This window comes from Chiroxiphia lanceolata, chromosome 1 (assembly GCF_009829145.1).
Source record: "Chiroxiphia lanceolata isolate bChiLan1 chromosome 1, bChiLan1.pri, whole genome shotgun sequence".
NCBI classification, from domain to species: Eukaryota; Metazoa; Chordata; class Aves; order Passeriformes; family Pipridae; genus Chiroxiphia; species Chiroxiphia lanceolata.
This window is the reverse complement of record NC_045637.1, coordinates 25,247,194-25,391,372: the sequence shown is the minus strand read 5'-3', so window position 1 is coordinate 25,391,372 and position 144,179 is coordinate 25,247,194. Positions and strand designations below refer to the sequence as shown.

Sequence of the window (144,179 nt, the reverse complement as noted above, 5' to 3'; positions counted from 1 at the left end):
CCTAGTAAGAAAAAGGTTTTTTTATTATTATTGTTGCAGTTACTTTGTTGTTAGGATGGCTTTTTTCTGTTTTTCTCTTTTCTTTTTTATTTCTTTAAGCAGGCTACTGGTTCACTATGCATTAATTTGAGATAAAAATTCATTGCAAGGAAACCTAAATGGGGGTCAAAAGCATTCTTATGAGAAACCCAGTGGTAAAGTACGGCCTATAAATAGGAAAAGGTACAAAGAACATCACCTTTCTGTGTCTAGAAATTCAAATGCTGATCACGGAATGTAGCTGTCTGACATACATACAAATGGTAAGGGACATTCATAGAAGATGACAGCTAAGGAGAACTGCAAAGCAAGTGAATGAAACATTGCATTTCCAAGGAGAGGGGATGCAGGGAAAGCACACACAATTTTGAAAAGTAAGTGCTTTTGTAGTCAAATTCAAACCTCAAAGCTATCAACTAGATAAGTCTAGATGCTGTTGTTCAAAATAGCAATCCCACAAACCCTGCTCAAGCACCTAAAGGCACCACCCCAGAACATCTGTCCACCTTTGCTGCAAAGAATTAACCTGACCGCTTCCAGCCAGTTTTAACTGACAAGCAATGATCTTGAACATATCAATTTCCACCTATAAGTCAGTAACCTGACAGGTGAAGGAGACCTGAACCAACATCTCCTACCTAAAGAAAAGCTGGGGTTCAAGATCATAGGTTCCCCTTTCTGCTTGACTTCCTGGCTAGCTAACCAAAATACTGCCAGTGTCCTGGGCATTGATGGCCAGGAGCTGTCAGGATCTTCTACCTCCACTTTCTAGATCCTTTAGGTACCGAACTTGTGGTCCTGCAAGCACATAAATACTCCCCTGTGCATGTGCTATAGGTTTTCAGACCTCTCCCTTCCTGGGTGTAAGTAGGGAAATGCCTTATGGCTTGAACACTCAAAAGGAAAGCCCTGTTGAGCTTTTTACCCCGTACTTTCCTCATGGTAAGCTTTCCTGGGAGAAAGACATTTCTCACAAGTCTTCAACACACATTATTCCATCGTGCAACATTGCATCAGACACCTGCATCCACCTTGCATCTATTTGTAATGGCTAATAAGTCAAGGCAATGAGTAATAATGAATAGATCCAGGAGATCATCTGCATTTCCTCTTCAGTGAAGTAATGGTTACAGTGATACCCCTGCCCCACCACCCCACCCTCCTGTGTGATAAGAAGCAGAAAGATGGCCATAAACAAAATGATTTTATTGTTAAATAAATAATGGGCTCTTCCTGCGTCCAGAGGCTTTAAAGGCTAAATATATTGAAAATTAAAATGAGCCAATAGTCAGTAAGATAAGACAAACACTGAATTAACAGCTTTTCAGCACACAAATTTCCACTGCTATGAGTCTACCGATGTCAAAGTGTTTAACTTACGTTACTTGTTTTTAATTTTCTAGATGTCTGTTCTCAGCTGGCAAAATTTGTGCAGTGGGGAAGTCCGTCAAAGCCCTCTTTCCTTTAATTTGCAAGGAATGTGGAACAAGAGCCCAGTCAGCCTCCAGAGACAGTGGGTTCTGAACAATATTGCAACTTGGCAATAATGAAATCCTTTCATCCTTTTTTAATGTTTGCACCTGACAGCTAAATTCAGAAACTCTCAATTACTGGAACCTGGAAATATGAAAGTGTGCTTCAATATCGATTGCCACCACCTCTCCAAGAATATCTGTTGGAAGAAACACAGGCAAAGTCTGCCCATCTCCTCCTCTGCTCCTAAGAGATAGGAGGCAGTGAAACCTCACAGGGTGAGGGAAATTGCAGCATTGCAAAGCCAGGTTAGACTGTTTCAGAAGTGCATTTTTACAACTTTTTTTTTTCTTCAATTCCCTTGGTTTTCCTTAGAAAAATATTACTTTCCCTCGCATATATCTCCATCGTCTTCTCCTTTTAAACAATTGCACAAGGAGAAGATTAAGCAATCAACCCTGAGGGAACACCTAAATCAAAGGTTACTTTCAGGGGTATTTTCCTTAAATTTATTTCCAAAAAAAATATACAATGGAAACAAGTTATCTCTTCCACAACAGAAAGGAAGGGAGAGCTGTGGCTGTATGAGTTCAGACACCTGGCATGACGCAGGCTCCAGAGGGAATGCCCCCCACAAACCTTACTGCAGAGATCGAGGAAGAAATGAGATCCTCCCTGCTCCCGGGAGTCCTGCCTCTGCTTGGATTCGTAGGAGCTGGCAGGAGCATCGATGTGAGCTTCCACAGAGCCATAACTTCTCCCCAGGATATGAGATCCAGCACAGCACTGTTAAGCACATCCTGAAAATCTGCCACTTCTCATGAAAAAGAAAGAACTGGAGGTGGTTTCCCCCTTCTCCTCTGCAGAGAGGGAAGCTCCTCACACTGTTTGTAATACATCCAAACATATTCTTCAAACAAAATATTTCCCTCGTGAAGCAGCTCAGCCAAAAACCTGGAGGAAACCTTGGTATAACTTTCCCTCTGAGATGACAGTCCTTACTGGTAAAAATAAGAAAGCATAATTCTGTGACTGGGTAAGACATTGACATCAGTGATGTGGCGTGTCAGAGTAAGAAAGGGAAAAAACCAGTTGAAAGGCTATTGTTTCTAAAATAAAATCTGACCTCTTCACTTGTTGGCCTTTCTAAAGGACTGAAGATGCACTCAGAATTGTTCTGTATACACAAGTATAGATAGATAGATAGTTGATTTATGCAGATATATTATGTATGTTAGACATTAAAAACCTGACTAATTGTGGAAGTTTGTTTATTTTAGCCAGAAAAAGTAGATTAAGATTCTTGAGGGCAGGGATTTTTTCTTCTCAGTCATCCAAAGGTCAGCACAAGGAATCCTGGATAATACCAGAGATTCCTTAGCAGCACAGTTGCATAAAAGGTAGCTTACCCTTCTTGTCCCACTGCACTATTTGGTATCACTTGTGTTGGTAAAGATACGCTCATCTTTTTCTTCCCAGTTACTTCTCAAAGCCTTGCTGCTCTTGCATTAAAAAAATAAAAATTCACTAACCCAACAAAGATAATTTGCAGAGCTTTAGAAACCCAACTTCACTGGGCTCTCTGCTTACAACTGTCACACAGACAGCTACTTGTGGTCTTTTTTTATCTGAAGTGGTCACACTGAAACGAAGATAAACCTTGAAGCTTTCCATCCCTCTTCTCAGTCAGCTGGCCTATGAGCAGCAGAACTGGCAAAGCTGCTTGTCCTAAACATGACTTCCCAGCAACTCACACTTACACTCACATCCACCACAGATCTTCCCACAATACCTCCAGTTCCTCCTTCAAGTTATTCCCTCACTTATTACTGGGTTTCATACCCATCAGATGGACAAATCAGTAGGAGCTTTTGTGGTGGCTTTTTGTGAAATGGGAATACAGCAGTTTGTTGAGGAATGTACATCTGTTCCTTTGTTGGTCCAAACACATGCACAGCTGCTGGGCTCATGCTCCAGACACACTCTCAGTTGAGGTATTAATTTTGGCTATCCTCTTCTATTTGCTTAGTAAATTTTCATTGATTTTGTACACTCCTATCTTTGAAGTCAGTTTTGAAAGAAAGTAGTAAATACGCTCAAAAAAGGGAGATACGTGGACTAAGATTTTATGATTGCTTAAATCTTTTCAATTAAAGCTAAAAATTTCTACTCTCAAAGAATATCTTTTAAAAGATATTTTGTCCACCAAATTTTCCATGCAAGTGGAGCAAAAAATCTGGAAAAAGATGTTTTCAGACTACTTTTCTTGGGCCCAGGGTCTATTTTTTTCACTTCCCCATTAAACAAAAGAGCCAGTCATATGTAGGTTAATAAAGTGAACACAAGGGAGATGTACCTCCAAATTGGAGCCAGACGGTGAATAACATAGCAGGAATGTACTTAAACCTCAGTACCAGCTCGTGACAAGGTCTGCTCTCTGTCTCAGTCCTTGGATTTTGGAAAAAACCTTCAGGAGCTATGAGAAAAACTTTCAACCTGACAAATACGCCTTGGCTGCAAAAGGCTTGTGTTTTAATTCAGCACAGATGTGACTTTTAATGAAAGCATTATGGCTTTGCAGCTGCATGGATGATACAAACCTTTTTAAAGGAATAAATGACTCAAAATGCTTTATTTTCATTGCACCATTATGCTTGACCTTTGCTGGCATACAATCCTAAAACCAGCTACAATGCTGTTTATGGTTACCTGTCTCTTATCCAGTCTAATCTTAGGAGAAATGGGGCAGCCTGACTCCTGCTACATGAGAAAAGAGAACAGCCCATACCTCCCGAGTGAGACTTAGCACTTTGCAGGATTAGATGCCTGGTGAGTATAGACACCAATAGTAAACAAAAAGGAAAAAAACTAAATGCACCAGACAGTGAACAGCAAAGAAACACTGGGTCACATTAACACAGAGTCACTAGATAACACTGAAAACCAGGTCAATGTGAGGAACACTGGGAACGTTTTCTACAGCAGTCATTCTCCAGAAATTAAGCTGGATCTAAGGGCTGGCTATTTGGCTCACGTTCAGACACCTGCTTCACACAGGCACAGAGGTAAATTGTAAACATAATTTCTTCCCTTTGTTTCATGTCTTAATTCTGCTGGGAAAGAGTCAAGACAGACACCTGTGTAATAAGCTTTCTTTTTTTCTATTTAGTCAGGTAGCATCTTCTTCATCTCACCTAGCTCCTATCTGATTAGAGTCCACTAGTTTCCCTCCACACAGCATCATCTCTGGGGGTAATTAACCACAAGTACCTTAGGATGGGATAAATCAGCTCCTAGAGAGAGCCTGTCTCTTTCCACATAGACAAGCTCAGACTAGACAGTTTTCAGATAGCCATTAAGGTGCAGCAAATCCCACACTTATTATATACAACTCCAGTGAGTAATTAAAAAAATAATATCGAAGATCAAGCATATCTTTTCCATCTCACAGAACACCACTGCTGTTCTAAACACATAACTTTAGGTTACTTTTAGTTAAGGCTTTTCAGTCCATCTTCTTTCTTGCTATTGTTTCTATATACACACAATTCTCCTGATTTATTTCAGATTTGTTCCCCTATAGGAAAGAAGAAATCAACCCCCTATGGTCAACATTTTCTTTCACCCAAAATGCCCTACACTGACACTGCACTTGTCTGGCCCCAATTCAGCAGAGCACTTATCCATTTATTTAAAGACTGCTGAATCAAGGCCAGAGGTACCATCCTGTGCTCAGCAGTGAACTAATAAGCCAAATATTGTGGAGTCAAGTTCAACATGCTGATAAATTCATATTTATCAACTTGGATTCCTGGAAGTCTCCACATTTCTGCAAAAATTTAGACTTTTACTGATTATACCCTTTGTACCAGAGGTGTAATATGTTGCATCTTCTTATTTACTCAGGAAAGTTTTAAAAAATATTTACCAATGTTCATGTAAATCATTGGTACAACAGCCTCCAATAATTGACCCATAAAATGTATATAATATGCAGAGCATGTATAAATAAAGGAAGTATTGTAAGAGACAAGAAAAGGAAATAAGAGAACCCTGGACAACTGATGAGAAAGCCCTAAACAATTCTGTTTAAAGGGAGAAAGTTTAAAGTTATTATTCTTTAGCAAATCATCCTGAATGAATTTCATCACTCTTGATTCAAATGTAGGTTTTTGACACTTTAATTATGAAGAAACCATTCCTGAACTATAAAATACGAACAGAGATGCCATAAGTTTAAGTAAAATGCTATTACTACCTCATTTTGCAAAATTCACAGTCTCAGTCAAATTAAACAGCATTTCTTGACAAGAGATGAAATGAATATTACAAAAATGAAATTGTATGCATGTATTCAGGAACGTTTTAATCATTTTATGCTTTATATATATATATATGCATGTGTGTGTGTGTGTATGTATATATCAAGAATGTTGGCAACTTGCACTTTAATGAGTATATCTTTTTCCCCACAGTAACATACCCTCTTATGTTCTTGGAAATGAGAAACATTCACTACAGCAGCATAACGAAGCAATGTTCATTAAAACAGGGTATGTAGGTAACAGACTTCTATTACCATAGTACAGCACCACTTAACTAAAATACAGAGAACTCTATGCATTCATGTAATTTTATTGCTTGTACCCTCCTGCTCCCCATTTATTATTGAGTTACAACATCTATAATGCATTTGAACAACTTTGCTCCAGAATAAAGCACAATCAATCCTCACAGTACGTTTACCTCACCTCTTGTCTTTTTTTTAGCTTCCCTTCCCTTTTCTAGTCACAAATCATGTTTATAAGCTCTGACTGATTAGTTGTCAGTTTGCTTCCCTTTTTAAATTTAACACAAAAAAACCTTGAGCTCAATTTGTTTTTCTTTAATAAATACATGCCTCTGAATAATGCAGGGTGAGCAGTTACTTCAGGTATTACATAATACTCTAGCTCAACTGATAACACTTTCAGCTTGTAAATCAGGTTCTAAATTTGCATAGAGCATATGACATTTAAGCTCATGACTTGCTTTACAAATTTATGGACCCTCCTCATTCCTATAATGCTGGAAAAATAGGAAACTTTCGTGCCAAAGTATTCTGATTCAAAAACATTGCAAACTCTGTGTTTTGCATTTACTAGGATCTGTGTTCCTCTGATATGCGGTAAATTTTCCAGTGGTAAAAGGGCATTGCCAAAGGTATGAAACATAAAAAGAGACAGACTGTAAGAAGCCCTTTTCAACACTAGACAGAAGTGAACTGGAGCACTTTGGTCTTTTATATAAATATATACATATATTTAAAAAAAAACAAACTTAAAACCAAATCTTTCCTTAGGGAAGAGGGCAGGCTTTTGTAGAACTTCTTTTCTTATAAGCTGTCCTAAACTCAATTTTGCTGAGGGAGAGAAGCAAGATGATAGTTGCTAAACAGAAGCAAAAGCACATCAACAAACCAAGTGTCCCACACTACCTCACTCCTCCATTTTCACATTCAGGGTAGACAAACATGCAAATTCAAAAAGAAAAAAAAAGTCTGGCTACACTGTAGGTAAATATGCCAATATTTTTGTCCCACTGGCATTAAGGTAACTTAGGTTTTCACTAAGTTGCTCAGTTCCTTACTGTACCTCCTTTGTCCAGCTCTATTAAAATACAGAATATGCATAAGTGTATTAATTCAAATTGCACAGTTGTATATACACAGACTGACCTGATTTATAAGAACAGTCTTCAGTAAGTACTTAACACCTTGAATCTCCAGCTCAGCTGCACACAAATGACTTATATTGGACTCAATTCTCACCTCAGCTTGCTCAGATACAAAATTCCCTGTTGTTCAGGAGGCTGGTGGCTAATCAAATGCCAACCAATTAATGAAAAATAAGAGGCAAGATACCAGCTACACTGAAAACCACCAGCCAGCACAACAGGAAACAAAGCTGAGTGAAATTATGATTTCAGAATGCTATTATTAATTTGCAATTGAAAAAGGAAAATCAGTCTTGTGGTTAAGAACGTGCAATAGGACTTGGGAACAAATACATGACCTGCTTTTTGGTTTCCCTAAATAACTTTGTGCTGGCCAATTTATCTTCCCGGTCATTTTCCCATATATGACATAATGATACTTACACCTGTTTCTCTGTCTCTCTGTCTAGTTTCTTCACCTTCATCCACAGAAACACTGGAACAGGAGCTTCTTTCTCCTAAATAACTGTTACATTTTTTTTTCCTTTTCATAAAAGATACTGCAAAAGGTTTAGAGTAAAGAAATCTGAAATGCAAAATTTTAAAATAATATTTTATTTTTTTTTTAATCTGTTAGTATTGCTACAGAAAAACACTATCTAAGGACTTGGTGAAACTATATCTATCTGATATTCATAAAACACAAATGTTATGCATATTAAGATATTACCTATATATTTCAACACTATTCAACCTCACCATATCACAACTCTAAGCTTGAGTCTCTAGAAATGCTATTTTTTCAACAATATTGAACTGCACAAAACCTGCAAAATAAATAGAATCAGCTATGAATTAGACATGATTCAATCTTACATAGGTTCTGCATATATCATTTTACTACAAAATTAATAATACTTTTTATTTTCCTGTTAAACAATATAGTTAGCATTTTTCTTTAAGCAGGACTGTCTTTTGGTGATTTTCTAGGGCTTATATTATGCAAAACATCAAAGTACAGGGCCCACTTCATGAATATATATACTTTTTTTTCCAGCAATTTCAGCAATTATAAAACTTGCCCAGTTTTTTTTACTCTACACTGAAATACATTAATTGAATGGACAATATGCATGTGTGTTAGGCCACAAGGGATTCACTAGATAAAAGCCTTTTATACCCATATCAGTAGGCCATACCAACTGGCCTACTAAAAGACTTAGTTATTTCACATAAACATAATCAATCAAGGCTACATTTAATATTATTATTTAAGGAAAAAAGTGCAGAAATGCCTGAGTGCACACAGAAAAAAGTACAAATAAAAATTTTTTTAAATATAGTCTTCCTTTATTTTACTGATATGTACAGCATGGTATATCTCAACACATTGAACACATTAATATATATGTGTGTTAATAGATAAATAACAAGAACACACTTGCTCATAATGCATTACAGATGGTTCTCTGCTAATTATTTACATATTGCTATATGGAGGCTATGATGCTTACTGCTTTGATGATACTTTGAGTTACTGTTTTGATGACTCTGAATAACTTTGAAGCACTTCAAGGTGATGCTGTGTTTCACTTACAAGTCCTCTCTTGTTCTTATATATGTGCTTAGCATACAAATTGGAAGATTTCTATTTACAGGCCAGACACCAAATGAACAATAATCTGTATCAGATAATCTAAAGAATATAGTAACCTATGCTTCTTATTCATTGTTTATATACTCGACCAGTCAACGATTCAAAATTTAAGAATAATTTCTCTGCTTGAAATGTTTGTGTTGCTTTCTTAAGTCTAATAACTATGTGAATAACTATGTTCAACAAGTATTCAAAGTGTTTCAGGAATAAATCTCACACCAGCCCTTTAATCTACACTATTGTACTGGAATGACTTAAAAAAAAATTAGTTGAAGTATCATCCTCTCTAAATCAGTTTTCTTCAGCCAAAGTTTTATTTTTCATAACAAAAGATACTTCAGAAGAGAAAACTATGTTATTTAATGTAATTAAAAAGAACAATGTTATATTAATCAGTAATAATATAAATAACTGATCTCATCATTCAGACTAATTTTCCAAGCGTGTATATTTTTAATACACTGTTTCTATTGTTTAGATATAACTGTGCACTCAATTTAGATTTACATACTCTTTTCTGATCTTCCTGAAAGAAGAATGATATAAATCAGAAGGGCAAAGCACTTCAGAAATGGTCTTGGAGGAGTGGAAGAGAAGACTTTTTGTAGTTTAAAGGTGGAAGAAGCCTTCTGCAAAACTTCAAATTACTTTGTTCCTCCGAGTCAGTTTAATCCCTTGGAAAGAATATCTTCTGGAGTGACCTCCTTGAACTTTTCTGACCAATGCAATAAAACACTGAAAGACCTAGAGACTAGAAAAGAGAGTTTTGAAACTAAAAGAGTGTTCCTCAGGGCTATAAGTTACACCAACAGAGTGAGAATGTATCTCAGTGGGAAGGGAAGATCCTGTATCCCTACCATTAATTATCTACTTCGTAATCTACTCCCATTAGAATTGCAATACTTTTTCAAATGCAACTCTCCTTTCTCATGCCTGCAGCAATGCACATTGTTCCCTGTCTGACAAAACCCTTCTTGTTTGGGAATCACAAGCTATGTAAACTGCATAAAGAAAAGAATTGGATCTTTGTTGTGTTTATGCTACACATTTCCCTTCTGTGTTTTATACAAATGATTTGCCCATTGAACTCCAAGATGTTCCAAGAGCTTAACTTAAGAAATACTGATCTACATGTCTAAATGCTGCTTTATTCTATGCACAGCTTTATCCACTCTTGTTCTTCCCTGTTATTTAAAAATAAAGAAAGCCAATTTTATTCTTGGGTACAACTGAGGACACTAAAACCTTGCTCAGAATAATACAAGAATAATTTAGACTACAGACAGATACAGTGCATAAGTTTAAAAGGAGAAAACTGTGTTTAAACCTACAGATCATACAATCTGCCTCCACCTCATATTAGGAGCATTGTCCACTGGTACAACATGAGCTGCAGACCATACTCCTGCACAAGACTATCAAAGGCACCAGTCATATTTCCTTCTTTACTGCCTGACCATCCCATACCACAGTCTGCCTGAAGCCAGACACAGGCTCTTGGCACAGGAACTAAATGCTGTGGCCCCTAGTTGTAGAAAACCTCCCTGGTCTTGCCAGAGTTCCTCTGGCCCTGTTTCTACACTTGTAACAGAGCATTTCTTCCAGCCATGGTCCTGGACCTCGAAAAATACAGGAAAGAAAGTTTTCAGAGTCAGCAATAAGATGTGAAATGCACACCTGCAATTTCACAACAATGTCAAATTTAGTTTTACGCCTCTATTCTACATGGCCATATATAATGTACACAAATTTTAGAGGCTTTCATAATTTTTTGCTCATGTTTTTTGCCTTTTCCCCAGGGTGCAAAATTACTAGAGCACTCAGAATCCCTCAGTTGGCTTTGTTGAATACCACTTTTGCTAAAGCTTCACTCCTGAGTATATCAAGTATAATTCAGCAATGGCTCAGCTGCTAATGAAATGTAAGCAAGAACACTAAAAAAGAACAAGGCCTATGGTCCTAGACCTTATGAAAGGATTTGTGGGAATTGGGAAACAATTACCATTCACTAAGACACTTGCTTTGCCAGCTGCATACATATATTCTATCTCCATGAAGACCCTAATCCACAAAGGTGAAATAGTCTTTTGGGGAAGGCCAATGTTTTGAGGGATTCATTGTCATAAAGGCAACCAAGATAATCAAGAATTATTAAATCTTTTAGTAACAGACACATTGGTTTGAATCAGGAATGTTTCTAAATGATTTTGTAGCTATTCAATATCCTTTTTCTTCTTTGACTTGAATTTTTTTTCCAAAAAATACTTGGGTCAGACTTCATCTTTAGCGTTCACTGCTTAATTTTCTAATACTTTTAAAACACAGAAGAAAAGTGGCAATAATTATTTTATGTTAAGCAACAGCAGAAGACTAATGAAGTGGAATCACGGTGTTAAAATTCTTCATTTACAAAACACTCTTTTATCCCAAACACCTGCATCTTTCCCCAGGCTGAGGGAGCATTTTGACTTAGAATGTTAGAGGCTCTAGTGCATTATCGCTTCAGATTACCTACAGCCAACTGATTCTGGGTGCCAATTAATGTTATTACCACCTAATCAAATGCTACTTAATGCAAACTGTGGGCTATACCCTTCGCTTTGTATTCACCCTGAGATTCACAGTTGAAGAAAAGAAACCATTTGCAAAGGGCAGTTTACAGAAACTGTAAATATTACACTAGTTTCCAAGCCAGGCAGAGGATTCAAAATAATTGTATGCATTTCAAGAGAGATTTTATTATAATTACTTTCAGTGTATTATATGCAAAGGTCATATTGTGAAGACTGTCACAGGTTTAGTGGTTTCAAAAGCATAAAGTTAGGTGGGACTCACTCCCTGTTCTGCAGGAATATTCCCAAAATTGGAGTTGGGGGAAAGGTGGACTAGATGATCTCCAAAGACACCTTCCAACCTCAGCTGTACTGTGATTCTCTAATAAATAGCATTGCAGGTGGTGGGCATGCAACAATGATATACAACCAGCTATGGTACGTGGCCCTTTGCCTTCTCACAGCCACATGAATGGTAGCTCATATACCAAATCCAAGGTATCTTCCTTTTCCTCTTCCTGAGAAAACACTTTAATCAGTAGCTTGTAATCTAAGGTGATGTTTTCTGAATTTCTTCTATCTTCTCTGTAAGTGTTAATCAGCAGCTTGTAATCTAAGGTGATGTTTTCTGAATTTCTTCTATCTTCTCTGTAAGTGTTACTACAATATTAATGGTAAGTGAACCGACACAGTGAGCTTGGGCTTCCCATTTTCAGGACTGTGTTCTCAGACCAAATTAATGCAAAAGTTACGACAAAACTTACTGACAGCCGTAATGCCATTTTCTTTGTCCTGCCAGAGGAAGGACATAACCAGCATAAAAACATGAAGTCTAAACCATGTTGTGCATTTTCTTGCTAATTTAACAGAAATGTTCACATACTCATTCTTGATCCAGATCTGGACTTAACAGACCAGACACTATATTGTGCAGTCACCACCTTCCTGCAAAGGTAAGTGCTTTTCACATTCCCAGCAGAGATTATCCTATCAACATCCTTTGATCGGGATTTTATAGTTCAGAGCAAACAGTATGCTTCTCTACCTCTGATGCAGTATCAGAAAATCTTGCACACAAAAGTACCTGAATGCAGATTGAATTTTTCCAGAACCTTCCTGGGATACCATTAAATTTGGATGGCAGCTGAACTGTGGTAGCTGGGCCTGTATAATACGTTGGGTTAGTTGTAATCCTGTCACAGATATGTGATCACTATCTGATACATTATTTGAAATTCTGCCAAAATATAATTGAGAAGTAAGTTATCTCACAAATTATTTCTGAAGAATTTCTTTTCTATTATAATTAAAAGCCCACTTTATATACACTAGGCATCTTATTTCCTTAATTATTTCCAAACAGATCCTGAATGGTTTATGCATTCATCCCTAAGCACACCATCCTGTTATTCCCCGCTGGAATATAACATATGCTGAATATTAATTATCTGACTATCTAAATGACAAATATTCTTTTCCAATATCTGTTTGCTGACCAAACTTTTAATTATCAATTAAGTATGGCTAGGGAAGTTGCCTATTACAGGAAGAAAAGAGCAATGTCATACTGGCAGGTATGCTCTACATATTGTATGCTATGTGACGGTAGAAACACTTTGGACAGTACATCTGTATCAGTAGCTGATTTATACTTAACATCATTGCCAAGTATTCTCCAGCTGGAAGGGTAATGTCCACCAGTAGACAACGTTGGGTCTCCAGGCCTTGAAGAATCCTATCTCCAAGCTGTGATGGATTAAATTTCGTCACGTCCAGGCCTTAACTGCTGACACCGTCTTGATTTTTGTAGTCCTCTTTGCTTGCCTTTGAGAGCCACCTTGAGAAATTTATCTTAGAGTTGGTCACAACTGAGTTTTAATGCTTACTGCTTCTATTCGGCTCTTTAGCATTATTTTCTAGTGAACTAAAGACACAACCATATGCATTTAAACAAAATCATCATTATTCTCTTCCAAGTGCCAAAAAGCTTTAAAATTAATGGCATCCAATCCCTTAACAACACCTTTGTGCAAACTTGAATATGGCAGAGACACTTTGAGTTTTCTGTTTCAACTATTTGGATTTTATTACCTTATCACACATGATAACAATCCTAATAAAACATGAAAAAAATTTTACTGTATAGTACCTTTGATTTTTAACAAATCAAATTATTTTTGGTAAAGCTTCATGCATCTATCAGGAATCCTAAGATATACTTCAAATTGCACACAGGAATTAGAGTTTTAACCAAGAGAAAGGCACTAAAATCAGAGGTTTCTGTGTGCTCATATCTAATTCTCAATCTAACTGCATGAGCTTGGTGCCTTGATTCTAATCTTCAAAGAAGAAAACAGGTAAAGTCATTGCCATATAAATAATTGCTTTCAACTCAGAAACCACCAAGGTAGCTGCAATTCCATGTGCTCAAGCTTACTGTAAATGTTCAGAACCATAATGAAGGCTTTCAAAATTTGGAGGTAAAATATTTGAAGAGGAGGAATCTGTGAAACTAACTCCTAGAAAAACGCAAAGTACAATTATTTTGGAATTTTGACTTCAAGGCCCTTTTGATTGGAACATGCTTTTGCTGCAATGTTTCCTAATAATTTAAGAGGCAGAAAAACACAGCCAGACAGCCAGACAGAAAAATGTGAAAACGAGAGGTTTTATCTGGCAAGTTTTTTAACAATGAATAACTTAGTAATGCAAACTGCAGAGCAAAGTTTCAAGCTTTCTGAAGTTTTGGTTATGGGGTCTTTGTTTTGTTTTGTTTTGTTTGTTTGTCATTGAGTTTCTTTTAAGGATCTAGTTGTAGCCTATTAGGGAAATATGGTCTTGTAATTACAGATGAAATTCTAACTCTCACTTCTTAAAAAGAGCACAACTAGTTCTTTTTGAAGTGAAGACAAGTGCATTTAAAAGAAAAAAAGTCATATTTTCATGTAAGAAAATGTTGGCTACTGAGTTTCTTAAGAGAATGCTCAAAAGCAATCAAAAGTTGCTTGGGAGTTAGATTATTTGAATGAGCTTTCAGGAATATTTATGACATAAATGACCAGTGGCCACAGGTGGATATCCCTGCTGGGTAACACTTGGCTGCTCCTGAATAAAACAGAGGAGAGCAAACAAACAGAAGAGACGAAAGAAAGGAAGATATTTATGTCAGGGTACACTTAATGAACACCTGCACTTCACAGGCCTGGGTAACTATTTACCACCTTCTTCCCTCCAGATAAATATCTACTAAGAAATTAGTCCTCTTTCTGTATCACTGACAAATTAAATTAAATCCTTGAAGAGTGCTTGGAGGCAAACTATGCATAGGTTAATTTTCCTTTTTTGTATGCCAGGAAAATAATCATCATGGGAGCACCTAATTAAAAAGGACTCAACCCTTTTTGCATGGTCATGCTTGTTGCTTCATAACAAAACGACTATTGATCTGGACACGAAGAATGCAGTTAAACAGAGCTTCCAGCTTTAGCGCTCCAATCACTTGGGATCAGAGTACCCTAAAAGGTATCCATCAGAAAATCTCCTGTGTAACCTTCAAACAAGCCACAGTGAGAGAAATCACAAGGTATTATTATATATGGCGGAAAGATCCCAACATCCTTTTCATCACTACCAGTTTAGGAACTCGACCCATTTGTCCAGGTCTGCCTTCCTTCTTCATTTGAGATGATGATTTATGCATGGGGGTACTGGACCTGTGCAAGATATTTATAAGCCCCAAACAAGTTACCCAAGATGGCTAGTAGCCTGAATGCAAGCTATATTTGTAGTCCACGTGTCACAGCTAATAGGAAAACCAGCTAATGAACACCTCACACCAAAGAGTGGTCACAAGCTCATTTCACAAACAGGGCAGCAAAATAAGCAGTACATTCTAGATACTGCTTAAAACAATCCTGATCAGAACATGGGAAACAAAAATTCTTCACTTCATACTGCAAGCAAACTAGTGACAGATCAGCAACATGAGGCCGTAAGTTCCTCCAGAGCTGTCCAGAGCAGAAGCTGAAATTCTTGCATGTCCAGCATGCTATTGTTCAGGCCGAAATCTGTCCCCAGGAGAGTGCAGCATCCTGCTCATCAAATGCATCTGTAAATCACCAATGTCCTCGTGGCACCCATGAATGCTAATACAGGACAACCTGTTTTTCAAAGATCTCAAGGACTGTCAGGAATGTGGAATAGCTGAAAAATTAATTTTAAAGGCAGGTAGAAATCATCTTAATGAAATTTACTTAGTGTCTAATCCAAATTAGCCATCTGAGCATATCGAGGAGTTTTGTTCCACTCACTTTGAAGTCCTGACCACAGGCTGGGAATCCATTTCCTCTGGAGAGGACTATTCATGTTCAAGGAGCATAAATGGAAATTGTCTGTAATAGCCATGGAGGGTCAGATGGTTTAGCCTTGTTTTAGGTTAAGACATCTAGGTACCCAAGTATGCACGTCTTAATCTCAGACTGAATACAGCCCTGAACTTCTAGCCTAGCTTAGAAAAATTTGTCTTCATGGGTTCAGGAAAAGCTACACCTGGAATAATCTTCCCCAAGATCTGCAATCAAGCAGAAGTCTGAGCAGGAATTTTTAGCTCCTGACTAATCTAAATGGGTCATTTTCAGACTTTCAGCCTTTATAAGCAAAGAGCAACTCACAGCACTACCACAGAACAGCTCTTCCTCAGGTGTTAATCCCCTATTACTTTTTGATTTTCCTTTAAAATATCCCAGAGGAAATAATTTTATTCTGGAAATATTAGTGCTCTTTCCTTTATTCCTTCTATTCCTCTCAGTCTCTTCTTTACTTTCTGCTACACCATAAATGATCGTGGTTTTCCTTCATCTTCTCTCTCTCCTTTTTTCATACCCTCAAATGACTCTTTTTCTAAGTGGTTATACAATCTTCTGTTGCACTGACCTGGATCTGAAGAAAACAAACCTTGTATTCTTTATTTTAAATGCTAAACAAGGAAAAATAGGATGAAAATTCAATTGGCAAAAGATTCTTCACCCAGATTCTATATTCTATCTACTGAACATGCAGTTTTTGCATTCATGAATTTGGGATACACAGTCAGAGAAAAATACTTAGAGAAAATAGCAGTACTGGTATTATTGCATTAATGTCAAAACAAACGTTCCATGCTCTGATGGCAAAAAAGTCAGTCCATCACCAAGGGTCAATTGCTTTTGCTAAAGGTGGCTTAGTTGTCATTAAAACAAATACACTGTTGTGACAAAAGCATCATAGGAATTATGGTCTGTGCCCATTACAAAAGGAGCCTTGACATCCTACAACAAAACTGGACCTTTGGTACAAAAGGCCAAAAGCTTCAAATACTCTGTGTATGACAGAAGAGAACAGGAGAGGTCAAAGTGCACCTCCTGGTGTCTTATGTCCTCATAATAGCTGCTAGTGAAAAAATGGATTATCCTAGGAAATTGACCATATACTACAAAGGCAGAAAAAGGGCTCTCAATGTTCTTTGCCAGCCTGTCAAGGGAAATCCTGACCTCAAGTCCTCAGTGTTTGAGCGGCCACGTACCCAAACTGCTTCACAATCAACTTAGGACACCCCCGGTGCCCTGCCCAATATCCTGACTCTGAGCACGGCCAAACTCTAGTGCTACTAGGAAGTACATTACTGAACATGGGATTCTGTCTCATTCGGAAAGTGTGGATTTTCAGATTCTTTCAAGCATATTGCAAGATGTTTATCTAACAGTGTGCTGATACCAAAAAGATACCTGCTACACTGTAGTCTTCATAAACAAAATTATATATTGCCTCAAACTGAAAATAAGACACTAATTCAATACAGAAATTTATAGACAACACACAACACTTGAATTAATTTTAAAGGCTGCACTTATAGTCCCCCTTGGGTGAAACCTTTTCTAACACATCAGGGAGAATCAAGCAAACAAAGTCTGTGTTTTTGCATAGAGTGTTTTATGTTCAATACTTCAATATTTATGTGTGGCATTATTTACCCTACACAAAAATATAGGCTTTGTGTGTTTCATTTATTCAAAACTTCAGAATTGCTAATACCCATGGGTATATTTACACCCACAGGTTTATTCCTCTGACAATGCTTACCTCAAGAAAATGAAATTTTTACATTTTAAATTAAAGCTAGCTCTAATTTGCAATTGTAATGTACTGTAAGAGATTATTATACAGTATGTGTGCCAAAGGAGCTGCCTTATGCCGGTGAGGTACACTATAGTACAGGCTGCTGTGAATGAATGTGATACATGAGAATGGCAGAAAAGATACATCAAGTAACTCAGGTTTCTAACTATAACAACTCTACACTGCTAAAGCAATTTCAGAAGTAGTTTGATAATTTGTTAGAACCCACCAATCTCTCTAGCCTGGCAAGGAAACATCACTCACACACTACTCACCTGCAAAACAAACAGTGTCTTTTTAACTATGCAGAAAAAGTGATGTCCCCAGGGTATCTCCCTTTTTGAATTACCTTGGCATTAACTCTTCTACTGTAGAACATTTTATCAAGGAATCTTGCTGGATATATTGCATAAACAGAAAATCCACAGTGCTCCAGTTACAAATATTCCTCTTCCTACTGAGCCTAGACCTATGCTAGGTACTGATGTCAATGATCCCTATTCCAAGAAGCCACTCTGAAATGTGGCTTCCTCCCTCATCTCTCTGTGGTGCTAGCTTGCTAAACTACCATTGTTTAATTCCACTCTCGCTCCATCCTGGTCCATCACTATCCTCTTTCTTCAGAGCTAGAAGCAGGATACCAGGTATAGCTTGTACCCACTTTTATAGTTCAAGTGGTGAAAAGCTTCACTCAGGATGATGCTGTACTATCTTACTTGATATATCTTCAGAGTGTTACTATTTCTCAAGGTGTCCTTTGTTGTCCTTAATGCAGCAGGAACAACAGAGTTCAAGCTCCTTGACAGCTTTAGTTGTCCTGCAGAAAGAGACTGCCCGTCCCACATAAATAAGCACAAGGATTCATAGGATTTGTGGTCTGAAGCAGGCCAGATGCTCCCATAGAGCACTTCCAGAGGTCAGAGGCAGAGGTGCCAAGGGTTCTCTTACACTGATTATGTGCATCAGTTGGTCATATATTAGAAGAGTGTCTTAAAAAGGCATGTATGAAAACAGACTCCTTTGCCATCGGGTATTGTTTGCTGCCAGTCACTGCAGCATGCTAGTTACTCTCCCTGATGTGGTCTACTGAGTATTTCCTGCTTAAAACCAATAAGCTGTGAGGGTGTTATTTGTTTCCTCACCTTCCACTTTTTCTAATTTTCACTGCAAACACAGCTTATTTACACTCTGTCTCTTTTAAAAATCAAGTGTCAACCAAGTGCTAAACTGCTGCTATTTGCCAATGTTTCATTAACACCTTATTAACTTCCAACAGCTGAAGGTGACTGGACCCTCACCTCTGTTTATTTCCTCAAAGTAACAGTTAACTGAAGCATCAGGATAGAGGCACCCCTGTAAATATGACTGAAAACAAATATGCATGCAGAATATAATCAGGCACAACTTCAGATCTGCTAACAGACACGTCTAGTTAATTTTATGCACAGTCACATACTATCAAGTTTGGAGCTCAGATTCTAATTAGAGATGATAATAAAGATCTCTGTGTGCTTTTCTGCCTTGTCCATATCAGAAACTGGCTACAACAGAAATACAAACCTTGCAAAAATTATGCCACCTGTGGTTTGCTATTTCAGTTTAAATACCAGGTATAAAGGTGTGATCCTCTTGTCATTCAAATCAGCACAGCTTCATTGATTCCTATGAAAACTGTAGTGGTTTACACAGCTGAGCCTTCAGCTTGTGTATATGCATTCTATATTGAATCCCAGTACATGTAGATAAATCTGTAAAAGAAGAAAGAACAAAACAAACCAACAACAACAAGAAGACAAAACCTAAGAAATGGGACTCCCAAAGCAGGGAGACAGGAAATATCCTCCTTCAGAGGCATCCCTGAGGAATTAAAACCTTCCTTTAACTTTCTCCTATTCCCCTGCTCTAATCTCACTCTCCCCCCAACCCCCTTCTGTGTTCTCATCTAATTTGAAAGGAAAGGGACAGGACAGCTCAGAAATGTGTTTGCTAAATCTCTCTCTTTCACTGTTTTTCATTTTATGAAAAAATATTTCCTGCTGGTTTTTGTCCCACCCTTTCAGACTATCACCAGGAAAAAGGAACCAATGTGGTGGAAAGCAATATCCAGATATTTTTGTTTCTCTGCTCAGACGGGTTAGGTCTTTTGAGCTTTACTGATGCTGGAGGAGTTGGAGCTGTTCTGGTTGTTCTCAGGTTTATACTTTTATTTTTGAATGGTATATTGGTTTCTACGACTCCATCACACATGTATTAACACTGGGAGCTTGGCTATCAGAGTGCTAGTTATCACTTTTCAGTGTCAAAACAGGAAGAATACAGACATTTCCAACAAGTTAAAAAAGAGGAAGTATCTTCTATCATAATAAGCATTCAAGAACTTGAACTAATCTTTTCTGATTTTGGTAATCATTCTGATATCAACAATAAAATTTTCATGCATATAATGAAAAAAACCCAAACGATCACAAAACCAAAACACTTTCTAAAATACCTGCTTAAAAAGCCAGCAAATCACAAAGATGCTAAAGTGGAAAGAGCAAATGGAAAGGAATTGACAGGTATTTGGCCAGAAGTCTAAAGTGTAGAAGTACAAAGAATCATATGTGTGATTAATAACACATGAATAAAGTAAATGGGATGCTGGTACCAGTAACAAAAGTAGTACTCTGCCTTTGCAAGGCTGGAACCTTGAATTATACTTCTCATCTCAAAATATTGTGTTAAATGAGACATTTAAAAAATATTTCCAAACTCATAATTTGAGAATTCATGTAGTTTATCTGATATTTTTTTACATCTACACAAGAACACTCCCAGGTTTTACTAGTTTTGGTATAGGTTAGTGGATAAATTTTAATCTTTTATACTCTACTGTTTTATTCTTTTATTCTACAGTGTTCACTCTGTTTATGCTCATTGTTACACACAGACTTGTGTTCAAGGATTTAAAAAAGTCTGCAGGGCAGTGTATTTTACTTGAGGACTGAAATGAATGCTTTGCTCTCAGATCTCTGCAAGTACATTGGACCAAATTTTGGTCTCATTATTACCAATATAAATCTGGAATAGTTCCACTACTCTTTGTAATGTTACTCCCAATACATGCTGATTTAACTGAGTTCACAAGCTGGTCCATTGACCTAAGTGGTGTCAGTGGGAATGTACTGTGAAGAAAATTTGATCTACTAAATTCAAATCCTCGAGGTGTTGTTCTAGCAGCCAAGTTGTTTAGAAAGAAAACACTGAACTTGAATGTTGACCCTCCATCCCAGCTGGATCTCCATGTAAACTGTGCTCCTGCTGTAGCCTTTTAAATAGATCAGCAATTTACATTTTAAATAGATCAGCAATTCAAATTAGTGAAATGCCAGAATGTAGGTACTCCGGCACGGGGAGAATTTAGCACTACCTGAAAATTTCATCAGTGTTCAATAGTGTAATTCTCTATATATTTTCTGAGAGCTGGGACTGGATGGGCTGTAAGGATTCAGCCACTGCATGTCTGCACCCAGGGACGGCAGAGGTGGCTGTTACATAAAGGATGAGCAAAGATGGACCTAGTGTCCCAGATTGTCACCAGACCTTGATTGGCCATAGCAGGTGGGCTCAGGCACAAATTTTGCTGGGGAGAAACCTGATGAAGAAACACCTCAGACAACTGTGGGAGACACAACCAAGTTCTGGTCCAGTGTGATTTGCTCATGCAGCTATGTCCCACAAGTATTCAGAGTGTGGGGAACAGAGTACATGGAACAGGCACGCAACAAGACAATGACTCTGTGCTCCAATTTGTACTCCTTTAAATGTCAGAATGTTTCCAAGAACAGAAGGTGTTTGCTTCTGGGAGTTCTGGGGTCTAAAATGGATGTGGGTGCCTCAGGGTTAAGCTAGTCACCTGTAGGTTTTTAAATAATATTCTTGAATTTTAGCACAAATGTAGGCGGTCCAAATCTCACCAAAGATAAATTACTGGCAGTGAGAGCAAGACATGAACACAGGAAAATGTGAATGGAAAGGCCAGTGTAAAACCGCATGACTATGTGGTGTTTTCTTCTGAAGGCCCCAGCCCACATCAGTCTGTCTCATACAGTGGCTCATCAGGTCCTGCCAGACAGGGCTCTGCCCTTCTGCTTTCCCATTGAGCCACACACATGGCAACAGTCACTTGTCCATGAGGGCCCAACTCATGCTATGTACAAGACGACTCTGGGATTACCTGTGAGGTAGAAGCAGACAGTTCTGAATCAGTGGTGGGAAAACACACAACTGACCCAGAGTGAAATTTTAATGAGATGTTTTGTTTGCTGCTTTTTGCAGTGCTTCCTCATTTATTTGTCTCTCCCTTCACGTATTTAACCATTGCTGCTGGGCACTGAAAGGACTTCGAGCTACATTATTTCCACCTTTGACCTTCAGCACTGATCTTAATCTGAATACACCAGATGATTTTTGGGTGATAAGATGCTGCTGCAGTTCTTAAGCCCAGATCAGTTTCCCCTTAAAGAAATGGTGAAGCCTCTGTACTTATGCTCATCTACATCCCTTGCTTCACATGCACAAAGAGGCTTTAATTGCTGCCACCAATTAAAGGCATGTAATGCAGGTATGCACTCCTCATCCCTGCCATGCTAGGTCTGTCTGTCCTTGACTGAAGGAATACCACTGCATTTTATCTGCCTGCCTCATGCCCCGACACACAGTGTAGAGCAGTGTCACACACCTCAGCATCTGCCCTAAAAAGCATCTGCACCAATCACAATACAATCATTCTTAATCCGTCCAGCTCCGTTATTTGTTCACCTCACAACAGGAGGAAGAACAGGGGGCAGTTGCTCTGGAAAAACAGGAACTGTGGGAGATCCTCTCAGGAGCAGCTCTCTCAATGAGGACATTTGCCTCATTGACAGCCCCACGCAGCCTGTCGGCTTGGCTGCTGCTCTCCACAAGAGAAATGGCAGCATTTCAGGCTGTTAAGGGTGTGATTGATGGGTGTTGTCAGTCCCTACCTGTCAGCTCGTTGCACTGACAGGAGTGAGATCACCCCAGGGGAGACAGCCTTTCACAATACAGCCCACACATCCTGTTCAGCAAGACCCTGGTGTCCTGCCACAGCACTCCTGGCAGGTGGTAATCTACTTGATGGGACTGGGGAAGGACAAGCAAAGAGCTGGGAGCTCAGTTTTTGCTAATAATGGCAGCAACATCTCTCAGAAGTACCTGGAGATGCTGGAGCAGGACTGTGAGAGCAGCTGAGGCAGACTGGCTGCTGCAGAGTGCTGGTTCAGCCTGGGGTTAGGATAGATCCTGCTGCTGCAGCTGCAGCTGCAGGGACGTCAGTGAGAGAAACTTGTGGGATGCTGGCAAGACTCCATGGCTTTGCATGTGCAACATTAAACACGTGCAGAGGGTTTGCAGTATGTGCTCCCAAGCCCAAGGGATGACAGAAGTGATATAGCCATTTACCCCTGCCTGGATGAATCCCCCACAGATGTGCATGGCAGTGCTGGCACACGTAGGTGTGAATTCCTCACCCTGCAGGAGCAAGGCTCAATGTCATCTGACTGTTCTCTGGTTTTGCATCAACCTACATAGGTCTGGTCAGAATAACAATTCACCCTAGGAACTAGGGATGTTTTTATGTTTTGTGTTTGCTAGCAGGAGGTTTAAGGCTGTTCTTCCACACTGCAGTTTAAAGAGGATCTTTTCAGAGGATCCACAAGAACATACAAAACCTCAGATCACTCACGTTGTGTGAAGAGCAACAATGCAATAGCAAGAAAATCCAGCTGCCTTTCAGTAGTCCATTCCCTTTCTGGCTGTCCCCTTCTCTTCCCCACCCTCTGTTCCCCAAGACCAGCAGTGGTTAGTTAACCTTCGTGCAGCTTGACCTGCCTCTCCCTGCATCTGGCTCAAGTCAAGACTGGGGCTCTTGGGCCAGGAACCCCAGCAGTGCCATGCAAAGCCCAATGAAGTCAGTAAGAAAACTCCCACTGGCTTCAGGGGAGGCTGCATCAAGCCCAGGATGAAGTAGAGCCATCTTTTCTTCAAAACTTTTACTTAACAGTTCAGAGGCCAGCACAGTCCACAGATTAATACTTTTGGGGACTTGCTACGGTGCCTGCAAGGCGAGTGCTGATGTCATGGGTGGATCATTCCTTTCAGCTGATGCCTCAGATTAGAGTGCATCTCACAGCTTCCCTTTCCCCTCCAAATCAAAGGCAGGGGCTGTAGCTGCACAGATCAGCAAGTCTATTTAGTTTCTGTGGGCCAACAGCCACCAGCTGTAGAGGCTGCTGCGCTTTTTGCTGGATGGAAGCTTTTAATTCCAATAGACGACGTGTACAAATATTTCCCATATCAAAAATGTTCCATATTTTCCTAAGTTAATTAAATGCTGATTTTCTAATGAGGTGGCAACAATGGCAACAACCTGTTATCAGCATGCTAGCTAATGCCTGTAACCAACCGGTGAACACAGAACCCTTGTGCTGTTATTAAACTGCATTTCTATATTAATTAATTACTTTTGCAGCTGTATTATTCTGAAGCTGGACACAAATGTGGATAGTAATTAAATGAAAAAAACATTTACATCATTTGGAGATTGCAGAGTTGCTTTGTGGTATTTATTATTTCACAGGGTTGTTATAGAAACCCATCATGCTTTTTCATGTCCACTGCATGCTAGTTTAGCAAGAAATGGTGGAAGGAAAATTCAAGATAAAAATGCTGTTTGTTGTGGTTTAACCCCAGCCAGCAACCAAGCTCCACACAGCCACTTGCTGACTCCCCTCCACCAGTGTGGTGGGGGAGAGAATTGGAAGGGTAAAAGCCAGAAAACTCATGGGCTGAGATAAATACAGTTTAAGAGGGAAAGCAAAAGCCACATATGCAAGCAAAGCAAAGCAAAGCAAAGAATTTATTCACTTCTTCCCATGATGTTTCATGGGAAGAAAAAAGCAATCCTCAGGATGGGGGGGCCCCATCACATGTAACAGTTACTTGGGAAGACAAACAGCATCACTCCAAATGTCCCCTGCTTCCTCCTTCTTCTTCCCACTTTATATACTGAGCATGATGTTATATGGTGTGGAATATCCCTTTGGTCAGTTGGGATCACCTGTCTTGGTTGTGTCTCCTCCCAACCTCCCATGCACCCCCAACTTCTTTGTCAGCGTGGCAGTGTGAAAAGCAGAAAGGGCCCTAGCTCTGTATCAGCTCTGCTCAGCAATAACAAAAACATCTCTATTATCAACACTGTGTTCAGCACAAATCCAAAACACGGCCCCATACTAGCCACTGTGAAGAAAATTACCCCAGCCAAAACCAGCATGCTGTTCAACATACATCAAGGACAAGGTAAGGTTTTAAAGTTTCCTGAGTTGTGCAATAAGAATGAAAAAGCCACTTGGAGTTCAGATGGAAGGGTGGCTGTACATCTGTCATGGCTTTGTACTCAGAAAAGAACTTACATGCTTAGCCCCTGGCAGAGGTGGAATTTATGTGCTTACATCCAAAACAGACATTCAGCTGTCTGCTTCAGGAGGCTTCCAAACTCTGAGTTCAGCTGCCAGTACAAAAGGTTCCCAGACAACTTGAATTCTGGTTATCCCCAAGAGCTCTTCAGTCTTAATAAAGGTCAAGTTGCCCAACATCCAGTTCAGGCACCAGATTAGCTGGGACACAAGAATATGTTCCTCTGTTTATCTTCCCCTAGGGCAGCTTTGAATGCTTTGAAAATTCCTACCAAACAGCTCTGAAATTGGATTTTTCATAAAACACAATAGCAGCTATTGATTTCCTTTGAAATATGGCTACTGGAGTCCTCTCCTTGTCTAAGCTACTGCAGTATTTGAATGGGATATGAGCGATACAGCTCAATGCCTTACTCTGCCTAGTCAGAGCTCGTTCCTTCTTTGATACACTCTAGTCAGGAGAGTTCATCTTCTTGGAAGTAAGTGTGAGAGTTCCTCATCCCTTCTCACAGAAAAGGAATAGTAATTTCCATGAGGACTGTAATTTAGAGATGTGACAGCTACTGTCTCTGTGACAGAGATGGCACCTACTACCACCAAGAGGGCATTCAGATGGTGGGGAAAGGAACAAGTACTCTTGATGGCACTGAAATTGAAAAGCCATTCCAAAGTGGGGAAGGGCATGGGATTTCAGACAGGCTCCTGACTTCTACATCTCCACATCCTGTGATCAAGTAGGCTCCACCCTCTGGCACTTCCATGTGCTGTTCATGGATCCTGGACACCCAATTAAGGATCAGGGACTGAGAAACTGCATACACAGCAGTACAGTGTTGTGATAGGTAAAATCTTCACTGGTCTTGAATCCTCTTAAATCCTGGGATTTGTATTTGGGAACCTCCAAATATTTTTCTGCCAATGGCCAGTACGTTTCAAAGGTACAAAAGACAGATTTTTCTCCCCTGTTGGAGAACAGACTATGTTTATAATGACAGATTTTATTAGGAATTAATTGTATGCACTATGTTTAGATAATCAGGTGATAAGTTTCCATGTAGAACATTTTACACAAGTTATGATGTGAATCTCATCCCAGTGAGCAACAGGTGAGATGCACCTGTAAACCATTTCTCTGAGTGCTTCACACAGTCAGTGTAATGATGTCCTACAAAGGAATAATAAAGTCTGACAGGAAAATGAAGACATAATGTGAAATTCATATTCAAATCTGTTTAAAACAACTTGTTTACTGTATTCAGACAAATGCTTCTGAACTGTTTTCATTCCATTTACTACTACCACAGTTAGGTAAAAAATACAAAGCTAATAGTAAACTATGAATTCATTCAAGCAATAGGTAGACAAACACTTCTGCCGTATTTCTGTGTGCTTCTTTCAACTCCTAATGTGGATAGATAAATTCTTAGTATTCACTCCTAGTAGTTGATGACAATGTTTATAATAATAATGATGATAATAGTAAAATAATGTACATTTAAATAGAATGTTTCCCTGAAATAATTCTACAAACTTTGCAAAATGATGCAGTGGAACCACTGTATCCAGTTACTGAAATGCAGCCACCTCTATAATGAATCACAATATCTGCTTAAACATGGGTAATGTCAATCCTGTATGATAGATTAGATCAGGAGAAGAAATAAGTACTATAACTAAGTAACAATGAAAGGAAAATTATTTGAGTTCAAGCTCAAATCCCTTTACTTTGAAGAAAAGTCCTATAGGCTGCTTTTAATTATTAGGTTTTAGAGTTTTTCTTAATTCTAATGGCAAAATCTTAAGCTGTTCAGCAATCCCAACACCACACTGGAGGATGGAAAAACCTGAGTGTGACAAACCAGCACTGCAGCTGTGAAACATTGCCTGAACAGCTTTCAGGACAAAGACTGTTGGCACCATGCAGTGAGTGAAGTGATCCACTTTTTAAGATGCCTATTTTCATCCCAATGTATTGCTTTCATCTTAATGAATTTGGTATTATTCAGCATAGTAGATTCAATTAAAAATACTTAAAAGTATTTAAATTATTAATGATTCAATAATTAGAAATAAGCATTTTAATCCATGACTGAATAATGTATACTATTCAATTTATTTTTTGGAAATAATGGCCTAGGTTTATTTTTTCCCTATATTTGCAATTCAGCACTATTCAGAAGTTGCAATTTTGTCATACTGGCTTGCTGCAGAATATGGTGATTGCAAAACATCCTATTTAATGCAGCCCAAGAAAACACACACACGTTGGAGACAAGAAGTGATACAGTCCCCTAAAGCTCTGCTAAAATCTCAGTAGTGTTTAGAGATACAGTGGTGTGAAAAACACTGGCAAAAAAAACAAATCACAAGTCATAAACAAAAAGGATATAATTATGCCAGAGAAAACTTACAACATTTACACCACTAGTGATAGGACAAGAGGCAATGGCTTTAAATTGAAAAAGGGTAGATTTTGATATTAGGAAGAAATTCTTTAGTGAGAGGGTACTGAGGCAACTGGAACAGGTTGCCCAGAGAGGTTGTGGATGCCCCATCCCTGGAAGTGTCCAAGACCGGGTTGGATGGGGCTTGGAGCAACCTGGTCTAGTGGAAGGTGTCCCTGCCCATGGCAGAGGGTGTTGGAACTAGATGATTGTGCTGGTTTAAAGGTAAACCAGCAGGGGAAATGAACTCAGCTCAAAAGAGAGATTATAAGTCAGAATAGCAATTTAATAAAATAACACAATAAGTACAATTATGCAGACAAACAATTGGTTTTAACCCACAAAACCCAAATGTATAACCCAGCACCCTGGGGCTTGAACAGAGTGGTGTTCTTTGGGCCCCCCTGAGTCCAAAGTAAAAGGAGAGGGAAAAACCTGTTGGTGAGAGCGCTGTTGCAGTCTGGTCAAGAGTGGTGGTTGCAGTCTGGTTGAAAAGTGGTGATTGCAGTCCAGTCGAGAGTGGTGGTCTGCAGTCTGGCTGAGAGCGGTGATCTGCAGTCTGGTTGAGAGCGGTGGCCTGCAGTCCTCCTCTGGATCCCACGAGTGGATCAAAAGATTCCGAAACTCCAAGTTTATATATTCTCCAGTTCAGGCAGGAATGCTCAGTCCTTCCCTCAGAGCGGGGAATTCCATAAAAGGGTATGAGGATGCTCAGTCTTTCCCTCAGAGCGGGGAATTCCATAAAAGGGTATGAGGACAGGAACATCTTCCTATTTCGCAGGCCTCTACTGATAACAGTTTCTCGGAAATGGCATGGAAGGCTATAGAATACACAGTTTTGGGCTACACCCATCCAGTGATGAATGGGTCCCAGCTGTCCTAACTAGGACAATGATCTTTAAGGTTCCTTCCAACCCAAGCCATTCTGTGATTAGGTGAATGTGACCACAAAGTCCTGCTCAATGCATTCATGCATAATCATGTATATTCACCCTCCATACACCCTCCATGGGCTAGCCTGGGAGCAGCTGGAGACAGCCCTTCAGAGATCATAGGCCCACACACCTGAGCACACCCACAAGTAAATTTAATATTGCCATGGTGTGAAGTGGGTCAGTGCATTACCAGACAGGTTGTTGCAAGTCACCTGTGGTCCCACTGTGGACAGGGAGTAGACATCCCAGAGGGCAGCAGTCCTGCGGTGGCATATTCACACATCTGCAACTCCAGACTGCCTTCTGCTCTCCAGAGACTTCTGGAGTGGACAGCTGTTCACTGTACATTCAGGATCAGCTGAACCTAAAAGCAACCCTAAACCAAACTAACCTCTAAATTCCTTTCATTTCTAACTGGAGTTGGATTTAGACACCAGTCTCCTGACAACTTAGTGTATATAGGCTCCATGTCCCCTGTGACTTCTGCTCATGTGCATTCCTGGCTTGATTTTGCCTCTAGGGTATTGCTGGCTCAGGTCTACAGCAGAGAGAAGCCCTGTCAGTACTAGAACTGCTCAGAAGGCTGATGAAGCAGCTGGGAGCACATCAGCTGCACTGGCCCTATGGGGACTCCACACTCCCAGAGCAGGCAATACCACTGGGAGAAGTGCGTCATGAGGGCATAACCATGAACAGACTCCAAAACAAGCTGCCCTGCCAGAGACACTGAACCCACCTCTATCAGCAAGGGTGATCTGTGCCAGCCGCACTGAATCAAGCCACTATTTGCGTGGGCTTTTTTTTCCTTTAATGCAGCTGCCATATATCCAAAAAACAACTCATTAGGAACATAACAGTATTAGTCAAATCAACTTTGTTCTTCAGAGGGATGAAATCCAGTGATACAATTCACAAATAGTGGGTGTTGGTGGGTTGGAGTATTACACAGTTTTTCAAACTCTTTTCTCCTGTGTGAGCAAATTTTCATTCTTGCAGAGGCCTCCTGCATAATTGCTGTGAAGGGTCACATAAGGTTTGTTTTTCCCAAGCTCCCAAGCTGAGTGAGCTGGCCAAAGGCTTGGGATTTGGATAGAGAGGCAGCGCTGCTCCTCTGGGCAATGGCGCTGCCGTTAATTCGAGGTCTGGAAGAAGGGGTTGCTCTGCTTGCTGGTTGCTGTCCTCATTTCAATGCCATCTATTCAGCCTTCCACATCACAGATTATTTGTCCACTGGGCATAGATGGCCCAAAGCTTTTTTCACTGTGCCTTCTAAAGAAGAACAGTGTCTTTCCCAGAGTACTTTATCCCAGTTCCACTTCCAAGGACGGCTATGATGTCTGCCTCTAAATAATTAAGACTACCATAAAAGAGGGGTTTTACAGAATATCCTCTTTTTCCTCCTCATTAGCCTGCCAACTTCATCTCTCAGCCCATGCTAAGGTCAAGGAACACCTTGTGAGAGGAGCAACATAATACAAAATCTCTCACATATGTGACAGTCTCTGTATTCCTTGAGACTTCTGAGACAAAGGAGAACTTGACAGAGCGTGAATATGTTGCTGGTGGATCTGGTTTTGATATTTGGCTGTGAGGCATGTAATAGTGGGGTATCTATATAAGCCATAAATTAATGAACTGAGAGCTTTATTTCTGCAGCTCTCTAAACTAGGGCAGTTAGGTAGCCTGGAGTTTTGTAATCCTGTTTTACTTAATTAAAGTATTCCTGTTGGCTGGGTGGAAAGATGTGTTACCCTATTACTAGCACAGGATGAAAGGAGACATCATTAGTGTACATGACTCCTTCCTCAGACCCCACCAGAGCTAGGGCCTCTGTAGGTCCTCTGGAACAGAATTAACATATTTCTTATTGAAATGGGGTTTTTTGTTTTGTATTTTTTTTCCTCTCATATCCAGCTGCATCAATTTCCTCATTGCAAGAATTAAACTGCTTATTTATCTGTAATGTGCCTGGGCTTTTGTGAAGCTTTACAAATGAACCTTTGCTGTTAGGCTAAGGAAGGTTTATTTTAGCGCTTGTAGTTCCTATAATCCTGAGTTATTAATAAATTGAACAATTTTTTAGGGGTAAGAATCAAGATCATGAGAAGCCTGTCTCATGCTAAGGATTATGAAAAGACTGCATTGGAGTCCTCTCATAAGTTTTCTTGGGTTTGTGCCACTGGAGGAGGGAGCCCATAAGAAGCAGCACCTGGCAGAACATCTGCATCAAGTCCCTGCTGACATCCTGAGATCTGTCTGCTCAGACTCACTCCTCCCTTCACACAGAGCTTGACATATCTGGTACCCCACTGCCAGACAACCTCAGCAAATACTTCTCTCTCCAAGGGAGGCTGTGTCAGTTTTTCAGTGTCTTCAACTTGTGTTATCTCATTGCTAACCTGATGGAAGAGTACACAGACTCTTTTCAAACTGCTTACGGCTCTCTGGAAGAAATTTGCCAAAGAGCCTTGATCTGAGCCAGCTGGAAGGCCTGATCTAGGTGCAAAGATCAAATCCAGCCTTCTCCAGACCAATGACCCTGAAGTTTTAATTCTTTGCAAAGGACAGGAAAACTAAGACAGTAACTGAGATAAATGTTGATGAGTGGATGGGACAGATCTGTTCCTTAAGGCTTTGCAAGGAAGCAGCAAGGCAATGCTGAAGGCCCCCAGGCCAGCTCCATAGTTAGCTGCTAGGTTAAAAGTCAGTTATAATTTCTTTCTGTTATTCTACATCACTTTGAGTTACACATTATGGTACATACCCTCTGGTAGACCCTTTCAAAGGAACTGAATAACAAAGATACTTTAATTTTCTTGTTTAAGTTCTGGGAAATAAAAGATCATTTTTCATTTTGAGTTGGCAATGTTGATTCCCCAAACTAGTGATGGAATAGCGGAAATAATAGATTTGTGGAAACTGTTCTAGAGATCTGTACTGTAAGGAATGGTGGATCAATGAAAACTTCCTTTCTATATCTGTATTATCTTTTATACTGAGAATGTTTTATGTCTGTGCCCAACTCCTGTACTGCAGGAATGATTTTTGTTTCCAAATGCCCTGGCTCATGGGGAGCATTTTTTCTTTCTTCTATCTGTGAAGACATATAAAATAGAACTTATCTTCTTCTGTAGATAAGAATTAATTTAGTAAGAGACATCTCTTCTGTGTATAGGAGCATATTACAGTGTACAAGAAACACTTGCTAATGTGGGTTTGAGGGTGCTACAGTCACAAACAAAGTAGATTGTCTCAGATGTGTTGCCCCTCCATCACTCCATAACACTGACACAGCCCAGTCACAAAGGTGTGTACATAAGAGGTTGAATAATGCATGTTGAATAATGCAGTCTCCTGAGCATTTATTTCACTCCTTGCATTTGTCCTTCAGGCATTTCCCACTCTATCATGATATTGACTTGAAAATTTCCTAATACAGAGGGCAGAACTCGTAGACAAGGAAAAAATTCAAAATTATTACTCTTTTTGAAGTCATACATCTCATATTTCTATGGAGAATTTACCAAATTTTAGCATCACAGTCTTCGGAAAAAGTCATATGTATTATGAGAATTCCTATTTTGAGGCACCACTTAACCAAGAGGATGTAATTATCATTCTGTAACATTTCAGATGAGAAGCTGCATTTGACCAAACTGTACCACTGTCTACAAAGGCCACTGTCTATTAATTAAAAGCAGCTGATGACCAGTTTATGAGAAAATAAAAAATTCAGACATATTCTCATGTCACACAATCATGTTTATACCTTGTCTTATTTTAATGTGAACTCACAAACGTTCATGTGAACAGGCTTGCTCTTCAACATAAAAATCTATATACTGCACTGGGAAAATGTCCCCCACATACACTGCCTAATTTAAATTAATTTGTGTCTTTGGTAATGATCTGAAGAAGCTGCTCTACTCTCTTTTCTGTTTAGTGGTAGAGTGGAACAAAGATAAAGTACTGCCTGAGAAAAGTAACTCAAGAAAGGCTATGATTAATGAACAGAAAAACACAAATATGGTCACCTGCTTTTTAAGAATGAACAGTCACAAGCTCTTTAGGGCAGCAAAACCCCATGATACTATTGTTACAACAGTTCTGCTTTAAGTAGAACTTAGCACCTTAGCTCATCTTTTAAATGAGAAGTAAGTAAGTCATCAAAAGAGAAGTAGGCAAAAACCTGACTTTCACCATGCTTGATGCTCTGAAGGTTCCTCCAGCAGGAAAGGCTAAATAAAGCTGCCCTGAATTCAGAATTTGCTGCCCTTGCCAAACCAGAGCAAGTCTTACTATATTACACAGTAATAGCTACTTGAGGCCTCTTCAGTTTCAGCCATGCAAAAGCAGGGGAGACAGCAGGTCACTCCCCAGTGCCTCCTTGCAAAAGGATAATGCAGTAGGCATGATACTACCAAAAGAAGTAGGCATGAGTGTGGCATTCCTTGACTGAAAAGGAGTCCCACAGACAATAAGGGAAACAACTATGCAGAAATGAGTTTCAAAAGGATAACAAAAGACAATTTTTCTGGCACCTCCCTGAGAACCTAATAAATAAAAGTAAAAAGGCTGAACGCCTCAGCTTCTATTTATTTGTTGTAACAAATCAGGCACCAGTGATGGTAGGAGACTCACCCTGTAGGTTAAGCTCTGCTCTGTTCTTTTTGTAGCCTCTCCAAAGCAATCCAGGGTTGCAGTCCTACTCTAAACACGAGCAGCTCCCCACAGAGCAGGAGCGATGCTTTAGGAGTGCAGAATCAGCAAAAGGGCACCCCTGCCATTTCCCTCCATGTTCCTCCTCTTTGCTGATACTATGACAGGAGAAGGAGGTGCCTTACAGAAATGCATACCTTCTCACTATTAGTACATTTATGTTTAACTCTGTAACAGCCACACAAAGCTACTCTAACTTGGCATAATGTGACTTTTTTATAATGAAGGCAGCAGCAATTAACCTGACAGCGTAAATCCCCCAAATCCTGTTTATTTCTTACTTAAGTAAATGAACCATCCATCCAAGGAGAAGCTGCTTTGCTCTAGACACCTTTATCTCCTCCTTGCCCTTTTAATGTCCTATGAAAAATAAGTAGTTGTGGTAGGTCTGATTTGATATAAGAATTAGCTCTTGAGCAACATGGTGAGTTGTGAGGTGGCTGTCTCCTGCAAGAATTGGCTGTTTTACTTTTATTTTCTCCCACTCTTGTTTCTGGAGGAACTGCGATAGGAGAATGACACCAGTTTGTCACCAAACTCCAAACTCCATACTCACCTCCTTCGGCTGCACTCTTTTAAATTCCTACAATCTCTTTGTGAAATGGCAAAGTCCTGAAGATCTGTATGTTGCTCAGTTTTTCCATGATTCAGCAAAATGTTGTAGTTCACATTTATAATCGACCTGAACACACACTTGCTAGGGAGAATTTGGGCAAAGCATGAACTGTGGTCCAGGGTGGTCAGCATTTATCTGCTGTTTTTAGTTATCAAGCATAAGACAACATAATCAAGCCTATTGATTGACTAGTCAGGTATTTATTTGTTGTTTTAACATGCAAAACAAATATAAGAGTTATGGAAGTTAGAAAAAATATAGCACTGAAAAAATTGTTCATTCAGAATGAGAATTGTACTTGAACTATCCTCCACAATCATCAGTTAGTTAATTTGTCCCAATATTTATAGTTCATCATTACAACTGCCAAAACTGGCAACCGCCAGGATTGTTGTCTCAATTAAGGACAGTAAACAGATTGTCCCATTTTTTTTAATGAAAAAATCTAAAATGTAATACTTCACAGTTTAACATGTTTATTCATTTAAACGAGCTAAAAAATAGTGGTGTGACATCTGCTTGAGAGACACTGGTACCTAACATTTTGGCTGTCTCCCCACCAATTTGATTGTGATTAAGGGGGAATAAAAGGATGAGTAGAGGATTCTGTCAATTAAATGAATTGATGAACTACAAGCAAAATATTTTTTTCACTCTTGGGAAAGTGTAGAAATACACCTACAAAAATGCGTTACATAAAACTAAGAGGATGATGGGGAAAAGTACTGCAAAATATCTCCATCGGCTCTTTCAGGGAAAAATACTGTAAGACAATCTTTGCCAGTTTATTCATCTCATGGCTTCATTTCCCAAAGTACAGGCATAATCCACTGTAAAATCTTTTAAGAAGCAGTTCCAACATCACATTTCTGGTGTCTTACTGATGTGCCATATTGTTACTTAGTCATAAGCACCACTAATTATTACGCTACTGTAAGTAAAACTTGAAATGCAATCAAGATCTGTAGTATCCTGTTTGTTGGCACCCTAACTTGCCTATTATGCATTTCAAGTACAGTCCTTTACAGAGAACGGTCCTAAATGCATTTGGCCTTCACCAACTGGCTCAATTGTGCCTTACAGACACAATCCCACATCACTTATCACTCTACTGGGAGCTGCTAGCAACATTTTCCTCCTTGAAAGGGCAGCATTCAAAACCTGGCCCTAACTCAGCAGATAAGCCTCTTCCTTGGTAGCAATTTTCATGGAAATGGTATGAGCAGTTTTGTAGGGCTTTCACTTTGTTTTTCTTTAGGACAGTTTAGTAGCATTGTCTAATTTTAGGTCAACTACTCCAGAGGACACCTAAGCAAACAGATGAGTCTGCTCATGCTGTGGCTATGTGCAGTTATGTGTTCTGCCATAATCTCACAGTCTACAGTGTTGTCCCTGCTACAGCTGGCTGACACATGGACGGAGCTATGACTGATCCTGAATCACATGATGTGTAAATGATATGCAACAGTGAACTTTAACTTAAGCATTCTTCAAGAAAAGTTCAAATGTATCTCTAGAGTCTACTAGGAAAATGCTTAACATGCCTCCTAAGCTTCCAGTAAAATATATTTAGAGACATTGGTAGTAGAGCTAGAGCCTTTCCTTGGCAAGGTTCAGTAGAAGCACTAGTAAAACTGCTATACTGAGGGTTCTTCACTGAGATGGTCTACATGCTGCTTCTGCTTTTGTAGGATCAAAGAGAAAAGGAAAACCACCAAAGAAAGATTAACTGAGTAAAATCACTGCTGGAAGACTATTGTGCCTTCATAGCCAGAGATTCTTCCAGACAGGACATCTGCTCCCACCCACAGCACAAGGACTCAGTATAGGCATCTCTTCCACAACCTCTGCTGGAAAGAAATTCAGTTTACTCCACAAGCAGAGGACAACAACACTACTGATGTCTACTCTTCCCCTAGAGGTGAATATCCTTGAGAAAACCTGCCCCATTAAGCCAAGTTTGCCATGTAAAGAATTTGATCAGCAATCTTCCTCTGAAACAAGTGTATAAAAGTATTACTTTTATAATAAAGTCAATTTGTCTGAAGGGATAGAACTACATGGATAAACCATGCCTGGAGAAAGAGCCTTGCTCTATTGGTATTGGATAGCGTGCCAAAGGAAGCTCTCTTCATTGTCTTTTAAGTATTCATAGGCCACATTTAGTTTTAATATGAGCTTAGGGGCTAGAACTGCCTAAAATAATCCAGATATTCTAAAACTGATATCACTGCTCACTTTTGAACACTGTGCTGTTTCGATTGCTTTATTTTCCTTTCAAATGTATATATATAATTCAGTGTGTTCAACATTAATAAGAGAACCAAAATAGTAAAAAATTCTTTATTAATAAAATAGACACTGAGCAACTCATACAAAGATAGATGATCCAAACCCCAAGAGGCATGTTTCAATCTCAGATATAATTAAGAGCAAATTAAACCACATGTCCCAGTAGAAATTATTGTACTGATAAGAAAAAAAGTGTATTTGCTGCAATATTTACCATGTATTTCTACATACAAAGAATAAAAGTCTGTCCAGTTTACCTAAGCAGTACATGAAGGGAGCCTACAAGAAAGATGGAGAGGGACTTTTTACAAGAGCATGTAGTGACAGTACAAGAGCGAATAGATTCAAACAAAAAGAGAGGAGGTTTAGATTAGACATAAGAAAAAGTTCTTTATTCTGAGGGTGATGAGACACTGGAACAGGTTGCCCAGGGAAGTTGTGGATGCCCCACCCCTGGAAATGTTCAAGGACAGGCTGGATGGGGCATTGAGCAACCCGGTCTAGTGAAAGGTGTCCCTGGCCATGGCAGTGGGGTTGGAACTAGATAAACTTCAAGGTCCCTTCCAAGCCAAACCATTCTATGATTCTATGATCCATTCTACAAGTCTATGATCTTTCATGTAAATGAAAATGCCTAATCTAAACAAAGCAAACACACTGCAAACTATGGCACTTGTGGGCAATACAGATTCATAAGCCGCACATTAGGGAACTTGCTAGAATCACGATATATATACATGCTTTAGTTTTTGTCTGATTCATAATTATGGGACAGGCAATCTTCCTGTTCTAGGAACTTCATGTTAATAAATTTGACAGTAAGAACTGCTTGCTTGTTATCATAACTGATTCAGAGAGCAGGTTACAAGACAACCTGTGTGAAGGGAGTAACTACAGATCTTTCTCAGGCCATGCATCACCCAGAGAGCTCTATGCAGATACTAAGAAAGCAATCCTTCCAGTATCTTATAGAACAAGAAAATTGCTAATGTAAAGTAACAGGAAAGGTGTGCAGCTTCTGTGCCATGTGGTGGGGCATTGGTGAAGCAAAAGGCATGTCACATCCGAGCAGACAGCTTGTGATACGCTTTTCCCTCCACTGAAAGTTAGGTCATGTGTCAGATAATGTTTCACCATAAATTCAACATGTTGCTATGCGTGTGGTCATGTGTGCAAGTAGTAGCAGACTATAAGTCACATGCATGCATACATGTTAGAATTTTGTATCTGTAGGAGTCATAATTAGAAAAAGAGAAATATTTGCACATACATGTTTCTCTTTTGTGTTCTTCTCGGAAGACTGTTGTACTCTTAATTTTTAGAGGAGTTGTTTTGCATTGCATAAAGTGAGTAAGGAGTATGACAGATAAGTGAATCCTTAGAGACTCATAATGTATATGCTCACAGTTACTGTATGGTTTAAAAATTAACTGTACTGATCTAAGTTTCTTAAGTGGTGATAACGAGACTGTGTCAATTTAAAAGAAATATATTTTCCATTATAATATTTGCTGTGATTTGTATCCCTTTGTCTTCAAAATCACTACAAGAAATCTTAGTCAGGCATCTCGGGAACAAGACAGTAAATACCTCAGTTGCAATTAAACCTAACATTCAGCCCTGAAATTTGTATCAAAGGTAAAGTGAAGCTAGTTCGCTAATAAAACTTTAAAATTATGAAAACTTTTCAAGAAGTCAGTCTGCCTAACTTCCTTGCCACATTCAGCACCAATGGCTCTACGCTTTTCTTGATATCAAACTGAATCTGAACCAGACAAAGACTGACCACATGTTTAAAGGATTCAAAGCTGAACCTTTACATCCACAAGCTTAGTTATATGCCAAACTCGAAGAAGAACAGGATAAAGCCAGAATTCTAAAGCTCCTTGCAGTTGCTCTGACATACCAACTCCTTAAAGCGACCTGTGGCTATCAAAGGGATCAGAAATGTTATCTACAGTGCATAATTTGAAAGGTACTTTGCAAGAACTGAAGCATGACAAGATTTACCCAATTATTAGTACACCTGGAAAAAAAAGTGCTTTCTTATTACTTACAACTTCTTACATTAGTTTGATGATTAAAATGATTGTATAGCTGGAAAGGAACGTTTTTTTACAACATTCCCCTAACGGGTAGAGCAAGTTGATACCACAACCATCAGGAAGAGTATAATTAAAATACAATTTTGACTTTATATTAATAATAGACCAATATACTAATTAAAACCAACATCAACTGAACTTTCTATTTACACTAGTTCAGACAGCACAGGAGCAAAGAACTGTGTTTCAGAAGCATATGTGAATGTTAGAGCTTCTGTCATCCAGGTGCCATTTCTAACAGAACACATGTGTGCTGAACAGTTGGCAAAAGAATGAAAAAGATTACTGCAGATATATGAGCACACAGAATCTGGGATGACATAAAATTAAGTCCATATAGAAGGTGACAGACTGCTTCTAAAAGGATTTTTTTCCCCTACAATTTCTTCCATCTTCATGTGCGCGCGTGTGTACACATGCCCAAGAAAGATTAAAAGGGAGAGGGAGGATGAGGGTGTTTTGATATATTTTAAATGAAAGACTTTTTATTTGGTATTTCTGCTTTCTTTTGGAAAAGAAAACTAATTTAGTTATTAGGAAGCTTTGATTCCTAAGTTTGGTCAAGGCAGACACTCCTGTGAAGTCAGCATGAATATCCATGATAATAATAGCACCTGTCTTTTGACATCAGAGTTCTCTGCCTGAGACAAAAATAATGTAAACAATAAATTTCATGTATCATACTGTTGCTCCTGGCCTTGGTGTTAATCAAATACACTTGGCCAGGCATAAGTGTTCTTATTTTGGAGATCCAGAATGTAGAAGTGACTGACGTATTGCAAAACTTTCTTACAAATTTGGACTGCAAGAAATGGCATCATTTACGGTCTCACAGTGAAGGGACTGTGTGTTCCTATGCAGTGTTGTTGAAGCAGAAGAAATCTTGATGATAAATTCATTGCATCTGCTAGTTTTCATCTGGATCCAGATCAAGGTCAACTTCATTGGAAATGTTAAGATAAAAGAAAGCATAGAAAGCCAACAAAAATACCAGTATAGCTGCAAGGACAAGGGCAACTTCCTGTAGAAATAAAAGAAAAACAAAATGTGTTAGAAATAACATCATATTTTCAGAGTAATCAGGAATAAATATTATTTCCCTTCTATAATACACATCAAAATAATATCAGACATATATAACCGCATAAGGCATTGATGCTTTAGTGATTTCTTCTTTGTGATTATCATTTCAAATATTATAAAATCCACTCACTTAATAAAGATTTTGGTGAGTCTGATATACTGCCAGAAAGAGGATATTTGGCTTAAAAATCTTTAGTCTGACCTAGAAATAGGAGCTTTATATCCTTTTATTATGCTATTCCTTCTTTTTTAAAAGACAGAATTCACAAACCACAGTTTTGAACACAAATTTAAGTTATGAATTTACACTGTGAATTTTGATGTTTTCTAGCAATATGTTACTGCTTTTTGCCAACAAATTTGTAATTTTTTAATGAAGCAAACACAGTATGGTGGAAGTCAATGAAAATTGCTACCTCTACCTCCCAACCTCCTGGCGTACATTACAATATGGAGCTACAAAATCCTTCAGAATTGGAACTTTTCTTCCTTCCTCTCTGCAATAAGGCAAAAAGCACAACAATTTGCACTTGCACTTGCCTCTCTTCCCATAAAAATATTGCAACTTGCTGCATCTTCCTTAATTAACATAAAAGAGTCTTCCAAAGTATACATGATTTATAGCAGCTTTCAGAAGCAGAAAAATGTTTTTGTACTACACGTCATACTCATTATGTGACTGCCTATCATCTTTAAGGCTGGACTCTGTTAAGCTCTGACTTTAGATCTCATAATAAATGATCATCTCCTTTATAACAATACTTCTTTCAAAGTCACACTATTTCACATTTTTAAGATTTATTTTTCTGTAAGGCAAAGCACACTTTACACTAGTTCAGATTTTCCTTATAATCATGATGTATTTTTAAAATCATGCACTGAGATTCTCCAAAGGAACATGTTAGTTTGTACTTCCAAACCCCATTTTCCCTTTACAGAAAGAAGGAACAACCTCCGCTCCAAATCTCTGCTTCATGTTAAGGTATAAAACAACTACATCAGAACAATTCTGCTCTACACTTTAAAGGAGAGAAGAAAGTTCAGTGAGTTTATAACAACTAATCTAAATTGGTACTGGAGACGCCACATGATACCTACTCTGCACCAGTGGGACTGAAAGGAGATGCCTACACCTCACTGAGACAAGACACTGTTTACCATGCAAGGACAGAATCTGACCCTCTGGTGTAAGATTCACTGTGTCCTCTAGGAGAAGCCAGGTGAATTCTTCCCAAAAATGCCCATTTCTTCCCTTAGACCAGAAAGAGAGTGTAGATAGTACCTCTACTGTGCACTGTAGGATGAATCCTATCCACTATCTCTACATTGGTGGTGGCTTTGTGATCAGCTTTGTTTGTCCACTGCCATGAAGGAGTTAAAACTGTGCATTTCATTTTTTAAAGTCTAGCCCATAATCTGGCATTCTTCTATAGAACAGCATTTCATTTGCATTTACATGAATGCATTTATATAGTTTATCAGAATGTTGGATCAATAATTCAACATATGCCACCTAATAAATTTTGAAATATTACTGCCTAGTTGGCGTATGTTCTATAGGAGCATATTTCTTGTTCTATAGAAACCTTTGCTTTACATTTTATATGGATGATTAATTGAGATGTACTTTAAATTTATTTTACCTCATTAAAATTGCTTCTGGAAATTTGTTGAGGCTGTTGGCTACAGATTTCAACTACATTTTCCTATTAGAATTGTATCATCCTCTGAACTTCATCCTCCTGATTTCATACGATTTGATTAAAAAAAAAGGAGAAAGTACATCTAATTCACTAATATATTAAAGGAAAGTGATTTTTGCTTTGTTGCAGTTGCAACACGTCAGTATCTCACAAAAGGGCATGGCAGCATCAGACAGGTTTCATTTATTTCCTTGTATCCACAGCTGTGCTCCCAGACCCATCTGGCCACACAGCTACTAATCTTAAGAGGATGTAATAAACAAGTGACATACAACTGCAAGCTCCATCTGCTCGGGAGAGTGGACAACAAAACCGCACAATGCAGGCACCGTTCACACTTGACACAGAGAGCAAATTCATTCCAGTATTAAAAAGTTTTTTCCCTTGTTTGGATGCCACGCTTACCACACTTTCTGCTTTACAATAGGTTCTCACCTTTCCCCTCCCTTCTCCCCAGTCTCCCTTATGAAATGCTGTGGTAGCAGCAACAAGATTTTGAGGAATCTCAGCAATAAAGATTTGTTTCAAAGGAAGTGGAATCTGGAAAATCATGAGTTTTATTCTCAGGCTGCCCAGTAACTGCTTGATTGGAGCACTTCTCTAATTTCTCTTCCTGTTTTACAATGAATAACACTGTGATAACAATACTACTTTCCTTACACAGCCATTAGGAACTGGGTGGCTGGATCAGTACTTATTATCCCTGGGAATGAAAAGCCTTATTGAAACTCCAGGTTTCAGAATTATGTAAGAATGTTAATTTCGAGTTACTAAAAAAGGTAGAGTAACAAAAATCTCAAATAAATGGCCTAACAAAGTATACCTGGCTCTCAGCTAGAGACACATAGTCTCTTAGGAATTGCATCCAGTTTATGAACTTTTATAAACATAAATTTTGCAAGGTAAACAGCAAATGCGAGGCTATACTACTATACTGTACTTGCAACAACAGTATATCTTGTCATTTTAATTTGTTTTATACTTATCAGACTTTGCTATTTGTATTTTAAGTCATGCATAGAAATGAAATGTTAAAATACTCCCCACTTGGCATATATAGCTCCCTTTCTCTTGTACTTTATGGATCATCCCCATCATCCCTCTGCAAAATCCATTTACTCAGAGGATTTCACCATGAATAATTAAAGAATATAGAAGAAGCCCCATAGAAATAAACTTAAAATGATCACACGGCTTTTTCTCCTTTTTTTTTGCCTTTATATCATGGTACAAACCACTAGGAAACAACATCCCTGCTCTCAAATCCCAAACTATGGTCAAAGAAACCTTTAAAAAGGAACAGAATTTTCTATTATATTCTCTTAGAATAATGTCTGAAGAACCCTACTGATTTCAGCTTGATTAAGTTTTTCAGAAACTTTTCATACTGGAAACACATGCCATTACAGCATAATGTAGATTTAATTCTCCTTTCATTTTTTGTCAGTTTTATGTCTCTCATGCCAAAATACGCGGATAATGTCCTCAAATTCACCCTGATGGAACAAGTGGCAGAGCTGGGATCTAAACAAGATTAATGAGGAGATGGAGTGAGGAAAAAATGTTGGCTACAATAATATACATGGTTACATATATATGGTTACAGCATATAGCTATATACAAATCCTGACACCATGGCAGCATCATACCCTACACATATAGAGAAATATCACACTTTCAAGAAATTTTAGAGTGTTTTTACATATTTTTTATTGTCCTCCAGAGAGAATCATACCTTTTTTACCTGAAAGCAGCTTAAAACTAGGTGAAAGAGTACCACAAATTGCTCTATTTGAAATGCTAAACTATCCCTGTCTCTTTCTGAAAAGGAATGAAAAAACAAAACACGCTGACCAAGGATACCTGTAGAAATAAAACAAACATATATGGACTTGACAATCAATCTTTTTATCTCATATAATTTTTAACTGAAGGCTTTATCTGGACACTCACTGTGACTATTTTTTAGAGTTTCAACACAATCGTATTTAAATATGGATGCTTACTTCCTTAATGCAGGACATTCTACAGCTAACAGAAGGTCACAAAAGTAATTTATTAACTTTTATCTGAACTTCTGTAATAATTTTTTACCGTAAAAATTTGAGATAGAAGAAAGATCGTTATTGTCTCAAATAATGAGAACAAGGTACTCTTACAGAGTCATCTAAAAGGCTTGGCCATTCACCCACAAAGCAATAGGATTTGTTTTAATATAGCTAAATGCAAAATAATATACACAGGTATCAAAGATGTAGATAGTGCTTACAAAGTGGAGTACTCTGCCTTAAAAAACTATGACTCTTAAAAAGGTCTTTGGAACTCAGATGTAACTACTCCGTCAGTGTGATCTCTAGATGTACAAAGGCAGAGGGATTTCCAGTAGGGAGATGATTGGTATTTATTTTATCATAGAGAAGAATGAGAGGCAGTTTGGTTACAGCATATAACTATATACATCTGTATTTAAGTAAGGCCCTTCATAGAGTGAGGTCCTTTTATCCTGTTTACAAGAATCTCTCAAGGTCCATCTGCAGTTAGACAAGCTCAGTTTTGAAATAATATGCCATTTCCTAGAGGCAAGAATGATTGAACATTCCAGTTACCTCTTGGGGAAAATATGGCCTTCCATAGCTATGAGTCTTTTATCATCAGATCTCTCTCAAGAAAGTACATTTTTATTTAGCAATTGGAAAGAATACTTCAACTTCAGCTTGTGTGAAAAGTAGGTCCTGACCACCAACCTTGGAGTTGGTGAACACAGCCCTCCCAGCTGCTCCTCTCTTTCAGTACCCTGGGAAGACTGGAATTACTTACATGGTCAGTGCTATATTCTGAACCCCTGAAGTATCAGGTTTTTAAAAGTTATGACACCTCCTGCTTAGCTACCCAGACTTTTCCATTTGAAGTGTTACGTAGACTAGTCACAAGTAGAGACATAAGTAGGCCTGAGAAAGATGGACTAGTGCTTCTGGAGGGTACAGAAAATCCTCCTGAGCTCTTGCTTGGTATATCTTCTTCTCATGCCCAAACCACTGTGATTACTGCATTTATAGGGCAGGGCAGGGTCTGATTTTGTTCTCTTTTTACTTGTTGCTTCCCCTCCCTTTCATTTCCAGGTCAGGAATCAAAGCCTGACTACCAGGATCACTGGGAATACCACACTATATTCATGGGTGGCACATTAAGATGCTCTACACTTTGTGAGGCACATAAGCTGGTTTGAAGACCAGTGTTTTGGCCATTACAAAGTGCTTGGACTTGTAGAAAGTATTTGGATGAAATTTTATGATCATTTTATGAACATACAGAAGTTCAGATCAAATGATCTAATAGTCTCTTGTGGCCTTAATTTTTGCAAATTTATGAAACTGCATCCTGAGAAATGTAGTTCACTAACTTAGCAGATTATGAACAGCATGAAATCAGAGAATATCCTCTGCCAAAATACACTAGGAATGTCTTGTTATCTGTTCATACATAACTTGTTCCAGATGAGAGAAACTCTTCATGGTGAGGTAGCTGAACAATAGATTAAGTAGATATGCAAAAGAATGACAGACAGTAAGCTCTCACTTTGTTTAGGAAACAGTCTTTTCCTTAGCTTAATCAATGTACTGCATTGCTAATAATTCTCTATGGAGTGGTATTCTTCAGTCAATCAATCATGTCTTTGCAAGTACTTTGCAAATACTACTATTCAGATTTGTGTCTACCTTTCAACAAGACAGAAAACTTCATCATCTGTCCCACGGACCACTGACCTGTTCTTGCAGCCTGCGAAAAAAATCTCTTCCCAAGAAGTCCCATTACTTTTGGCCTCTGCATACCAAACTTGAGCTATGTGGGGGCCAAGCTTCCATATTCCTCAAACCATTTTCTGCTTGTCACCCTCCTGCCGGCAGCTCTTTCTCATCCACTGAGAGCAGAGTTAGCACCCATGGTACGAAGCCCTTCCTGCTCTGTCTGGTAAGGATGAGGAGCTGGGTTCCCACCAGCACAAGCCCCTCATGAGGGAACACAGAGAAAGTTCAGAGGCTCCCTTTTTGGTACTTCTACAAAGAATTTTGTCTTATCCAAACACATACAGTATACTGCTTTCTCTTGGAGTTGTTTCTCAAGACAGGGGTCCTACTTTTCCAAGAGACACAATATATTTTGGCACTGTCTACGTTAGTGTCACATATACAAACAGAGCCAGTACAACAGCTCTGCTACAATATTTAATCTGTAAACATGTTTAAAGAGCAAATATTACACACCAAGTACTAGCATGGTCACCGTGCTCGAACTAACTTTTGATAAGTTATTACTGCTCAGCTGCTTCTCTGACATTATCAACACAGATAAAATCTCTCATTGGGGAAATTAAAAAGTACTAAATGCCAGTGACTGAAAGAAACTTTGTTACTTCAAACCTTACATTAAAATGACAAGGCAATCAAAGTTTGACAAGAAAAGCTAATTAGTATGCCAGCGATGAAATGTAAAGGATCTCCAGGGGATTGGTTCTGAAAAGTTTTATGTCATTTATGGGGCCTTTTTTTAGCTAATGTTGTCAGCTCTCATGGTGAAAAACACAACAGTTGAATTTCATTATTTTCATAGAAATTAAGGACTAAAATACCTTCACTATTTTCTAGGCGTCTTTCCCCCCCCCGCCCAAATACTACAGCATGTTTTAGTTTACAGCCAGGCATATAAGTTCTTCAAGACACTACAACAAAAATACTCTAGAGTTATCAATGACACTAAAAATCCTACGGTTTTAAGTGGTTGTATGGTGCTTATTGTGTTAGGTATTTATTTGGACATTTCTATTTAAAGTGTCTACTTATTATACTACACTGTAGTTACATCTCTTTTTTCCCCTCAACACAGACTAAAGTTAATCAACTGTCACAGCACAGAATTGGGGCTCACATAATAAAAAAAGACTAAAATCCCAGCCTGTCGAAGGTGAATCATGTTGCTTATCACCATCACTCATCACCAGGCACAAGGAGGAGACCTTAAAGACAGAGGAGTGGAAATGGGTTTTTCCTCAGGGTGGCAGGGAAATCCCCTCCTGACCTATCTCACCTCTCCAGGTGCCCTTCAGCAACAGGTATAAGGCCTTGGAATCTGAAGACCAGGGAAATGAGAATGTCAATGAAAGTCCATTCAATTTGGAGGGATCACCTAGGGCAGGGCAACCTACCCCCAACATCACAAGCTCCCCAAATAAGGAAAAAAAAGGATGGTAATCATTGGTGATTCCCTTCTGACAGGAATGGAGGGCACAACATGCCAACTGTACCCAAACTATACAGAGGTGTGTTGCTTCCATGAGGTGTGGGTAAGGGATATCACCAAGAAATTTCCCAGCTTGGTATGGTCCAATGACTATTGCTTGTGCTTTTCCAGGCAGGTACCGATGATGTCCCAACAAGACTACAGAAAATCAACAGGGACCTCAGGGCCTTGGGTAACTGGTCAAGGGATCTGGAACACAAGTTGTGTTCTCTTCTGTCCTGCCAGTTTCAGGGAATGATGGGGCAAAACCCAAGAAAATCATGCAGGTAAATACCTGGCTTTGAGACTAGTGTTACCAGCAGAATTTTGGGGGTTTTGATTGTGGGTTTGTTTATATGACACTGAGCCTACCGGCAACAAACAGGGTCCACTTGTCTCAAAGGGGAAAAAAGGATCTTAGCTCAGGAGTTAGCAGGGCTCATTCAGAAGGATTTATACAAAATTTGAAGGGGGATGGGGACATCAGCAGGCTCGACAGAGATAAGGTATGGGAAAGGGAGATCTATAATGACCACCCAAGTAGCAGAAGGAGGCTTAAGAGGGGAGGCCTTCAGGAAGTACCAGCAGCCAAAGACATAACCACAAGACAGGACTATAAGGTGTCCCTGTGCATCCCCACTGAGACATTGACACAATCAAACACTTCCATAAAGTGTCTGTACACTAACGCACACAGTAGGGGGAACAAACAGGAGCAACTAGAGATCTGTGTGCAGTCACACGGCTTTGACCTCACTGCAATTATGGAGACATGGTGGGACAGCTCCCATGACTGGAATGTTGTCATGATGGGCTACATGCTTCTCAGGGAAGACAGACCTGGAAGGTGCCCTGGTGGAGTGGCCCTCTGTGTGAGACAACATTTGGAATGTATTGAGCTCTGTCTTGGAGTGGATGATGAGCAAGTAGAGAGCTTATGGGTTAGGATTAAAGGGCAGACTAAGTAAGGGTGACTCTGTTGTGGGTATTTGCTACAGGTTGCCTGATCAGGAGGAGGAAGTGGATGAGGCCTTCTATAGGGAGCTTGAAACAGCCTCAAAATCACAAGAACTGGTTCTTGTGGGGGACTTTAACTACCCCGACATTTGCTGGAGAAGCAAAACAGTGAAGCACGAACAGTCCAAGAGACTCCTGGAAAGCACTGATGTCAACTTCCTGTCACAGGTGGTGGAGGTTCCCACAAGGAATGGTGTGCTCCTCAACCTCATACCAAGAAATGGAGAAGACCTTCTCGGGTGTGGCTTTGGCTGCAGTGATGATGGGATTGTGGAGTTCAGTATCCTCGGGCAAGGAGGAAGCAGGGCAGCAAGTAGGATTGTAACCAGGGATTTCAGGAGAGCTAACTTCAGCCTTTTTAGGGATCTTCCTGGAAGAATCCTATGTGAACAGGCCCTGCAGGGAAGAGGGGTCCAAGAGAGAGGCTGATATTTAAGGAGCACTTCCTCCAGGCTCAAGAATGATGCATCCCAATGAGTGAGGAATGATGCAAAGGGGGCAAGAGACCCATGGGAAAGTGAATAAAGAACTCCTGTCATTACTCAAGTATAAGCAGCAAACACACAGGAAGCAGAGTCAGGCCACTTGGAATGGATATAGAGAGGTTGTCAAAGTAAGTAGAAATGAGACAAGGAAGGCCAAGGCCCACCTGGAATTAAATCTGGCCAAGGATGTCAAGGGCAAAAAGAGTTTCTTCAAATAGGAAAACAAAGGATAATGAGGGCCCGTTACTAAGTGGAGGGGGGACCCTGGTAATAGAGGATGCAGAGAAGGCAGAGTACTGAGTGTTATCTTTGTATTGGTTTTCACTGACAAGACCTGCCCTCAGGAATCTCTGACACAGGAGACCAGGTTAAAGGAATATTGGAAGCAAGACTTTCCCTTGGTCAAGGAGATTTGGGTTAGAGAATACCTAGGAAAAACTGACATCCACAAGTCCATGGGACCTGAGGGGATGCATCCCTGAGTGCTCAGAGAGCTGGTGGACACCACAGTGAGGCAGCTCATGATCATCTTTGAAAGGTCGAGGAGATCAGGAGAGGGGTCTGAGGACTGGAAGAAAGAAAATGTCATCCCAGACTTCAAAATGGGCAAGAAGGAGGTCCCAGGGAACTACTAGCCTGTCAGTCTTCCATGAACCCCTAGAAAGGTGATGAAGCACCTCATTCTGGAGGCCATCTTTATCCACAGAACTGAGAAGAAGATGATCAGAAGCAGTCAGCATGGATTCTCCACAGGGAAATCGTGCTTGAACAACGATTGCCTTCTATAAGGAAACAACTACCTGGATGGATGAGGGGAGAGCAGTGAATATTGTCTTCAGCAAGGCTTTTGACACTGTCTCTCACAACATCCTCACAGGCAAACTCAGGAAGTGTGAACTGGGTGAGTGGACAATGAGGTAGATTGAGAACTGGGTGAATAGCAGATCCCAGAGGGTTGTAAACAGGGTCCAATTGGAGGCCTGTCACTAGTGGTGTCCTAATATCTTAGATGAAGGGGTAGATCCTTCCTCAACAACTTCATTGATGACACAGAGCTGGAAGGAGTGTCCAGTACCCCAGAGTGCTGTGCAGCCCTTCAAGAGGACCTTGGGAGGTTGGAGAGATGGGCAGAGAAGAATCATCAAGAACCATTCAACAAAAGCAAATGCGGAGTCCTGCACCCCATAAACACAATATCCTATGACCTGGACAGCATGTGTGCGCCTTGATGGCAAAACTCAGTCTTACCTGAAAGTTAGCTGGTATTCTGCAATAACACGTAGAAACACTATTCTACAAAATAAACTGCTCTTGATATCTTTACTCACTAATTCTTGATTACATATATTATTACATATATGCTTTCCTATTCTCTCTCATTTTTAAGGAAGAATTACTTCAGAAAATAAGGAAGCAAAACATGTTTTGAAAGACCAAGGTTCATATTCTTCTCACTTGTGAAAGACACACAAAAAACTTGTACATTTTACAAGAACTAGGCTGTACACTAAGTCTCCAAGTAGAACATCACTTTTAAAAGGTCACATCATTGAAAATAAAATGAAAAGTAAAATTTAATAAGAAAGGAAGGAAAAGGAACTCAAAAGGTTAATAATCTATCTTTTAAACAAAAAAGGCAATCTACTTTTTCTCATTAAAACCTGACACACAGCACTAACTGAGGAGATTATGTTGTGAAAACATACTGCATTGCATGGTAATGCTTGATCGAGATCAGCAATCAGGAGCAAAAAGAAAGCACTGTTTCGTGATTATAATAGCAAATTCTGGAAGACAACCAAATACATCATCTGGTAGCTCAACAGCTGTTACAGCTTGGTAGTAATACCTTGGCATTTGCTATAAGCTATAACTTGAAAAAATTGATTTCTCATCTGCCAGAAACAAGAAAATGTTCTCCTTTTAACATTTCTGAAGTTTCTTTCACTAGAATACCAAGTTAATTGATCCACTTTTTTTTTATTTTACTCAGGTTTTACCCTTGCTGCTAAGCTAATTGTGTATCAATTAGATTAAAAAGAATAAGTTTGAAGGAAAAATACTGAAGGCAACATAAATAAACAATGTGTGTTCAGAAAAATCCCATTTTGATGACACACTGGGTAGTAGACAGTGTGTAGAAAATATTTCTAATTGTCCTCCTTGGTCATACTCACAGCCATGATCAGTCACTCATTATTATACTTCCTATCTCCCTGAAAAAGGGACATTTTAGTACCTTTCCATATGTTTTGTAGTTAGTTAAGCTTTCTTTTTCCAAGTCAGAGGCAGTACACAAGGATGCAGGACTGAGACAATAATGCTGAGAATTGGTAATTCCTAACAAACTCAGTTTTAAAATTATTACTAGGTATAGGATATGAAAAGAAAGAAGGAAGATGCTTATTGCAATTCGTCTAACTATATCAAATTGTTAAATAACTTGTCCTGTGTTTAGACAGGCTCCCCAAAAAGATCAGTTTTCTAAGCACACAATACTTTATTTACCTTAAAGTAAGTATGCATCATAATAAGGACATGGACTACTTAAAATCTTTCACCATTTCAACTATTCAATTTATTTTAGGGTTAAGTAAAAGCAATTCATCATAAATATTTTAGATTCTAGCATTTTACTTAGTTTTTGAAGTGTCATAAACAATATTTCTCAGAAATCAATATTCACACAGTACATCTATGGGGAAAAGAAACAACATATACACAAAGGTGGTTTAAGCTATCAAAGAGATCTCTACCTTTACGCCTAGTGCAGTTTTCTTGGCCTCTGCTTTTAATCTTGTGGCTCTTAACATAGGTCTGGTTTTCTTATAATCTTGTTTTCCTAGAGTAGAGAAGCATATTTAATGAAAATAATGAAAAAAGAATATAAAGAATGTGAGTATTTATTTCAGCTAAAAAGTCAGATGCAACATTTTGAAAACATCCTATAGTCCATCACTTTAAACAGAAGCTACTCTGTAACACAGGGACTTGATCCATAGAACAATGATCCTTAAAACAGACAATGATAGCAAAAAGCAAGAGCCGACAAATCAGCATAGAATCTATTACTCCAGAGTGACATCAAAATACATATATGGATAGATACCCACTACTACAACATTTATTAAGTTGTTCAGTAAGAATCAGACAGCAAAGAAGTAGATTAAAGGTGCATGATGTTTTTCCCTATGATTTAAATCAAACCAAAAATTTTCATTAGAATTTTTGTTGGTTAGTCATATCTAATGCAGACATAAATGTGCAACACAGGCCATTCTTGTGAATGTAAATGTTTCATTATTCTGAACTGGAACATTATTTGCAGGTATCAGAACTCACAGATATGCAGGTCAGTCCAAGTAAGTGCAGACCATTGCCCAACATCATCTGCTTGTAGAAACATGTTATACAGAAACTTCTAGATGTACTTTTTAGAAGTTAGAGGGACTATCTCTTGCAGCCACCAAGTGCTTCATTACTGTGAGTCCATATGAACTGAGTTTAGAGGAGGTCATGCAAGTATTTAGAAATGGTATAAATAATTTATCTCAACTTAATAATGAAGCATAAAACACTTGATAACTCTCAGGGATATTTCTGCTGTTTGAAAGGACTGTTACTATGTATTATCAACTGTAGCTTCTTTAACAGAAGCCAAGGTACAGCTACAGTCAGAAAAGGAGGAGAAGGAAAAGAGGAATCAGTGAAGAAACTGCTTAGAAGGGGTAGAGTTTCAGTGCAACCACTCTGGCTTTTCAAAAGAGTCCTTTCTGGTTTTTGCCTCCTAATCCATACATGCCTTTTTGTCCTTTTTGCCTATTTCCAAAGCTGGGCTACAACGCTTAAAGCAGAATGTCTTCCCATTTTTAAATCACTAATTTTACCTATCTGTACATTAGCTTTCATTACTGTTACAGTCAAATAACCTTTCCACTAAAACTGTGTCCTATTTGCCCAGTGAGATGTGATCTTACATTCATAACCAATAATGCAATCTTCTTATTTTATGGTTATCTTCAAAGTTGGGGTTTTATAGAGCAGTGATGAAATTCTGAAACATGAATTGGAAAGGAAAGGTCTTCTCCAGTGATATACTGGATTCATGGAAACAGACTTCTGCCTTTGTCTACTCCTCCTATCACTCTGCTCATACTCAACACAGAGATCCTCTCTGTAGGATACTGTGGATGCTGAACTTGCATTACAAATTTGCTTTCATTGTATAATCTCTCCTCAACCCTAGGGATTATATATGGTGAAGGTCTCCGTATTATCCTTTGGCCAGGTATTATTCATAAAAGACTTGAAATAACGTAAAAATAATCAATGACAAAAGGAAAAATAACTGAAACCATGTGTATTAGGAAAAAAAAAAGCAGAATATCTCCAAGGAACTTTCTTAGAGGACATAGTGAAGAAAAGATGACAGAATGATGATTTATGTCTGATGCTTCAACATATTCATCCAGTCAATGCACCTCATTAGCAGGACAGGACAGCATTATTCTTCAGAATATATATGATATCTGATAATAGGATGCATTAGAAGTACAGTACATTTTTTTTAATAGTTAGGGAAAGAATTGCAGAAACCACAATAATGGCTAAGTCATGAGATGAAGTCAGCCAGAGACAGAACATGTTTCTTCTCCCTGAAGTCCTGCAGTCATGCTTCTGCTATGAAATAGTTAAAGACCTGTCAGACTTTCCATTATAAATGGAAGGAGTTTATAACTCTTAAAAATACACTCCAGGTTGAAATTTGGCATAGATATACCCAAGCCTTGAATTTTTTTGTTTGTTTGTTAGCAGCCAACTATTGTAAGTGGTGCAGCTGTTCTTACTTACTTTTGAACAAACCATAGAAATTTATCAATCTGAGATGTTTGAAGCATGAAAAATATATTCACTTAGAAGTATATAACTGACAAGCGCTAAGTTCAGTCTCGGCTCTCATCATTCAGGTTTGCTCCCATCTCAGGTTAATGAACTAGGACAGTCAGAGGTTTCCCTTCCAGTGATGCAATGGCATCAGATAATGAAAATTAGAAAGCTTTGTAAGGTCCATTAGCAATGGGAAACAAGTCAGCTAGTGAAACCCACTTCCTCTTCCTACCATTGCCCATTCTCCCTCCTCTTCTCCAAGGCTCAAGTCTGAAGGCGACAAAAGCAGGGGTAAATATTTGCACAGGAGACCCAGTCTGTGAGCTACATCTATTGGCAGGACCACATCTATTCATTGAAAAGGGAAAGCTTATTGATGTTCTTTCCCTTGGTTTCAGGCACCCTGCTACTGTTTATTCCAGTATCATGGCTCCAACTAAAATTGGATTCTACTTATCTAGAAAATACTTCTAGATTTATATTAAGTCTGATATGACCAACTAACCCCCCTATATAACAAACAGGCTATTTTAATGCTGGTAGTTCTCCAAATCCAAGCACCTGCCATTAATTTACCACTCTCACTGCTAAATGTGACAGCCAAAAGGAAAAAAAAAACAACAACAAACAAACTATGGTAAGGAAAACGGTCTGAGTCCACCAAGTGCAAAAGTTTAAAAAGGGCATCTGTGGACTTCTTTGTAATGAAAACCAGATTCATCAATTGTACAAAAAGACTCCTAAAACATGTGAACTTTCTGAAGCCTTGGGAAAGACATCTGCACTACAGGACTATAAAGAACTATGAAATGCAAAGCCCCTGCCACGTGAATACTGATCATTGCCACCTGGAAAATAAGCAGAAATAAATAATACAGGCTCCCTACAGCCTCCCCTCTTTTGGGTTTGCAAATTCAACCAGTTGGAATACTTATATTCACACTCTCAATGTTTTCTACTTTTATCTCATTTATCCTGCAAGCTTTCGAGTACATTTATCTGTCAGAGTCATCAGCTTAAGCTATTTCTTCTTCCCAGGAAGTGATTGTCAAAGCCAGTTAAGACGGACTCATCAGACAAAGCCCCATTTGTCTGCTTTACCCAATGCCTATCTGAGACACTGAGTTTTCCTGAGGGAATATATGAAGACAAGAAGAAGCCAAAAGATAGGACTGGAAAATTTTCAGACAAAATCTTACTTTTTTTATTACTTAAGCACAATTCTTTCCTCTTCTACTTCTCATTGTTGTTATTGTCATCATTCAAAAGCCAGCTTTCCTAATTTTTTTTTACTATCTCAATTTCTTTCCTTTTTTTTTTTTCAAATGTGCCACTTTTTTTCTTTTTCCAAGTCCATCACTTCTTTTCCATTTTTAAGGCCAAAGAAATAGTCCATGATAGGGCAACTTTTCTTACTGACTACTGATATTACCACTCTGCTCATCTTGCCTCCTGCCAGGTACTCTCAAGATCAGATGTAAAGATCATCCACCTTTCCATTCAGTGTTTGAAGTACCCTTTGCCCTTTGGAGGCTCTCCAGAGCTCACCTTGAACCTTGCCCCTCCCTTCTATATTTCTTGCACAGTTTTTTCCACTCCTTTGGTGGCAAAGTGACCTCAGTAGCACTTGAACTGAGTTGTGCCCTGTTTAGAGATCCCGCTTGGAAAACTTCCCACAGGTAGAAATGAAGTCTATTCTACTAGCTGTAGGATTAGAAAAGGGTGAAGATAAGGGTGAAAACAGAGAGTTTTTTAGCTACTAAACACAGCTATATTGTGAAACATGCTAAAGGATGTCTCCTTCACAGCGAATATTAGGGATTCATACAATATACACCATGAGTTTGTTTGCTTCTCTTCATGTAACTAGGAATAATAATCTATGGATTTCACAAGAATTTTTTTATTTAACTCTGCTTACAAGGGAAATTGAGATCCCATATATACCTTCTATTCAATAATTTTAATACATATTAGAGATGACCTGATCTTGTATACTGAGTATTCTTTTTTAAGTAAATGCAAAACTTAAACTAAATAATATGTATGAGCTAGACAAGTTCATTAAGATCTGGGTTAATTTTTTTTCAGTCTACAGAAATACTGTGACACTGCCAGGTAGTATGCATTACACTGTACTTTGCATATATACTGAGCTCCGTTATATATGTAACTGAGAATACATACAGCATGTTGAGAACAACATTTAAGAAAACTGACTACATTTAAGATTGTATTTAACAATGCTGCTGTTTAAGATACAGCTTGAAAAAATTTGTAGAATAACTCCACAAGAAAAAACATTATATTTCCAACCCTTCTAGATATTTCTAGAAGGGTTTCTTTCATTCTAACAATAGCTCATTACTGGAATTGAATAACAGACTGAAGACTGTCTCTGCTTTTCAATTCATCAGGCTTAAGCAGAAACAGGACTGCTTCTTTGGCCTTTGTTGATGCTGCTGTCCAAGCTTATTATCATATGAATATCTAGTTATTGTTTTATAAACGTTCACATTTCAGGAGCTCCCTGCTTTCTTTTCTCTCAGCAGACTTCACAATATCCACCTTCATTATCATCATGTGGCAGCATTGCTCTTCGCCTGCATTTGCTACTTTAAAAATTAATGCACTGCTATTTTCTGAATACTGTACTGCATAAGCTGCTTATGAGTACATTATGCTATCAAGCAAGCACATGCAGAAAAGCTTCCTAAACTGTTATTCTTTCAGTGAAAATACAGCTGGTTCTGCTTCAAAGGCACTTCTTTTCACCTGCAAATGGACTTGCTCCTACACTTATTCCTCAATTCATTGTCTTTTATTTGTGTCTGCAAATCTGTAATTGCCTTTAATTAGAAAAAAGTAAATTCAGTGCTTTAATCTTGCAAATACATTCAATCATAATTCTGTCTGGGATGAATACCAAGTTCTATTCACTGACTGATCTTTATAACAAAGGTATATAAATTTATTGTCCATTTATATAGACCACACCAATTAAGCCACAATGGAAAACCAAATAGATAAGAGTCAAAATATTTGAAATGAGGAATGTGCAATCTAAATTTAATTACTCAGACAAATAATTTGAAAATGAGTTATTTACAGCATGCCAAAAAACCTGACAGATAGTAAAATCTGCTAATCAACATTACAGATTTAAAATTCCTTTCAACACTTTCACTATAATTCATAAGAACCAACAAACTGCTGTCCTCAATCTTTCTGTACTGGTATTAAATTCATAATCAAAACATTAGTAAGACATTTTCCATAGAGCAGCAATCCATTTAATATGTTAAAGTATTGTTTAAGATGTAATAAAACTACAACTACTAGGTAAATTTTATTTACCAATAGTAGTTTAACTAAAGTACATTAATGTAACGGATGCTGAAACCCATACCAAAATGCATACACAGCTAATCAGAAATTATAGAGGCAGATTGTGGCAAGCTTTACTGTCAAACTGGAAGTGTGAAATCACATACCTGGTTAAACCAAAATCAATGTGTTTATCATGATTATTGATATGAATTAGTGAAGGTTCCAAGAACCCTACGCAAAACCCCACAGAACATAGCTCAGCTATGACGTGGTTGTTCCCAAGCCAGTTATCTATGTCCATACTACAGTGCCACTGTGGTGAAGATATACCAGAATTAGCACACTGCTTCTTCAGAACTGTTCCTGTGTACCAGCTGTGGTCCTGCTTTAAGCTACAGTCTTTGGGGGTCATATGGTACATCCCTCTCCTCAGAACAGAGCCAACTTCTAAACTGGATTCAACCTGAAAGTCAGCTCAAGTTACTATGGGAGCTAGTCTAGCTGAGCTTATCTAGTTGAGTTTTGAGTATTTCCAAATGTGGAGATTCCACAACCTCTCTGAGCAATTTTTTCCAACACTTGACCATCCTTCTGGTAAAAATATTTTCTACCTACCTAGTGGGATTTCCATGTTCTAACTTGAGTCTTGTCCTACCACTGTACCTCTTTGAGAAAAGTTAAGGCTTCACCCTGTCAGTAGCCTCCTATTAAATATTTGCAACAGTAGTAACATCTCAGCTGAGCCTTCTCTAAAAGCTGAAAAAAGTCTCTCAGCCTCTCCTTATACATCCTGTGGTCCAGATAGACATTTCAGCCATTCACTGGACTCACTCTAGTATGATCATATCCTCCATCTAGTTTTCTTGAAGATGAGCATGGCATTTGCCTTTTTCAAATCATTGAGGAACCACTTCCCTGGAACCAGCTAAATGACTGAAAACTGAGGGAGAATTTAGCCATAAAATCCCATTGCCTGAAGTAGCTTAATGTAACTATTGTGCATCAATGGAATTCAGTAGGGTCTGTAAACAGCAAGTCAGTGGACTAAAAATTCAAATTTGTACTATCAACAATTTCATAACTTTACAGTAGTTTGTTTTTTAGTAGGAGGGAATACAAACATTTTTTTTTTTCCTATGTGCCCTGAGACTCTTCAAAACTGAGCTCATGCATAGTAGTAGAACTTTTAAGTGCCTTTCTAAATGCCAGCAAGTTAGGTGTCTGGCATGGGAAAAGAAGTGTTTTCTGAAGTGCCTTGTAATATCATCCAGATCATAAAAGTACCTAGGCACCTAGCTCCTAAGGTGCATGTGTAAGTATATGACTCTACGATCTTTGAGACTTTAAACCAGTCACTATATATTCACTCAGCAACAGAACTTCAATCCAGTGAAGCTTTGTGAAACTCTACTCACACACAACACATCTTAAACATGCCTGCCTCATTCATAACACTCTAAATCTGGAAATAACTATTTATTTAGATGTTCAGGAACCTCAGAAAAACAAAACTCCAGAAGAATTTCAGGCCTAACTTCATTAAAAATCAGTCAGAAAATCATACATCGGTAAGTTTTATAACCTACGTCTGAGAATCCGCCCTAGCTTACATCTACAGAAACAAGATCAAGCTCTCAAGAATTTATTATTGGTTTTTTGTGCTATTAGTGTCACACAGATGCATTCAATGAGCTTTCTTTTCCTGAGAAGCGGAAGTGAGATTTTCTTATTTTTAATTGCTGAGATTCCAAAGGGAGTTTTTGGGTCTTAGGTTAACAGAAAGATTTTGATCTGTCTTATATCTACACAAGAGTATGTCTCTACTCAGAAAAGGCATGAAAACCCCCCACAGCCTCTCTATTTTATTCAGGTTTAATGGCAGCTCAAATCACTGACCATTTTTCAATCTTGAGAGACAGAACAGCTTGACACTAATAATACATTTGCAAAGGACACATCATCATTTAACACAACATTAAGTGCTCAGGGACAACTTTTTACCGTAGACACAATGTGCTCTGAGCTCAGGGTTGACATTTAATGCTACAAAGATAATCCAACCAGTCATTCATGAGAGGTAAATTAATTTTCAAGCAACTATATTTCAGCTTTAAGCCAACAAGAAGGATGCATTAAAATAAGTTCATTTTATGCTGCATGCAAGATTTTAAAAAACACAGAATATAATGCATTCTTAATACACCAAAATATACCCATTTAATTATTCCTATATTTCCCTAATTTCAAACCAGTAGTCTGGTAATATTTGTTAAATATAACATTCTAACTGTAAACAGAAAATCCCTCAGAATTTGCTATGAGTTGCCATGAAAAGCAGCATTTCATTAAAAATATGTTTTACATTTAAAATTTGTGTAAAGGCATACACTGTAATCAGTAATTCAGAACATATTTAAAAGTAGCACCTTTTCTGATACTTTTTTTAAGGAGTATTTTAAAAATTGATATATGCATTTAAGTAATTCAGGAAACTGGTTATCAATAATGTACAGAACAAAAAATAACATCAGTACTTTAAATAAACTAATTATTCAGGTAATTTAATTGTTTTCAATACCTGTATAATATACTTAACTGCAAGACTATAATACAAGGTCTGAAGAAGAGTACTAAAATATTGATGCTTACTAGGTATAATTTGATAGGCAGTCCTTTCTCATGCCTTTCAGTGCTAAACTATCTGTTGCAATCTTATGCTCAAGCCCAACAGGTGCATGCCTACAGCCATTAAAAAGTACTGGCTCCATGCCAAAGGAGTAGATTCCACACACATGATGGCAGTTCAAGTAACCTTTCCAACAATCTCCATAATATTTTCCACTCAAACAAACAACTATGAAAACAATAAATACCTTTCTTAAAAATAAATACAAATAATTTGAAACAGATCACTGGGTGGGTGTTTCACTTCTTTCTTCTCCACCTACATAATATATACATACATTGAAGTGCACACCTAGTTTTGAGCACACTTTTATTACTTTGCTATGGAACAACTACTAGCAGTTACATTTTCATATAAGCAACCATATTTTAGTATTAATTCTGAAAAGGAGAAAAGAAAACAAAAAATTACTACTGCTTAGGAAAGACTATTTACGAGAGTATGTAGTGACAGGACAAGGGGGAATGGCTTCAAAATGAAAGTGAGTAGGTTTAGATTACATATTACAAAAAAATTCTTTATTGTGAGGGTGATGAGGCACAGGAACAGGTGGCCCAGAGAAGCTGTGGATGCCCATCCCTGGAAGTGTTGAAGGCCAGGTTGGATGGAGCTCTGAGTAACCTGGCCTGGTGAGAGGTGTCCCTGCCCATGGCAGGGAGTTGGAACTAGATGATCTTGAGGGTCCCTTCTAACCCAAACCATCCTATGATTTTAAGAAGTACCCACCATCATTGCAATTAAAAGCCATATTTTGATCAAACATTTGATTAGATAATTTTTGGACAATAGAAACTATTTCATTCATGATAAGAGGTGTGAAAAAGGCAGCATAAGGTGTGGTAAGAGGGACATACAGCACACAGAGAGTCTTTCTGCCTCTCTGAGACAGGCTGCACCCAGCTGCAATTTGCCTTACAGTGATTTTATTAACTGTTGGCTGCAAAAAAATGGAATTAGACCACAATGGTATCTTTTATGTGCACACTTTTCTTGCACATTCCATCACAGTCTGCCTGTGACTCTACTCACTGTTACAAACCCTTTCTCCAAGATTATTGCCTAAGTATTTCTTACCCATATTCAGTTTCTAGGTTGAATATTTATACCAAAGTTAAGAATTTTGCCCTTTTTCTGTTGGACTATATTCTACTTTTCCAAGCCATTTCACTGATTTCTCAAATTTAGTTCAAATTTTAATTTTAAACTCATCTCTTTACTGCCTCTCATACTGGTATAATTTTTCATTATCCCAGTGGCAATACTAATATTGGGCCCAGGACAGGCCACTATGGATGCATTAGTACCTACTGAGAACAGCTTTCATCACTTTGGTACCTATCTTGCAGTAGTTTCATATTCATGCATCTCTAGTTTGTTTACCAGAATACATTGTCAGAAAGCCCTGACAAGGGCAAGTTGTATGGCACCTCTTCCTCTTCCTCATCAATGGAAAGTTTGCTACTCTGTCAGAGAAGAAAATAGAACTGATTTAACACACCACATTGGCTGTTTTTGACCTCCTTTTTGTACTGTAGGTTCTTACGAGACACCACCCCTGTCCTGAAGAGCTTACTGTGAAGGATGAGGAAGGTGTGTTCAATAATTTATGAATATTATATGTCCCATCTGTTTGCTTGTTATTGTGATGTTGGCTTTATAAATACCAGAGGTTAGTTCCAGAAAAAGCTGGCCTGTGCTTAGGCAGGAGGATAGGAAAATACTAGTAATAGTTCTCCACCAAGCACACTTAAAGACAATAAAGGAAAACACAGAGACTGATGACCAGGTCATCCCATTGAATTTCCCATAATAAAGCATATCCATGTAACAGATGTTCTACAAAACATCTTTGTTCTTCTTATCTCTGCAACTACATAACCAGAAATTTCTGTCATTGTCTTTCATTAATTACTTTATTTTCACTTAAACAGAACAGGAGCAACTGAAATCACAGGAGAAGTCAAGGATACCCTACTGGGGCATGTTTTTAGGAAAAAGTCAGCACACATGTAAAGTATTCTAAGACCACGATCAAAAGGAAAGCAATGCCACCTTCCTTCTTTCCTCACTGAAGACAAAACCTGTTCAGCAGCCTCAGCCTATCTGAACCAGGAAAAACTCTTCCAGACCACATCTCTGCTATTAAGCAGGATCAAACCATGCCTTGCATGAAAAATGTTTTCAACACCAGTAATCTGATTTCTAATTTACTCTGGGGTGTATCATGGTCCTGCCAGGAAACACTACTAACTCATTCACAACAGTGGTTGCTGAACGAGCACCACAGTATCACCAAGTACTGTAACAACAGTATTAAACCTTTTGGATAAAGAGTCATGGTGTTTCAGGAGAAGATGTCTCTCCCTCTGCTGTAGTTAACATCACACTACCTGATGTGTCCAACCTTATTAGATGACTGAGGCCTGTCCCTGGGGGAAAGTCATAGTGGGACTGTGGCACCACATGAATCTGGAGTCATCCCTTCTCCCATGTCCCTGCTTCTCCACAAGCACCCTCCCAGGAGCCACAGACCTCACCAACCGTTCTGTTATGGGGCTTTGCTTAAAGGAGGGATGGTGACAACCAGTCCAGGAAGGTAGGGACACAACCTGTCAACCACAGCTTTCTTTTTCCCAATTGGAACAGAGAGGTTGGAGGTGGCACAGAAAACCTTAGCAACTTGGGCAATAGATGAGGCCCTATGAAACAGAGTACAGGACTTCCACAGCAAATACCACACCACATCTGTTTCTATCAGTTTCAGTTTTTTGTTCTCATACTCCATAGTATGGCACCATTTGAACAGTATTAAAATATCACCTAGAATTAAATCATGTATCTGATTTTATGAAAAACAAATGAAGCCTTGCAGCAAAGTTGCATGATGAACCAGGGACAGAGCCTCAGAGACAGCGGAGCTCAGGAGAAGCCAGAGTCACTTCTCTCTAATGCTTGCTTTGTTGAGCTGAAATCCCTTTTAACATTAGCCTAAGTTTTTGTTGCCAAGATTACATTAATTCACCACCGGTCACAATGTGCTAAAGAAAAGCTTCCCAGGTCTGAACCAAGCAAAGCCTGGACTGAAGCTAGAACTTGTGGGGAACAAAGTAAATTTATGATTTAGTCCAAGTATGGGATTCATGTCATTCACCTAGGAGTGGAAAAGCTGTAAGAGCTGAAGGGGACATCCTATGAATGATCACAGTTGTGTTTAAAGAGGGAAAGGAAGAAGTCTGGGAAAGAAGAGAAAACATCTGAGTGAGGAGATCTGCATGAAGTCAGGCACCAGAATAATGGCACAACTGCAATCCCGGATACCTTAGCTCTTGATCCAGTGTCTTATCCAGTGGATATTACTTTTCTCAGAATTGAAAATAAATTGAATGCCGCCAAGGTGCAGCAATTTCCTACTAGTCATATCATTCTGGACCAGCTGTATATAACAAGACCCAAAATACAAGTTGCAATTTATTAATTCTGCCTAAGTAAAAGGTCTCCAGTAATACTGACAGCATTTGCAGTTCTTACTTCAATGAAGAACATTGCGAGGGATGCTTTGTCAGACCTATATATCACTGTCACTCCCGAAGTCAGTGCACTGACAGTCGTAGCAGAGGTGGATGTTACAGGATACTGTGAAAGTGATTATGCAAGATGGAAAAGCAGATTTTTGGAGTCTCACTCCAGCAAAGCAGAAATCAGAGGCTTTTAATGGAATTAGCCAAGAAAGGAACATCTCTTGTATACATCACCATTATCCCTTGGGATCCTAAAATTACTTGTGAGGAAAAATCTCTCCAACTCACTCATAATTTTAGTACACCTAAGAACTACATATCTTCAGTTCGCTCATAATTTAAACTTCTTTCCTTACACAGAAACACCACCTGACAGGTCTTAACTAGCAGTGAATGACAGCAACAACAGCTTATTTAAAAGTGTAAAAGAAATGCATATTTATGAGCACCCAGAGTAATGGCTTATGGACCTCAGAGCTAAAGGTGTAGTAATGTTTTGAAGGCATATTAGAAGACACAATTTTACTTTCAAGAGCCAAACTGGGCTACAGTCAGTGATGAGATTGCTGTTAAGATAATAGGATAGAGGAGCCTGGCTAACTTTTAAATTTATTTTTAATTTTCCAGATATACTACTCCATCTTTTTCTTTTCCCTTTCTGAAAGCTCACAAAAAGGAACTATATGTGTGTGCATAGTAAAATACTGCCATCTTACTCCTTACTCCAGGACTGTACTTACTGCCTGACAGGTGAATGTCTGGTATCCTTTACAAATACTGCAATTTAAAACATACAGTGAAGAATAGTTAGGCTTCACTTCACACCTTCTCTTTAGGCATATAAATCTGTCAAGTAACTTAAATGCTGTATTTTTCCAATAACTGCCATCAGTGATGGTAATGAGTTTATCTGAGATCCGTTGATTTTATTTCACCATCAGCATCAGTGCTCTGTTGATGTTTTAATGGATAAAATCAGTCCGTTTCAGTAAGCCTTACTTTGACCATACTATATCATAAACTATTTAAATAGTGAAAGGAATGTACTAGGGCAGTTCATTCAAAGAAACAAGAGTTGCTCCCAGCATCGTTTTTTCCAAATCTTTATTCCAGAGAATGATCTTTCGAGTATGCTGCCTCTTGTAGGAAACATAGAAAAGATGGAGAGACTGCTGAGGAAAATAGTCAACTATCTGGAAAAACTATTCGATTACATCAGATAAAGCATGGAGCTGTTTTCTATTCCTGAATCTTCCACAAAATTACTGCATGACCTTGGGAAATCTCTTTTCCTTGTAAGATTTTGGTACTCATCAAAAACTCTTGAGATCCTGGTCTAATGGTACAATAGAAGTGAAAACCACTAATAAATGTTATCTATTACAGATGATTCTCTGATGGCCTATATTAATTTCTTCTTAAAGATTTTAAAATTACATTTACAAATATAATGAGAAACAATTAAAAAAGTACCTGAAAAAGTAACTGAATTTGCTCCTGACCCTTACAGTCAATTTCTTATTCATTAAAAATGTGTGTTAAATATTTATAAACCCATGGACAATGCAATTTCAGTTTCTGGAATTAAAAGCATACAAAATTAAAAAGAATTAAACAAAATTTTAGCTGTGCTTTGTTCCTCACAGACTGTATGTGAACATTGCTCTGATCACAAAGGTCCTGTGTACCATCCCCCACCTTCCCTTGAAGAAGTTCCTCTGTCTAGGGTCACATAGTGTGGTCTGGCATGTGACACAGAACATCAGTGATGTGTCAACAGTGATGCTCAACTCCGTCTCCTGCGAGACAGTCCCAATGAGAAGCATCAGCAGAGAGAACTCCCGACCTCCCGTGGTGGTGGGCTCCGAGCAGACAGGACAGGCATTGCTCAGCACAGATGACAGAGTTTATTTGTAAACTCTCTGAATGGTCCTCTATTGACATTTCTCAGTCTGATTGATTCTGTTCTTTAACCATACCAGAAAGGACACATTTATTAAACATAACATGCAGAGTGAAGAACGCAGGGGTTTTTCAGTCATTTTTCAGTTCCTCACAACAAGAAGTTTGGAGTGAAAAATTTTTCTGAATGTCTCATTTCATAGATAGATAAATAGACACAGAAACACAGAACACCACCACCAAAAAGCCACACACCCTCCCTATGGCCTGTTTTTCTATAGCTCCATTCCTCAGAAGAAAAGAGACACAACTTCACTTTCAGTAACAACACAGTCCTTGTGACAGACATGCTTTTCCTAGATCCAAGAAAAAGCCACTGAATCTCATTATGCTAGATTCTAAAAATTTAGCAAAGGGATTTTGCATATGTAGAATAGAAGAGACTAAATTATTAAAACAGCATTACCGCAACTAACATGTGAGTGAAACATGCACACAGTGGAAATTTACATCAAGTTCTTTTGCTGCAAAATCCAACGGTGTGGCTGAATTACAATGCTAATTTAATGTTCATGGTTTAATCATGGAAGCATGGAATGGTTTGAGTTGGAAGGGACCTTACAGATCATCTAGTTCCAGTGTCCCCTGCCTTGAGCAGGGGCATTCAACCAGGTTGCTCAAAGCTTCGTCCAACCTAGACTTGAACACTTCCAGGGATGGGGCACTCACAGCTTCTCTGAGAACTTGTTTCAGGTCTCACCCCTCTCATAGTGAAGAATTTCTTCCTAATATCTAATCTATACCTGCCTCTTTCAGTTTAAAGCCATGAGTAATTTTTTTTCTTATGATAAAAAGGCTATAGTGCAGCAAATGGACTCACTCGGCGATGTGCTAGTGCTTTGGTTTTTATTTTCTTCATAAAAATGCCATAAGAAGAGTCTTTAGGCACCCACCTGTGTTTTTAGTACAGATACTGGCAAGTTCAAAGGTAGGCACTGAAAAGTCAAGGAATAAATATAAAGTTGTCTGTTCTAACATATATACCAGAATACAGAGTTTTATGTATTTTTATAATTTTATGATAAGGTATGCTGCTCAGAAGCCCCTTCCTCTTTCAGGAGCTGTGTAAATATGGACAGTAAGACAGAACGATCAAGCTGTATGTGTCATAAATGAGGCAGTGGAAGATGAGAAATGCATTTATGGTTGGGGTAATAGATGAAGACAAGAGTATATTTTCCTCTCTCAGCCACATGTTTTGAGTATGATCTTGGACAAGACATTCAAGTTTTGATTCATCAACATGCAGTCCTAGGTAACAGTCTTCCTTCTTTTGGTTTAGGAAAAAGTGCAGAGACTTGACGAGGCAACGCATGGCAATAGTGTTACCCCATTCTTCTCTGAGGCCAGCATCCCATGCCATGATCAAATAGCAGCCTTAGTTGATACATGAATGTGATATGTTAGTGACCAATGATCCACAGAAATACACGTTCCTTCCTCACTTTCCACTCCAGGTGTTTACTCAACTATAACCCACTGTATTGGGTCTGGCTAAGGTGGAGTTCATTTCCCCACAGCAGCCCTCACAGTGCTGTGCTTTGCATTGGTAGCTAGAAGGGTGTTGATAACACACCAGTGTTTTGGCTACTGCTGAACACAGCATCAGCCCTGTAACATTACTTCTGGGACGGGACCCAAGCTGACCCAAACTAACCAAAGGGATATTCCATACCATATGATGTCAGCTCAGATAAAAAAGCTAAGGAAAGGAGCAGGAAAGCAGGCATTCATTGTCTCCAATGAATGATAAGGAACCATTACACGTCGCTGAAGCCCTTCTTCCTGGGAAGTTGCCAGATATTGCTACTGATGGGAAGTAGAGAATAAACCTTCTTATCTTTCGCTTTTCTTTTGCATGCGCCAAGCTTTTGCTTTGCTTTTGCTTTAATAAACTGCCTTATCCCACCCTACAAGTTGTTTTCAATCTTACTGTCTCCCCTTCCAGCTGGGAAGGGGAGTGATAGAGTGGCTGGGTGGGCACCTGGCATCCAGCCAAGGTCAACCCACCACACCCACTCTACGCTAATACATCAACCTATTCCAAGATTTACAGAGAACAAAGCCCTTTCTTTCAGTGTCCCCCATACTGGTGTGCACTTCCAAGATCCAAGCAATTCCATGGTGAAGATTTCAGTAATGCTTACTTCTACACATCTGCATGAATTTCTTTCAAAATGTGATAAGCTAGGTTCAAATAATTCTTGGGAAATTACTAATTTTGCATATATAAATAGATAGGTGGAGATAGACCATATTACCATGCTCTTATTCTACCACCTTTGGTACCAGCTGTAAACTGTTTCCAAACTCTTCCTATTTACTTACTGAATGAAATATGTTCCCAGGTTCCTTGTCAACCTACAGACACTATGTATTTTTCTTTCCCATCCCTCCCTGGAGATGTGCTAATTGCTAGAAGTATTAATTTAGTTTTACAGAACCATTTTTTAGTTTCCTATTGAGATTTTTTTTATCACAAAATGCCTGAGTCACAACCTATTCCTACCAATGGGACATGCTGCAACAGCTAGACCCAAGGGGTAACACAGGAAAGTCCTGTCAAAGATGTACAGCTGAGCATCCTCTGAGAAACTGCACACTATACTTACTAGTAGACTGTTAAGTACTGGACTTCTATAATACAAAGAACAAAAAAAGCAGTAAAACCAAACGTACACTTAACAATTTATTAAAAAATCCCCAAAACGAACTAAAAAAGATGATGCCGTGGAAATGTTTTGATAATTTTGTCACACTGTGTTGAGAGCACAGGCACTGAAAAGCAAAGTTTAATCAAAATGTGCCCCTTTTCCCTCATTTCTGCTTTTCAGCATGGATTTTCAGCACAAACTTCATATTCTTTCCAACAAAAAGGAAAAAGCCTGTGAAATTCAAGATTATGTTTTCAGTTCTCCTGAAATCTTGATTTTGGTAAAAAATACTCAGTATTAATTTTTCCACAAGTAAAACTTCAGTAAGAAAGTTGTGGTAATCCTTCCAAATGCATTTTCTAGTTATAAATATCTCAGAAAGCTGTTCCACTTCACAGTGAAACTTTGTCCATATGGAACATATGACTAGGAAGGAAGGACTTGGTGAACTACTGAAATCCAGTACTCTCCTAGGGAAGGCACATATATCATCCTGTTTTCTTTAAAACTGATTGTTTTCTATGATCAGTTGGAAAACAAGTTAGAGCTTTGGATTTGGGGTTTTTTGGGTTGTTTTTTGTCTTTAGTTCTATCAGTAGGACATTACTCAAGAAGCTCAATCTCCTATTTTCTTAAGAAACTGCTTTCTATTTCCTGTTATGTTGCTCTGTGGACAATTTATACGCAGTTACAGACTGGATATACATGGACTGTTGTCTTTCCCAAGTGTTAACTTGGGAAATTCGAAAAGAACCATATTTGTCTTAATTCATGTTCAACTGTGCTAAACAAGGCTCTTCTTGGTCACCCTAGTAGTTCTTTCAGCATTTCTTTCAATTCATCTTTCTTAAACATGGATGAGACTGAATACTTCAAATTCACTGTCCCCAGTGCCCTATTTAATGGCTCTATTATTTCTTATCACTACTTTAAATACATGCAAGGATAAAGCACAGTTTTTTCATGACCACAAGTGATCAGCAGAAACAAGGGGACTTTTCCTCTAAGATTTCCAGCTGATGAATTGACATCATTGGTTGTGAACTAGCTGGTCATCAGCATGTGTAGTTCTTTGATACTATTTTGATCATAGACAACCAACAAATTGTGAAGAAACATAATTAGCTTTTCCAGCATCTAAATGCTATTCATTCCAACTTCACACTTACGGATTGGATTTTGCTCCCAGTTACAAGGATAAGCCTCTGAAATAACTGCTTAATTCAGTAGTGTGATACCTGTCCCAAATTTCCACCACCAGAAAATCCAACCTTCCTACTCATGGTCTCTTGACTGTAGGAAGTGTTTCTTTTCAGACTAAAAATTACCTGAAAGGTAGCTGAATAAAGCAAAAAACATAACATTGATCTCTGTTTTTAATTTCTCTTTTTGCATCAGTGACAGAAATAAGATGGGGAAGACAACCCACTGTGGGGTACATTTTTTTCTGCTTTTGTCATAGCCAAAATGTTTTATTCTCCCTCTCTGAAGAATACATGAAAGCACTTCCCTCTTTGTCCTTTTCATGATGATTACTCATTAGAATTTGGTAATTTTTCTCTACACAAACACAATGGCTCATATTTCCTTCTTCCATCAAGCTATTCGGACAGAAGTTCTTCCATGGAATATATATACTATGAGGTCTGTGGTTTTCCAAGTTGCCTATGAAGATACACGGAGCCTCCTGTGTTACAGACATGAGTCTGATTTTCTTGTAACTCTACCAATCGTTTCCATCTGGTATTGTACTTAACAGGATGATTTTCTGAGACACTTCACACTATGAAGTATGTTAAGGATTGTACCTTCAGTTCTATTTGGTTTGCAATTCATTCAATGTTTCTCCCCGTGCAGTTCATTCTAGTTTGCACAGTCCTCTTCTATTCCAGAAAAGACAGAGTGGACTGCAGTCTATCTTTTCTTCAGGGAATTTTCTTCAAGGATAACCCCACTAGTCATTTCACTCCACTTCTTTTCACTGTTCAGTAGGCAAAATACCAGTGTACTATACCTGAACATAAAGGAGAAGGCTGTGCCAAAAAAAGAACTGCATTCAGGTTTTGTTGTGCCTTCCACACGTATCAAAGGCAACATCATCATTCACTGCAGACAGTGTAAAATACCTCTAAAAATACATGGATTTAAACTAGTGTAGCTTTTATTCATGAAGTAACTCAGTCTGCAGGCCTCATCTGACCTAGAGAGGCCACTGGATTGAAATCAAAACCGATTCTGAGAAGCTGAGGGAAACCTACACAGGAAGCGAATCCTTCTTGCATTTCCTAATCTGTTCAACCTGCATGTTTTACGGAATAAAGATTCTTCCTAGGCTCAGCTGAGGTGTAGCTTGGCTTTGCAATGTGTTCAACAGCAATACTGGCTTATGTCACTTGTTGGCCTGAGTTTAGCCACACACTTCAGTCTCTGCAGTGTGCTGTCCTGTCTTTGATGTGTAGTAGCTCAGTTTGTGCATGCAGCTGGATGACTCAGTTTGTGCATGCAGCTGGATGATGAAGAAAATCAGGGCATTCATTCAATTCACAAAATGCCCAGCACATCTTTTACTTCAAGCTGGATCAAAATGGCACACAAACAGCTGCACCACTCAAGAGGATGGTATGTTATACACTGTGACATGGTGAACAAGTAGAGAGAGGTAGGTGTTGCTAAAGGTCACTTTGCACCAATATATCAGACAATGCGAATAGAAGCTTGAATTCAGTGTTATGCGCATTCCAATTGTTACAGAAGTCCCCGACAGTTGTAGCCTATTCCCAAACAATTTCTACACATGGCTCAAGAGTGAACTGAAAATTGTCTGGAGCAATTTTCCACAGGCAGTTTGCAAGCAGCTGCTTGGTTTTAGGGATAAAAGAGTTTAATAGTAGGTCTAGATTATTCGATGCCAGCTGACCTCTCTGTCAGAAAGCAGTGCTACACTTGCTTTAACCTACAAGTGCAGACACAAATCACTGGCCCAAACTCAGACCTTTCACCTATTAGAACAGAAGCCTGTAGAGATGATTCTTACACATACCCACTCAATGCCTGTAAAACTTCTAGGAGGCCTCACCTGCATTCTACTTTAACTTAAAACTTCTTCCAGCTCTCCAGTTTACAGTGATCGAAGGTCTCTCAGGCCAGGTCTAAACTGACAGTTGCAGACTCATTCTGCCTGTGATGGGAACTGCCAAGGTGCAAGCAGGAGATTCATTGCCATAATACAGAGCATCATGGCCAAGTTAATTAGCGCTGCTACGAGACAGGTCAACATGAGCTCTACGCTCAGGAAGCTCAAAGCTGAGGGGTTTAATGCAGCCTGTGAGCTCAGACTTACTCAAAACAGCTTCAGTGAATCTGGGCACACCTCATCAGTATGCTGTAACCTTGAGCTGAAGGGACCATGTCTAATGCTGAGACACTGTTTCACTCCATATGCTAGTTCATTATCCAGCTCCTCTCTGTTTTGACTGCCAACAAATAATGATGTTTTTCAACACTTCTCCACTAGGAACTGAATGCACAAACAACGCATCATAAATGCCACCCAACATCTGCCAGGCAGTTACCATCTTCCCATGACTATCACCCAGGCTGAACCTGAGCAAGTGATTTACTGACAAGCTGTGTCACATCCTCTTACCTATCATACCCTAGATTATGCAAACCCCAAGTCTTATGAATTGCCCACAGGTATTTGGTTAAAATATCACAGGAAAATTATTTCTAATAATAAAAACACCATGCATTCTAAAATTACTGTTACCTTGTTAATGAAAAATCAAATATTGCAATCAGTATTGCTACAAATCTTACAGCAGATATGCTGATAATGATAAGATATTCACAGAAAATAAATGAAGGGAAAAGCAGGCTTTTCCACCTTTCTTATTTAACAGGCAGTCAAAATTCTTGAAAATAGTATTATTTAACATATGAGTTATTGTAAAATAGCATCAATAGCTCAGTCCCATGGTAAATAGGGTATCTATGTAGCTGGGATAATGACAAGGACCAGATTTCAAGTAAAGTATTTCAAAGATTAAGCAACATATTAGTAACTTGCCTTATATTATCGGTAAATTTATTAACTGAAACCAGGGCAAATTATTTGTTTTCCCACATTCCACTTACTGTAGAGCTCTTTGTTCACTTCATGGTGCTTTCTGTACTGATTCAACTGCTACACAAATGAAAAATCTCAAAATAACTTTGAATTTGTGAATAATTTCAATAGTACTTATTCTAATCAGCCTTTACCATCAAGTAAAAGCAAAAGCTATTTGCACGATATTTGAGACTTCTGTACCTGTAATTCAAATCAAGCAACTGCCTTTTCATATTTTCATTCTAGCAGTTTGAGCTTCCTAATATCATTTTGCTTTTGCCCTGTAACTTTTTTTCTCATCCAACACTTAAAAGCCTGCAAGTAATATGTAGAGCCTAGCAGACAATCCCATAAATAGTTCAAGACCCTGGAAACCACAATGTGCCCAGTTCCTAGCTTTCTTCCAAAATAAGGCATAATATAAGCAAAAGCTTCCATTGAAAAAGAATATTTTTAAAACAATTCAGTTACAGAGATCCATGACAACATTCAATTAATGGACTGCATGACAGCAATCACAAAGGTGAACAAATTCATTACAAAAACCAGATGACTTCTTCTATGGTCATAATTACCCTGAACATGGAGATCTAACACATTCTTTTACGGCCCTAAGGTGCAATGCCTGATGAACTACATAACGCACAGGCCACATCCTGAAGCATGAAATACAACAATCTCTTCAGTTAAACCTTTTGAATTGATCCAAGGTGATTCTATGTCTTTCTTCTGAGACCACTACCCCTGCAGTGCTCGCCAGACTCCCTGCTGCCTTTATTCCTGCTGGCCCAGACAGTAGCAGAAGGTTAACAGACCACCATTCCCCATGGCAGGACAATGGCTGGACAAAACTTAACTGCAATCAACAAAAAACTAGTGCTACATCTCATAGCATTGTAACTAAAGAAATGCAGTTACAACTATTAATTATGTCCTACTTGAACATCTATCAAGCACATCCTGAGAGATGCATCTGCACTGGGCATTTCATTCTTATGCCTTCTCCATTGCTTTGTTATGATGAAATGAGAGGAAATCATATTTGTAGTTCAGTGCCCAACGCTCCTTGCATTTATACTGATGTAATATTGCCTACAAATATAAGCACCTGCACCACACAAAGAGAATGCATATATATGAACACTGTATACATAGAAAAATTATGTCTAAGATTTTTTATAAATGGGTGTCTGAAGTTAGATTTACATATTCACATTGAGACGTAAGTACTGTGAAGTCCAGCTTTCACATATGAGCTAAGATTTTCAAAGCCTAGTGAAAGAATTTCTAAAAATGTTAAACTGCTCTGCCTCTGAATGTAATATACACATGCTTATGTGTGTCTATAGTGAAAATTTTATGTATTTTGTAAAGGATTGTAAGAGTTTTTTCTAGGTTGGTTTTTTTTTTGACTGCAGAAATGAAAGTACACACACAAATATGTATCCTTGCGAGAGCCAGTATGGACACCGGACACCTTACAGGAATTGCAAGTTCTTGAAATAACATCAGGCTGATATGCAATTCACCAACTGGAAACATGTCAAATTTCACTCGCATTTACACCTATTACAAATTTGTAGCAACTCCGCTGAGTGAAATGGTGATATTGTTGATGAGATTAAAATAAGGGCAGACTATGAGCCTCCGTTGGTATAAAAGTACCGAACAAGTGTAGCATGAACATACAGTAAAAGCAATATAATCAAACAAGCTCAAAGAAGCTCAGCTTTTGCTGTGGAAGAGGGGATGAGAGGCAAGGGTTTAGATACATCACCTTTCTCCTTAGCTTCTCTTTATGGTGTAGGTACCCATTCCCACAACGCCCTGGCTCTGCAGCTGTCCCTCCCTCCCATCCTTGCTCAGGCTGGGACTACGTCTGGACTATGACTATTATTTAGACTATGTCTAAATAATATCCACACAAACGTAAATACATATATAGATCTACCATCACCTTTTATGCTCTAAGCTAAGGCAATAAAATATAGCTTTACTGTTTTGGACTTAAAAAATACATGATCACAAATGGTATGTGCTTAAAATCCATCAGTCTCCACAGAACATATTTAAAAACATCCCAATCGTCACAAAATGTGGATTAAATTAGTATAGCCAGACTAGGCTTCACTTCACAGCAGTGTTTTCCTCAGCTGCTCCTGCTTTAGTTTCCAAGAAGTGATTCCACTGGCATAAAATTAAAATCGAAAAGGAATCACTGACCAAAGGACCTAGTTCCCTTCTTGTAACACCAAAATTCATTCTTCATAAAACCTCCTCCTCCAAAAAAGAGACTACACATGGTATCAGTGGCATATCTCTGTGAAGTATGAAACTCAGATTCCAAAACTTGCCAACAGTCACACATAATAGCAAAAGGAAGGCTTTTTTTTTTACTTCTCTTTATTATGTGCTTAATAGTAGATTTTTATTAGAAAAATTCAAGAGAGCAAATGTAACGTTCCATATGCAAAAAAAACCAACTCTGTACATTGGAACTGCTTATTTCTTGGGGTTTTCTTACACTGTAAATAAATAGTAGGAGAGATCTCTCCCCTTTTTGTCTCAGAGTAGTCAGTATTTGTTTATGTACTTTTCCTCTCCCTTTCTTTCCCACAGTAAATAGGTGACTGACATCAAATATGGGGGAAAAAAAGACGACTAATTAAAAAAATAGACTGGATCATTTTTATTCCATTGATATCAGTCCTGCTACACCTTTGCTTGTGACAAAGGAGAGCAATCTTGATGTAAATGCTGCCTTCTGGTCCTGTTGCCTTTTCTTCACAGAGAAGAATTTCACCTGTTTTGTGACAAATGGTGGAATTTTGAAATTTTCAGCACAAATTCAGTCCAAACACTTTTTACTCTTGCTGCTCTTGCTGTTGTTTCAGAAATTAAATCTGAAATTTTCATGCTGATAACAAGCATTTCCTGATCCAAAACAAAACAAAACAATGACATTTCACTTCAAAGTATGCAATGTATTTCAGAAGAAACTATCAAAATATAACACTTCCCTTTTTTTAAGCTGAAAATGAAGGCTGTTCGTGGCCAGTTTATTCTGAGTATGTAACAGCACTATTCAGGATAAGAAACTTGGAGGCACACTAACTCTGTAGAAACACAGAGAAGGCGAACAATAACAGAAAACAGAGAAAAGGTGAGGCAGCAGAGAGTAAAGACAATTTTTTTAGCAGTAGAGTAAGTGGAGATGGCAGTCTGACACAAGAAAGGCTTCCCTCCAGAGACAGGGAGACAACAGGTCCAGGCTCCAGCTGGTAGCTGGGGGTGGGAACTCCAGGGATGCTTTTGCTGCCACTAGCCTCCAAGCTCTTCTCTGTCTCACCAGGGCTACAGTGAGACCATAACCCTTGGCACTAGGATGAGTTATCTTTCTTTTGGAAAAGTCACCAGTCTCCACACCAAGGAGTTTCAGAAAGGGCTGACTTTACCTACAGAGTTTTATCTGTTAGTTCAGGTGGGCAGTTCTCTCTCCCCTCCTGAGCTGGTACAGCCAGCGTCTCAGTACTCCCACCCAGTCCCTTTTACCACCCCACTGCTCTGCACATGTGATGCCAATGAGTACCTCTTCCATCACTGAGTCATCATGCTCAGCCTACCACCTTGTGCTTTCAAAACAAAAAGAGAATGTATTTTCATTAATAATTTTTACTCCTTTCAAGGGGATGTGAGGAGCTTAGTTTACTCCAGAGAACCCCTGGGTTATGCCTATATAAGCACCAGCTCCTAAAGGATCAAGCTGACAAGTCAGGAGATACAGAGCAGAAATAGGCAGACCTTTGAGTCTACAAATTGAAGGTTGAATGATTGGCAAACAACCTTTCCTCATGAAAAATTATGCTACAGCAACACAATAGTAATGGGAGCCAAAAGTATGTCTATTCCTGGTTTGTAGACCAGGTTTTAGTTATGCTATAATCCTCTCAGTATGCCTGCTTAGGATCCCACAATCACACGAGTCATGAACACTACCCACAAATCCTGCGGCTTCCATGCCGAGCAAGCGACACACCAGATGAAGAAGGATGGAAAATATACATGTGGAATTGTTCTGGGAACTTAAAGCACACATAACAGTAAACAAAGCAAATATGGTACAAAACCTGTTGCTATTTTCACAGCATTTGTGGAGCAAAGCTGCATAAATGCAGAAGGATGTATACTGCCTCACACCTTTCCACAGATTCCAGCAAATTAAGCACAGCAGCACAAACAGCAGCAGGGAGAAGGAAACGCTCTGCAGAGGAGCTGCCCTGCTTGCTGCTGCACTGCAGGTGTATGTTTGGGTATGTGAGTGAGAGATAAATAAAAAGTGTTAAAATTACTTTTGCTCATGCTTCTTTCACAGCCTTGGCTGTTATGGAGATCTGAATGGGGAGAGACTCCCTCAGTGCCATCCTCCCTCCTCCACGCACAGCCTAAGCCAGTTTGAGAAGATTGCTGCTGTTGTTTCCTGTCCCATTTGGGGATAGGCATCACAAAGCCAGTGCCAGTTTGGTCTGGTAACTCAAAGACTGCCTCTGCTCCCCACTGAACGAGCAATGCTACTGTCAGATACCAGAGCACTTGCTTAAGTGGCACTACAGACAAATTTTGGCTGGTGGCAGGAGAGATGGCTGAAAGCCAGCTGACAGAGAAGAGCAGTATCAATCTCTGTGCTGAGGGAATCCTCTGAAAATGCTACTGAAGCAAACAGCAACTGCTAGCAGCACAGTGGCAAACAAGACACCTCTCCTGCTCTCATGGAGGAGAGGAAAAGGCAAACGGCTGAACTGAAGTGATCAACATGAACTTGAACTGTGGCACAGAGCAAACATGTGGCATGCCGTATGGAAACTCAGAACAAAACAGAAAGCTTGGAACAAAATGAAATTAAAAATCTGCTTTTATTTCAAATTACTTCACTAAACATCTAACTGAAAATTGTGTTGAAGTTGATACGACTTCGTGACATGTTGTTCCTTGAAGGCTGCCATTTTCCATCAAAAAAAAAGGTATGAAAAACGTTTCAATCTGGTTACCTTCTATCCAGCAAGGCTAGAAAACATTAAATTGTGAGCTAAAAAATAACATCACACCATTAGTCAGCAAGAGATAGCTGTTCAGCTAGCATCTATCATAATATTTTCAATAATCCATAGATACCAAATGCCTGGAAAGGAAGGATAGCAATCACTCCAAGCATACATTTTGAACTTTAAATGCATTGGATAAGTTAATTTTTTTAAAGACAGGCCCTGTGCAGCCTCACTTTGTTCACTGTTTCTAGATATAACCTATCTCAAAAAGGGTGATCAAATGTCCATCTCCAAAACAAACGAGCCTGGAGCATTAGGGCATTCTTTATTCTGAGGAGTCATCTTTGAACAGCCTCACTCTGAAGCATCCCTATAAAAGTACCTGAAAGTACCTAAGCTGTCAAATGTAGAGTTTATTGGATGAACGTATTTTAAGAAAGAAATTAAATTCTTTCTGTATAAGTTTTAATAAGTATTGGAATAAAATCAGATCGAGAAGAATCAAGAGGAGTTAAAATGAAGAATCTAGAGCATCTTTCCTATGAGAAAAGGCTGTGAGATCTGGGGCTGTTTACCCAGGAGATGACTAGGCTCAAGGGGGACCTCATCAATGTATATAAATACCTGAAGGGAGGACAGAGCCAGACTCTTCTCAGTGGTGCCCTGTCACAGGACTAGAGGCAATGGGCACAAACAGAAACACATTAAAAAAACCCCTTTTATTCTGAGGATGGTTAAACATAGGAAGAGAGGTTGTGGAGTGTCCATCTTTGGCGATACTTGAGAGCCATCTGAACTCTGTTCTGGACAATCAGCTCTTTGTGTCCCTGCTTGAGCAGGGTGGTTGGACGAAATTATCTCCTTTGATCCTTGCCAATCTTGTGATAAATGGATGAATTATTTCCAGTTACGCAAAACTATATAAGAACAAAAAACCAAGAAGTAATGGCAAAAAACCTGAAGTATTTCTATCTTTGTCAGGGCAATATTGGACCATATCTGTCAACAGTACACCTATTTGTCCTATAATACACCTAAAGGCATAATGAGACTAGAGGGATCACTCCATCAAGTTCAGCTACCAAGCCTAAAGCTAGCCCAAAATGCTTATACATAAAACTCACACACCTGCAACATTAAAGTATAAAACAGTATCCATACATTTATTGTCAAACTCTCCCTCTCACATTCATTAAGTTCAGAGAAATAATTTCCATTGGCAAACTCTATAGCTATATCAGTGAATGACCAGAGTGGGAGCTGAAACAACCATCAGCAGAGCACAGGTAGAGCACAGTCTATTTTAGTTCTTGCTCTCTGTCCTCTACAGTATACTACAATCACAGAAACACCTACTAAGTTATGTAGTTTATTTGCCTGCCAGCATGAGATTCTTCCCCTTGATAATTTTTAACACTTGCTTTTGCCAAGTTAAGAGCAATGTGTCGCATCTAAACAAAATTAGCTTATTATGAGCCCCCACTGTATTTTGCAGTACCCAATGGATCATGATGCTGCATTGTATAACAGGGAATGTGCCAAATTGTTCAGACAACATGCCAGGTCAAAACTGTTGAGTCAGCAACATAACAGGGTCCCTCTGAGTGCTTGGCCCCAATACAAATACTCTTAGCCCCTTGCTAAAGCACAGTGTCCTCTCCCCTGCTCAAGGCACATCTGATCAGTCTTGGCATCTCACAGGTGTGACATGTCCAACCACCGTGCCACATGGCAGTAATTTGCAAGAAACAGACTACATTGTGGAAGAGCAGGAGGTAATTATTTGAGTCTCAGATGCAGCTTTACATCCCCCGGGTCTCTCCAGTGATCCCACTGATCACCAGACTCTGTCACCCTACAGAGGACTTCAATAAACAACTCTAACCATGGTCACCTGAAAGCATTCACAAGAAAAAAAAAAGCAACCCTAAAGGAGATGGCTGAAAAAGAAGTGACTGCGATGAAACAGCCATGGAGAAAATGCCAGAGAGCTGATACAATCATCCTCTTTCAAATGACCCAGTTACACAGGAGGAGTTGTCCCGAAGACGAGCTGCAGGGCTCCCATTTCTCACCAAACCCATTTGGGTGAAACACTTGTGGTGTCATCTACTGAGTAATAGTTTCCTTGCAAGGTTTTCTACAAAAATCTAAATCGCACAAAAGCAGAAAGCTCATCTATTGAAACATTTTTCCATTTTACCTGCACTCAAAAGCTTTCAGCCATGTTTCTAACTATCTCAGAGAATAAGCCAAGAAGTCAGCCACACAAACTGCCCAAGATTAAGAAACATAGACTATTTCACAGCTATCTAAAACAAATAAAATACAAAATAATCCCTTACTTTCAACTTCACAGGAAGTTGAAAAGACCACTAAACCAGTTATATTAAAATAATGAGGCAGCACTAAAAAAATTGAGACATGATAAAAATAAAACTATTCACATAACCCTAGCTCATTCACCATAAGAATGTACATTGTAAACAACTTTTTTTTTCCCAGACACTTGCTATTTTCTGCATATTTAAACACAGATGTGGGTGCTTAGCAACTGTAAAACAAAGTAATTTACTTAAATAACTGAGTATAGACTAAGGCACTTCATTTTATATATGTACTTTTTAAATACGGTGACTGCTTTATAATATTATTTAACACGTGGAGTCAGAATCGTCATGTATGGATTTCAAAAATAAGTCACCTTTGCATTTAAGCAAAGAAATAGGGATTTGAGCCTGCTGTATAAGTATCTATATGAGCGTACATGTGTGCATGTGCATACTCTGTATACATGTTACCTACATATGCAACAGGTAAGGACAGAAAAAGACATAAGGAAAGAAATTATTAACATGTTTAAAGTATTCCATTAATGTGAGAATAAATGCAGTTATACAATGTAAAGGTCTGTGTCATTCAGTGTTTCAAAAAGTGTTATGAATGAGGAAGAGCATTTTGTTACAAATGCCCATATCTGAAATTAGAGACAATCAGGAAAATAAGGAAAGTTCCTACAGTTCAGAAACATTGTGAAGCCACTTCATTGCAGTATTTCACTAGTATTTCCAAACACAGAGCATGAACTTGATAAAGTTACTCAAAACACTGCCTTCATAAAAGGTTTTACTGAATGAATTAGTCAACAGCATTTGCAAAATTAAGTTTCTGAAGAGGAATAATACATTTTGTTAAAGTAGCTGGTCTGACTGGAAAAAAAAAAAGAGGTTTTTTTAAAGCAGACAAACTTTTCTTTTGAACTCTTACCTATCTGTTTCCTGTACTGGTCAACAGGAGTCCTTGATGTAGAGGCATCTTTTCTACCCATTGTTTTCAATCCAAAAAATCACTGTATTAGAGAAAACAACAACAACAAAAAACCACAAAAGCACAACATTATTCCTAAATAAATTACTAAGAAAATCTATTACTTATAATATCAGAAAAAATGGTAACAAGCAACATTTACATGATTATACACAAAGACATAAGCCTTCCCAGAGTACAATGAGACATTGGAGTTAATCATCACTATTCCGAAGACTATTAGATACATTCTAAACATACCTTTTTCTCCATTGCATGGATTATTAACATTACATAATGCCTGTTAGTTTGAATAAAAATAAAGAAAAAAGAAAGGATTTAAACTGATTGCACTGTAATTCCGCATTTGATACCACTGAATTACATTCTTATATAATTTGTTTCTTTAGTAAACCAGGGAGTGAATGCAGTATTGTGAGCTGTTTCCATTATTGGCAAACATATTGACACTACACACAGGAGTCAGAGGCAGGACTAGGCATGTGTGCACCCACAGATGTAATTGCTCGGGAAACCCACCTGCAGACACATCCCTCCAGCCACCTTGAGCAAAAGGGAGGAACAGATACCTAAAACACAGCAACCCCACACTCTCCTACCTTCCTGCCATGAGGTCTAGATATCTGTGAATCAAAAGAAAGTGGAGAACAAAAACTGACATCTGGGTCTGTGTCCATTTTACACCTCTCAGCCATGGTATTAATAGTTTAAATCATCTTCAGTGCATTTACATAACAACCATCCCAGCTCCTGAATGGGCTTCTCATGCACAGTGTAAGCAGGTGACACTAGGATTGCACAGAGAAGTGCACTCTGATCCATCCAAAGATGCTCTTTTTGGTACACTGGTGCTCCCACACCACCCATGTATTGGAAAAAGCATCATCTGAATAGTGTTATAGCAAATTTCCAATGTACCTTATAACATGCAAAACCTTATGGTCTTGTATTCATCCCCTCACAAGGCTGCCACTCAAACGATACAGAAAGATCCTACAAACATGCTAATTTCACCTCTTTTTCCTTAATAAGAAATAACTGGCTTTTGCAGTCGTACTTATTGCTCAAAACACTGAGACTGAACCAGCTGGACCGGGCTGAAGACATTACGCACCACAGTGATGATAAGCCACCCATCTGACTGCCTCTATGACACAAAAGTCCCAACATCAACGCCTGCACTCACGAGAGGACTGACATCTTCCAAAAGTGTCAGATTTGTGGTTCAAGCACTAAAGATGCACAGCAGCCAACCCCTGCCTTTTCCCAACCCGCCTTGGCGAGCACAATGCAAAGGGCAAACTTTGGCTGAATCACCCTGGATAGCCACAAACCATCTGCAGATTGTGCACATATGGCCTTAGAGTATCTGCAAGAGTTGTACTTTTCTGTTAGGCATAACCAGCTGTGTTATAGCAAGACAAGCTTCCCTAGTCTCTGCCAAGACACGCTGTCTGGGAAATGCAGCCCTTGAAGGCACTGAGATGCCAAATCATGAAACAAAAAGCATGCCACAGCACTGCTGAATAGCCTACTGTCAGCATCCCAAGCTTAAACATTCATCGTTATTTCCTTCATAGCTTCAAAAAAGGGTTAAAATATAGCTGCAGAAATGATTCGCCCAGTTATTTGTGCATTTTAAAACCACAAAGTTTATTATTTTGTATTTATCTATTCTGTAGTAACTATTAGAATTTAATGAAAAGCAACAAATCCAGGCTCCTTAATTTCACATGTGGGACACAGGGCATAGAATTAACTTAGATGCTCCAAAGTCAGCAACCTTTTTTAAATGTATTCAGGAATAATAGCAAGGTACAGAAGACTGCTACTATTTTTTATTCTGAACTGAAAATTCAATTATAGTGTTCTAATGTTTCCATACATTACTTTGGTTGAATTCAGAGAATACTCCCTGCTTTATGCAAAACACATAAGCAGTGAACTGTAATCCACTAGGTTGGGGTTTTTTTGCCTTCTATTACACTTCCCAGAAATTCTCTAGACTGAGCTGCATTTCGCAAATAACGTTCACATCATAATAATTAATAAAAGAACTATTTGAACTTTCAGCTAATTGAGGAGACAACAGATACATTTTTACACTGCAAAACTAGTTCTTGGCCTTTTTACACCACTGTTAGAGACTGTTTTTACTTGCCTTTTGCAATTTCAATAGTTACTAATGTTTTGTAACAAAACATCAGCCGTGAAAGATGTTTGCAGTTTTAGCAATGCCAATAAAACACAAGAAGAAAACACAGGCAAAAATTATTTCTTAATGACTTATTTCTTTATGACTTAATACGAGCCACAGAGATACTCGCGTTTGTCTACATGGATCAGTGTCACCGACTCCCACATTTAGAACCTCAACTCTTTGTTCTTCAAAGGGATGCAGTAATCATCATTCATTTCCACTGCTTTGATGGTTAGATAGCAAACACCCGAGAAACCCATGGAGACATTGGCACACGCAGCCCGATGTCTAATAAGACAGCTATTTGCATAAAAGATCAGCCACAATTTAGAATGTGTTGTGATAGATGTGGAAAGGGAATAACGGATCTATATTAGCATGTATAAAACTGAGATTGTTTTCACAATTTAATTCCTTGGGGACTATGGCTCATCACCTTCTCTTGTAAAGAATCCCGTATTCCCTGAGGAAGCAACTTGCCATGAGCCAGACTTAAGCTAAAATATGGATTAATAAGAGGTAATATTTATTATTTATGAACCTTGCTGTAGGAGTGGTTTTCAGTGTAACGTTCTGATCATTTTTACATAAAGGAAAAGCCTGAAACCTTTATGAGTCACAAAACTAATTCTCCCCATTTAAAATAGCAGTGGTCACCCTAGAATAATAGGTCATCTTCACTGTAAATGAGATTTGCACTCGAGTCTCTGGCCATTTTGCTGTCTCTGACATCAGCAAGGGGAGGATCTGGCTTCTCCTGAATTTCTTCACCAACCAAAGGGATAGGCAGCCTGCCATGCTGCATGCATCCCAATCAGCCTTCAACTCCCTGAAATTTTAATGACTACATAGCAATTTTAAAAAACACATAAGGAGCTTGCCACTGCTCCTTTTACTGGCAACTAAAAATACTTCAAGAGTAATTTCAGACAATATGAAGGCAACGTGAGCTGTCCTCAACTTTCAAGCTTTTATATAAGATGGTTTTAAGAAAACAAAGTGAGGCCCAAACGAATGATTTTTTTGTTTATTTCTGCTTCAGAGATACTACAAGATTAAAAGACATCTTTGTTTTTGTGGTACCCTTCAGTCTTTTTTCACCCCCTTTCACTTTCCCTCTAGGAATTCACCTTTAAAGGTTTATACTCTCAGAGAAATACGTGATTTTATTTTTCTCTTCTTTCAACTATCAATAGTATTTTGTGAGATAAAAACTAATTTTGAATGTCCATTCAAGGTCTGGCTACAGGAGTGTTCGAATCCCAGCTCACTATTCTTGATATATACATAGCATTTTGTATATCAAAAAAAAAAAAAAAGAAAATGAAGCAGCATTTCTTTAATGAAATAGAAAACTTATAATTAGTAAAAATACTAATAAAAATAAGAATAGGAACTATATAGCACATTTTGAACATCATTGGTGCAATACAAATGATTAATAACAGTGATAAAGCTTAAAATGTGAACCAGTGAACACTCAAAAGACATACATATGTTCATGCACACAAACTTTCTTACCAGTGATATTTGATAGTATGTCTGTATTCTTCAACAGTAAGTTACCTAACAGAGGGCACGTAAAAGAAATAATCAATGAAATGACTGGTTCTGTAGCTGAAGTATTACTAGACAGTTGAGAGAAAAGCAAGTAAAACTTCGGGATAGAAAAGAACCACTACAAATGTAACACTATTGTACCAAGTCTTCAGCATCTCTGTATGTGCTCATCTTTAATTGCAAATACCTATCTACCTTAAAAATAATTCCTTTTTTGTTTGTTTTGTTGGATGCAATGCAGGTTCATAATCTGAACATTTTGGGTATTTTAGAAATAACTGCTGTTGGTTATTTTAATTGACTTCTTTTGGTATACTGCTGAAGTACAGTAGTTAAGGTCTATCTGTATAGCAGTGGAAGAAGCCTGCAATTAGAACTACAAGAACAATGCAGTTGAATTCTTCAACCATACTTCAACCAAGAGAAAGAATTTAGAAATCTTTACCACCGCTATTTAAAAAAACCTTGCACAAAAAAAATTGGAAAATAAAATAAATTCATGTTTTATTGATAAGTCTTACAGCAGTCTTCACCACTCCTCTGGAAAGTCTCTTTCAAAGGATGAGACTGTTATTTCAAAGGAAAGAGTACCCTGCCCATGTTGCTTCTTGCAGAATCTACTTTTGCTTTATTTCGAGATTTATTTATTTTTCTTTTAATAAAAGGAATCTGACATTTCTTAACTTAATCTTGAAAGCAGCAAAGGTGATTTAAACTCAATTAAATTCGAGAAAATTAATCAAAAAATCAGGATCCGTAACTCCAGCTGGAAGAGATATTAAAATAATCTTAACTTTCTACACAAGGACCACAAACGCTGTACCACATCCCAAGATTCAAATCATAAAGGAACTACAACTGTTATTCTGACATATATCAGGCTGTTTCACAGCTTCACGTAAGCATTAGGAACAAAACATATATTGTTACTTCCACTAAGTGCCCTTTGCACTCTAGGGAAAGCAGCTCGCTCTGTTGTTTGATAGCTATACAGTACCTACAAAACCCATGAAATTAGCTCTGCACTTTTTTAACGAAAGTAATACACAGGTAATAGTTCATATGAATTTTCAGTGTATTCGCCTGAATGTTTCATAATCTTAAGGCAATATATTATGAAAAATAAATTCCATCAACAGCCCTGATTAGTTCCACTAAATTTCAGGAACATGAGACACACAAGTTATACAGGAGGCCACCTCTACTCCCTTTATAATGGCTGAAGAAAGATATGTAATGGTAAGGAAAGTAAATCACCTCCGGCAATACTGCTTTCTTGTTATGCTCCTAAACCTCTTCAGGGTGCCTAAAATTTGGTGGGAATATTTAGGTCTAAATATTTGCATTTGCTCCTTTACCAAAAATCTACATACTTTTGCTAAATGTTTTTAAACATCTGAAGAGTTGAAAAGATTATCATGAACTTTACTCACAGCCAGGAACAAAGTGAAAATTTCAGGAGTTGCAAAACCTGAACAAGATTTTTTAAAAAGACTTTGTATTTATGTAAAATTGCTTTCTGTAGTGTGTTTCTGTGGCTGGGTTTTGGTAGCGGGGTGGAAGGGGCTACAGGGGTGGCTTCTGTTGGAAGGTGCTAGAAGCTTCCCCTGTCCTGTGGAGCCAATGTCAGATGGCTCCAGGATGGACTTCCTGCCGCTGGCCAAGGCTGAGCCAATTAGAAGTAATAGTAACGCTTCTGTGATAACATATTTAAGAACAAAAGATTGTTGCGCAGAAGAAATTCCAGCCAGGGAAGAGCGGAGTGAGAACATGGGAATAACAACGTAGACACCCAGGTCAGTGCAGAAGGATGCAGTGGGCACAAGAGAAGACTGGGAGAAGTTCCAAAAATGCTGAGAAGTGTACGAAAGATGAGAGAGGCACATGGACACTTGCTGCTGCCTTAAAAACCTTGTCATTACAGAGAAGAGAAACTAACTTTACCAAAGGACAGTTATAGAATTGTTAATGCATGGTTTGAAAAGCTTTGTACCCCAGTTTTATCAAATTCTAATATGTTTATTCCCTTATGTTCTATTCCTTGTTTCTGATTGGCTAGAATTTACTGCATTGCATTATTTCCTTATTTGGTATTATTCCGCCCCTAAATGCCTTTATTTGGACATTTCTCCTCCCCTATACCTTAATAAGGTCTGAGCCCCTCCTACCCTTTCCATATATGGTGTGTCTCCACCCCCAGTTCTGGAACCTTCACCATCCTACCCTACATAAGTGAGTTCCTGAAACGAATAAAATGCGATAGCTCAGAGTAACCTTCTACTTTGCTCCAACCCCTTTGTGCTGTTGCATGATCCTTTTCCCATTTCGGACCGTGGCAGAAGGAGGGGGAGGAGGTGCTCCAGGTGCCGGAGCTGTGCCCCTGTGGCCCGTGGTGCAGACTATGGTGGAGCAGCTGTGCCCCTGCAGCCCATGGAGGACCATCAGGGTGCAGAGACCCACCTGCAACCCATGGAGGAGCCCATGCTGGAGCAGGTGGATGCAGGAAGGAGGCTGTGACCCCGTGGGAGGCCCAAGATGGAGCAGGGTCCAGCCGGAGACCTGCAGCCCGAGGAGAGGGAAGCCCACACTGGAGCAGGTTTTTCCTGCCTAGGACTTGTGGCCCCTGTGGGGTTCCCACAACGGTACAGCTGATGCATGAAGGACTGCACCCCATGGAGGAGTGACCCATGGGACAGCAGTTTGGGAAGAGCTGCTGCCCGAGGAATGGACTCACACTGGAGAGGTCCATCAAGGACTGTCTCCTGTGGGAGGGACCCCACAGGAGCAGGGGAAGGACTCCTCTCCCTGAGCAGCAGCAGAAAGAACAATTGACTGCAACCCCCATTCCCATCCCCCTGTACTGCTGGGGGGGAAGAGGGAGAACATGGAAGGAAGGAGGGGTGGGGGGAAGGTGTTTTTAAGACTGTTTTATTTCTCACTCTTTGGCTCTTATCTGGTTAGTAATAAATATAAGTACTATCCCCCCTCTGAGTCTTGTTTTACCCGTGAAGGTAATCAGTAACTGACCTCTCCCAGCTCTTATCTCTACTCAGGAATTCTTAGCTGGTTTTTTTTTTCTCTTCCCTCTGTCCAGTTTCAGAGAGTGAAAGAGTGGCTTTAGTGGGTACCTGGTATCTGGCCAGGGTCAACCCACTACATTTTCCTAAGCAAAAATAGGTTATTAAAAATGTCAAAAGGTTCCTTCCATTCCTGGTAGAATATAGTTTGTCACAGCTTCTACAGGAAGAAGAATCAAAATGTACTAGGCCAAAACTCACTTAATAAAAACATTACTTATACAGAAGATACCTATTTAGCAATTGGTGTTATACTTGTAATAAAAAAGCATGACATTTTGCAGAATATTCTTACTTGTAGTGATTCTATGTACCTTATGTTTATTTTTCATTATTAGGATGCTATTTGTCTTCAGAAAAAAATTCCCTACTCACTTCAGATATGAGTAGAGCTATACCATCTGTGAAACATATATTTAATATGAAGACAGATTTTCATCTAACAAATTTAAAATTCCAAACATTCAAGGATGAACTTTTTTTTCATTTTTATGAATCTATGATGGCACTGATGTCTCAAGAAGATATCCTTAAAGAAGTTCATCAAGGAAAAAAAGCATATATGTGGCTCAATTCTGTCTTGCCAGACAGTTCAAAATGCAGTAATTCCCAGAGCAATATCTGCTAAAGTGAAAATTACACAATAAATGACATCATATGCAGTATTTCAGAATAACATTCTTCAAAATAACAGAATCTGTCTAAACTTCCTTTTTTTGAGGGGGAGAAGGTGCAGGGGACAGACACAGGACTACGGTAGAAATCAGAGCTAAAAAGGGTAGAAAGAGAATAGGCATCCAGACTATCCCAATGCCTAGAGGCACATCTGCCAAGCATGGATACAGCTTTCATGGGAGCGACCACAGATGCTGTACAGCCACCCTTGTGGTATGAGGGGAAGTGCAGAGGACATCACCACCACCTCAACTGCACAAGACACAAATGAAGCACACACCCTCTGCCTCCAGAGTTAGAAGTTCATCGAGTCAAGAGCAACAATGAGAAACAATTATTTGCTCCACCTCAGTAATTGAAGCGTCAAAAGTGAACATTCGGCAGTTCATTTAAATCCAGGCAGTTTTACTCCCTCTCTGATGCCCATCATACACCCCTTCAGCACTCATTTCCTTTGATGAAGTAGGGAATAATTCAAATAACAGGTATAAAGCTAGAGGTCATAGACCTTAAATTTCAAAATCAGCTAAGTCTGCCTGAGCACTTCACTTCTAATATCTTATGAAGTTGCCATTCTTGAATTTAATAGAATCCTACATGGTTTTCCTGAAGTCTTATTCCAAACCAAGAAAAAAAAAGGTGTTATAGCAAGGAAAGAGTGATTTCCTTTCTTTAAATGAGAAAATAACTTCTCTATTCTCCTCTCCCTTTAATTTTGGGAACTGACAAAAATTCCATTTTTCCTAGATGATACTTTCCTGGGACTGCCACAAGACAGAGCTTGCTATAAGCCTGAGTGGTTTAATTATATACACTTGTTAATTTCTCAGTTGTAGGTTTTTAAGCTTAGGTTCATTTTGATGGAAATGAAATTCTGATTCTTCCTTAAGTGAGAAGAAATACTTAGGGAATAATTACCCTTCCCTTTAGTATATTAATTTTAAACTACAGTTCACGACCATCCAGAGGACAGTTGGTTTTACAAAGTTTTCAATATTGTAAAATGGGATAACACCTTCAGTGAGAATAAATCTTGTAACTTCTTAAGTTATTCACACACACAAAAATTGATCGTGCCTTTTGTTTATATTGTGCCTTTCTTTTCCCTTGCATTATCTTGGACTATTAAAACCACAAGATTTCTGAGTGAATTATATAAAAACTAAAGTAGTTTTTCTGAAGTAATACATCAAAACAAGACAGTTTGAAACTGCTGGAATTTTTCCTTTCTTCTCACGCTGTTTAAAAAAAAAAACAACACGCTTTTTGAAGTATATTAGGCTAAGTTTTAGCTTAATTTTTCCCCATTAATTCTAATATTGATATTCCATCTATTTTGACTCCATTTTCATTGAATTTGTCTATCATTCAAGCAGAAACCCAACTCTCAGCAAATAAAATCAACCTAATAACTGAAAACCAAAAGAGAAAACAGCCACAAATAAGCCACACAGGCACAAAGGCGGGAGACAGACAAACATGCCCTTCTGTGACATATTCCACTGTAATATAACTCAACGTTCCATCATGTGACTTCAAGTCATTCTAATTGCTAAAACTGGTCATCACGTTTATAGCCTAATGATTGCTACACTTCTTACCCCGAGCAAGCTTAAAGAAGTTGAAAGCACACTACAAATGACAGCAGCAAATAATACTTCAGTCCACGTAGACCTAATCGTAACACTTCAGCAAAACTGAATTATTAGTTCCATTACTAAACTTGGTATTCAAAAGGACTTAAAAGGTAATCTTTCTATCCAGTGTTCAGAATGAATGTGCATTTTTTTCCTTTCCCTGAAACTACTACAGCTCAATAAGTATTAAATAGACTGATCTGTGAAGGAAGGAAAATAGTTTTTATGCATTATGTTTTCTTTCACATGCTGTATTAGGCGTTCAGACGAGCAACTCAGCTTAAAAAAAAATAAATCTATTCTAGTCACAAGGCAAAAGAAACATTAAGTGTAAAGAGTTTTAATTTGGTGGGTTTGGCATTTATGTTTTCCTCCATTTTTCAGTAACTGATTAAACACAGTGTAACCTGTTAATCACAGAATGGAAGGGACCACAGTGGGTCATCTGGTCCAACCTCCCTGCTCAAAAAGGGTCTTCCTAGACCACATGGCACAGGATTGAGTCCAGATGCAGATCTTCCCCATAAAGATCAGAAGATAAAGTTGACACGAATTTCATTGGTATTAACACAATACATCTTTTTTTTGTACTTTTTTCTTCTTTAAAATTGAGGTAAAATCCAGCAGATAAACCAGTAGCTAACTTAGTGTTAACATATAAAATGTAAAGTTCAGCCCTGCAGCACTTAATAATGAGCTTAACAGCCAGGCTTAGTGAACAGACCAATAGATGTTAGCAGCAGCATTTTCAAAACCAAGTCCTACTCTATTGGTTTTGAAGGATTACACCATAATTGGGTGAAGACTTTAATACAGCTTAAATAATATTGGCTCAGTAGTTTGAAAGTAGTTCAAAACAATACGCCAAGCACACTCTCTGCAGATTATATCTAAATTGCTCAAGACTTGGCTCTCCTGAAACCTACCTAGAGATTCCATTAAAGGCAATGATTTTTAAGATAAAGAATAAAGTAAGCTTTTTGGGAGCTTTATATTCTATTTCGGCAAAGAGGAGAATGTAAGATCATTCATATCCATCAAAAATCTGAATCTTGAACACAAATTGAACTAAAGGCATGGATCAAAATCAGGCTAAAACCTCTATGCACCAAATGAAAAAATAAGCTTTGATAGCCATCAGAAAGTCTGGTAAACTGCTTACTTGCCTCATTTTAAGACAGAGAAAAGCATGGAGTGCAGTTGGAAAGAAAGGCAGCGAAAAGGAAAATTATCGACCAGCAGAAAATTATCAGTTGAAGTAGCAGAATGTCATATGAATGTTTGAAGGTGCTGGATGCAAGTATTTGTGCAAATGTCTGCTTGGGCTCTTTTCACAGCTTTTCCCACTAATGGGAATGGGGTGGGAGGAGACTGTGACCCCATCTATTCCCTCTGCTCCTGAACAGTGTGCATGTGTCACAAGGAAGACATTTTGCTGCAGAGTTCATTGTCCAGAAAAACACCAAAGGAAAGGATGACACCAACTGAGACAAACACATTGAAAAAAAAATATTACTTTGGATGTTTCAAGTCATATGGTACACATGAAATTCTACTTATTATAAAAGTATTAGCGAAATACAAAATTGAACACTTTTTGATGGGTTGCTGCTTTAGGAGACGGCACATCTTTTTAAGATCCTGGATTCTGACATGTGAAAGGTTGGCCTCCTCTGGTCTAAAAAAATACCTCTGATTAGAGATTCCTATACCTCAAACCAGTTATGAATGGAATAGTTATGGGACTCCTAAAAGAGATTATTCGATGAGTAGCTGCAAGCATTTCTTCAGGAACGGTAGCCTAAGATAAAAAGGCAGATGACAATCCACTCTGTTTGCTCTAATTTCCTGAGTGCATCTCTCCAAGCACTAGGGGTTTGCACATGCCTTTAGCTAGAGTCAAAGGAGTATTTATGCTTCAGCACTGCCATAAAGAAAACAAACAAACAAAAAAAAAATCACAAAAGCCCACTTGCAGCATTTCCTGCACATTAGGAGAAGGAGGATGCAGTGCCTGAAATTTAGCCTTGTAGATGACATAAAAACAACGACAAAAAACCCCTTCTAGAGCATACAGTAAAATGAGTTTGGTTTGGTTTTGGTTAGAACACACTAACATCACAAGAAACTGCAGGTCTGCTCTCTTCCTGCTACAATTGCCCCATCTGGCCACTACTCTCCCAATAGCTGTACAGTTCCGTAACCAAGCTTAAAAGTTTAAGGAGAGGTGGGTCAACTCTGAAAAGGACTTTAGCTAAGTTACTTTTACTTTCTGAAATACTTTATCCAATGCGTTCAGCTTTACAGCTGTCCCAGTTGTTTCCACACTGATCTATTTATTTATTTTAATACCGTGAGTAAATGAAAATGTATAACACTTTAGTACATCCTTCCAGCTCTTCACTATTTTCAGCAATGACAGTGCTTAAGTCTGAAGGCTCAAAACCAGACAAGAAACAAGTTTGGTCAGGGAGCCACTGTCCTGAGTGGTTTCCTACACACCACTCCACCCCCTGAAGGTCTTCTCAAGATACAGTACATATTCTATAGAGTCCTTCTATGGTCAGAATACAGAATTGAACCAAGCCTATACAATATACATTACTTGTGTGCAATAAATGACAGAATGCAAGTGCTTTGAATTCTTTACTCTGCATATATGGCTATGTTTTAGTACGGTACCCACATTTAGATCATAATTTCCACGGGTCTCTATAAACATGCATGAAGATAAACAGGCACTCTTCCCATGCAGAGCTGGAAGAATTCATCCAGAAGCTTTGCTTTGTAAATTATTTCATATGTGTTTTACTGAAACCATAAAGGATATTAGCAAGTGCGCTGGGAACTTTTGTTTTAAATTATTATGATCTGTTACTCTAATAGAAGTTACTAATATTATTTAACCCCACTGGTGTACTTAAAATGAAAATAGTCTTAAGCTCTTTTCAATAGATTTTGTCTCTATAATAATTTTCCCTCAATACCCTCTTCCTATTTAGCCTATTGGTCTCTAGCTTCATATACCCAGAAAGATACTGAAATAACACAGGCTTTCAAATTATCCTGTCTTTCAGAAAAAAAAGTAAGCAGCTAAGAATGCTTTATTAACCTTTCCACTCCAATTTACAGAAAGATTCATTCATAAATTAAATAACGTCAAAAAAATTCCAAAGAAAGCAACATCCACCCTTGCTCTGACCATCCTGTGATTTCAGAACTAAAAAACTCACTAAATTATCAGTTGCTGCAATTCTTAGCGGTTCCATTATAACCATACTTAAGTTAGTTGAAACACATATTCTAAAAAGCTTTCCATGCTGCAAATATATATATATATACATATATACACAACAAAATAGAAACAATGTTTTTCATGTCATCTGTAAAGGGAAGAAATGATAAATTCTCACAGATGTGGCATAGCCTCACTTAGGACACTCAACACTATGTATGTAGGAGGGCCTCTGAAGCAGCCAGGTGGGTGGGAGAGGTAACAGAGCTTGCTGAGGTCCACAGTGGGTGAGGTAGGGCAGACCTGGGGTCAGAAGGAACACAACAAACCCACTCTCAAGCCCACCTACCAAAGGCAGTGCTATTAACAGAACTAAGTCTGTGTCTTTCAGGACCTTCATCATGCTTTCAAATTTTTCAGGACATGGTTTTCATAGAAATAAAACTAGATGCATCATTCCAGCCCTGGTCTTATTAAACGGATTTAAACCATGCTCCTACCTCTCTCCTCACCTCTACTAGGCAGCACCAGCTCTTCCTGACACTGTCCTACACTTGAATCCCCTTTGGCTACAGGAGCTTCCTCACTAACCTCCAAGTCTTCCCCCAGTCACAGCTTTACAAGATAAAAATCTTCCACTCTGCACACACCTCCAGCGTTCCTTGCTCCTCCACACACCCAGATAAACTGCACTTTAACAGACTCCTGTTACCATGATCTCAGCCTTGCTTTAAACATCTTTTTTTTTATCAGTCCAGCAATCACTGAACCATCCACTGTTTGTCACTATTGTTTTTATGTTTACACACAGACAACTGACCAAAACTGCAAAGCACATCACACTTGACACAAACACTGGGGAAAGTCCTCAACACTCTCAGCCTTCGACAGTGGCCTCCAGCCATTATTTCTGAGTGCTGGCAGCTCACCAGCTCTTTATCCATTTTATTTTACTGTACAGTCCTAATTTTAAAATTAATTTTAGTTGAGTAACAGTAAATCAAGGACCTAATCAAATTTAAATGTTAGCTATATAAACAATGTACTTTCAGTTTGACAGTCAACACACAAAACCAAAACAAAACACTGCTTCAGGTTAACTATTTCCTTTTGGCAAGAGCATAAGTAATACAAAACTGGTCTAGCAGTAACTGATGCAATCTTAATTGGAGGCAACATAATCAGCTCCACACACAATGAGAACAACACTAAAACCTGAAACAATTTCTATGGCATACATATTATATGAAAGAAAGATCTGTGGTTTTTAGGCATGATCACTTTTAAGAGCAGACAAAACCATGGGGTAAGTGTTTAAGTAGAGATTGGTATGGTAAAACCAGGTATGGAAATGTCCTCCACACTGACTTGGTACAGTAACAAATTGAAAATACAGGTAATTTAAAATAGAGAGTTTTAAACATGTTCAACTTAAAAATACAGGGGGGTCTCATAAACAAACTTTGAGTGTCTGAGAAGCTGTAAGATGTTGCTGACCCAGGTGCTTAATCATCTTTCTGCTGGAGTGAGCAACTTGTAAGAAAGGACAAGAAGGTGTAAGATCTGTCCCCAGGACCTGGGATCCCATTCCCAGCCTCTGCATCAGCACAAGTCACCCAAAAGAAATGTGAGTTCAGGCAAGGGAAGCGAACTGAAGCACAGGTATTGCTGGCTCTTCCTTACAGACTGCAGTCTGAGGAGTGGGGATAAGAGACCAGCTGGCAGCATCTTAAACCACAGCATCTAAGGCTTCCAGAGCACATCTGTCAGAGCCATTTGTGAATAAATTTCAGTGTAAGAGTTTGTAGAATTGAGAACTTCACATGTAAAGATTACAATGAAAACACAACAGATAAAAGCACAAAAAGATACAAAGGCTGATTGATAACATAAATGTGAGAAGGAATTATCATGGGTAGACTTAACCTTTTCTTCATTTACACCACACAAGACAGCCGGAGAGAAAACAATTGAAACTTTGAAATCTACTACATTTCCAACCCAATCTGTTTTCCCAGTATAAAAACCAGTTCATGACATAAAAGGTTATTATTTTGTTCCATTATTTATTTCAACAGAAATACATGTGGATAAATTTGGTTTCTGGCTAGAGGCAACCAACTACAGATGACACAAATGCCACCTTTTATTTTGTTGTCTTACCTAAGACTAGAAATAACAGCATTAATAGCTGACAATAAACTTGTGTACAAAATGTGTGCTTCAGCTTGCCCTCTGGATTTTAACTTCCCAATACCATTCTCAATGTTAAATTATTATTATTAGTGCTAACCTCTGCTTTTTTCCTCTCTCACACTTGTCCTTTCTGCTGTAAAGGACTTCTCCCACTATAAGCTTCTGCTGTCAGAACAGTCTTTCCCCATTTATTCACTTCTCCAGCTCAACATCCATTCCTGGATTTCTATTGCAGCCTTCCCTTCCTTTCCCATTGCCCATCCTTCTTTACAACTGCTATTGGGTTTACATTGGCTAATTCATCACGGTGTTTCTTCCCAATCTGCCTTGTTTTTGATGGTGAAACACACTGAGTGAAAGACAATGACAAGAACAATCACAACACATGAATAAACAATATTTTGTTGACGTATGAATTATCATATTTAAAACTGCAAAAAGTCCTGGGACACAATAAACTGTATTGTGTAAAGCTCCATTGTATCACTGCAGTGTGTAGTTAGAGAGGCAGAATAAAACTTAAAAATCACTAATGCTGATTTTTAGCCCTGTGGCTAAAAAAAAATGCAAAAGAAACGAGAAACAAGGGAATTAGCACTGACCATGTCAAGAATGCCTGAAGTGTTTACTCAACCTACTCAACTACAGGAGCATCTTTGTGCATACAAAAGCACCTGGGATGCCTCGACATTTTCCCATGACCTTCAAACATAACTCTAACAAGTAAAAATGTATCAGGAATCATAGGCTGTTGCAGATAATTTTGGGATATTAAAGCTGTATTAATTCAACACCTATTTGGAAACATAAGCAAGAACTTTTTCTTCTTCTGTTGCTGTACCAGTGACCATCTATGTTTGTCATTATGTGAAACAGAGTTCCTTCCTCAACGGCAAACACCACAGTTTTTACAGAAATACCCTTTCTTTTTATCTTCTTCTCAAAATGGAAAAAAATTGTTACTGCTTATTTTGTGTGTCAAAAAATACTTCAAGAATAAAACTGGTTATTAAAGAGCTGTAAGATACATAAGATATGTTGTACATAATACTGCAATAATATATGGCATCATCAGCTTCATAACTAAAAACAGTTTCACTGTGTCTGTGATTGATAAACTACGTAAGTATTAAAACATTAAAAATGTTAATCTTTGTAATAATGTCCTGAAAAGTTTTTATATTAATTTGAACCATGGATCATTTTAATATTTAATCATTGCAGACTTCATCTGAAATGAGAATAGCTATTCACTGAAATACGCTTCATTTTTTATTTTAAAAAAATGACAGTATTTATTCCATAAATCTCTTCACATTTTTTCCTCAATCAAAAGTAAACCTGCAAGCAAATGAAAAAAATCCACAAGAGCAGAAAAATTTAAAGCAGCATTTGTGTCAGAAAACATTGACATTCATAGTCTTGTTTCTCAGGAGTAACTGCATTACAACAGTATTATTGTATGAGAGTCAGAGGATTGAGGGAGACTTCTACTGCAAATGGAAATCATTGGTTTCTTTGTTTATACCTTACAACCATCTATGTTGCAATCTCTCTATGTATCTCATAATGTGTAAACACAACAATTCACATATTCTTCCTAAGTACTTAACACGGTGGCTCAGTTCTTCAAGATGATATTCAACTGGTTTAGGGTTTTTTAACAAGTAACCTAATTTTGTAACATTAGAACACTTTAGCAACATATAAAGACTTTCCAAAGTATCCTGTCCTCATCTATAATTCACAGCTTGTCTTGCCTAATGAAAAATTTAGATTAATATGGAAATATTGCAAAGGAAAAAAAAACCCACAAAGCAACTTCCTAGCTATGAGAAGAATCTCACAGAAACTCTAAACATCTAACTGCAATTAACTATAACTAATCTTGATGGTATTGATTCATTTTTAAAGACATTTAAAATTATCTAGCCAAAATTAATTGATGGTCTCAAGAAAAAAATTTCACAGAAAAATCCAAGGAAAATGCACAATAAAAAATATAAAAGCCTTGTCTTGTTTTCTATGTAGACTAGAGGTTTCCTGGAGCTGCTGCAATAGAGTACAGTGAGCTTAAGTTGCCCTCTAGACTGGGCTGTGGGATTTGGCCGAAATATTTGAATTAAGTAAATCCTAAAGATACCCTGGGCAGTAGCACAGGTTGACAGATTAGCTTACATGACTAGTCTCCGTTCTGTACTTGTGACCAACAGGGAGGATTTTCCCGTATCTGCTACAAATCTGGCACACAAACTGGTTTCCATCTCTGAAAAGGCTGCAGAGTGTAACAGCGAGAGCTATGAAGTCACAGCACGGGCAGAAGTCAGTGTGGAACCTTCAAATGCATATAAGCTTATTCTGTATCATTCAAGTTTATTAAAAGAAAGACCAAACAACCAAAAAAGCCCCAGTAATAAAATCACTGCCTTTACTCCTGATTTTATGAAGAAAGTATGTATCCCTTTGCATATTACCTTTCGCTAAAGTATGTTCTTAAGGAAAGATGTATGGAAAAATCATGGTCATTCAATGTAATGCAGTAATTAAACTCTGGAACTCAGCTGCTCATCTGAAATAGTCCTGTTTTTATGTGACTTAACAGAAAGACATATACATCTTTGTATGTAATTTGATACAAGATTTAAAGTTAATTATATGGGGAGTTTTACCAATGTTAACAGGAATCTCTGCTTTAGTCATTTGATTTGAAGCAATCTTTCCAAACCTAGATATCTAAAGAGCTCCCACATCTGTGTTGAAACAGTAACTGAGTATTTTCTGTATTGTTTTTGCAGATACAAAATACTAATTTAAGCAGACTAAGAAGTCAATTGTAGAACCTTGTTGTAATCTCTACTTGGCTACATTAATAAATCAAATTCACAGAGTTACAGGATTGTTGATGTTGAAAAGAACCTCTTGAGGCAAACTATTTGTGCTCATCTATCCCTGCTCAAACAGGTTTAGCTAGAAGACTATACAGAAATTATAGAATTACAAATTAGAAAATAAATTACAAAAAGGATTTACATATTGAGGGAAAAATAACAAAAAAGTAAGCAACTCACCTTTTTTTTAAAAAACTGCCAACTGTTTGTATTAATTTATTTCAAAGTCAACAGTTTGTTTCCTCTATGCTCACACTTACAGAACTGACCTGAAATAGACTTAGAACTTCACTGCTTCCATGAAGACAGAAAAGAAGTCCCACAAGGTAAATAGTACTAATTCATGATCAAAGATGATCATTCCAACAAAAAAAACCTGACAAATTTTTCCTTACGTGAACAGACAAACTATTTTCTGAACAATGAAGTTTGTCCCTAGCCTGTTTTGTGATTCAACGGGAAGTGATTCAGCCAAGGATGAGATGCCAAACAGCAATACTTAAAAAATGGTTCAATTTTCCCCATATTTGTAGAATTTCGTGTATCCCTTAAAAATCACTTTATACAGTTTTCCGCTATAGAAGTCACACATCAGTAGCAGAGGCTGGATGAAAGTCAATATATCTTTAGTAACAGGTACTCTTTCATTCTGATTAGCTATTTAGGAATGAGCCTGGTCCCCAACAGGGTAGAACGCAAAACCTGCAAGACATGTAATTGAATTACTGAGTGTGAACATGTGTGCTGTATATACAGCCTAGTTACACCATAAGGTCTTTCAAAGGGGTTTTCTGGTACTGCTGTGCTCTGTCCTCGTAACTGTGTAGGCTGATGGAAGGTAGAGCAGCTTGCGAGTCACACAAACACGGTGGCAGAATCCCCTGCCAACACCTCGCATTCAAAAGTTTTGCAGCTCACATATTCTCACATAATTCCGTCCAGGATTTTCTGAGCGCAACCATGACCAGCGCACTGCAGAAAATACAAAGGAGGCCAATGTACCCGGAACGCTTCACGCCTGGAAGGTAAACACAGCCAGCTCAACAACTCCGGGTTGTATCAGATTTACTGCACACCCACAGCCGGCCAAACACACCCAGCACCGCCACACACCGCCCGTGCTGCGGCTCCGGCACGTCCCGCTCTCACTGAGCGCGGGGGGTCAGCACGCACAGAGCGGCGGATTGTCGAGCTCCAGACACCGCGACACCCCGGGCAGGCGGGGTTTCACACCAACCACACCCCACTGGCCGTCAGCACGGGCGGAGTCGCGCTCTCGAGGGAAAACCGCGAGCTACTCTCACATGGAAGCATCGCGGGCTTCCGCCAGCTCGGCCACAGCGGCGGACCCGGGCCAGGCCTGCAACACGGCCCCGCCGACGAGACCCTGACGGGGGGGTTGTTTCCCTACAGGTAGCCTGGTGAGGGACCCAGCGCGGCACCACTCGCTGGTACGGGGAAAGCAGCCCAGGCAGCCAAAGAGGCTCCCTGCGGGTGAGGCAGCACCCGCTGCCCCAGGACAGGACAGCGCGGCAGCTTTTCCTCGCCCCGGCCCCTCAGCCAAAGAGGCTCCCGGGGGCGGGGCCGTCCCGATTGGCAGCGCGCTCCGGCCAATCGCGGCGCGGAGCGCTTCCCGCGGGCCAATGGCCGCGCAGCCCCGCGGCGGTCAGCGTGCTGGCCGCGCTGGCGGGCGCTCCGTGCGCGGGGCCAATGGCGGCGCCCCCGCGGCGCAGGAGGGGCGGGCGCCGTGACAGCCCCGCGGGCCCGGTGACTGGGGCCTCTTGCCCTGCCCTGGACGCGGCGCGGTACCTCGGGCCGAGCGGCACAGCTCCGCCTCCTGCCTTCTCTCTCGGCGGAGCGACTTCCTGTGCTAGCGGGGCTCCCGCCGCGTCCTGCCCCAGCGTCCCCGCCTCCCGGTCCCGCCCGCCCTGCCCGGCCCTGGACCCGGCCCTGGCTCCCGGCACTTGCGGCGACGGGAGGGTTCCAGCCTGCCTGCGGCCCTTGGTTGTCTCTTTGGGTTTTGTGGGGAGAGTGTTTTGGAGGAGGCTGAAAGCTCAGCCGTGGAGTGTTTCAGCATACCCCGTTCACGCCCTCTGCTCGCTTTTTACTGCTATTTCCTACTTGTGTCCGAATTGTTGCTCCAGACAGGTAGAGTGAAACGCAATTAGACACCTTAACATCACAGTATGGTTTGGATTGAAAGGGACCGTAAAGATAATCTAATTTCAGCCCGCGATCGTCACCGTCACAAGCCCACTTCAGTGGGAACTTAAGGTCATAAAAACATAACACATGGCAAATTATGAACCCTTTCAGATAATTTTTTTGCCACCTTGAGATGATGCTAGGTCCTCTGCAACAGATAATTGCTTTACTTCGGTGCAAGCCACTGACTCTTGGAACAGCTTACTGATTAGTATTGCTAGTGCATGCCTTGGTTCCTGCAAAATGGCACTTGATAACCAAGTGTAACACTCCCCTGTAAGGAAAGATACATGAAAAAGAAATATTTGCATTTGTTTACCTCTGCAAGTTCGGAAGTGAAAGCTGTACCCAGCTGAACTTTCCCATCTTTCTAGGTGACACGCATACAGAGTGGAGAGCGAGCCTACAGAAAAGTTGATGACTCAGTTTGTATCTGGCACGCATACCAAACCACAGAGTTTTCTCCAGTCATTTCTGTAGCAAACTTAATAAATAGCTGAAATGATACAGCTTTCCTAGAAAGATAGACTTTCCTGATTCTGAGTGATGAAACAACATTTTTCTTGTACATTTTTTTTTGCCGAGAAATTTCACACTAAGGGTGTTTAGCTGCTTTGAACATGGTGGCTCACTGAACACAACCTTACATTTTCTTCCCAAGCAATCTTGTCCCCCTCTGGGACTGATGTTGTCACATCCACTGTGAGCGCCTCCTCTGATTTTTCTAACTTCTGTGTTCAGAATTCTGAACACTAATTTATTTCATTCATACTCCTAATAGTAAACCAGGAATCATATACATATAAAATATTTTAATAGTTTATTTTGATTTCTTGATTGTTTTATTATGATTCAATTAAACCCAAGACATGATTATGGTCATGGATATTTGAATATAGCATTATGTGCAAAATGGTAATCGCATTCAAAAAGCTGGTATACATGAATTTTGACTGCATAATCACAACCAAAGTAAATAAATATGAAGAAATATCAGAATCTGTGTTTTCAGTTACATGATTTTGCATTATCTAAACCACTGCTGAGGTGTTTGTCTGTGTGTGTTCTAGTAGAAAGTACATCTGGTTCTAGTTCAGTTTCACTTAGTTTCGCAGAATCACAGAATATGCCAAGTTGGAAGGGACCCACAAGGATCATCAAGTCCAACTCCTGGCCCTGCACAGGACCATCCCCAAGAGTCACACCATGTGCCTGAGAGTATTGTCCGAATGCTTCTTGAACTCTGTCAGGCTTAGTGCTGTGACCACTTCCCTGGGGAGCCTGTTCCAGTGCCCAACCACCCTCTGCGGAAAGAACCTTTTGCTAACATCCAACTTAAGCTTCCCCTGACACAACTTTAGGCCATTCCCTTGCATCCTATCACTGGTCACCACAGAAAAGAGATCAGTGCCTGCCCCTCCTCTTCCCCTCCTGAGGAAGTTGTAGACTGCAACAAGGTCTCCTCTCAGTCTCCTCCAGGCTGAACAGACCAACTGACCTCAGCCACTCCTCATATGGTTTCCCCTCAAAGCCCTTCACCATTTTCATTACCCTCCTTTGAACACTCTTTAATAGCATAATGTCTTTCCTATATTGTAGTAACCAAAACTGGACACAATTTCACCTAATCACAATATTCATTTCACCTAATCACACTATTAATTTCACCATCAAGTTATTCTTCTAAGTAATAAAGTTATGTATGCCCAGCAGCCTCGACACTGAATCCGTAAAGAATTCATAAGGAATTACAGTTTCATGAAAAGGATTCCTGAGAAGTTTTCTCATTTTTAGTTTCACTGTTTCATTTCCTCATTCTTAATATTCATTTTATGGGAAAAATGTTTCCCGTTGCAAGGTTTCTTCTGCAGGGAAGGCATTCCCACTGTTCAGAGTGGCAGTTTACATTTAGATGAAGTACTACAAACAGACTTGCTTCTTTTTGTGGGATAAGAAGCAGCCTGGGTGAAGTATATGTCCCTTGAAATATTTTAAATCTCTCCTACAGGTATAAATACAGAATGGATACCATTACTATTATGTAACTGTGACTGAAGTGTATGTCAATCAGAGAGTAATTTTTATTGATCTTGCTACACCCATCAATTTGTGTCATATCCCTTGAGCAGATGAATTTAAAACTCCAAAAGTATTTTTAACTTAAATGGTTTTATCTCAGAAAATTTTGAAGAAAATCTATCAGGTGGTGTTCTCGGTGACTCTTTCCCTGGTTTTTCTCCTATTTTTTATTCCTTCACAAGATCTTCAGCTTACTCTGACAATTTGACAAGAATCTGTCCGTTTTTGTTCTTGTATGCAGTGGTTTCCAAGTTTATGATTTGTGATTTTTTTTAATAGAAGTTCAGTTAAGCCCACTGAAAGTAGGCTTCTTTATTTATCTTTTGCAAAGCTCTGAGAAGCAGTTCTTGAGCTTTTAGAGTTTAGTTAGTTTTAGACAAAAGGTTGGAAAACGATGCTCAACATCTTTGTTCCAAGTTGACAACACAGATACAGAAAACTATCTCCCCAAAATGCAATGACTTTACTGTCTAACCTGATGTCTCCTTATGTATGTCTAACTACCAAGTTAAGCCCAAAGATGTGAAAGAATGTTCTTAATTATTTTTGTTCTATTAATTTTGCCATCATTGAGTAAGAGTTTTGCCCTTTCTCTCATCCAGAACTGTAGCCTGGATGTTGCCAATAAAACAGCTCTTTAATTAGGACTGCTGTTCAGGCTATCATTAAATCTTTCAGGGAATACCTTACTCCAGAACTTCTAAAAGGTACAATATTCCCCATCTAACAACAAAGCTAAAACTCTCGTTATGCTCCTGTCACTTCCTAACAATGTAATTTCTGGTGGCTTTGACAGATACAGTCTTACTCTTCTCATATCCAACCAGAATTGTTGCTGAAAGAAATAATCGCCTTAGCTCATCCCTTTATCCATGTAATTCCTCCCTTTGCGTCTATCCAGTGTTTCCATCTCTCTGCCTGCTCTGTGTACACTTCACCTTCATTTTGAAATCCTTTAGTCCTATCCCGTTTTGTTTTCACTTAGTTTTTATATATGAGCTTTTCATCTCTGACCAACGTAGAATTCTGGCTTTCATTGCACGTTTTTTTTTTTTTAAATCCTGTTTTGCTTTCCCCATGTGTCACTGTTACTCTCAAATCCATCCAAAAGAGACCTACAGCAGGATAGCTACTGTAACTTCATGCTCTAGTGTGCTGAGCCGATTCCTGTCATGCTTCTCCCGTATTTACTATTTCTGCCTGTTAGTTTATGTTTTGTCTTACATTTCAGTTGCAATTTCTTCAGCACAAGTACCTTCCTCTCACTCTGTGTCAGGTTAGTGATTGGCACCACTGTCCCTCAAATCAAACATTTCTAAAACCTCAAAATTTTTTAACCCCCAGATAACTGTCCTCACCCATGATTCCCACTGAGATAGAAGGAATGTGGAGCCCATCCTCTTTCCTTCCAACCTTCCAGCTGAAAGTTTCAACGTGGTGTCAGTCATGATAGATGGTGTATTTTGTGACACAGACAGCCTGCCATTAGGACAAACTCATTTCACTGAACCGTCTGATGGTAATGACTTTCAGTGACAGACTGACCTAGGCTGGCTCAAGTCAGTGTGCTGGAGGTGAAAGGCTCCATATTCCATTACCAGGACTCTGAGCCATCAAGTCTGCTCCATCCCATCCCTGCTTAATCTGTATTGATAGACTTGGTAGCATTTTCCTAACTGCTCTCATCCATACAGATGTCTGCCGTCATTTTGTTGGTATGGTCAATCAATACTACATTAAATGTTACCTTCAGTTTACCCTTAATTGTCTAAAGTAGATGTGATATTTTCATTATTTATATTACTATGCCCTAAAATTATGCATTCCAGATTAAAAGAACAGAATACTTGTTTACATTATTATTATTATTATTGCTCTGACATCAACTTTTGGATTTCTGTGTAAAGAAATTAATCTCCTATCAGAGGGTAAATGGGGACTGACAAGCACTAGCTCCTGTTGCCTCTGGGACATAATTATGCTTGCAAATACAAAACCAGAAAAATCATAAGCTTAACACAGTAGACACTCTTGAAAGTTTCATCTCAGCATGAAGCTATGTTTTAATTATTATTTTTGTCTGCATTGTTCAGATTGACAGTGCACCAACTAGAATAAGTGCTTATCCTAGTTAATTCTTCATGAGACTTATGTTACTGGAAGATGCATTTAATTTATTTCCATTTGCTTTCCTTAAGCCAGCGCTGACTAAGTGGTTATCTATAAACATTCCTCAAAGGTTTTACTACTTTAGGGCTAGATCCAAAGCCTGTTGAGTCAATTGGAGGCTTCAGAGGTCTTTGGGACAGGCCCTATTAGAAGTCAGAGGTGAGCTGTAATTTGTTTGGGGACATTGCGGAATTAAAAAACCCCTTATTTATATTCTACAATATTAACAGATTTCCTATATGATAAAGATTTTCTGTTCTTATGAACTGAATTTGAACATTTTGACATCCTCATTCACCTAAATGATAATTTTAGAGATATATATAGATATAGAGATAGATAGATAAGCATTCCCAATGCCAACTGAAGATTGATAACATTATAATTTATGATATTTTTTTCTGATACAGTATTTGAAAATCTTATTCTGAGTAGTACATGCAGTTCTTACACCTGAACAACTGTCATCTGTGTTGTGGAATAAGTTTTTTCATATTTACTGATTTAATTGGGTAATTACAATGATATATTTCATTATGGAAAAAAATAACATCTTTTAAAATTACTGTGATGCTATTTTGGTTCATTTTTTAAAAAGGTAACCCATAAGCTATCAACATAATAGTTATCTATTATTATACGATCAAACAAAAAACTCAGCTTCAAACAATGAATATGGAATTTGTGATGACAAAATTAACCAAACAAATACTCTGCCTCCAAATATTAGTGTGGTCATCCAGGAAACAAAAACGTATTTACAATTTTATAAATTATTTGTAATATAATTTGGGATCCATATTCTCCATATTGCATGATAGTGCCCCAAATTACTAGATTGATGCAGTTCTCCTCAGTTTCCCACAGAACTCTCCCCTATTCTGTACAAATAATAAAGTATTCTGTTAAGTCTGGAGTTGAACTTAATTCTCCCCCATCCCAGATGGGGAGAATTGAAGTATGCACTGTCCCCCTTTATACACTACTGTTCCATTAGCTAATACAGAGTTGAACACATCAGCAGGATAAGCAGAGAGCTGTTTGTCATATGCCCAGTTATCCAACAGCAGAATCCTTAGGGCCCCATCCTAGCAAGGGTGGGACCTGAAATCTAGTCTTTGTTTCTAATGAAGTAGAAAGAGGGAAAGAAATGCTCCAGACTTTCCTTTCTCCAGACCTTTCCCCTGGTCTCTGGGACCTGCAGGCTCATTTTGCTAGTAAAGAGTGAGACAAAGGCATCCCTCAGTGCCTCAGCCTTTACCATGTCCTGTGTAACCAGAATGTCTGTCTCTCTGAGCAATGGGCCCACGTTTTCCCTAGTCTTCCTTTTGTCACCTAAACATACTTGCACATTAGTTTTGCTCAGGACTTTTCTTTAACACTGAGGTCATGGCATATGCCCATAATACTGTTCTCTCTAACCCTCTAGAACAGTGTGTCAACTACCAGCTACCAATGCCAGTTACCTGTTAGTAATTGTTAGACGATGACTTGTGCTTCAGGAAGATTGAACCATGCTTGAGAATAGCTTGGAAGAGAGCTGGCTCGCATAGGCCAACGCTGTGCTTGGGACTTTGTAGCTATTTAGCAGCACAGATGATCAAATGCAAGTGCCCAGAATCAGCCTTTGGCAGAGTTCATTGTATTTCTATGTCTGTATTAGCAGTCAAGAAAAAAAACCTGAGGAAACTGTACATAGTTATCTAATTGGAACAGTGCTTAGCACAGGTCAAAAAATCAAAATAAAATAATCAGAGTTGCTTAGAAAGGAACAGAGAACAGAACAAAACAGAAGTCCTTACTATACAACAGTATGCCTCTTGAATACTACATCTTGTAACCCTGTCTCAGGAAAGACACATAAAACCTAAAACCATTACAGAGGTAGGTAACAAGAATGATCAGATTTGGCTATTGTAAAAGAGAGGATTAAACTGATAAACACTCTTCATCCTGGAAAAGAGATAACGTGAGAGAGGGAAACAAAGTCATTGTTTGCAGAGAGTGTAAATAAGGAGAAATTGTTTGCTGCTTCCTAAAACTAAAAAAGAAGAGGACACCAAGTAAAAAATAAAAATCAGGCAACAGGTTAAAAACAGAAAGTCTTTTCTGGACTGTGGATCTGCTTCCTTGCTTTGCCTTATCTGGGATGGTCAGTAGACTGAGTTATCTCCCCAGGTCCACCCATCATGACAGATGCTGTGGTTTTGAGTCCTGCTGGTGAAGCCAATTCCTGCTCTTCAGCCTTCTCCAGCTGCTGGACTATGTGTCCTATGGATGAGCCCTGCTTTTGTAAGTAAATTATAATTTAGCCAGAAATTCTGTATCTTAGTGTATGGTAAAACTCTGTATATGTATAGATTTGCACCTTGAGGGGATAAATGACATTTATCTCTTTTTTACAAAAGATTTTCTGTTACTTTAAGGTTACTGCCATCAGAGTAGCATTTAGATTATAGTTAGTGGTTAAGGCTACTTATAAATATTTCTTCCCACTTAATGTTTGTTTTATGTGGACAATGTTAGACTTTTATATAATCAGTAAATTTTATGAACAGTTGACAAGATCATTCAGTGAAATGATTAAATGATTCAGACCAAAGTAAGTGTGTCTCCTGCGGAGGTTTGTCTCACTCATCATGACGAATTACATGTATTTCAGAGAAAGTTTAGTTTGTCACAGACAGGTGTACAATGGTGTCTACATTCCCCAAATTTATAGTTTATAGTGAAAAGAGAAGGTTAGGTCATTTGATCTCACAGTCTGTATATCCTGTGCTATTAAAACTTGCCAACTCACTGTTGTGCTGAGGGTTACTGAGCACAGGGACACAAGTCTGAACAAAATGTGTTGTACACTCTGCGAAGGAGCAATGGAAAGCCAGAGATGGAGAATCAGACATTTTTCTGCTGTGGTTTGTTCCCATGATTAATCTCATTCATAATTAAGATAAAAAAACAATAAATAACAGCCAAAGAAAGCTGTTTCTAATATCTCATTTGAATCTATTTGATTCTCTCTTTCAGCCATTGGCTCTTCTGCATCTTTTCTCTGTGGAGGTGCTTATACACTGTAATCAGACCACAATCTAACCCCCCTTTTAATAAACTATACTTACTGATATTTGGGAAGTTTTACTGAGATTTTTTACTGCTAGGCATTCCCTTCAGCTCTCACATAATTTTTACAGCTGTCTGCTGTGGTTTGTCTGATTTATCAAAATTCTTTCCAAAATACAAATGATAGAAGACATAATTTATTCAAAAAATGATCCAGTCAGACAAATTCAGAATTAAAGCATATCATTAACCCTGGCCATTACTGTATTACATTGTTTTATATCCAGCAACTAAGTATGTGCTTTGTCAAAGCTTTGCTTTGGCAAACTGCCTTGAATCATTTGGAAACAGTGACCTTAATAGTTTCAAATCATTATTTTTCAGAATAAAGCTTCCCACCTTTCTAAGTATCAGTCATAATTCTTTGTTTGGCTTCATTAGAAAATGGTTTAATTTTTCCAGATTAACAACAGATTCTTACCACTGTATTAATTCCATCCCCAGTGTTATTTGCTATCTGCCAACCTTTTTGTTCTAATTTTTTGTCCAAAAATGAACTTATATTCCTAGCTGGGGCTTTGGCAAAAATCTTAAAGGACATGTGGCCTGCTGTCATTCCCTGCAAAAAACTCATTAAAAGTGTATCTTCAATAATAGCTACTCTTTTGGTTCACCATCTATTTATTAATATCTTTAATGTGTGCTCTATTGTTTTGTTATTAAGAAAGTTATGCTTTACCATTTCTGCCCACAAACACAAGTGGACTGCCAAAATTCCCTAATAATTTTAATAACAAATTTACAATTAGAGAGCAGGTCTTTTAGTTTGGCAGCCTTTGCCTAATTGATTTCATGCATTGTGGCAACAGGCCACCGAAGTGTGAGAGAAACCTCAACACTGTCCTCTGGACTGTGTTTGCTGGTGGTCCTTTTTTGCTGTTGGGAGGGAAGATGGCAATTGCACTGCAGCCACGTGGGCACCAGCTCCCTCACTGTGTGGCTGGAATGCTGTACCTGGCAAGGCTGCCCGTCCCAGCACCTTTTCCCTTTGGTAATGATTGACACAAGACAGAAGGATCCTTCCTAGAAAGATCCTGGCATCACCTGTGAGGAAAAGCAGATGGCATTTTTGCACAGCCTGAATTCCAGAATAATGTGGATGCTTTCTCTGTCAGCACTTCAAACCACTAAAGTAAGTACAGGCATAACCCGTGTTTCCTGGCTGGCCAAGAGTCCAGAGATATATGGTAATGAGTTCTTTGATTCCCCTTCACTGCAGTAAGGCTTTGTGAATTTTACTCTCCCCTGTGGAAACTATCTAAATGTTACTAGGCCCAGAGTTTGGACAATGAATCTTAAGCTCATAATGATGGACAGCATTCATGGAGAGCATCCCTATTCTCCTCCTTGTTTTGCAGGGGTTGAATAAGACTAGAGTAGTAAGAAGCTGGAACTTCTCAGACCTTACAAATAATTGCGAAACGCAGTTCCAGTTAACTGAGACAATACTGAACTAAAATGATGCAGCTTCATGCTGTAGTGTTTTATCCCAGCTGCTCTGTATCAGGGCTTTTTTGATGCTGCCTTCCTTTAATGGCTGCTTGGATTTAATTTTTTTTTTAAATGAGATTTGTATCAGAATTATCAGAATGATCTAAATATAAACTAAATTACTTAAAAAGGGTATTCATGATTAGTACAGCCAAAGTGAGTCATCTTTTCAATATCTTTATTCCAATAGAGCATGTACTGAGATCAAGGGCAGCCAGATCTGACTAGAATTGCTTCAACACATATTGTAAATGTGTTACTAATACTGATAAAACTATGTCAAACTATGCACCATGTAAACATACAACAAGAAAGATATTCTTTGCCTGAAAATGTCTGAAAATGAGCTTCGTGTAACACTAATGAGCTACTTTGCAACAACAAAATAGTGGACACAATTTGAAAAAGGGGTTATCAGCTTCCAAGGAGCTGCTGAAAGATGTCAACATCACTTTAGGGTAAAGTATAAAAAAAAATCACCCAGTTACATAATAAGAAACTATTTCTTCAACATTAGGTGTAAAAAAAAGTCTTGAGTAGCTTGATATAACTGGAATGTTCTTGGTTCAAGCCCAGTCTGTATTTATAAATAAAAAGCTGGCTTCTCAAAAGATCAGGAATTAGGATTAACTTTCTACTGGGAAATCTTTTCCAGGATAATTGAATTCTGTAGTGACAAAAAGAAAGTACATGCAAATAATTAATTAGCAATACTTCAGCATAGAGAATTAATACTTACTCTCCATAATAAGGCAAAAGGTAATATAGCTGTAAACAGTATTATTCTTAGTTATTAATATTTTTGTACATATTTTTCTTTCATCCAGTATTTAATCTCTTCATTCTTGCTGAAAATATTATTCATTACAGAGTTATATGCAAACCCCCTCATCCTGCAAACATTTATGTATGTCCTTTATATTATACAATCCAGTGCTAAGTTGAGAAAAGTTCGAGCTTCTAGGGACTTCAGTTCTCAAATATTTCTTTTAAAAATCAGCTTAAAATAAAAACACTTTTTCCTCCTTGACAGACTGAACATTTTCATGTTAGCAGAATAAATAATAAATTAATGTGACAGGAAGTAGGATAAGTATGAAGGCTGAAATGCTGAATTTACAGCTCTAACATGTTTTGAGAAAAATCTGATCAAAGGCATTTTATGAACAGAAATTTTCTATTTCCCTTTTGGGATAAATTGTCTTTACTGTGCAAAGAGGAGTACTACTGGGAGCAGAGAATCTTGTTTTGAAATCTGTTTTCCTAGAATGACTGCTTTACTTTTGCAGTTTCATAGCCGTTAGTCTTTTTCCAGCACTAATCATGCAAGTGATGTCATAAAAAGTAACTTTTATAAGTTTTACTTACATATATTTCAAATCTGAAATAGGCTGTTCAGACAAAACACTGTTTAGAAGACCCTATTATACCATGCAGTAGTGTGTGATGAGGAGATGCTACATTTATTTTAGGAGAGAAAGAAATCTGTATTTCATTTGTTACACTGCTAACTTCACTTTAGGTAATTGCATTCAGCTTTATTATTGCCCAGAGCAATAACTGATTGTTAGTTATTGAAGTCTGAAATGATTTTTCTCATTTCCCAGGGGAATCCGGAGGTTTACATGGTGCACAGCAGTAACTAATAGATATAATCTGGTCATAATGTAGCCCTATAATGTGGTATTTACTTGTTGAGAACATGGATGTTGAACATTTTAACATTTCCTCAAGAAGTGTTGCAGATTTTACTCATGATATGTAAGCTTTAAGTGTGTACTACTCTTATTTTTACAATGGTTGAAATGCCAGCAATCATTAGAAGGTATATAAAACACTGGGGATCACACACCTGTACTTACTCAGCTGCACAGGAACTTGAACAGATTTTATCCTCAGTTTCTAAAATGTACACACATGAGTTAAAATTAACCTATACTAAGAATGTTTCATTAACAATAGATTTCCATGAGTTTGACTTGGAATATTGTATGAAGATAATTGCATTGGGAGAGAGGAAAGTTTTTATGGAGCAGAGCTTACTTTTCTTGCTGTCCTCTGAATTGTTTGTATCTATTTCCGTACCAGGATATATGCAACCCCGAGTATTTTCAGAAGCTATGTGCCTTGTTTTGTGGATGTCCTGTGCCATTCTGTAGTCAAAGGACATTGAGGGTGTGCAATCACAAGCAAAACGTCTCTGGATGTATTCTGGAAGCAGCAGATATTTTAAAGATGGGGGATTAAGTTGCCTGAACATAGGCATCTAATGCATGCTGTGGTGTATTAGCCTCCACCCAGGACTGGCACACAAGGAACAGAACCTGTAGGATATTTTGCCTTCTGAAGCAGCCAAGTGAAATACCTTAGGGCACATCAGGTGTCTTGGGACACGCCTTTGTAGTCTGAAAACTAGCCCTCTGAAAGTCTGCTGCATTTATTCAGTGCCCAGAACAAGAGACCCAAACCTAATTCTGACCTTCTTTAAGGCAGTAAAATAAACCTTAAACAATAACTTTGAACTCAGCAATTCTGTGGTACAGATGTCTGTCTTTGAAGCCACATTCAGAAATAGGGTCTTAGAGGAAGAAAAAAAACCTATTGTGTAAACTTGAGTTCATTCTGGCTTACTTAGTTAAAATGCTCCATTTTGGGGTTACAGTAAAATGAACTGTTAATGTTAGATAAACAAACCAATAATATGAAGTAAAGCAATCTTAACCTAATAATATATAATGGCAGTGCAAGTATGTTATACATTATACTCACGATAATACTAGGTAAAATACCAACTGCTGATTGTATAGTAATGGTAAACATGTTTTATTAAAGTAGGTTTTTCTTTCCATCAAATATGAATGTTTTATGAAGGTTTCAAAGTATTCCTCATAGAAACATTAAGGAATCTGTTCTTCTCTCAGTCCCCAGGGGATTTTGACTGTTATTCACATTAAACCTAATGAGAATTACTGACATAAATACCTGGTGCATCATGAGGCATCCAGGCTCTTAATCCTTAGCATCTTCATCATCCTTTCTGCACAGCCTCCACCCCTTCCCAAGCTGCTGCTGCTTCCATTCCTAGTGCTCATTTCCTTGTACAAAAACATTCCTACTAATATGGGAGCACCTTCTTTAGTGTGGAAGATTGCTCAAGGAAAATCTCCCTTCTTGGCTAATCATGATGTGTTTCTTTCTTCTTTGCTAGAGGCAGACCCTAAGCTAAGATCTGGATGCCATTTTAAAGTTTTATTGGGATCCATATTGGATGAAAAGGGAATCAGAGCCATTTCTGTGTTCTGGATTCAGCTTCAGACTGTTAATTGTCAGAGTGGAAGATGAAAGGCAAGAGAGAAGGAAGAAAGCAGTAAAATAAGGACTGCAGGAGAAAGGAAAGGGGAGTGAGGAAGGACAGGATGGGTCTGTACTCTGATAAAAACAAAATATACAATTAAGAGCTCAAAGCCATTCCTTCCCAAACAGCAATCAGAAAGAGCAAAATAAATTAAATACAAGCAATGCCATCCTTCCTTGAGACACCAACCCTAACTATTCTCCCTCCTATTCAAAACCCAGAGCAAACAGCCAGACCTGTGTCCTGGAGTTAAGTGTCCCTTTAAAGCCTTCCGTAGCTTTTCTGCGTGAGATACTCCACTAACAGTACCTCTGTCTCAAAGCTTGATCGAGAAGGAAGGTGCTTCATTTGTTCAACTCTTCCAATGCTAGCCTAGATTCACTGCTGCATCTGTGTCTGCAAAACCTATAAATAAAATCACCTGAAGAAAAAATACTGGGTTCCATTGGGTAATCTTACATATTATGCTGTGATGGATCACTGCTGATAGCATGTACTAAAAATGTCACATTTCACACTAAAGCCGTACATCAGGTAACTCCTCCACTGGACCATCAGCCAAGGCCACATATATAATCACTAACAGATTATGGCTTGAAATTTTTTATAAGGATTTTAGTCAAAATTAAAATGACTCAGTATCTCCAAATCTTTTAGTGCTGTTCATTTTCCTGTATCTTCATTCTGATCTCTTGTGCCTCCAGTTGTGCTATGTTCTCTGCTAGTTCTTTTTCCCCTCCCCAGTCTCTTCCATGAAGCTCTTTCCCTCCATTTTGTTCCTGCATTTGCACATTATAGAGAGGTCCTGTGTTACAGAAGCTTTCAAGCTTTTTTAGTTAGCTTCTAATGGTGGCTGTCACTGCCATACTTCTGCCCTCACTAATCCTGACTCTTTCATGTTGTCTCTTTTAAATTATATCAGGGGTTTTTCTGTAGGATTTTTCCTAAGTAAAAAATCCTACAGAACTAGAAGATAAGCTTTTGAGAGCTTGTCATACAACAGCTTACCTCACGAGTTTACTTTCCTTAATTGTCTTCCTTGTACAATTTCTGCTATAGCCACATGTATGTGTATCTGGCTAGTTCAGAATAGCAGTTCTCAGTCTTTAATATCAGTCCTCTTTTCTATACTGATTATAAATCCACCACTCCATTATGTGTTTGTCATAGCTCTCTGCACACCAATATTAGGTTCCCTTCTGATGAGACCACTTCTGCAAGACTCGTCAGCCGTGTTCCAGAAGAATTAGCTGAATCTAGAATAGAAAAGGGAAAACATAGGATGCTCAGGTAAATGAAATATGTTTTTATGGCAGTGGAACAGAAGACTTGGAGTTTGATGGGATATATGCAAAGGGAATGGGAATGCCTAGTAGGAAAACATTTAAGCTAGATGATAATGCTAGTCAAATAGCAAAAAGTATGGTAATGCTTTTATGAAAGAGTAATACAATGATAAAACTCACCATAGATAACTTTTATTTGATTATTAAGAAGATTTCTAATCATTTGAGAGCAGGAGGACTGGAGTAGCTTTCAATGGAAGCATTTGTAGCGAGAAATCTGACCCTATTTAAGACAGACATTAAGGAAGGGGCCTGGTGTGGTGCTTGTGACAGCCAGGATGTAGACTTAGTGATCATGGGATTTTTACTGTTCCTTGCTTTTTTTCACTGACCTTGAAAAAACATTTCTGGGAAAGCTACCTCTCCTTCTTGGGTGCTAAATAAACAATCACGTCTGCTGTAAGGTTTTGTGTTGCTGCCTTCCAGTTTATTTAAAATGCTGGTAACATTTCCTGCTCTGAACACATCTATCTGATAAGATCAAAGTCATATTTTTGTATTTCAAATGCATTAGAAAAATAGACTTAATTTAGTGGTCTTTGTTAACTTCATTACTAAACAAAGTAGGAATCAAAATACATGATCCTTGCTAATGTCCTAAAGAACTGACACTCTAACTTGGTAAAACTAATTTTATTGAAGCCCCCAAAAACTATTAGATAAATACATCAATACCATACATATCCTCTTGGCTTGCAACCATTTTCCTTTTTTGGACAGATTAACTCAGCAAATAAACCAGTACACATTAACTGTATTGACTATCAGGTGAATAACTTATCAATTATATATACCTAAGTTGAAGGACCACCGCCTCCCTAAGATCCTGCTCTATGGTGAACTTGCCACTGGCTGCCGCATGAGAGGAGCCCCGAAGAAAAGATTCAAGGACTCCCTGAAACAACATCTCAGCCTTGGCCATATTGATCACCATAACTGGTCTACTCTGGCCTCCAATCGGGAGGCCTGGAGACACACCATCTATAACGCAGCTGTCTCCTTTGAGAACACACGCAGGATCACTCTCGAGGAAAAAAGGCAACGCAGAAAGAACCGTATCTTGCAAAATACACCATCTAAGGAGTCTTTCTGCTGCGCCTTTTGCAATCGGATATGTCTATCTCGTATTGGCCTCATAAGCCATCAGCGTGCCTGCAGCAAATGTGGATAGTGCCTTCCCAAATCTTCGTTCGCGAAGCCCAGCCATGATGATGATGATATATACCTAAGTTAGAAGTAGATTGCATTATCAATAAATAAACCAAGATCTATTAAAATCAACTTTTAAAATTAACTGTTGCAGTGCTTACTGATTACTGTTTGACATTCTCAGACTGTGTGTTAGAGTTATGAGCAATTATTGGCTCCTGCATTTCCAGAAGATACTTTATTAGGAAAAATATTTTCTTTCAGAGACAATGGAAGTTTCCACCATTCTAGTGTCCATCAAAGGCTGACAAGCAGGTCATCAACTGCTAAACCTGCTTGTGCAACTAGAAGGGAAAAGGTCCTTCTACTGAATTAAGTTTACAGTATTTTATTATATTAGTAATTTTTACTCTGTTTTAATTTCTCAGAAATTGTTTTAATATCCCCTCACATCCCTTGCCCACCCCTTTCTTCTTACCAACATTTTGAATGAGAGAAAATAAATATTCAAGTGTTTGGTTTTTATCTGTTCATGCAAAGAACTCAACTTTGCTTCAGACCATGCCTATATCTCTTCAGGGTTTGCACTGAAATATCACTCTGTGTTTCCTAATAAGGACAACCTGCAGTCAAGGCCTTTATAAGGACAGTCATAAATATTTCCTTAGACCTTGAGGCACAAATCCTAACACCCTATCTGATACAAAACTTTTGGTATGATCTTCCATCAAGCTCCTCAGGATAACAAGATATTTTGATGGGGGTGGCAGGGAAGCCACTGCAGTATTCTGTTAATACCTTACATTGGTAAACTTTATTAGTAATTAGTGGTGTATTTGGCAAGGTGAGAGCCATCACCGTGGAGTACAACTGTTTCACAGAGGAAACATCACTGTCTCTGGGTACATGGGGTAGATATTCTGCACCATAACATTCAGCTGTACACAGGCTATTACATAGTCTTCCTCCCGTATTTTACATCTTAGGCTGCACTGTTTGTTTACGTCATGAGATTGCAGTTCTTATGACTGTATAATTTTTAATTGACCAATTTACAAATAAAGCTGAACTAGACAAAAATGTTGGTTTTGGAAGCTTTCAGGGTTATTAAATGACCTTGGCAACTCCTGGAGGATAACAAAAACCAATGTTTTGCAGTTAAAGTGAGATTTTTTTCCCTGTTGAAAATTGCCTGTTGTTTTTATTATTGTAAGAACTGGTCCACTGAACTTAGCACAGCCTCTGAGGTCTCAGTGAGAATCCTATGATTAATGAGGTAGCCATTAATGTCAGTAGATTGAACAACTGAAATCTGATTATATTAAAGTGCTTCCCAAACATTAGGGTCACATTAACAGTTTATTGAAACAAGCTGATAAAATTTAAAATGGTCATCTAATTCCCTAGGGTTCCTAATTGTTGCATGATAAATCACTCTGTAGAGAAATCTATTACAATGTTCCAAATGTGAAAATGTAATTTACTGTACCATTAGTGGGGTGTTTGAAACACATCAGTTCTTTCATGGAGGAGTTTTGCCAGAATTAGACAAAACTCTGTATATGGAGATTTTTTTCCTTTTAGATCAAGATAATGCTCATGCCTTGAGCTGCCTAAATTATGTAAGAAAAATGAGCCATCTTATGGAAACAAGTCATCTGACAGCGACTTGCAAGTCCAACTTGAATGAGCATTCATCGATGTTTATGGTATTACTATGCTTACAAGCACATTTTTTACTTAATTATGGTGGCTTCTTAAAGGAAAGGAATCAGCTGAAAATTCATGTTTTTGGTTTCAGAACCTCAGGTGCTGAAGCAAATCTTTGCACAGAGGACCTGAGTTATTCAAACCAATGTCTGCAGTCTTCATAGTGTTTTCTTGTTTCAGTGTCAAAAATTCCCACACATGCACCTGTATTTACATCTTTCTTTTCCCCAATTTATTCATTATATAATTTTATTACTCTTGTTCTGTGCTTACGTAGAATTTGAACTTCAGAGATTAATACATGTATTTCATTGTGTGTGTGTAAATATCGTGGCTCCAATACCTAATAGTTTATAAAATTTATTTTTATATTTGGGGGCAAAGCTGATAATTGTGGTTGTGTTTGAATCTTTTACAGATTCACAGAAAAATAAAAAATTTGTTACAAGTAGAAAGGTCTGTGCAAATCACAACTGACAAAGATAGATAAGCAGATATCCCTTTGTCTCAAAATTAGGCATCAGGCAGAATGAAACGTAGACATTCTAGACACTAAGTAGAGCCCACAGAACGGTGGCAGAGAGTTGCTGAAGGACTGGAGACCCACTGTTGTCTTAAGCACCCTGATTTTCTTCTGTCATAATAAAGTAGAATTGGTACATGGTAAGGGACAACTGTTCTTTGATAGAGAGGCAACAACTGGCTGAATGATAAGCATCTCAATATGCCCTAATTCAGCCTCTGGTTTGGTGGTAACCCCAGTCAAGCAGTCACAATGACCATGCCCTTAACTTGCAGCAAGAATAAAAAGTGGATTTACTTCTCACCAAAATTATTAGAGGAGGGAAAGTATCTCGGCTTCATCCCTTTCATGAACAGAGGGCTAAAATATTGTAAAAGTGAGTGATTGAATGGAATAAAATCATAGAAGAGGTTTGGTTGGAACGGACCTTAATGATCATGCAGTTCCAACCCTCCTGCCATGAACAGGAACACCTTTCACTAGACCAGGTTGTTCATAGCCCCATCCAACCTGACCTTAAACACTTCAAGCGATGGGGCATTCACAACTTCCCTGGGCAACCTGTTCCAGTGCCTCACCATGCTCATAGTAAGGAATTTTTTCCTAATATCTAACCTAAACCTCTTTCATTTTGAAGCCATTGCCCCTTGTCCTGTCTCTACATGCTCTTGTAACTCTCTCTCCATCTTTCTTGTAGGGTCCCTTCAGGTACTGGAAGGCCACAGTTAGGTCACCCCGAAGCCTTCTCTTTTCCAGGCTGAACAATCCCAATTCTCTCAGCCTTTCCTTATAGGAAAGGTGTTCCATCCCTCTGGTCAACTTGGTACCCTCCTTTGGACTCGCTCAAACAGATCGATGTCATTCCTGTGCTGAGGACACAAGACCTGGATGCAGCACTGCAGGTGGGGTCTCATGAGACAGAGTAGAGGGACAGGATCATCTCCTTCAGCCTGCTGACCACACTGCTTTTGATGCAGCCCGGGACACATTTGGCTTTCTGGGCTGTGAGCGCACATTGCTGGCTCATGTCCAGGCTCTCATCCAACAGCACCTCCAAGTCCTTCTTAGCAAGGCTGCTCTCAATCGATTTATTCTCCAGCCTGTATATACTGGGGATTGCTGTAATCCAGGTGCAGCACCTTGCATTTGGCTTTCTTAAAAATGCTGGCATTTATACTAAACTTCCTACCAATAGGTACCTGGGGTTTTTTTAAGTGTGTCATTCTACCTGTGACAAAATATGAATCACATTGCATATGAAGAGGAAATCTGTACATGTTCCACATTCAAAAAAATGATTTCAGGATGTGAAGTTATTAGTGCTGCTTGCAGCTTGGCAGTATCTGGGAGTCTCATCTGCACAGCAGAGATCTGTGTATGAGGAGAGGCACAAGTGCAGAACAAAAAGACGTTTCAGAGTAAGTTTCAGAGGATGAAAGAATATATGGCAGATGGATGTAAGGAAGTTAAATGGAACATCAAAACAAACTGCAGTCTTAGCATTGTTTGCTGTAGGTTTCACCAAAAAAAAAAGAGGGAGAATTCTAGGCTGGCTGTGCAGAGAATAATAAGGTGCAGCTTTGTGAAAATTTGCTGTTCCCACAGAAAGCACATCTGGAAGAGGAATTCATGCCACTGCTTCTGTTTTATGCAGTGCCTCAGTGGTCAGAATAGCCTTGTGGGAGATTCAAGGGCAATTTTCCAGCCTTAGTGGTGTGGAAGTCAGATTGCAGGATGCAGAAAAATTTTTGAAAAGGAAAAACTCTAGATTTTTGAAATGGAAGAGACAAGAAAGAAAGAGGGTGACAGTTGAAGAGCAGGGTTTTTTTTAAATGGGAAAAATATTTGGGTTTATAGCGAGATCAAGGAAGAAGACAAGATTAACCAAAAGCAGAGAGTAAGACTGACTCCCAAGTCAAGCAGCAGAATTAAAACAAAAGACATATTTAAACTGTGGAACTCATTGCTCCAAGACTGTGAATATTAAAAAGTGGTGCATTTTTATTTGTGGGGTTTTTTTCCAGAAGAGGTTAGGATTTTTTGTAAGATAGGTTCATTGGTACCTATTAAACATGACTAACCCAACAGAACCTTCAGTCACAAAGCAATGGTGGTTTTAATTTTTTTTCCTTATCACCTGCTTATTACTTCACTTTCAGATAGAAGTGCTGTGCAAAAAGAGTCACTATAGATGATGAAAATACCAGTCTTTCTTATGATGCTGATGAAAATAGCAGGCTTTCAAGGGCCATTCTGAAACCACTGGAATGTGTCTGTCTGATCTTTCTGAGAGACTGAATCCTGCCCAGACTTTGAGCTGGATCTGACAGGACAAAGCACAGTTCCTTTTTAACATCTCAGATCTTCCCATGGCCCGATGGAGCTCAGGCACCCAGCTGCCTTTCCCTAATCACTAAGCTCAGGACTGAAACTGTGTAAGATTCAGATCACTGGATTAGAACTGCTTTCTCTTCTCTGGGCTGTGCAGTTCCATGTTGTCATCTCCATTCACTTTTGGCCCTCCTGTTAATTTTGTGCTTTTCAGTTGATCAGTCGTCTTTCCCCACTGCAAAAAGGGGAAGGGGAAGAAAGAAGGGTCCCAGGGACTGGTATATTTTGCTGTGGAATACACAATCATAGAATCAGTTAGGTTGGAAAAGACCTCTGAGATCTCCAGACTTATTAGAATAATGTACTATTTTGGGGTTTTGGTTTGTTGTGGTTTTTTTGAGATTAAGAAATGGGAAGGAAAACTGAAAGCAAATATGTAGAGATGTGATTAAATACTTCACCTGAGGAAGGAGTAAACAAAGGCAAGCCAAGAAAAGGAGACAGAGGGATATGGATCAGCATACTTCTGGTTCAAGTTCAGCTGTGACTGAAGTCATTCCACTGCAGTTCTCATTCAGATCAGAATTTATTATTCACTTTGGAAAGTCAAGTGTAGTTTGAATGAGCTTTGAAAATTAGTACCTGTGAAATGTAGAGAGGTATGTGAAGGGGGCTGATCTACATGGCACGGCTCCTGTCAGGGAGAAGCTTCTGCCTTTTTATTCTCACCTTTGTGCATTACTTCTCTCTGTCTTCTCAAGTCTCACGCATGGGATGAAGGATTTAAGGAAGAAATAGAGCAGCACAACACGTGAAAATCGTCTGGTGCTACAATCATACCAGCACCAGCACCATGAGTCGGGAAGAAAAAAGGGAGAAGGTTAAAATCTCCATTGAGTTGTCAATATAGTAAATGGGAGGGCTTCTTTTGGGTGTAAATTTGCCTTATGACTATACATGGAGCAATGCAGCATGCATTCAGACACACTATTACACTTGAAGTTTCCCTTTTTACTGGAAGAAGTTGAAGACAAAGAGTGATAAAATCTGTGTGGTCCACCTACAGCATGGTTGCAGGATCCTCCACCAGTTTGTCCTCTGTGCACAGGGGGTGTGTGCCTGGGACTGGAACCTCATCCACACCTCCTTGCCATTGAAGCCATGATGTGAACTTAAAAGTACTGGAGCCACTTAAGGCCCCAGCAAATCAAACCTCAGTCCTTCCTACTATGTGCCATGCTGATGTAAGGTATTCACAGACTCACAGAATGAGTAAGGTTGGAGGGGACCACAGTGGGTTATCTGGTCCAACCTCCCTTAAGCAGGGTCACCCCAGAGCACATGGCACAGGATTGCATCCAGATGTTTCTTGAATATCTCCAGTGAGGGAGACTCCATACCGTCCTTGGACAATCTGTTCCAGTGCACGGTCACCTGCACAGTTAAAGAAATTCTTCCTCATGTTCAGGTGGAACTTTCTGTGCATCAGTTTCTGCCTGTTGCCTCTTGTCCTATTGGTTAGCATCACTGAGAAGAGCCTGGCTCCATCCTCTTGACACCCCCACTTCAAACACTTATATATATTGATGAGGTCCCCTCTCAGTTTTCTCTTCCTAATGCTGAACAGGCACAGCTCCCTCTCTTTCATGCCTGTAAATCCACATTGGTTGGAACACAACATAGGGACAGGAAAAACACATTGATGAAATACACTGGTAGAAGTGCTGAACCCAAGTGGTCACTGATGGAATTGACATTGCTCAGCTCTGAAAAACAAGTTCCAGCCATCATCTCTGACCAATTTTCTCTCCTATGCAGAATGAATAAAAAGTGTGAAGAGAGCTGAGGAACCGCCTCATCTAGCACAAACATAGGGTTTCATTACACTACGTTGTCATGCTGGTTACCTAAAAAAGGTCTGGTTCTCAGGCCAAAGGGATACTGCTGGGATTTGCATTATACTCACTGCATTACTGGGCATCCTGAAGAATTGGCAAGAAATAAATAAATAAGAAAATAGACTAATAACAAACAAATAAATTAGCAGACTGTTTCCATGACAGTGACTGATTTCCTAGACTATGTGATTTTAATTCACTGCACAGCTATTAGTTTGGGAGGCATAAAACTGTACATCACTCACATGCTTTCTCTCCCCTTTTTTATGCTTTAGGAGTTGGCTGACTTTGAATTGAAGACCACAGAGTCACACTGGCTGTGGATGTGCCCCCACAGAGTTTTTTTAATACACTATTTTATTGAGGAAAGGTTCTTCATATGTAACTTGACTGTCAGTTTTTCTCTAATTATTGTTATTACTGCAATCTATGAATGATATCTATGGATTTCTGTGGATCTACAGTAACTATGGATTTCTAGGTTTTGGCATTAGAAATGTGAATATTGCCTAATGTGCAATTCAACTCCTCTGAAGTTGCTGAAGGGTTGCATGCTGATTTGGAAGAACTGCTTGCACACAACACATTGCAAATTGATCCTTTGAATCATTGGCAGTAGAGTTTTTTTGTGATACCCTTTGTGTGAAATTGCCTTCCTGGTTTTGGTAAAACTCAGTTGAAGTCAATAGAACTACTGCAGAGATGAATTTGGACCTTTGTATTTTGTTTATTCTAAAAAAGAATAAAGAAAATATATTGCCCTAATGGAATGGGAAAACATACATAGTATTTACCTGAAAGCTCTCAAAAGCTTTTTCCTAAATAGATGTAGTATTTTCGTTCATGTAAATGTGTATTTGTATTTTTACAAAAAACCTACTTATTAGTAGCACAGTTAAATAAATGTTTTGGATATGTAGTAGGAGTTTCTTAGCTCAAACATGATTTACCTTATGAGCTATAATGGCTACCAGGATAAACGCATATTTTGCTGTAACTAAAAGTGCATATTATTAATATTTTTATAACAGTTTATATTTATATGGTGCCTTTCATCCCAAATACCATAGTGTGTGAATAATGCCATTGAACTGGTGTGAATAGTCCATTGAAACCAATGGGACTATTCACGCAAGCAAGGCTATTCACATGAATTTGAGCTATAGAGTCTGGCCCTCATTATATAATGTATTTTTTCTGCACAAAATTGTCACTCTCCATACGTTAGTTTTAAATAAATTAATTGGAGAGGAGATTAAGTTGCAAATGCTACTTATTTCAATATATTTTCAGAAATTTACATTTATGAATAAGGGTGGAGGCCAGATAATTTAATCTCTCTCTATATATGGTATATTACCATAATAGTTTAGTGCTGATTTAAAATGAAGATGTCTCTTGCTAATGGCTCATCCCAAAACAATTTACTACAAATAAGGGGCTTAATCCTAGTAATATTTACTTCAGGAAGGTTTTAATCATGGTAAAGATCTTTTTTCATTCAGTGGGATTGTTCGTATGAGGATCAATATTAAGGCCAGATAAACCAGTGGCTAATATAATTGATTGCTCTTTGGTATTAAGCAAACATTTTACACTGAAACAGCAATTCAAAGAATCATATTTGGGTGACAAACACTTTTCAGATCTACTTTTCATTTCTGTGTGTTAGAGATGCTCTGGAGGCAAACTTTTCATGAGATTTGGGATATGCTATTTTTTGCTTAACCAACTCTAACTAAACAACATACCAGCATTAAAATTCCATGAGGGAATAATACAATTTGGCACTGTTTCTGGTGAAAGGATTCTTGCTCTGTTCTGCTCCATGTTGTTTGTTCCTCCCTTCTCAGCCCATCCTGACCTGTGTCTACCCAAGAAATTGTGGAGCCATACATTGAACATGTCAAGGACCAATCTGGCTGAAAACTAAACAAATTTTTTGGCCAGTTTAGCTTCAACCCCTGCTATTTGTTCAGCTGAAGTCCGTGACTGTATAAATAGCTGTGCCATCACCAGGGAGAGAGTGATGCTCCTCTTAAACTGTAAAATGGGAGAACCACTTCCTTCAAAATTGACCATAAAACTACAGCATTAGTGTGGAAGGGCAGAGGTCACCAGGGACCTAAGCACTGGAAAGGCTTCATACTCAATGAGAGTTGGTTTTCCTTCAAGCACAAGCAGAATGAAGTGGCTTGGAAAGACACTCCAGGACACAGAGGTAGCAGTGGTGGTATTCAGGAGAAAATGGCAACTTAAGTGTTGTGTGAGCTCTTGAGAGGCTCTTATCCACTCCTCTGTACATAGGACAGTTAGCAGTAAAATTTAAGAAACTCTCTGCTAAAGTGGAAAGATTGAAAAAGAAATACAGCACTGTTCTTGAACCTTGGCAATGTTCTGGTAGCAGAGGGCTACAGAAGTGGCTTCTGTGACAAGCTTCCAGAAGCTCCTCCCATGTCTGACAGAGACAATGCAAGATAGACCCACCAAGGCCGAGCCCACCAGTGATGGTGGCAGGGGACACTAGAGGAGACCTACTCCAGAGGAGAGCATACTCTGGCAGATGGCGGACTCCCTTGCACATGGGTGAGATAATTGTGCTTATATTTTTGCTCTACAGAGAGTGATGATGGGAAAAAAGAGAAGAGCCTCATTCACTCAACCAATTTGGTAAAACCAAGCATATAGAATCACAGACTTATAGGATAGCTTGGTTTGGAAGGGAGCTTAAAGATTATCTTCTTTGTGGTAACCAGTGTCAGGACCCGAAGTTTTGTCAGGGAAAGTTTAGGTTACATACTAGAAAAAGGTTTTTCACATAGAGGGTTCCCAGGCTCCCCAGGGAAGTGTTACATCACCAAACCCAACAAAGTTCAAGAACTCTTGAACACTCAGGCACATGGTGTGACTCTTGAGGATGGTCCTGTGCAGGGGGATAATCCTTGTAAATCCCTTCCAACTCAGCATATTCTGTACCTCTGCAATTCTGTGATCTTGTTCCAGCCCCACTCCCCACTGTGCACAGGGGCACCTTCCACTAGACCAGGTTGCTCAGGGCCCCATCCAACCTGGTCTTGAACATTTCTAGGGATGGGGCATCCACAACTTCTCTGGGACACCTGTTCCAGTGCCTCACCACCCTCACAAAAATTTCTTTCTAATATCTAATCTAAACCTACCCTCTTTCAGTTTAAAACCATTACCCCTTGTTCTGTCACTACATGCCCATGTCAAAAGCCCCTCTCCAGCTTTCTTTTAAGCCCCCTTTAGGATCTGGAAGGCGTTATAGGCTCTCTCTGAAACCTTCTCTTCTCCAGGACGAACAGCACCAGCTCTCTCAGCCTGTCTTCATAGCAGAGGTGCTCCAGACCTCTGAGCATCTTCATGACCCTTCTCTGGACTTGCTCCAGCAAGACCAAGTACTTCTTATGTTGGGGGCCCCAGAGCTGAATGCAGTACATATCACTCAGCTAGACCCTGGACATCCCGACTCCAGTGAGGAGACAGTTCTGGGAATGAGCTCTAGATTAGAGTTTGCAAGAGTGATCAGTGTGGACTTGCTGATCTTCAGATTACACAGGTGTTGGGCACACAGCAGATCTGTAAGGTTAAATTAGACTGTCACACTGGCAGGTATATTGACAATTCCTCGGTATTTAAGGAAATGTGGGTACTCGGGGATTTAGTTGCTTTTTTCCTGCTGTTGAAGTTAAACACTTCAAGTGTCTGAGCAAGGCTGAAGTCCCTTTGCAGATCTGTCCTAAATTGTTAGAGAAAGTGTAATTTATTTAATATATATATTATATTCTATGTAAATCTTCCTTGTGCCTTGGCCTAGAGGTTGTATTAACCCACACTGAGGAGAGGTCACAGCCACAAGAGGCATATGAGGACAAAAATTCACTTTTCAATTTTGTATCCATTATGTGGTGGTGTTCATTAGTTCTGAATGTCACATGGCCAAAAGAGTCTTATTCACTCTCAAAAAGCAAAGATCCCCTCAAGGTCATTTAAGAATCTCTGAAGGTCTCATATGAAAGCATGACAAAGGATTTTTCAGCAAAATTTTTAAGAAAGCATATTTAATACTTTGTTTTCTTAAGATTATATTACAAATACTTCAGATTTTCTATACCTTTAATACTAATGTCATACTTAAAATAAATCACAATGTGTACTTCCTGTGATCTTTTCAGAACGCAATAAAACAGATTGTTTTTAATGGCTGTTCCAGCAATGAAAAATATCTGTGTTAGGTGGAAACAACAAATTGATGCTTTTTCAATTCCTTTTAATGGCATGAGGATCTTTGCAACATGCTGTGAAAAATATTCTCTTAATGATAGGCCTGTGGCACAACTTAAGGAGTCATCAAGAAATAAATGCTCTGCTGTCTGGCTGGCAGCTTGGTGTCCCTTAATTGAAGTATTATAAGATTCTGTGCAGAGTAAAGCCTCCAGGGTTTTGTAGCTAAATGGCACGGACACCTCTGATGAGACATGCAGATGAAGATGTGTCAATACAATCTTCACCAATTTGCTGTAATAGCACAGACTGATTAATTTTATAACCACGGGTGCTTCTATTAGCTAACCTAAGGAATGATTTAGACTTTATTAAGCGACTTATTTCTATCTTTTTCGAGAGACTTCTGCAGCATAGTTTATCTCCTGCTAGACAGCAACACTTTCTCTAATAAGGATTCTAAATTTATTATTTAAGGAGGGATCATGAGCATAACTCAGTTATGTGCAGCTTAGTGGGGACAAATCTTTGTGACTTGGCAAATCAACTGTACTTAGGTTGGTGTTTCTCAAAAAATAAAGTGGCTTGATATCCTATGCAACTAAAATGGCAGTTCTTATATACATTTTTAATGTACGAAAAAGGAAATTGAAGCAGCTAAATCAAAAGTATGTGGCTCTATATTTTTATCCTTTTTTTGCTGGACTATATAACTATTTTAATATTTTATTATAATTGCTTGTGGACATCTAAGCATGATTTGGTTACCCATAATCAACCAACACTTTATATTTTAGGGCTTTCTTCAATAAATAATGAATTACCACATGGACAATACATTTCATGACGGCTTTGCACAGTGCTGGCTGTGCAATCATGCTGCACTTTTTCCCAGGAATAAGGAAACCAAAATGACTCTTGTACATTCTGGACACAACAGACGGTTAGGAAAATTATCTTTCTTGACTGGATGGAAAAAAACCAAACTGATCGCTGTCATCAGTTTCCTTACCCATGGAGCAGGAAAACTGATGGCCATGTTTTTTCCATTGCAGATGTCATCATGCCTCCCACTGAGGAAACTGTGTCCTGCACTGTCTATTTCTGCCTTCTGACACAGGACTATGTCCTTATTGCTGAAGGAGAATATTCTTCCGGTGGGTGGAGTCAAGACTCCCTCGTTAGGAATGTGGAAGTCTTACCAAGAATACTGGAGACATACTGATGTTGTCTTTTTTATTTTTCTGTTGGCTTTGAGTTGGTTTCTAACTAACCAGCTTCATATAAACTAATAAAGAATATGCTGTTCACAGAAGTCAAGTTCACATGTCACAAATTATAGCCATCAGCACAGGTATAGAGTAAACCACTTCCAGAACATGGATCAAGGTTTCGCTCATACACTAATGGGAGAGAAAGCAGTTACTCTTTGCTCATCATGGTCCCAGGATCTGGACACAATTTAGTTCAATCTCATACTTGTTTATTTACAGTCTGATTCTGGGATGGACACTTGCTGCATGAACTCATCTGGTACAAGGTAGGAGAGCTGCACATACAATCTGATGTTCATGGTTTTCCCCCACCAGCAGAAATGTGAATGTGGGAGGGTGTTTCTTTGGACACGGGCTTTTTCCTTCCTTCTCCTGTCCTCTACTGGTCTTGTGTTTTGATTTTGCTTTTTCTTCATAAATGTGTGATTTGTCATTTTTATATATTTATTATTCAATTGTGGCTGAATTCATAATCATATTTCAACATTTATTTGTTTGACACTTGTTCTTATTACTTGTTTCATAATTTTTTTCTTGAACAACTTGAAATTATGAAACAGTAATAAAAAATTCCTCAGTAGTGAACAATAAATTTTATCTGGTCTTATGCATATGTGCAATTCACTTTAATAGCAAGATTCTCCACAATCACAATACTTCAACACTTTATTCTTACAGACACCTGAAAGTTCAGTCCTTGAAACTATGGGAATCCCTACTTTTTGACTTGCCTGACATCTTCTGAAAGCCAAATTACTTCTAACTTTACCTCCTGTAGGTTCCATAAACATTTTCCTCATGTATCTGGTGCAAGTTACATGCCAGTGGTTGTCTGATCTAGCATGGCATATCCAAGTGCTTGTCACAGCAGACGTTCAAAGAAATCATTCTCTAAAGGTTTGCGGGAACCAAAGGCAACTTGTTTGTGAAGAACAGTAACAGCATCCCCTTGGAATTTAAGCAATTGGTTGGTAATCCCTTTTTATCATACTTCCTTTGCTTTATTTCTCTTTCCTACATCTGTAGGCTTCATTTTTACCCCTCTCCAAACTAGAGTCACTATCACCTTTGCAACCAGAGTTGCTGGTCAGAAATGGAGCAGCATGTGAAATCTGGCTGCTTTATGACAAGCAGTACATGCCAACTATATTTAGTCTGCTTCTCTCAGTGTTTCAGGCTTGTTCCTCCTGCTGATTTAGGTTACATTTGTGTTAAAGTGCATAAGAACCTGCTCTGATGCTTACATTTCTCACTGAATGCTGCTGTGGCAACTTCATGTTATCCAACATACCCATTTGTTTTGCCGTTGAGGTATTCATGGATAGTGAGACTGAGGCTGCTGAGAAAAGGTAACTATGGCATTTATTGAAGATCCTTTCTCTATCACTTGAATTGGTAGCACAGAAACACTGGTCAAGAGAGACATGAGTGACAAATGTCTTTTTAAAGTATGTTTATATATGTGTGTCTCTGTGTGTTTGCATTTACACAGCAATTACCAGAAATACACCTTAAAAAAGAACTACGTACAACTAGATCACTTTCTAGTTTAAAACACTGACCATTATTTCAGTTTACACTTGTAATTCAAGCAGTGCTGTCCTCTGCATCACCCTGGACAGACAAGGAAGGAGAGCTAAATTCTCATGGGTTCGTTGGCACCATATTGCCCCATTCAATGAGGTTCCCTAACTCTTGAATTGGCTCTGCACCTAACTGATTGAATCACTAAGCACTATTGATTTCGGCTTTCTGGAGAAGCCATTCATACAGCCTAGAGTGTATAAAAGCGCTTCTCTTCTCCTTAAATAACTAAAATAAATGTCAGTGGGAGATCTGTGAACTTATTAAGAAGAGGTAGACCACTTGATGCATTGCACATTGACTGAATGTGTATACATATAGATTTAAATAAGGATACATGTATTTTTAGCCAAATCTGGCACAGGAGCAGAATGGTCCTCAGAGTGACTGCAGATACAACAAACAAATTACATAATATGCATCTGCATAGGGAAACCCAGAGCCTAGGCACACCGTGTCCAATAATTCTACCCCAGGGGCTACTAAAGGTTGGAGAATGCATACTCGTAAATATGGACTGTGTCCCCTGGTCACACAGGCCATCCCTGGAGACTCATTTGTACCCACTTTGGCAAGGTGTTTTTGTGTCTTCGAGGGTAACCAGAGCTGGGGAAGAAATTTTGCCTTATAACTAGACAGCACTTGAGTTCATCCTGCATGGTCATGCTGCTTTCTTTCGCCATTTAATTTGGCTGTAGGTTCCTAGCAATCCAAGCAGGTTTCCAGTGCACCCAGAAGACTTGTCACCTCTCTGCTCCTGTCTCACTCAAGCATGAGTGTGTTGGTGGATACCAGAAAGTAGGGACTCTGTGCCTTCCCCAGCTTCCGCCTCTGCCCGCCATGGGACATCTGGACATCTCCCAGTCTTTAAATAGTCTTATTTAAGCTTTCTGGAGGTGAAGCACAGAAAATACAACACCACTCCAGATACGAGTATTTCAAATTAACACTGATTCATAGTCTGCTGCAGGCAAAAAAAATCTATCTATCACCTCTGATAGACCCTGGATCAGGCAGATACTAAGGCACTAACAAAGCATAAAATTCCACATATGTGTGCACACACCTCATAAACTATATACATCTATGCATTGTCTTACATGTTCTTACTGATATAGCATAATGCTAACTTATAAAGTGGCCCCATTGCTCTGTTAACTTTTGAAAAATAAAAAAAAAATATATCTTCCCTAAAAATGGACAAGATTTTTTATGTTACATGTTCTTAAGGCATGACAACCATTGAAAGAGCTATTTAGTATGTTACATGGTTTAATAAAAATAACTTGTCTGGCAATGTCTGAAAGCTTTTGCAGCTGCAGGGGTACTTCTTGGAAATAAATTTGTGTTTACACAGGTGCAGCCATATTTAACAAAATTTTTATATGCAATGCAAACAGCTGCCTGTCTGTTTTCTTTGGCAGAGCTCTTTCCAACTGAAACAATTTGTATCAAACATATCTCTCTGTGATACCTATATAAACAATAGACAAAATTCCTGTGAAAGGAAAAGGTTTTCAGTAATGCATTTTTTAGATAAACTGGAAAGCAGAAGCACCTTAATTAGAAAAGCCTGGCCCTTCATGAAATATTTTACATGTGAGAAGACCTCAGGAATCCATGAGGGAAGTACTAAGCACTCTGTTAGAGAAGTCAGAATTTTATCAAGTTAAAGTCAAGCTGAACGATTCTATTATCAGTAAAAGACACTTGGCAAATTGGATATTTTCCTTAACAAGAGCAATGCAGGTAGTGTAATGTATAATATACATTATGTTATTAAATTTTTGATATATTTTTATATAGAATGAAGAATTTGCCAAAATATTTAGCCATAACAATTATAATTTTCAATTATACTGTTAATATTTTGTTATATTTTTTTTCCATTGTACAAATTTATTGTTCATTTAGGAATCTGAAATTTATAGGAGCCTTAGTAACCTCCACTTTTCAAATTCTTTTCAGATACTCATGCTTCTGAAAGGCTGCTCAATTGCCAGCTTGCTTTCTTTCAATCAAAATTCAGCAGATTAAAAGTCTGTGGATTTTAAATTGCAGTCTGGAGTTTTGGTTTCATAGACACTTTCCTACCCTTTCCTTGTTCCCAGCCAAAACACTGAATAGGAAAGAAAGATTTCTTCATTTAATTCATCTTAATGTTCACAATTTCTTCCACTATTTGTTCATATTAAAAGCCTTTCTGTTTGCAGCAAAAAAATGTTAATATTTATAATATTTATAAACTATCAGTTTAATTATTTGAGCACTGATGAGAAATAATTTTCTCTTCACAGAGGAAGAGCGAATTCTCCAAAAACATTATCTTCTCATGAAATGTTTTTTTTCTGTTCTTTTGTAGCCATCCAGTATAGCAGGTGAACCCATGCATGTGATATACTTCATCGGTCCTTTTACTTTTTCAGAGTGAGTTGGAGAAACTAACAATGCTTCTGACAGCCTCACTACAACAGAAACCTTGTGTCTAGATAAAGATTTTAATAAATTATGTATTTGTGTAACTCCACTGACTTCAACTGAGGATCCAGTGGGCTTTGTGCTATGCTTGCATTTGTGTGGAGCTGACACAGCTCCTGAGTGCTCAGAATGACAAATCTTTGTTAGCATTGCTGCAGCTTCACGGAAAGTCCTTCCATGAAATGCAGTTTAGTCTACCAGCACCACAGGGGCTTGTCATACCCTCTCCTAGGCAGTGTGCTGGAAGCATATTTTGAGTGAGGTCGATTGTTTGTTCTTTTCCTGTGGATTTTGCCCTTAGTATAAATACAGTCCAACAAATGACCTTTTCTTAAGCCTATTCTGCACACAACATATGCACATATCTTCACGAGACGTATTTACATATACATATTTTATCCCTATACCTCTAGATAGAATGAGGCAGTTCTTTAGCACTGATTGAAATTAGGGCAATAGAAGAGGATTCCGTGATTGTAAATTTTCTACACTTTCTGAATTGTTCTGAACTTCTGTTTCAACTTCAATCTGATGAACCCAAAAGACATATGAAAGAAAGTTGTGCTCTGCAGGTAAAGGCTGCTTTATTTTGTGGGTATTTAGCTTCTCTTTCCCATCTAAATAGCATTTAAATCATTAACTAAGGCATGGTTATTTTTTTCTAAGTTTAAGAAACATGCTTCTATCATCAAGGATGCCTGCACATTTGGTAATCGTAAGCTTTGTGGTTTCTGGAGGAGTAGATTTACTAAGTGAATGATGACTCCACATACCCCTTAAGCTCCTAAATTTTCAGACTCAAAGATTTCACTTCAGTGCTTTTAGCTGAACTGGACAATAGGCTAAATTAGGAACACTACTCACTGACAACAAAGGAGTCGGAAAATCCAGTACATAAGTTTGTGATAACCATTTTTTTTCCTAATAAACGAAGAATTAGATGCAAGAGGGTATTACATTCAAGTGAAATTAAAAACGTTAATAAAAAAGGGATGGAGAAAATGTCACCTCGATGGAGAAAATTTATTTACACATTAACTTGGGAACATGTGCTGAAGAGCAGTGATCTCACCAGAAAAAGAGCCAAGCCTGGGGCAACTGAGCAGAAGCGTTGCAAGTGGCAGTCCTTTACTTTGGTAAGTACTAACCAGTGGTTCTTAGTGCTTCTGAAGACTCTTCTAAGCAAGTTGCCTAACTGACTGCTGGACCTAACACCTTTATTAACAATCCATCCCTGTATCTCTGTCAAACTCTAGCTTGCTTTCCACCAAAATTCCCTATCAAAACACATGACCGCCACCTCTCTGTTCAATCTCAGCATAGAAAAAGTATTTACAGGAACATATAATAGTATTAAGTCTATGAAGACTTAAGAACCTCCTAGACAAAACTGTTATGTACAGAAGCAATTATTATTATTTGTGTAATTTCTTAATTTAAGTTACTTTAAATACACCTTGTCTAAACCACTCTCATAAGACTTGTGTTTTTTCCTATACAGGCTGTTACTTTTCTGTGCTGTCTTTATGTGATATAGTCCAAGTTTACAGGAACCCTAAAAGATGAAGTGAAATGCTACAGAAGTCAAATCCTTAATCTATGAGCAAGCACAAAGAAGCTAAGATGTACTTTAAAGGGATAGCCAACCTCTAAAAGTGTAAGTTATACAAAGCCTCTGAGAAAATCATGTATTTTACATGATGAAGACTTGCTACAGGGATCCTCCCCTTGTAAGGAATTCTAGGGCAAGCACCCTGAAAATAAAGAATAAGACTCTTAGTCAGTAGTGCTAACTATAAGTTTAAGCAAGGTTGAGATAACGTGGAGATACGGTAAATCAGGCACTAATATTAAAAAGCTGAAACTAAAAGCTATCTGAAACCCATCAGATAACTATGTTAAAGATGAATAAGAGCTCAACTATGAAGCTTAACTGCATTCTTTGTTATAAATTGTGTCTTGAATTATGTCTCCAGAACAAGGACCCGTACTGCTCTATAGCAGGCGATGGATGAGGGTGCCTTTTTCCTTCCTTTATCGTTAGCTTATAAATCACCCTTCTTCCCTTTCATGCCTTCATCTTACTTCCTCTCCTTGAAGATCCAACATTAATGTGGTAGTGTTGCTGTGTGATTGCCCTGAGAAACTCCACCTACATCTATGCATTAGCACCTGGGCTGGTCATTCTGGCAGAGCAGCCTGGACGGTACTCCTGGGACACGTGCTTCCCTTGCAGGTAGATGGTTCACCCTGCTCCATTCTGATGCAGTCAGTAATATTGTCATTCATCTGCATTCTTAACCCAGGTGCATAAACATGAAATTAAGTCACTGGGAATTAATCCTCCCAAGATAATGTGATGAAGCAATGGTGCAAGTGTACTATTGTGTCATTCTGATTAATCAAATACACAGTAAAATTCTGTTGCTTGTAATAATGTTAGCTGAAATAAATTATCATAAGGTTACTAGGAAATAAAAGTGGCCAAGAACTATTTCCTAACTTTCAAAGCAAGTGGACATCTCGTATCTATATAATTAAATTTAATTCATATTGCTTTCTATTTCCCAAAAACACAAGAGAAACAGTTTTGTCCTACATACCATCGGGGAGCAACCCTAATTCCTTTCAGTGTCCCTCAGCACCTGTCTAGTAGCTGCTGACTGACAGATGTCAAAACTGGATGGGGGAATACGATAAATAGTATGGACAGCCCTGGCCATAGTTATGCCATAGCTATATTTTGCCGTGGTCACTCTGCCTAGCTTCCTGGCACTGTGCTTCATCAGCTCAAAGGTATCTTGAAGACAGTGGAATATTTTAATTTTACTTGAGTTAAGGACTTATATAAATCTCAGATTTGTCCTTGCTTTATATCAAAAGTGCTTAGGTCCCAGCAGTCTTCTCCAAAGGACTTCAGTGATTTTCGGAAGAATGTTATATCATCTCACAAAGAAAATTAAGAAGTAATAATAATTGTTTTTAATTAAATTGTTTTTTAAAGAAGTACTGACTATGAACCAGGAAGATACTGGGGTTTTATGTTTCATTCTTGGCTGCCTCTCAAAAAAGTGAGAAGCAAAAAAAATCTAACACCTTCTTATTAACCATCTCTGTTTTTTTAGGGTGAGAATAAAGATTACTATTCAGTACCTGACAATATCTCAAGTTCATGATGGTGATAAAAAAAGGACTATATCCTAGGACTTTAATCTGAAGTTCTGCGAAGCAAAAACCTTTCAATAGCAAAGACAAAGTCCGTTTGCTAAACAATACAATCTCATTGGTCAAGTTCTTCTTGGTTTTACAAAGCTCTTGAGAAATCTGATATCTTTCATTCCTGTAGGTGTTCAAAACTGTTCTCCAGAGCACAGAATTTATTTGGCTTTGTAATCAGCAGGTGCTGTAGAAAAAGCCAACTTTTTAAGGATCATTTGACCCTATTTTGTCCTTACACTGGATGGAGTCATATAGTTCAACAGCAGGCACAACCCTCTCAGCATTTCAGTCAATTGACTTTCAAGCACAAGCCTCTGTTTCCGTTGTCTTTTATTATGTAACCCAAGTTATAATATTATTGCATCCCCAGTCTGCCTGTGATCACTGTGCCACTTCATTGTTCTGGCCTTTTCTGTTTGAAACAGATGTTTAAAAACATTTGAATAAGATATTTTAGTTTGTGGACTTCTTGTCATCATCCTGCAAATTTACAACAGTCAGCAATGTAAACATGTACTTGACAAACTCCAGCAGCTTGTAGACTTCAGAGTTCATCCACTCGTTTCAGTGAGGCAGATGTTTCATTTTAATACTCTTCATACTATAGATTAGGATTATGTTTTTTCTTTCTTTTTCTTTCTTTATTTCTTTCTTTGAAAGGGAATAAACCTGACATGCTACTAATGTCATTTCACACTGCGGGCCAGATGGCAAAAAATGCAAAGGCTGCAACTCTGTTTATGTATGGAGAAAAAAGGAATTTTGTTCCTGAAAGACTTTCAGCTCAATCATTTGTTACTTTAAACTAAACACTAGATGATGAATAAAGTAGGACTATCTGTACTTCAAAAAGGTCCTTGAGATTAAGTGCTTAACAATGTAATGCATCTGGAGGAAGAGTGTTACATTATTCCTGCTTGCTGCATTGGAAAGATGTTGGGAACATTTTCACTATAGTGGCTGCCTAAGAGCAGGGTGCTTGAAGACAACATTTGGCAGTCCCTTGGAAATTTCTGGAGATATAAATCATATTTCCTTCACTTTTTTATTATTAGTAGTAAAAGACAGTACTCAAGCAGAGGACTGGCAGACTATCTGCACTAAGATAGCTTGTTTTCTCTGTCATTTCAAAGCAATAAAATTGTATATTTAACAAAAATTATGTTTTTTGTAAAATGTTTTCACAGAAATTCAGCATTATTAGAGGTAACTTCACTTTAGACTCTGAAACTTAGGAAGGGAAACGCTTTCACCACCCCAGCAGGTTTCTACTGATTTGCAGATTATCAGAAAATTAATCTAAAATTTGTGATTCTATATGATTTTTAGAGAAAGACTGAGAAAACTAACTGTGCTTTGATTTTAAAGCAAACATTACAGAAAAGGTCTCGATTTGGGGATCAAACTGTTTTGCTTTTTTTTTTCCCCCCTGTTCTGTAGTACAATTGTAGCACATCTTGGATGTCGCAGTCCAGTTGCCTCATTCTGGTGTTTGTGTGGACAGGGTAGTATTTTCCATGAAATACCATCACTCTTCAAGAATAGAAGTGGTTCTCATGCATCACTGGATGCATCAGTTTGCCAAAGAAAGTCAGCCCTCGTACAATGGTGGGAAGAGAAGGAATGCAAATCCCAGGTGCAGAATCATATTCAACTTTAAATTCTTGCATTTATGACAAAGTATTTCAGTTCTTGAGTTTTTTAATTTTTTTTTTTAATTAAAATAGTGGGGAGTGTTTGGTGTTTGGGTTTTGTTTGTTTGTTTTGTTTTCTTGGTTGGTTGGTTGGTTGCGTTTTGTTTAAGATTTTTTGGGGTTTTTTTTCTAGTGGGAATTTTACTTACCCAGCTAGCTTCAGTAATTTAAAAAAAAAAAACATGAGAGTGAATTTTGGACTCAGCAAGAGGAAATATTCTGTTCTTCTGTTTCATGAGGTTTTTTTTCATTAGTTTGTCTGTGATTGTGTCATCATAGCCTCTGTATGACACCAGACTGTGTCGGAAAGAAGAAACTCCAATGTAGCTTTCTTCAAATGAGTTATGTCAGATTTTTAGAGGAAGAAATTAACTATGTAAAGAAGGGGAACAACCTTTTGAGATTAAAATTGCCTGGATGAACCCAAGAAAAACTCAAATAGAAGAGCATTGACCATCCTGTGACCTCACAAAATTGCTTCCTTCACTCTTGGCTGAACACAGTGATGATGTATCACAGTATGCATGAGAATCTGCCAGATATGTTAGTGTATTAGGCCCTAGTTAAGACTGAAAGGCAAAGATAGGATAGTCACAGGCTGCATCTTTCCCTGAAACATTTGCTGGTGCTGTATGTGCTACCCTCATGAGTATTATCCAGCATCAAAGTGATCAGGAATAAGATGAAAATATATAAAAACTCTTAAAATAAGCAGTATTTTTGACAGTTCTACTGATTAAAAAGGTAACATCAAAGTAAGTTAGTGTAAGTCTTTGGTTAAATCAGGTAAATATATGCATTAAAAATGTAACAATATCAGGTGTGGGTTGATAAGTTGAGATTTCAATTTAGGATATTATCAAATAACACAAACTTTGCCTATTGTGGATGTAGCTCTAAAGGTCATACCATAACAACAAAACAATCCTATTACTTAAGAAATCTATACTGTCTAGATATTAATATCCAGGAGACCAAAAGTAAAAACTTATTTTAATACTGTTTATATTTTTGTCATTCAAAATGCAGATTAAAATTTTTAAATATGACATAGATCAGGAGTAGATGAGGACTGAGAACTCTGACTGAACCTCATCAAATGCCTGCACTGTTTGAATGTGTCTGAATCTAATCCGTCCCCATACTTTTTTGATTCTTGGCCAAATCCACATTAAAAAAGAGAACTACTTATTATTTTATATACAAGTGAACTTTTAATATGAGTAAGTGACCTCACAAATTTTCTAGCAGTCATACTGCTAGAAATTTCTGAAGAATAAATTAGCATAAAAGTTTTCTTCTATTGCAAACTAAAAAATCCTATTATAGATTCCAACAGTCTACACTCAAACTCCAGTCTTCTTCCAAATAAGATTCAAGTATGTGCTAAACTAAGAGTGGTTAAAATTTTTGAAATGTCTGAAATACATTCTGGAATAAATCTACTGTCAGTTTTCTTTCGGTCTTTTCATTAAGTCTATCAAAACTGAAATGAAGGTATTTTGATACACAGAGACTCCATTACAGAAAGGATACTCTGCAGTGTGACTAGGAAAGTCTTATAAAATCTTTCTGTGTTGCTTAACTAAGAGATGATGGGCAGAAGGGATAATAGGTTGTTTCTCAAATTCTAATGAATTTTATCATCGTAATGATGATTAGCAAATGTCTATATTTGCAAAAGAACAGCAGTTCATAAATATAAAATTTGTGCTATTATTAACATGCAGAATGTGCCAGTTTTTATCAATATAGGAATCTGGCAATTATCACTAAAGCCATTAATTAAAATTAAGAAGTAACTAAATAAGGAATAGGAATGCCACTTATTTCTTAACATCCAAAAAACAGAAATATCTACCTATTATCCTTTTCAGGCATCTGACACTGTGACAATGGAATCGAAGGTTGTCACAGCATAATAGTCCCCAGCTGCTGGGTGGATGTGAGCTGAAACTGAGGCATTTATCAAAAACAAATGCCAGGGAAGCTGGAAGACATTCATCCTGGGACAACACTGTTAAATCAATGGTATTTCTGTTCCCAAGAGTGACTGATGGGTATGCTCCGTCTGACGGGTGTCAGTGTGGCACAGCGGTGCTGCTCAGTGCACCTCAGGGAGCTGTGTGCTGACTGTCCAGGGAAAGCAGGCACCCACTCCTGACCAAACACAGGAAAGCTTCTGTGGGAGCTTTGTGAGAGGTCACCCCTCCATCACCCTCACGGGGCACTGGGAAGACTGTGCATAGCAGGGACAACACCCACGAGCATGAGTGGCCTGAGGGGTGATGTTGTCCTGCCTCCAAGCATCCCTAGTTTCTCCATCATGGCATTGGTAAAAACAGATGAGATGGTGACAAAGCAAGCAGGAGGAGGTCTGGCACAGAAAGGCATGAGGGAGGGAGGTGATCAGAGAATAGGGGAAGCTTGAGGAGGAAAAAGTGACTGTGCTTTCAGTTGCCACAGTGAGCCTCTGGTGGAGCTGGGGCCAGACAGAAGAGCCAGAGACTCTGCAAGGAACCACATCCACACAGCCAGGCAGGTGGTCAGTGCACACCTGCAAAGCAGCCATCAAACTCCGATGAAGCACTCATTGTGAGCCAAATGAAGTCTGTGTGGGAAGGGGTGTTGCTGGAAGGGACTATAGTCGTGCTTATCAAGATATTGGTACTTGCTTGCAAGCCTCATCTGCAATGGACACTAAAGATTTTGAAGCAGACTCAGTCTGCCAAGGCAGTGAAGGAGGAAGTAAAGAAGGTACATTTTTTTTAGGCAAATGCCAGTTACCTCTGTTTCATAATGAACTTTCTGCTCTCCTGGTATTGTGTTATACATCTTAAGCCTCACTCACTGCCCCCTCCTGTGTAAAATTTACACAAGCATTGAAAGATTGTGGAATACCCAAGGAAATCATTTTTCAGTCGATTGAGTTCTTAATGGAAAAACCTCCCTGAATGCTATCTTACAAATTAGAAGATCCCCTGCTTTCTAAATAGTTCAATTGAAATCAGCTTTTGTATTTATCCTTCAGGTCATTCAGGCTCAAATGTTGTTAGCTCTGAGTCAAAAAGTCAGATTTTTAAAGGCAAAATGTCAAGTCCTTTTAGGCTTCAACTGACCTTTTAAACCAGATTAGGGATTTGAAGCATTACACATGGATTTCTACATTTTATATCACAGTATTTAACAAATGATCAAATACAACTCCCAAGAATACTATTTTTACAAGCTTGACATTTCAGGCCTTAAAGGATGTTGCTGGTCTTTCTTTTACATAAAATTACCCTGGAGAAAATCAGCCTGTTTTCTGTTCTTTCATTTCTCTTTCATAAGAGGTGAAGTTCTGTGCATTTTATTTCATTCTGTTGTTCTCTCTCTGGCATTGCAAGCAGCAAAATATGATGATGAAATCCTTGAGATATGCTCAAAGTGATTGCTACAATGAATTCACTCGGTGGGTGTCACATATGGTTACAGCACAACTCAGGCAGTTATAGATGCCAACAGGGCCCTAGGAATAGATCTGACCTTACTTTCATGCCTAGACTGTCAGATAATGCCACTAAAAGTGCACTAAATCTTCCTATCTGGAAATAATAGAAACCCTCATTTGGTTCCAAGTGCTTCCCTCACACAGGTAGGAGAGGGAAATGGGTGGTAAAGTGGGATCATGGATGTGCGAGAGGACATTCATGAGCTGAAGGAGCAAGCTCGGCTCAGTGCCCAGAGCTTGCAGACGCAGCGGGGACAAGAGGAGGAGTCCCATTCTCAGCTACTGTGGTCTGTAATAGGTCTCTGTCAGAGTCTTACATCCCCTGAGCTGTTAATTTGGTACTGCTAGATAGTGATACCTATGGAGAGGATGAAGACAAGGTAAATTTCCTTCCTGTGGACTGTCAAGGGAGGAAGATCCTATTTCAGAGGATTTGTGTCAGAGGGCTCAGCTCTGCCTTACTGACTTCACCCCTTCTCCTGTTTTCCGAGGATGGCCCATTAAGTGCTAATCATGATGATGATTTGTAGCTGGACCATTTCTCTGATCATAGTTGAAGAGAGACCAGAAGATGTTTTCAGATGGACCAATTAGGCACCAAATGGCAATGGGGTTCAGGTTTAAAAGGCTCTGCATTAAATCACTAGACAGAACTACCAGCTCCTTCTATGCCTGTAGTGGAGACATGGTTTGTCATTTGGTCACATGGGGTTTTTCTTTCCATACCAGACCAAGATCTGCAGGCCCCCTGACAAGTTTTCCCAGTAGTTCCAAAATCATCTCTGAAGTCAGAATTATTATGGAATCCAGAGGACAACTCAAGGCTTTTCAACGGTCCTATTTTTGTTCAAGGTCTCTCCCCAGTGACTTGACCCCAACATAAACAAAACACAATGCAGCATTCTTCTGCACACTGAAGTCCAAAGAGGTTAAAGCAAAAGAGTTTGTTACCATCCAAGCATTCCTTATCCCTTGATAAGCAAAAGGTGTTAAAAGGGTAAATTTATAGAAAAAGAGGAAAGACTGCCTTCATATTTTATTTTCCTAATAGGCAGTTACTGTGCACACCACAGTACCTGTATGTGATTAAATAGAGGCTTGCAATATCTACACATTCTAAGTAATTGCAGTTCTGGAACAGAATTCTAGCGTTTCAATTGCACAACTTATTTTTGTTGGAAGGCTACTTCTTGTAGCCAGAAACGTTGCTGACTTCTGGTAATTGCTAACTATAAACACTATACAAGTGTGTACCTCTGAATGCTTTGATACTTTCTGCATTGTGACACTAGTACTGTCATTATAGGATCAGAATAACTCACTTTTCCCAGGCCCTGAATCTGAAGGGAAAAAGATAAAAGAAGCAATCAGCAGCTCTGTGCCTGGGATATGAAATTATTGTAGCCTGAAGCTAACATACCATAATTGGTCAGAGCAATTATTTACAGTCCTTAATGTTAGTTTTGCTGGTCATTTCACTATTTTCAGCTCTTCTTACTGATTGGTTTAAAATTCTACGCTATTTAAAATAATATTTATTACAGAGAAAAAAGCATTTGTTGCTTGTAACCAGATGTAGAAAGTCATGACAACACCTAATGATAAAATTACCAAAGACATCTGACAGATGCCATCTTTGTGATGCTATTGTTTTTTCTAAAATAAAATAAGCAGCTATGCGTCTGTTTTAAAATATTTGTCAGACTTTATTAAAATCATTTACCTATCACCATATATTTGTTTCTTGTAATGGAAAATACCTGTAGTATGACAAGAAGATGAGGTTAATCTGAAGCAAATCAACATGATAGTTTTCCATTATTGGAACTCAAACAGGCTTGTCAACAAGGGATGGCACAGAATAACAATGTTGCTGCTGTTACACAGACATGCATTCACGGAACAAAGAGTATTTTGAGATATGTTTTTCTTCTAATTTGGCAACACTAGGCTATTCTGTTAAAGCTCAGGAAGGCAAGCCCTTTTGAAATAACACATTCTCCTTGAAGTTTCTGCTTTGCTCAAGTTTACCTCCTTTCCTACTACCAAAGGATTCTTTCATTGTTGTAGTCATTATTAGAAAGACAGAATTAAGAAAAGCTTGCCAGAAATATTTGGATTCATGTTGTGTTCCAGTGTTAATGGGGAGTACATGGTTTCTGATACAAAAATTATATCTATTCAATTTATAAATGTTATAGGACAGATCTTCTAGTCCTCTGTTTTCTCTTTGGAAGCAATTAAACGTGAAGAGTTATTGTACCTTCCATCTGAATACAGGCACTGTTGTTTATGCCAGTCAGTGCTATGCATTAACAGATGTTCATTTGAGTTGCACTGAAATTTTCACAAGGAAAAGCTCCTAAAAAAATGGGATGTTGGCCCCCTAACTCCCATTCAGAGCATTCAGGACTTCCTTTATCCATTAACTTGATGTGGCACAGAAACACCACAAACCTGAAATGGCTAGTTACTACTGATAATTTAATGGTTATAGTGTCGCACTTTATCTCCAATTTGGGATTATCTCCTGTCACAATACAGCCCTATAGTAGGTGACATGAGTCTGTGAATTTTGCAAAGCCTAAGGGGCATAATTTTTTTAGAGTTACCGGGTAGAAACACTGTCAATTCAAAACACAAAGTCTGTGGTGGAGAAGAAAGTTTGATAATGTTAAAACCCCTACAGGTTTGGAAACTTTTGTTTTCTTGTTTTAAAAAAATGCAAAAACCTCAGCTCTTGCTTCAGAGAATCTGTCTTCTCTCTGAATTCTGATTTATTATCTCAGCTGTTATCTGTGCAGACTACTCAACAGCAGCATGGCCCAGCCTCTGAGGGTGTCTCTAGCACCCTCTTGTACTCTCTTGCACTTTCTTGCACTCTGTCACATACTCATACCCAATAACATCATTCAGCAGTTCACAGTTGGTGTTTCCCCTCATTCTTCCACTTTGTTTTCATTTCCCCAGTCTGAGAAGAAGTTAGTCCTCCATCACTTCAACAACATCATCAGAAGCATAGCGAGTGCTGTGTTCTGCATCCTCCCACCCTTTGTTTGGGAACAGGACACTGTAATAACAAGAATAACAACTGGAGCTTGAAAGGCTAGTGAATGGTCAGGACTTCAAGGCAGCCAAGAGAGAAAGAGGTAAGGTACCTATAAAACTAGAATCATTTCCTTTTTTAATGCAGAAGATGTTCCTAGGATCTTATATCAGCAGAAAGGCAGACACCATATTTTCAGAAACACATGGTTTCCTTGATCCCATTTATCATCTGCCTTTACCAGACTAAGTTAGTCAGAATAGGAAGATTTGGCAACTCTTCTCTGGGGTTCAGTGGACTTAGTTTTCACACCTCTCTGCACGTGCTCTCTCCCTTTGAATTCACCCCATTTTCCTGGTCTCCCGCTTTTCCTCTACCTCGTGCTAAAGCAGCCTGTTTCCTTCCCTCAAACTGCTGCTCAGACCACATACTTTAGTTAGCAGCTCAGTGCTTTGCTTCTGTGTCTGAAGTGTGTGCTGAGCTTCCCCCACCATTCATGCGTTTGGACATAAAATCTTTTTTTTACCTGAGAATACTTTCCCTTGACCTTTGCTTCCAGGCAAAAAGACTTTTCTTTGCTAGCTATTACTTTACATTTATATTGGGTCTATCTCCTCAGAGCACCCCAAAGCACTTTACATACTCTATGCAGGAATCAGTGGAGGGTGACTGCATTGGAGCTCTCTTGTTATTTCTGTATTCTTAGTTACAGCCCTGTGTGTCATGGAAACTAACTTGGTGACTGACAAGGTTAATTCTGCTTTGCCTAATTCATTCCAGTAGAAAAGCCATAAAAAAGTACAGTTTAAGTGCATAGCATTTTATAGGGAATATCGAGCACACTTTCTACACTGTTTTAATCTTGCTCTAAGGGAATATATGAGAAGCATAGTTGATAGGAAAGAGTATTTACATAATTTAGATTACTCCAGAGCACTTCATTATAATAGCTAGAAAGAGTAGAAAGAAAAGTATTTTGGAACTGGCTCGCTGGGCAGCAGAACCATCCAATGATGCAAATCAATCCTTTCAACAGTCAGTGAGACCAGGGTTTAGGTGATGTTCGTCAGAAAAGTGTAAATTATGTGAAAAAGGAAATATGATTTTACATTTCCAACTACATGACTCTATCCATTATATTTCATCTTTTCATTAAAAAAGCCACCAACAAGGTGTGCAAAATAAGATGCTGCTAGCATTGCTTAATCAAAAAACACATATTGGTATAACTGTCATCTTACAAGAACAAAATATAGTCACCTGTTTGGAGGCTTCACAACCTTGAAACAACAGTGTTTTCCATGCTTATGTTAGAATAAAGGAGGAAATATCTATCCTCTAATATTAAGAGATCAATACTTCACAGCAGTCAAGGAATAGAGAAATATGACAGTCAATTCCTCAAGCCAAATCCTTAATGCAATATGATATAACTTTTATTTTGAAGGCAACTTTTGGAAGGGTAGAGCATAACTGATAGTAGTGAGTTTCCACATGGAAAGTGATGGTAGAGCAACCACAGGCTATGAACGAGTATTTGCATTGATCATGTGCTTCCAGTGGACTGACCCACTGACTTCCAAATAACTTCATAGAAGGACTTGGGTTTTGACCAATACAGCACATCAGCACATCCATCCATCCTGCTTTGAGGACTTGCAAATGTACAGCAGACACTAGTGGGTACCTGTTAAGCACAGTCCATGCTGCTGTCCTCAAGCTCCCCACTACCTAGTTAGCATGTGAGACACCTCCTTCGCAGGGGATCACAGAAAAGCTTCAGACTAAAAATGCTTGCCATGCTACTGACAGTGGAAGCCATACTGCTTACACCATGGGAATTAAAACAAGTTTTCTGTTCAAAAGGTGGTGAATAAAACCTGAGACATATTACAGTAGAAGGGGCTTTAGGAAAACCCCACTCCCAGCATGCGTATTTCAGTCAAAGGTCTTCTTGCTTCATTAATTATTCCTTCCTTTCTCTTCATTTATCTGCTTCTAAAATGCCTCTAGTTGGTGCCTTCCTAAATCCATGAACACCTCCAAATTCTCTTAGCTGGAGCTGCTGAAAAATAAGTTGTACATTTACACTGAATGTCATAGGCTTATTGACTTCTGTGGTCTCAGCAATTCAGAAGATACTCAGTTTAAGAGAGCTTTTGCCTAGCAGGACCCTGGACTTATGAAGATTAGTATCTCTTGATAACTGGTTCCATCACCCATAAAACAGAACACCCACATGACAGAAATTAAGATTGGCAAGAAATCGTGCAGTTCAATGCATCATAATTTGTTACTGTAAAAGGCCATTCCATGAGGCACATTGCATGGTGGTGATATTTTGTGTAAAGTCACCAAAAACGGCCTAACAATTTTTACCTACAGTTATGCTAGTTGAACCCATTGCTGCTGATGAAGATTGGAAGTTCACTGAGCTCTGCACCTCAGGTGCATGAGAAATCCAATCGGTAATCAAGAGTGACTCTGACAGGAAAAATTCTGTTGACAAAGCATTTCAGAAAAAAAAAATCCAAATGTTTGATAAGAATACAGTGGAGCTCTTCTTCTATGTCGTCCTTTCCAATGATTGCTGGATGTAGACAAAAAAGTTCATGTCATCATGGTATGGGCATCTTTTTAAATATTTACAAGTATATTGATTTTGATTTCATTAAGGTTCCTCAAGGCAATTTAGCAAAGATTTTTCAAAAGCAGTACTTCACTATTCTTAAAACAACACAGTTCTCTGGATAAATGAATCCATGTTTGCCTTTAACCAGTTTAAAGAGCTTTCATTCTCTTTCTGTGTCCAGATCAAACAAAAGACTTCTTTGTAAAGATGAATACATAGAATTAGAGAATTGGACCTGACCTTTTGCAACACAAGAATCCCAAAATGAACACTGTTTGTTCATATTCAATTCTCACAGCGAAAAGCAAAGTATGAAAATAGCAAGGAAGTTCAGACATCTAGGAGACCTTCAGGCAATGATATAGTCATTTGGAAGGTGAACAATGTCTGATTCAGGTTTTCATAAGGCTTAAGAACCTCAAAAAACTCTGAAAACC

At 38.7% G+C, this 144,179-nt stretch overlaps 1 protein-coding gene and 1 long non-coding RNA gene across 2 annotated transcripts; one reads left to right on the top strand and one right to left on the bottom strand.

Annotated features, from left to right (window-relative positions):
* Window positions 1-36,604: 36,604 nt before the first annotated feature.
* TRIQK (triple QxxK/R motif containing) lies at window positions 36,605-98,609 on the bottom strand. Its single transcript, XM_032710996.1, has 4 exons — window positions 98,511-98,609; window positions 79,174-79,255; window positions 50,473-50,558; window positions 36,605-39,175 (listed from the first exon to the last, which is right to left on the bottom strand). Exons 2-4 carry the CDS (start codon window positions 79,232-79,234, stop codon window positions 39,062-39,064), a joined length of 261 nt encoding a protein of 86 aa, XP_032566887.1. The 5' UTR covers window positions 79,235-79,255; window positions 98,511-98,609; the 3' UTR covers window positions 36,605-39,061.
* On the top strand, window positions 96,133-99,684 carry LOC116798509. Its single transcript, XR_004360908.1, has 4 exons — window positions 96,133-96,264; window positions 96,964-97,027; window positions 97,644-97,726; window positions 99,281-99,684. It is a non-coding gene; the product is annotated as an uncharacterized LOC116798509 (long non-coding RNA).
* Window positions 99,685-144,179: the final 44,495 nt, after the last annotated feature.

Coding starts and splice junctions, on each gene's coding strand:
- TRIQK (XM_032710996.1), bottom strand. CDS start 79,234: ATGGGTAGAAAAGATGCCTCTACATCAAGGACTCCTGTTGACCAGTAC. Junction 50,559..79,173: donor CCAGTACAGGAAACAGATAG/GTAAGAGTTCAA, acceptor TCTCTACTCTAG/GAAAACAAGATTATAAGAAA. Junction 39,176..50,472: donor AAACTGCACTAGGCGTAAAG/GTAGAGATCTCT, acceptor TTATTTCTACAG/GAAGTTGCCCTTGTCCTTGC.